General features: G+C 53.5%; 4 protein-coding genes and 1 long non-coding RNA gene across 8 annotated transcripts in view; 3 read left to right on the plus strand and 2 right to left on the minus strand.

Annotated features, from left to right (window-relative positions):
• The window catches only part of LOC123351382 (breast cancer anti-estrogen resistance protein 3 homolog), a 22380-nt gene extending 3694 nt beyond the window's left edge, over positions 1–18686 (minus strand). For 2 of the 3 annotated variants that reach the window (XM_044990679.1, XM_044990681.1), the window contains exons 1-10: positions 18585–18686; positions 15978–16113; positions 9748–9876; positions 8752–9185; positions 7879–7976; positions 6268–6854; positions 4617–4732; positions 3078–3249; positions 2359–2470; positions 1001–1186 (exon numbers count right to left, since the gene is read on the minus strand). In XM_044990679.1, coding sequence (XP_044846614.1) covers positions 1001–1186; positions 2359–2470; positions 3078–3249; positions 4617–4732; positions 6268–6854; positions 7879–7976; positions 8752–9185; positions 9748–9855 — 1813 coding nt within the window. In that variant the 5' untranslated portion in view covers positions 9856–9876; positions 15978–16113; positions 18585–18686. Of the gene's footprint in view, positions 1–1000; positions 1187–2358; positions 2471–3077; positions 3250–4616; positions 4733–6267; positions 6855–7878; positions 7977–8751; positions 9186–9747; positions 9877–11456; positions 11526–15977; positions 16114–18584 lie in introns of those variants that run through there. The other variant, XM_044990680.1, reaches the window with a different exon arrangement.
• Positions 18687–24137: 5451 nt separating this feature from the next.
• Positions 24138–79752, plus strand: LOC123351331 (proto-oncogene vav-like). Its single transcript, XM_044990603.1, has 27 exons — positions 24138–24479; positions 42236–42352; positions 51883–51941; positions 52921–52986; positions 54154–54262; positions 54741–54836; positions 56306–56374; positions 57272–57375; positions 57966–58065; positions 59608–59703; positions 60362–60430; positions 62930–63016; positions 64671–64756; positions 66502–66634; positions 67455–67564; positions 68353–68454; positions 68732–68829; positions 69610–69632; positions 71737–71782; positions 72531–72667; positions 75076–75141; positions 75791–75822; positions 76072–76188; positions 76859–76946; positions 77296–77410; positions 78201–78352; positions 79422–79752. The coding sequence occupies exons 1-27, from the start codon at positions 24276–24278 to the stop codon at positions 79473–79475; spliced, it is 2535 nt and encodes an 844-aa protein (XP_044846538.1). The 5' UTR covers positions 24138–24275; the 3' UTR covers positions 79476–79752.
• A 6010-nt stretch (positions 79753–85762) lies between these two features.
• ADGRE1 (adhesion G protein-coupled receptor E1) lies at positions 85763–111934 on the plus strand. The gene is made up of 22 exons (XM_044991972.1): positions 85763–85947; positions 91132–91182; positions 91462–91605; positions 93633–93776; positions 94720–94857; positions 95285–95431; positions 95896–96042; positions 96215–96352; positions 96664–96810; positions 97672–97748; positions 98662–98745; positions 99285–99462; positions 100236–100355; positions 101805–101995; positions 102974–103144; positions 103574–103768; positions 104928–105163; positions 106020–106086; positions 108398–108489; positions 110430–110598; positions 110943–111035; positions 111479–111934. Exons 1-22 carry the CDS (start codon positions 85917–85919, stop codon positions 111482–111484), a joined length of 2766 nt encoding a protein of 921 aa, XP_044847907.1. The 5' UTR covers positions 85763–85916; the 3' UTR covers positions 111485–111934.
• Positions 111935–117843: 5909 nt separating this feature from the next.
• Positions 117844–128327, minus strand: LOC123352180. 2 transcript variants are annotated; one of them, XR_006574115.1, is made up of 5 exons: positions 128249–128327; positions 125517–125708; positions 122831–123022; positions 122486–122639; positions 117844–117948 (listed from the first exon to the last, which is right to left on the minus strand). It is a non-coding gene; the product is annotated as an uncharacterized LOC123352180 (long non-coding RNA). The 2 variants fall into 2 exon arrangements; XR_006574114.1 differs by lacking the exon at positions 117844–117948 and having other exon boundaries at positions 122176–122639.
• A 4930-nt stretch (positions 128328–133257) lies between these two features.
• The window catches only part of LOC123352179 (adhesion G protein-coupled receptor E3-like), a 15743-nt gene continuing 9252 nt past the window's right edge, over positions 133258–139748 (plus strand). Inside the window, exons 1-6 of the mRNA XM_044991973.1 lie at positions 133258–133369; positions 134150–134343; positions 135175–135336; positions 135838–136032; positions 138245–138480; positions 139084–139150. Of these exons, the coding sequence (XP_044847908.1) occupies positions 133297–133369; positions 134150–134343; positions 135175–135336; positions 135838–136032; positions 138245–138480; positions 139084–139150 (927 nt within the window). The 5' untranslated portion in view covers positions 133258–133296. The remainder of the gene's footprint in view (positions 133370–134149; positions 134344–135174; positions 135337–135837; positions 136033–138244; positions 138481–139083; positions 139151–139748) is intronic.

A 139748-nucleotide genomic window follows, 5' to 3' on the forward strand; every position in this document is an offset into this window, starting at 1 on the left:
ATGAAAGGAGACTTGAGGAGCTCGGTTTGTTTTCCTTAACCAAAAGAAGGACAAGAGGAGATATGATTGCACTCTTTAAATATATCAGAGGGATAAATACCAGGGAAGGAGAGGAATTATTTCAGCTCAGTGCTAATGTGAACACGAGGACAAACGGATATAAATTGTCAGTTAGGAAATTTAGGCTTGAAATTAGACGAAGGTTTCTAACCATCAGAGGAGTGCGATTCTGGAACAGCCTACCGAGGGAAACAGTGGGGGCGAAGGACCTCCATGACTTTAAGATTAAGCTGGATAAGTTTATGGAGGGGATGGTATGATAGGATAATGGGGTTAGTCAATAGGTCAGGGTCAATGTTGGGATATTGTTAGCCTTTTTCAGAGGGTCTGGCAGTAGAGTCTTGCCCGCATGCTCGGGGTTCAGCTGATAGCCATATTTGGGGTCGGGAAGGAATTTTCCTCCAGGGTAGATTGGCAGTGTCCCTGGAGGTTTTTCGCCTTCCTCCGAAGCATGGGGCAGGGCTCGCTTGCTGGTGGATTATCTGCTACTTGAAGTCTCTAAATCACGATTTGGAGCATTCAACAGCAGAGTTAAGGGAGAGAATTAGTTCAGGAGTGGGTGGATCGGCTTATGTGGCCTGCATCTTGCAGGAGGTCGGACTGGATGATCATAGTGGTCCCTTCTGATCTTAAATTCTATGATTCTATGATTCTATGAGTTGTAGTGCAGTGGCTGCATATCCACCACCACCTCTGGGGCAGAGCTCTGTTGTTGGACTACATCTCCCATGATGCACCACAGCATCACTTCATGGTGCAGTGAAACAACGGCAGCATGGGAGTCCCAGGTCAGGAGGGGCATCATGGGAGATGTAGTCCAGCTGGGGAACCCAGCCCAGAGAAAATAGGGAGCATGACGAGGCAACTGAACTACAACTCCTATGAGGCTCTGGAAACCCTTCTGCCAGTCCCTGACCCACACAGCTCCCTGCAACCCTACCTTGGAGCTTAGCCTCTGCGGTGGCTTTGTAGGCCCTGGCGCTGGTGGCGATGGAGCGGGCGGACTCCAGCGTGCGTAGGAGGAGGTCGCAGCTGTTCTCATGGTCGCCCCAGAGCTGCTCCCCTTCCATGAGGCTGATGAGAGGCAGGAGGTGCGGGATGGCGACCTCTCCTGGGGAGGAGTTCCCTGCAGCACGGGGACAAGGCGTCAGAGTCACCGCCAAGCAGGGGCCTGTACCCACTCACGTATCCAACCTGTGCCTTGTAGGCCAGGCACTACTGCCCAGACAGATCTGTCCCACCCAGATCTGCCGACAACCCAGATCCTTCGAGCAGCAAACATGCAGACCGTGGCCGCTGGAGCTGGAAGAAGACTCCAGCAGCGGCAGTAGGTCTTTTATCTCAGGCCTCAGTCTCTACAAGTCTAGCCACTGGGGTTGATGCATCAGGCAAACAGGCCCGAAACTGTGGTGGAAGCTGCTTGGATAAAAGGGCACCAGACCCCCCTGCTTCCCCCCAGCCCTCCCCCATGATTGTAGATGCTTCCAGCCGTCACATATTACACCTGGCCGTAGTCAGTTGCAATGGGACACTGTCTGGGTTCGGATGTCTTGGGGAGAGACTAATTCTCTCCCTCTTATTTGAATGATGCTTTGCTGCCTAGAGTAACAAAATGACGAGGACTGGCCATGGAGGGTGAAATATAGCCCTGGTGTAAAGGGTGCATCTACAGACAGCCCAGAGGCTTAGTGCAGAGTATGCTGGGAGAAGAGGATCAGACTCTATTTGAGACAGGAATCCTCTCCCCTGCATGGACAGAAAGACGTCCGCTCCATCTTAGGTACTGATCTGGCACCCACCCCCCTAGCACCTCACTGTCATTAATACATTTATCCTCACAATCCCCATTGTACAGAGGGGGAAACTGAGGCACAGAAGGACTATGTGATTTGTCCACGGGGACACTGGGGCAGAGCAGAGAATTGAAGCTGGTTTTCCCATGTCTCAGGCCAGCACGCTAACCACTGGGCCAGCCATCCTCCTGGACTGGCCAGGGCTCTGGCACAGGGGCATAAAAGGGTATTTAGCACATTTAGGGGACCTGCACCATTTGGCAACAGAGGCGAGGGAGGGGGTCTGGCTGTGATGTGGCCCAGGCTGGTGGGACACAAGCCCAGGTGAGGCCATCCCCCCATCCCCCCCCCCACCCTAATCCCCACCTCTTCAGGTGTCAGCCACTCCCTGCAGCCCTCTCTTCCTGGGGCGAGATTCACCCCCATGATGCTCCCCCCACATCCCCTCCTCCCCAGCTCATTCCATCCCCTCTCAGGCCCATGGCCAGGGCACCCGGCGTCTCACCTTCCCCCTGGCTGAGGCGTTTCACGAGGGGCTTGAGGTCCTTCTCGAAGGCGATGGCGCTCTCGGTGTGGCTCTGCCGCAGCTTCTGCCACGTCTGATCCAGCCGCGCAATCTGCGGGGTGGTGGTGGGGACAGGAGTGAGAGGTTGGGGGGGGGGTGCTACGGCGGGTGCCGTGCCTTGGGACAAGCACCACTGACCAGACCCTGGCAACTTACTAGAGGGATGGGCGTCCCGTTCCTTAGGGATAGAGCGAGGCCTTTTGGGTCCCATTATGCTGTAGCAACTCAAGACCCCCGACTGCGCCGGGCGCTGCGCAGACCAACTGACCAAGATGGGGGCCCGCAGTGGACTGGGGGCTGCGCAGGTCCTGGCCGAGATCGGGGGCTCCCCCCTGTGCTGGGCGCTGCACAGACCCATAGACAGTCCTTGCTCTGAACAGCTCACTGTATACACACTCACAGGGCGAGCAGGGGAAACTGAGGCCCAGAGAGGCGAAGTGACCTGTCCAAGGTCACAGGTCTCCTAGTCCATTAGAACAAGTTACCTCCCCACAGTCTCTTCCCCGGGGCTCCATCCAGCAGCCCATGCCCAGGGCTCACAGCCCTGATGAGACAACTCCATGCGCCCCTCGCTATGGGCCAGCCTGAATCAGCCCTCTAGGCCGGCCTCCATGGGGAACAGGAGCTAGTCACCCCCCCCCCCCCAGCCCGCCCCTCACCTGGGGCAGCTGCAGGCCCTTCATCACGGCCGACAGAGCGAACAGGTCCCCGGCCGAGCCCTTTAGCTCCACGGCCAGCTGGACGATCTTGTGCAGGGTGGCGGCTCGCTCCGCCACGCCCCCCGTGCAGCCCAGGATGTCCACAGCGATGCCCAGGGCAATGAGATGGTGCCTGGAAGGGACAGAGACACCTCAGGGGCTGAGCCCTCCCCCTCGCTAGCAGGGCATGCAGTGGGGCTGACGTTACCTGGGGCAAGCCAAGCAGGTCCGGGCTTGGCTGTGTGTTAAATGGGAGACCTGCAAGGGAACCCTCCCCCGCCCTAGTGTGTAACACAGGGAGGGGCTCAGGAGGGGGAGCGCTCCCTGCTGAGGTCTGGTCTCCACTTAAAACATAGGTCAGCCTAGCTATGGTGCTCAGGAGTGTGAGAAATTCACTTCCCCGCCCTCCCCCCCGAACGACATAGATAAGCCGAGCTAAGCCCCAGTGTAGACACCCCTAGGGTGACAGAGGAATTCTTCCATTGCCCTAGTTACTGCCACGGGAAGCGATGGCTTTACTACAGCGCTGGGAAAAACCTCTTCTGCCGTGATGAGGGTCCGCAGTGTGGGTGGAGTGTAGACATGCCCTGAGTCAGTGCAGACCCCAGCGCCCCAGCATGGTGTTCTGGGGGTCTGTGCTGCAGGGAGTGGGGGTTTCAGGAGGGGGCAGTGAGTGCAGATCGCAGTACTGCACCACAGTGCTAGGAGGTGCGTTGCCATCTTTCACATGAGGCCCTGAGCTTGTCCACACAAACATTTAGTTCGCAGCATGCTGGGGGTGGGAACTTACCCCAGCCAGCCACGCTCTAAGATCTAGTCTCCACTACACACCTGTAACGGTGTAACCATGGCACTCAGGGGTGTGAACCACTCCCTCTCCTCCCCGAGTGACACAGCTATGCCGGCATAGACAGCGCTGTGTGGACAGGAGAGATGCTACCGCCTCTCATGGAAGTGGATTAACTATGCTGATGGGAGAAACTCTCTCCCGTCGGCTTAGAGCAATTTCATTACAGCATCAGCCACCATGTTCTGAGTGTAGACCGGCCCGCCGGATCCCTGCTGGTGCCCACTAGAAGTTCGTTAGTGCGCGTTGATCCAGTCGTGTTTCAAAGAGCACTAGAGCAAAGCGCATTCACGAGCTGGTAGTGCACGTCACGTGGGTGCACAGGGACAGAGCGCACAGGCAGGCTGAAGGGTGCGAGGGGGAGGGAGGCTCCCACCCTAGCTTGCTGCGAACTGAATGTTCATGTAGACAAGACCTTAAGTCTTACCCTGTTCTGTGGTCAGTAAAGGCTTTATCCAGCCATGCCCCGGCCCTGTTTTATTCTAACTTTCCCCTGCGGCTTTAGACTCCAGCTCCTCCTCCTACCAGTGGAAATCCTGCTGTGCAGCTGTTTAGCCACCCTCGTGTCCTCCCCCAGAGGCAGCCGCATTTCAACACTGCTACGCCTCAACCCGCAGCCTCCGTCCCCACACCCTGCTCCCCCAGGCCGGTACCTTTCCAACAGGTCCAGGCGCAGCTGGTTCCCGTGAGGCAGGGTGATCAGCTCCAGACCCGAGCTTACCCCCATCGCCCGCTCCTGCTCCCTGGTCACCCCGGTGATCCTGCCAGCCTGGGGCAAGCAACAAACAAGTGCTGGGGTGAAGACCCGAGACCTGCCGGGACAAAGGGACCCTCCTGCCGGTGGAGGGGAGCCAGATCCAGAGCCCCTGGATACTCCGATCCCCCCATTCCACATTCCCTGGGGAGCGAGCCAGGCTCAAGCAGGGCCATCCAAAGACCAGGGAGGGTGGGTCACCGTCGGTCCATAAGCCACCCCTGACCCATCTCCAGGATCACTGTGCTGCAGGGAGTAGGGATCAATAGGGGGCGCTCTCCTCACCCAGTTACTTCTGACCCCAATGCCCCAGCACAGCACTAGGGGGTGCTGTGCTACAAAGGAGCAGGGCGGGGGGCTCAGGAGGGGGCGCTCGCCCCGCACAGGCAGCGCCGACCCCAACCCGCTCTAACTACCCGGAGCATTGGCCTGCTAAACCCAGGGTTGTGAGTTCAATCCTTGAGGGGGCCATGTAAGGAGCTGGGGCAAAAAATGAGTACTTGGTCCTGCTAGTGAAGGCAGGGGGCTGGACTCAATGACCTTTCGGGGTCCCTTCCAGCTCTGAGATTGGTATATCTCCATATATTATCTCCTGCTTCCTGTTCTCCAGGGCTGCTTCCCATCGGAGCTATGGGGCTCCTACCCATTCCCCTTAGGGTGGGGGTAGGGACAGTTCCACAGCCCCCGAGATTCCCTACACCCCTAAACAACCCCCCCCGCTCAATATTTAACCCCTTCTGCCCACAGGCTGCAGCTTAGCTAAGCTGGGAGGTCTCAGACTCTGGGAAGGGCCAGTCCAATGGGCCCTCTTGGAGCGGGAGAGCCTGAGGACCATGGGTGAGGCTGGGGCATGAGAGGAGAGGAGCTCTCCTATTAATTGGGCTGGAGAGGCATGAGATGGGGCCACCGGCGCAGGATAACAAGCCCCCCCGGGGGACAGCGGAGCAGCCGCCGTGCCTGGCTGAGGTACGACTGCACAGACCCCAGTGGCCAGTTTTTACCCTGAGGGTCCCATTGCATCCCCAGGGGGTCCTGGGGTCCAGGGCCGTTACAGGCAGGGGGTAACGCCACCCACCCATCCACGCTGACCGGGTGTAGTGTCTGGGTGCTGGGAGCCTGTGATATCCAGATCAATGATCCTGTCTGGCCATAAATTCTATGGCTCTGTGGCATCTTCCGCTAAAAGGATCTCAAAGCACTTTACAAAGAGGCAGTGGTGCCTCACAACCAGCTCACCTCCCCACACCCCACTGCCCTGGAGGGCACTATCATTCCCCCCACCATACAGGCTGGGGAAACTGAGGCACGGGGAAAGGAAGTGACTGGCCCATAGTTGCACAGTGGATTAGCAGCAGAGCTGGGACTGGAACCCAGGAGTCCGGGCACCCTGCCCCCCACCAACTATTAGACTCCAGTCCCCTCCCAGAGCTGGGGATAGAACCCAGGACTCCTGGCTCCCAGTGTCTCCCCTTGCTCTAACCATTACACCCCACTCCCCTCCCAGAGCTAGGGATAGAACCCAGGAGCCCTGGCTCCCAGCTCCCCCTTACCAGACAGTCTATGTAGAGGATATGCAGGGCCATGGTCCGGCAGTCACGTCGGTAGAAAAGGTCCTTGAGCCGTTTGAGGGCGCCAGGCTCCAGAGGCTTGTTGTCGGGGGGCAGGAGGAACGAGTGGAAGCTGTGGGGCTGGAAGGAGGAGGCTGTCTCCAGTAGGGGGCGCACAAAGCCCTCCATCTCCTCCTCATAGCGGCACGGCCGGGGGAGCGGCGCCACCTCGTCCTCGAGGAAGCCAAAGGCCGTGTCCGTGGCCCGGGCCCGGCCACGCCACTTCTCCTCGGTGTGCAGCCGAGCCACGTGGCTCTGCAGGCCGGTCGGGGCTTTGGGCACCAGCTCACAGTAGGTGCTGAGCTGCTCCTGGGAGGCGTCACCCACCAGCATGGAGGGGGCCCGCAGGGGCTTGGGGGGAGCCTTGGAATGCAGCTGGCCCTCCGAGCCGCTCAGGGCTGCACCCCCCTCGGGGTCCAGGCACCGGGGCGCGGTGGGCCGCAGCACGGGGTCGCTGCCAGTGCGGAAGACGGGCGAGGGGGGCGGGAGCTCGCTCCGGTCCTGGGTGCCGGCTGGAGCTTCCGGGCTGCCTGCAGAGGGAGATGGGACCATGTCAGAGGGGGGAGCGGAGCAGCCGGACACATGGACCCCACAGAGCCTGGTTCTGATCTCAGCCAGGACTGGTGTGAATCCGGAGTCGCTCCCCTAAGGACAGGGGAGTTACACCAGCATGAAAGCAGCGGGGTGGCAATCGGAGCTGTGGTGATATGCAGCAGGGCCAGATCCCCCGGCTATAGCTCCACTGGAGTCAATGGAGAGATGCAAATTTACACCAGCTTGAGGATCTGGTTTGTAAGGAGTCCATTATTTGGTGTATTATGGTAACGCCTGAGAACACATCATGATCCAGAACCCTGTTGCGCTAGGCGCTGTACATTATCTATTAGATGTATTATGGTAGCACCTAGGCGCCCTGCTCATGGACCAGGAGTGTGCTAGCCAGTGCATTATACATAAGAACCGCCGTACTGGGTCAGACCACAGGTCCATCTAGCCCAGTATCCTGTCCTCTGACCGTGGCCAATGCCAGGTGCCCCAGAGGGAACGAACAGCACAGGTAATCATCCAGTGATCTGCGTCCTGTTGCCCATTCCCAGCTTCTGGCAAACAGAGGCTAGGGACACCATTCCTGCCCATCCTGGCTAATGGCCATAGATGTATCTAGCCTCCATTAACTTATCTAGCCCTTTTTTTAACCCTGTTATAGTCGTGGCCTTCACAACATCCTCTGGCAAGGAGTTCCACAGGTTGATTGTGCACTGTGTGAAAAAATACTTCCTTTTGTTTGTTTTAAACCTGCTGCCTATTAAGGTGTCTATTAGATGTATTACAGTAGCACCTAGGAGCCCTGCTCAATGCACGTGCTAGGCACTGTACATTATCTATTAGGTATATTATGGTACCACCTGGGAGCATTGCACTAGGGAGCTGCACAAATCCTGTTACACCAGCGTCAAACCAACCCCTGCCCTGTACCCCCCCCATGGCAGAAAGGGTTAATACCCCCCCCCCCAGCAGAGGCAGCCTTTGCCCTTCAGCCCGGCTCCCACGCACCTGTCCGTAGGTTACTGTCTGACTGCGTCGTGTAGAGGGAGGGTCTCTGGCCCAGCTGATCCAGCCCGGTGGGGTGGCTCCCACTCCTGTCTTTCACTCTGCAGGGAGAAGCAGCGACACCGTGAGCCCCAGGCTGCTGCAGACCCCCAAGCTGCAAAGGGCCCACGCCCAGAGTGAAGGGGATGCCGGAGTAATGGGCCCGGCTGGCAGATCTGGGATCCTGCCCTCCGTGCCGGGGCTGGGTTGCTCCACGGAACGTGATCATTCGTGGGGAAGCCAGTTTGGAGCCCGAGTTGCTGGTGTGAATCAGGCACAGCATCAGGGACCAGCCTTTCAGACCCAACCCACAGTGCGGGGGCAGTTTGGCAGACACGGGGTTAATAACCAGGGCAGCCTCTATCCCCTCCCCCCCACCCCCGGCTTCGGAACCCGCTTAGCAAGGAATTGAGCATCACAACCCATCCCCGGATGAGAGGATCAGAAGACCCACTTCACTGATTGGGAAACTGAGGCACAGAAAGGGGAATGGGCTTCCCCCGAGGTCACATTGTGACTCTATGGTACAGCAGGAATAGAACCCCAGGAGTCTTAACTCTGAGTCCTCCCTGCTCAAACCTACCAGACCCCCAACTCCCCTCCCAAGGGCTGGGAACCAAACCCAGGCATCCTGACTCCCAGCCAGTCCCCCACTCTAACCACTAGACCCCACTTCCCTCCTGGAATTGGGCAGAGAACCCAGGAGTCCGGACTCCCAGCCCGTTCCCCGTTCTAACCACTAGACCCCACTTCCTTCCCAGAATTGGGCAGAGAACCCAGGAGTCCAGACACCCAGCCCCAGCTCTAACCAGGGCCATTTCCCATCCCAGCGCTCACCGGAGCAGGTTCCCGTCTGTCACCCTCTCCCCAGCGGTGAGTCTGCGGAGGCTGAGTCTGCGGGAAGCGGCGTCCCCCTTGGCCAGCTCCTGCCCGTCCAGACGGAGCCGGCTGGTGGCCCCGTAGCGCTCCTGCAGCCAGCGCAGCGGCACGTCCCGGTTGACGGGCCGGGAGATCACAGCGCCCGAGGTCTCCGAGACGGGGGTGCGGTTGCCCACGTAGAAGCGCACCAGGGCCGGCACGTTGTCAAACTGGTCCTGCTCGAACTGGAAGAGGGTGCGGGAGTAGCCCAGGCGAGGGCGCAGCACCACCCGGATGATCTTGAAGTGCAGGGTCTCGCCCCGCCAGCAGCACGACAGCACGTAGTCCCCCTGGCTGGAGCCTGAGTCCCGGATCAGGAAATCCCCGTCCTCCCCCAGCAGGGACTCGGCCTCCTGGGGAGACAAGGGCTGTTCATGGGTGGGGATGGCAGGCAGCGGGACTAGTGGTTAGAGCAGGGGGGACTGGGAGTCAGTATTCCTGGGTTCTACCCATGGCTCTGGGAGGGGAGTGGGGTCTAGTGGTTAGAGCAGGGAGGGGGCTGGGAGTCAGGACTCCTGGGTTCTACCCATGGCTCTGGGAGGGGAGTGGGGTCTAGTGGTTAGAACAGAGAGGGGGCTGGGAGTCAGGACTCCTGGGTTCCATTCCCACCTCTGGGAGGAGAGTGGGATCTAGTGGTTAGAGCAGGGAGAGGGCTGGGAGTCAGGACTCCTGGGTTCCATCCCTAGCTCTGTCACTGACTTTCTGTGTGACCTTGGCCAAGTCACTTCCCTTCCCTGCACCTCTGGCTTCCCCTCCGTAAAACAGGGATACTGAGCCTCCCAGGCAGCGGGACTGAGCTCCATGGGGCAGGGCCTCTCTCTGGATCTATGCCGCATCCAGGGCAATGAGGCGTGACCTCAGCTGGGGCCTCTGGGCACTACCATAATACACCTAATAGATCGGAATCGTGGGTACCTCCCGTGGCAGGCAGCCGTGGTACCACGCGTGGCTCCGCAGCTCGTCAGTGCTGAGCTTCAGATCCTCCTCCAGCTCCTTCCTGAGCGTCTCCTTGGCCAAGTCCATGGTCACCTCGGCGTAGGCCTCCTGAGTGGTGAAAGGTCAAAGGTCAGCAGCAACATCTTCCTCCCAGCAACTGGTTTCGTGCCCCCACCCTCCCGGACTCTGACCACCCAGCCTACCCCCTCCCCCAGACCCACGCAGCCTGACCTGTCCCAGCCTCTGACCTCAGGACAGGGCAGTTTCCTACCAGGGTCAGAGAGCAGAGAAGGATCCTCCTCCCCTCCCCCTGCCCTCAGGACTTTGCCCCCAACTCCTGCTGGTCATCCATTAACCCCTTCTCTGCCTGATCCTTTAGCAGAACAGGCGCTACTCATTCCATAGGGCTGAATTAGCATGGCCCGGTGCCAATGGGAACCCCAAGGCGCAGGCCTGCTGGGTCGCCGCCGGTGCCAGCGCCACTTTCACATCCCCAGTGTGCATTACAACAGCACGCAGAGCCTTCAACTGAGATCGGGAGCCACTGTGCCAGGCGCTGCACGGTCACACAGAGAGAGACAGGCCCTGCCCCAGCTGAGATCCGGGCCTGTTGTGCCAAGCGCTGCACGGTCACACAGCGAGAGACAGGCCCTGCCCCAGCTGAGATCCGGGCCCGTTGTGCTGGGTGCTGCACGGTCACACAGCGAGAGACAGGCCCTGCCCCAGCTGAGATCCGGGCCCGTTGTGCCGGGTGCTGCACGGACACACAGCAAGAGACAGGCCCTGCCCCAGCTGAGATCTGGGCCCGTTGTGCCGGGTGCTGCACGGACACACAGCGAGAGACAGGCCCTGCCCCAGCTGAGATCCGGGCCCGTTGTGCTGGGTGCTGCATGGACACACAGAGAGAGACAGGCCCTGTCCCAGCTGAGATCAGGGCCTATTGTGCCGGGTGTGCACAGACACACAGCGAGAGACAGCTCCTGCCCCAGCTGAGATCAGGGCCCCATAGTGCCAGGCGCTGCAGACAATGAGAAATAGACAAAATGGTAAAATACAGGCTAACAATCCTTCCTCTCACTTTCTCTCCTTAGACTGTGAGCTCTTCAGGGCAGAGACGGTCTCCCTCTGCCTGAGCAGCACCCGGCATGGCAGGGGCACCCCCAATCTCAACTGGGGCCTGTGCAGCACCCAGCCCGATGGCCGGGGAGGGTGGGGGGCAGGAGGAATCGATCCCAGTTGGGGCCTCGAGACCAAGAGTTCTCAATCCTTTTCTTTCTGCAGCCTCCCCAACATGCTACAGAAACGCCACGGCCCCGCTGTGCCACAACAACTGATGTTCTGCATCTAAAAGCGAGGCCGGCGTTACGGAGTAGCAAGCAGGTGGCAGGGCTTGGGGCCCTGGGCTGCAGGGCTCTGGCTTTCTGCCCTGGGCCCTAGCGAGTCTAATGCGAGATGTGCTTGGCAGACCCCCTGAAGCCTGCTTGCGGCCCCCCCCCCCCCGCCAAGTGGCACCGGACCCCAGGGTGAGAACCACTGCTCCAGACTCGACTGGAACGTTAGTGCCGGTGGCTTTGTGGGTGACGCTGTGCAAAGAGGCTGAGGAAGAGGGGAAGGCGATAAGAAGCGGGAGTGGAAAGAGCAAAGTGCCAAAAGCAGCCGTGGCCTGTAACCCTCTCGGATCCCTTTACCCTGCGAGGAGCCTGCCTGTTCACCCGGCTCCGGAGGAGTCTAGTCCTCGGGATCAGATCCTCCTCTCCCAACGGTGGCTCCTCCGGACTGTCTGCTCGGGGCGGGCTCCTTCCGGTTCATGCAGCTCCTTGTCTAGGCAGGTTATCAGACGCCGCCGAGCACACCTTGGGATGCCTGGGCGCTGAGTCAGCGGCACTGGGAGCCCGCCAGCAGCCTGTGACCCCGGCAGGCCGGAAGAGTTCCAGCCCAGCGAGCAGGCCCCGCGGTGCAGCTCCAACCGGCTGGCATGCAAGAGCCCTCAGCACAGGGGACGGGGCCGCTGGATACGAGTCTGCACTGCTGCTAACGGGGGAGAGGGCACTGCAGGAGCTGGGGGGTTGCCCTGCAGCCAGCGTGCGCCCCACAAGGTCACTGCACCCTAGTTGCGTATGTGCCTCAGTTTCCCCTCCTCTTGCACCCTGGTGGCACTCAGCGACCACGCAGCTGGGAACAGAATGCAGGAGTCCTGCTCCCCAGGAATGCAGGAGTGCCTCGCCTGGCACTCCCCTTCCAGAGCTAGGACTCCTGGGTTCTAATCCAGTCTCCCCACCACACCAACCGCTAGACCCCACTCCGCTCCCAGAGCCTTGTTGATTCACCTTACTGAACAGAAATCGTTCACCTTCAGCCTTGGATCCAGGATCCCCACGTCCCTCTAGTCCTTTCCTAGGGCTTCGGTCACCCTCGGATCAGGACCCCCTGCTAGCCTTGCTCCTGGGCTCCTGCCCCAGCCCCCCTGTGCAGAGCCCCCCTTCTCCTCCACCCACCCCGGACTGCCCCAGCCTCTTCTCAACCGACACGGACTACAAGCTTCTACTTATGGAGACCCCCAATAAGTCACATGATTCTTCACAGCTGTGGTCCCTAAAGTCAGAGGCTGCGTCTTGGGGCTCCCAGTCACACGATCTCTACAGCATCTCCCCACAGCCAGCGCTCCTGCCCCACTCCCCACAGCGCCCCCTGCTGGGAGAGGCCAGGGCTGGGAGCTCCCCCCACAGCCAGCACTCCTGCCCCGCTCCCCACAGCGCCCCCTGCTGGGAGAGGCCAGGGCTGGGGTTGCTGGGAGCTCCCCCCACAGCCAGCGCTCCTGCCCCGCTCCCCACAGCGCCCCCTGCTGGGAGAGGCCAGGGCTGGGAGCTCCCCCCACAGCCAGCACTCCTGCTTCACTCACCACAGCGCCCCCTGCTGGGAGAGGCCAGGGCTGGGCTAACCTACATTTCCTACAGTGGTACTTCTACAACAGAGATGGCAGAGGGATCCCAAATTCCGTGGGTCACAAACTGAGACTCTGAGCTCCCTGTGCTGCTGCCACGTGGCTCACCCAGCCCCCTTGGCCCCACACACCGTCCTTCCCTGTGGCCTGGGTGTGTCTCCGTATCCCGGCACTGCCCTGCCCAACCAGCTGCTTTGCCGCGACGGGAACCCTAGAGCAGTGGTTCCCAACTGGGGGGGCCATGAGCAGCTTTTGGGGGGGCCACCAAAAGGAACCAGAGGGGGGCCAGCGTTAGACTTGCTGGGGCCCAGGTCAGGAAGCCGAAGCCTTAGCTTCACGGGGGCCCCCTGTGTTGTGGGGCCAGGAGCGGCGCCAGGGTTTCTAGGCAGAATTCGGGGGGGGTGGCATTTTGTGTGCTCCCCACGGGGCGCGCGGGAGCTTCCGGTTCCACTCCCACCGCACCGCCAAAGAAGGACCCTCCACCGAAATGCCGCAGGCGACAGCGGCAGTCATTGAGCTGCTCAATTGCCTGCCGCTGTTTTCCGCAGCACGTCAGCAGAAGGTCCTTCTTCGGCGGCGCGACGGGAGCGGAACCGGAAGGTCCCGTGTGCCCCGTGGGAAGCGCACAAAATGCCGCCCCCCCGAATCCGGGCACCCTAGGCGACCACCTAGGGTCACCTAATGGAAGTGCCGGCCCTGTGTGGGGCCCTGGGCAATTACCCTGCTTGCTACCCCCTAACGCCGGCCCTGGCTTTTAATCTACTGGATATGCAGAAAAACAGAGGTTGTGACACAGGTGGGCCATGGAATTTGAATAGCGGGGTGGGGCTCAGAAAGAAAAAGATTGAGAAGCCCTGCCTAGGCTTGGAGCATCGATATACCCACGGGTGCCACACCCAAGCTGGACGGACCCTCTGCCCCCATTAGATGACATGATCCAGCCGTCACTTCCCAGGTCCCTGCCAATCTGGGCCAGGGGGAGATTCCTGCCCGACCCCAGATCTGCTGATCAGTTTGACCCTGAACAGGTGAGCAAGACCCACCAGCCGGACAGCCAGAAAGAGGGTTCTCTGGACCTCCTCAGAGCACTGGGCCCCATGGTGTCCCATCTCCAGCTATGGGGTGCTGCAGCATGGGCCACCCGCCCAGCTCTGGCATCAGCCAAACTCTACCTCCAGCCCTGAGCCCACTCAGCGGCATTTTGCAGCCGATGTCCACAGGACTAGGATCAGGCCCTGAGCGTGGGCAGCGGTCCGTTCTCATGACTCCCAGCCCCATGCATTAGCTACCCGACCATCCACACCGCTCACACGTGGGACTGGGAGGGAGCATTTGCCCACGGTGGCATCATCCTGCAGACGCCAGGGTGCTCTGCCCCCCTGAATCTTGGCACAGGGTTCCCACAGGAGGGACACAAGCCCATATGGACCGGGGCTCAGACCTACCTGTTCATTCAACACAGGTGCTGCTGAGCTGCCAAGGGTGGGCACCAGCTGCTCCAGACCTGTGCTGGAATCAGGGAGGCAAAGACCCCCAAGAGGAATGATGTTCCAATGATTTTGGCCCTAGCCTAGGACTTAGGAGACCAAGGTTTTAATCCCTGCTCTGCCACAGACTCCCAGGGTGACCTTCAGCAAGTCACGTAGCCTCTCCGAGCCTCAGTTTCCCCAGTGCCCTGCATCAGATGTGGGATGGGAGGATAACTATGTTAAAGACCGCGCAGGGCTTTGAGATCTGCTTGTGAAAAGCACCGTGTAAGAGCGCTGATTATATCCCCTGCTCAGCCAGCCAGCCCTCTGCTTCCTTTGATCCTTGCGGCAGAGCTGCCAAGACAAAATTCCTGCCAAGGTCAGGGCCAGGCTCCCGTCTACAGAAAGGGCTGACTGTGACGGAGCGATTCTGGCGGGACCCAACTGAGAGTGCCAAATCAGGACCAATTGCTCAAACAGGGCAGTCACAGCCCTAGGCTGCGGTTTTTCCACCTCTAAGGCAAACCAAACCAGCCAGACAAAAAGGACTTTGGTCTCACCCCACTGGCTAACCACAAGTCACACAAGCAATTTCCTTAGACACTCCAGTCTCCCAGCATCACCACCAGTGCACTCGTCCTGGGGATGAATGGTTATGAAAACCAACACCCCAATAAAAGAAAAAAGGTTCCCTCAATCCCAAAGGACCAAGCCCCAGACCCAGGTCAATATACACATCAGATCTTACCCACAAATCACGCTGTTGCCAATCCTTTAGAATCTAAAATCTAAAGGTTTATTTACAAAGGGAAAAAGGTAGAAATGAGAGGTAGAATTGGTTAAATGGAATCAATTACATACAGTAATGGCAAAGTTCTTAGTTCAGGCTTGCAGCAGTGCTGGAGTAAACTGCAGGTTCAGATTAAGTCTCTGGAACATCCCCCACTGGGATGGGTCAACAGTCCTTTGTGCAGAGCTTCAGTTTGTAGCAAAGTCCTTCCAGAGGTCAGAAGCAGGATTGAAGACCAGATGGAGATGAGGCATTAGGCTTATATAGACTTTTCCAGGTGTAAGAATCTCTTTGTCTTCACTGTGGAAAATTACAGCAAAATGGAGCCTCGAGTCACATGGGCCAGTCCCCGCATACTTTGCTGAGTCACAAGGCGTGGCTGCCTTCTCTCCATGGGTCAATTGTGTAGCCGATGGCCCTTTAATGGGCCATCAAACCAGCTATGCAGGGCTGACATCAGCTTGTCTGGGACACTTCCCAGAGGCAGAGCATAAAACCAAGTATAGACATTACAGAGCCAATACTTATAACTTCAACTACAAAATTATACACAGACATACAGACAGCATAATCATAACCAGCAACCCAGAACCTGGTCTTAGACACCTTATATGACCCCCTTTACTCAGGATTTGGTGCCACTACAGGACCTTGGTTGCAACCCATGTTCTATATGGTCCCCGTTTATATCAATAACGTCACAGCCCTCTACACCAGAGCCAGCCAGCGCAACTTCCCAGCTCTATAGAGCCCAAGCCCAGACCCCGCGGCTAATTCCCCTCACTGTTAAAAACGTGATTATTTGCAGCATGAATTTGTCTGGCCTCGGCTTGCAGCCGCTGCATCTCTTCCTGCTAAATGTAACGGCTGCCTAGGATAGGTGCTTCTAGGCTGTGATCAAGTCTTAACCTTCTCTTGGACAAGTTAAACACATCAGGCTGCTTAATTCTCTCAGCGTCAGGCCGGTTTGAATCACTCACATTAAGGGACACAAGAATCTATGACTTACAGGCAACTCCGGGGTATCACGCGAGGGGATGCCCAGTCTGACAGGGCATCCAACCCTCCAGGACCATTCACCACCGGGTCGGATAGGTCTCCACCCTCCAGAACTCACGCCAAGCCCCCCGCAGAGATGCTTCCTCCTAAAAGGAGATGAGATTCAGATCAGAAGCCCCCTGGGAAGAAACTGATTGGCAGGACAAGTGAGATGAAAGGTCGGGCGGCTCCCAAGCTCTTCGTTCCCGCACCCCCCCCCCCCATCAGCAAAGAATGAAAGAGACAGATAAAAAAGTCACAGGGAGACATGGTACATGCTGGACCCCGATTGTTACCCGTGGGGCAGACTGAAAAAGCAGCTAGCCAGGTGAGTGCACCAGCCACACTCCACGGAGAATGGGGAGACGTGGGGCCAGCGTCTGACCTCGGCTAGGGCAGTGCAAATCCAGAGTCACTCCAGTGACATCCATGGATTGACGCCATTGTTTGGATTGAATGCAACAGGGACTGGGGAGCAGGGTGGGGGATACTAGGCTGGCTGTGACAGATCAGACCAATGGGCCCATCAAGGGTGAGGCAATAGGGAGCTAGATGGGTCCATTGAGCTGATCCAGGGTGGGGTGGGCAGGATACCAAGTTAGGTGGGCCCATTGGCCTGACCTGGCACCATGGTGTGGGCGGGGAGGGAGGAGGCAGGATACTGGGTTAGGTGGGCCCATTGGCCTGACCTGGCACCATGGTGTGGGCGGGGAGGGAGGAGGTGGGATGCCGGGCTAGGTGGGCCCATTGGCCTGACCTGGCACCATGGTGTGGGCGGGGAGGGAGGAGGTGGGATACCAGGCTAGGTGGGCCCATTGGCCTGACCTGGCACCATGGTGTGGGAGGGTAGGGAGGAGGCGGGATACCGGGTTAGATGGGCCCATTGGCCTGACCTGGCACCATGGTGTGGGCGGGGAGGGAGGAGGTGGGATACCGGGCTTGATAGGCCCATTGGCCTGACCTGGCACCATGGTGTGGGCGGGGAGGGAGGAGGCGGGATACCGGGCTTGATGGGCCCATTGTTCTGATCCTGCAGGACAGTCCCTATGTCCCAGCCCCTGAATTCCATGTCACTAGATGAGCGGCAATGCAGGGGCCTCGTGATGCTGTAATTTTCCTGGCTCTCACCACCCTTCTAATCCCCCGGCGCAGCCCCATTGGACGGGAGCTGCATGCCCGGCTCAGGACATGGCCTTGGCCCTGTGGCTCCATCCCTGGAAATCGTAGAATCATAGACTATCAGGGTTGGAAGGGACCTCAGGAGGTATCTAGTCCAACCCCCTGCTCAACGCAGGACCAATCCCCAACTAAACCAGACACAAAGGGCTGGGCGGCCGCACAATGGGGAGGAAATCCTCCACCCTGGTGTGCTTCCCCCCAGCCATCACAGGCCCGGTTTGTTGGAACAACACCAGCCCTGAGGCAGGCGCAGGGATTGGATTCTCCTCCCACACTCTCCAGGGATCTCAGCCGGTGTAAATCAGCCACAACTCCAAAGGAGCAGAGCCAGGGATCTGGCCCCATTAACTCCAGCAGAGCAACACCCATTTACATGGGGGCAAACGGAAAACTGGCAAAGGGAATGGACACCAACGACTGGACAATGGAGCCAGTGCGACCGCCGGGGAAGGAAGCCGATCACTCGAAATAAGTGACGTAACACATGTGTTCGTTCCGATCAGCCACCGCCCACCGCCTCCGGCGCAGCCTGTGCCAGGGCTCTGTGGGCACCGCGTGCCCCTGACCACAGCACAGGCATGACACATGCTGGCCATGTGCTGATTTCAGATACTCCAGGGTAAATCCAGGGTCCCCCTCCAACTGCCACGGGGTCGGAGCTGAACCAGGCCCTATACCCACTGCAGATAGATCATCACACAGCCAAAGCCCCTCTTCCAAGGGCTAGATAAGGGGGTTATGCTTTTAACCCAGCTGTAGGGTGTGTGTGTGGGGGGGGGGTGTTACCAGCAAACCAAGGGTGCTGGGGTGGGGGCAGGGTATGCAGGGGATTTAGGGAGCGCTCCAGTCTATTTCTGGGGAAACAATCTGAAAAATGGCGGTGGGGAACAGAGATAAGATTCCCCTAGGCTGGGGGGGGGACGTCTTTGCTAAAATGCTCCCCCAAAACAAATCTCCCCCAGCCCTGTAACTGGGAACCCCATCAGGGCAGGAGCCAGTGGGAACGTCTCCCATCTCACTGCCAGGGCAGGGGTCCCCAGAATGGATCCCCACCCCAGATCCTGGCCACCTCCTATAGGCCAGGGCTCCCCCCCTCTCAGATCTGACCTCCCGGGCAGTCCCCCACCCCGATCTGGCTCGTTTCCTTTCCTATAGGGTAGGGTCCCCACCCAGATCTCACTTCCAGACACCCCTCATCTGAATCTCCTATGGGTAGGGTCCCCCGCCATCTCACCTCCCGGGCAGTCCCCCACCCCGATCTCACCTCCAGGATACCCCCCCCCGATTCTAGCCGCTCCCCAAGACAGAAGCAACCCCCCTGGAGATCCACCCCGGCAGGGCTCCCCCTTCCCGTCCAGGGCAGGCGCAGGGGCGGGTGTCTCCCCCGAGTCCCCCGTACCTGAGCGGCAGGGGCGCAGCGCTGCGCTAGGGGGTCCCGTGCGCGGCTCCGGCTCCCTCCAGCCCCGACAGGTCCCCGCCAGCCCCGGGCTCTCCGCTCTCCCCATTCCGCACATTCCAGCGCCCGGCAGCGGCTCCGCCCAGGGCCCGGACCCACCCCCGGGAGCGGAGCCCGGCACCAGGCGGGGCTGCGCGCAACGGTGAGGGGCTGGGGCTGGGACGATGTGAGGTGGTGAACGCTTGTGAGTCTGGGTGTGAGGCGGAGTGTATCCCTGTGGCTGTGAGTTGGGGTGTGGGTTCTGGGAATGAGTTTGAGTGTATCACTGTGAGTTTGTGTTGCTGAGTTTGGTGCATTCTGGGTGTGAGTTTGAATGTATCTGTGTGACTGAGTTGGTGAGTCGGGTTGTGTATTCTGGGTGTGATAGTGGATGTAAGTTTGAGTGTGAAGGTTTGAATGTGAGAAGGTGAGTCTGGTTGTGTGTTTTGGGTGTGAGTTGGAGTGTTTATGACAGTTTGTGCGTTGCTGAGTCAGATTGTGTATTCTGGGTGTGTTAGTGAGTTTGAATGTATCTGTGTGACTGAGTTGGGTTGTGTGCTCTGAGTGTGATAGTGGGTGTGAGTTTGAGTGTATCTCTGTGACAGATGGTGAGTCTGGTTGTGTGTTTTGGGTGTGAGTTTGAAGTGTATGAGTGTGAGCTAGTATGTTTGTGAGTCTGATTTCTGGATGTAAATTGGTGTAATGGCACGTTAGTGTCCTCAGGTAGGCTTGTGGGTGTCACCTGGGTTGTCTTTGTGAGTCTGTGTTTCGAGTGTGCCTGGGTGCTAGTGTGTTGTGTAGCCTTGAAGAGATACTGAGAAGTGTGTTTGGGAGCCTGTGTGATTATGAGGTATTGTGAATCTGACTGTGGAGGGGCAGCTGGTGTGTGTTGTGCGTAAGTAAGTGTGGGGGGGGTGAGGGTGTAAGCACAGCCGTGGTGAGGGTTGCTGTTTGTGCAGCAGATGTGACCACTCCTCTAGGATTGTTGGTGTGAATGTGACTGTGGGTGGGTGTCGGCTTGAGTGTGAATGTGCGTGCTGGTGTATGAAACACCTCCTGTCACCAGGGCCTTGTGCACCGCCCCCCTTGGCTGCTTCCCACCCTCTGGTTCAACGGGCTCCTTGTATCAACCCCTCTCATCTATTGCGTGAAGCAGAATGGCGCCCCCTCTCACCATGCCGCAGCACTGGGGTCCACGTGGAGCTGAGAGCGCCCCCTACTGAGCCGTCACCCTGCAGCACAGCACCCCCTGCCACCTGGCTATGGGATTGGGATCAGAACTGATTTGGAGAGGAGAACCCCCTTGAACGAACCAGCCACCCACTCTGCTCCCTGCAGCACAGTGCCCCCTAGTGCCACCCTAGGGTAGCAGGGTCAGCACTGATTCAGAAGGGAGCGCACCCCCTACTGAACCACTCTCACCACTGTCTTTAGTGCAAGGTTCCCTGTCCAAGGTCGGACCTGGCCCGACCTTGCTTGGGGGATCAGATTATGGCCTTATAAAGGGGTTTTTCCTTTATAAAAGACTCTGGAAGTAGGGGCCCAGCGAGGATCGAAGCAGGAACAACGCGCCAGATGGCTGGTGGCAGCTGGGGACGGAAGGAGTGGGTTGACTTTTCCAGCAAGTTTCTTGGACAGGTGGGGGGTGCTTGCTGACAGATTTCCCTGCTATTACCATGACTGTGTCAGCCTGGAACAAAGCTGAGGCAGAGAGAGGCTGGCTGAATCAGGCTGAATCTCATCTCAGCAGCACCAGGCCTGGTTCCTTGTTCGGGGCCATGAGTAATGTCTGCGTCGGGAAGGATGACGCTGTCACTATTAGATCACCCGGGGGCTGCAATTGCCAGCCTTGACCTGGGAACCAACTCCCTAGCTGGTGTAAATCAACTGAACCACTTCAGTGCTGCACATACACCCAGTCCCTGCCCCAAAGGGCCCCCCTTCCAAACAGACAAAGGGAGGGGAAACTGAGGCACAGAGAGGGGTGTGACTTGCTCAAGGCCGCCTAGCAGGGCAGCGGGAGAGGCAGGATTAGAACCCAGGGGTTCTCAGTCCCTAGACCATGCCCTAGCCACTAGACCCCACTGCCTCTCACATGCCAGAGAATGTTATTTCTTAAATATCTAAATAGTAGCACATAGAGACCAGCCAAGCCAGGCCCCAGTTGTGCTAGGTGCTGTACGAACACAGAAAATGTCGGGTCCACTCTGAAGGGCTTCTGATTCAAGTAGACAAAACAGAAAAGAAAGAGGAAGTGTGGTCCAGTGGTTAGAGCACTAACCTGGGGTTTAAGACAGACTGGCTTCAATTTCTTGCTCTGTCACAGGCTTTATCTGCAGCTTTGGCAAAGTTGCTTCTGCCCACCCCTTCTTCTATTGTGAACATGTATGTGCAACTGTGCCTCAGTTTCCCCAACTGTGAAACTGACACAAAAGCCCTTTCCTGCCTCATGTATGGTGAGGTATATGGTAATAGGGTGGGTGAGACAATGAGATGGGTGGAGGCAAGGAAGTTGGCTTTACAGAAATACATGGATGGGCCCGATCCCTGACCAATCAGGAGCAGTGGTTGCAGCGTGCCTGGCTTGTTATCAGGTTCAGCATGGCAGACGTGAGCTATGAGGAGTTTCACTGATTTTGAGCTGGAGCTTAGGAACTGGAGGTCTCCACTGCGGCTACTGATTTTATGTGGGAAGTGCCCAGGCATTATGGTGATGGAGGGCAGGATAGATCCCTAAGCTCGCAAGATTGCTGTTCCCACTCCTAAGGGGTAGGAGAAAGAAGCAAGGACATACTTGGAGAAGCAGAGATAAATAACTGCCCTGCAGGATCGTTCATTTGCCAATTAATCCAGTATTAAACATTTATTTCCCCTCGTTTTCTCCAGGCTCTGGAGTTGCTGAGTGAAAAGTTGACCCCATCAGGCTGGGACATTCTCAAGTGGTGACTCATAAACCTACCTACCTTGCAGGTGCTCTGATGGGGAACTCTGAGCTGGGTGACTGGGCAGGAAATGACCCGGCATTGAGATTGGTTTAACATCAGCTCCAAACCCAGGACCACAAATGTGGTGACTTGAGCACGCTGGGTAAGTACCCTCACAGGCAGCACAGAAACTGATGGCTGGATGGGATGTCTGGACACGTTTCAATTAGAAAATAGGGCATGTATTTTAACAGTGAGTGTGAATAGCCATTGGAACAGGCTACCAAGGGAAGGGGCGGCTTCTCCATCTCTGATGTCTTCGGATCCAGACTGGATGCCTTTCTAGAAACCATGCTTTAGCCAAACATGGATGCTGCACACACCTCGACAGAGATCGCGGTCCCTGTTGTGCCAGGCGCTGCACAGACCCCGCCCGAGATCAGGGCCCCCATTGCGCCAGGTGCTGCACAGACACATAGCGAGAGACAATTCCTGCCCTCACAACTAAAAAACTAAAACTTTTTTGGGTCAAAAAAATGGAATTTTTCGGTGGGTTTTAGAAAAATTTTGAGAAAATGAGCTTTAAAAAAAAATGGTGAAACACAACATCAGTTTCCAAACAGTTCACATGGCTATAGATCAGCAGCTTTCCACCTTTTTTTAATTTGTGGACCCATAAAATGTTCAAAAGAAGTTTCTGGACCCCTTTTGAAATCTTACACATAGTCTGTGGATCCGCAGGGGTCCAAGGACCACAGGTTGAAAACCACAGCTATAGATCAGCAGCTCTCAACCTTTCCAGGCTACTGTTCCCCTTTCCAGGAGTCTGAGTTGTCTTGTGTACCCCAAGTTTCACCTCACTTAAAAACCACTTGCTTACAAAACCAGACATAAAAATACAAAATGGTCTCAAGTTGCAGTGGGGGAGGTTTAGGTTGGATATTAGGAAAAAACATTTCACTCGGAGGGTGAAAGCACTGGAATGGGTTCCCTAGGGAGGTGGTGGAATCTCCTTCCTTGGGGTTTTTAAGGTCAGGCTTGACAAAGCCCTGGCTGGGATGATTTAGTTGGGTTTGGTCCTGCTTTGAGCAGGGGGTTGGACTAGATGACCTCCTGAGGTCCCTTCCAACCCTGAGATTCTCTGATTCTAAAAGTGTCCCAGCACAGTATTACAATACTGACAAATTGCTGCCTCTCTCATTTTTACCATACAATTATGCAATAAATCATTTGGAATATAAATACTGGACTTACATTTCAGTGTTTAGTACATCGAGCAGTATAAACAAGTCATTGTATGAAATCGTAGCTTGTCCTGACTTCGCTAGTGCTTTTATGTAGCTTGTTGATGTACCCCCTGGAAGACCCCTGTGTACCCCCAGGGGTACACGTACCTCTGGTTGAGAACCACTGCTATAGACAAACAGAGTCTGGGTTGTTAATGGGAATAGATGAATCGGTGACTATGGGGATAGATAGATACTGTCTCTCTCTCCCCATACTCCACCCCTCATCCTGAGGATACAATCTGGATACAATCCTTTAGCCTAGGTAGAGGGTTAGATCCCAGCTGTGTGAGTGTGAAGGGCCAGACACCCCTAGGGTTGTGTCTACACTGCAATGTAAACACAGAGCTCAGACTCAGGTTTGAAACCAAATCCCCCTACAAATCTGTCTGCAAGCGCTGCCTCCTCCGCTGCAAAATGTGTAGAAGAGTGACCCCTAGTGGACACTTGGGGCAGACAGGTGGCAGCACAGGAATTTAAATGAAGAAGGTGGGAGGAGGAGATAGGGTTGGAAGAGCTGCTAGGAATTTGCAGGTGGGGGGGGGGATAGTGGATGGAGACTGCTCTAGGCTCAGTACAGAAGCTGACCCACCCAGGGCATCTCACTGTAGATACCAGCTCCCTGGCCTGCCCCCTCCCATGATCTCCCCAGAAAAGCAAACCCATCTGCTGCTTCTATTGCTCAGATCACTGGCTGTGTCTCTGCTCCTTGTCACTCCCTCCAGCTGTGCTTAATGGGAACTGATTTGCCTTATGAGGGGGAAACATGCCACCGAGAACGGCCCCCGCCCTTCTTATGACAGAAACAGGGAGTTGCTTCTATTAAGTCTGCTGGTGACTTCCTGGCTGATCTTTGGCATATCACGCCCTTGCTCTGTGCCTCGGTTTCCCCACCTGTGAAACCGGGATCATACTGACCTGCCTGCCACATGGTGCATGTGTGTGAAAGAGACAACAAGAGCACACTGCCCGGTCCTATAGAGAAGATAAGGTGTCTACTACTGCCCCAAGCAGGGGAGGTTTTTCCTTTAGCTCAGGGGACCAAAGCCTTTGGGAGCAGAGCAGTGTGACCGGGGGTCTAGCCCCGGCTCCCCAAGCTATGTGCGCACAGGAACTAACTGTGTCTTTTTTCCCCAGGAGGTGCTTTTAAAAGGGGCCTGTCTCCTCTGCCAGCTCTTACCCTGCTCACCAGAGCAGCTCTCTCTGATGCCCCTGGAGGGAGGGGCACCCTCCCCTTGCAGCTCCTCCCTGGGGTGCGGGAGGGGGAAGCTCCCAGGCCTGCTCCACCCCAGCCCCCACATGGGCTCCCTTGCTCTGTGGTTTGGTGTTGTCAGTTGCAAAAGAGGAAGCTGTCGCTCTCAGGCATCGGTTTCCCAGACACGAGGAGGAGGCGGAGGCAGCAGAAGCAGCCAGCAGCCAGCCAGCGAGGACGCTCAGTCGGGGAGATGGAGCTGTGGAAGCAATGCGCCAACTGGCTGATCCAGTGCCGGGTGCTGCCCCCCAACCACCGGGTGACCTGGCCCAGCTCCCAGGTGTGCGAACTGGCTCAGGCCCTGCGCGACGGCGTCCTGCTCTGCCAGCTTCTCAACAACCTAATGCCCCACGCCGTCAACCTGCGGGAGATCAACCTGCGGCCCCAGATGTCCCAGGTGGGTGAGCGGGAGACTCGGGGGCGGAATGGGGCCGGGCATCCTCCAGCCTCCTGGCAGCAAAGGTGTTAATCTGGGAGCTGAGCTGGAGACTTATGGGATCCAGCTGGCAGTGACGTGGTTAATGTCCAGGGGGAGGGGGAGTTTATGGCATCAAGCTGGTAACTAAGGGGTCAACATCAAAGAGGGAGGCAAGGCTTTTGGGGGCTCACTGGCAGCTAAGGGGTTAATATCCACCAAAAAAAAAAAAGGTGAGGGATTGAGACCCAGTTGGCAATTAAAGGGTTAACAGTAGTGTGTGTGTGTGTGTGTGTGTCTGGGGGTGGGGGTGGGGAGTTGCTGGGCCAGCTGGCAGCCAAATGGTTAACAGCAGAGTGGTGGGTGGTTATGGGCCCCAGTTGACAGCTAAGAGGTTAACACAGAACTGGGGAGTCTTACATGCTTCCTCACCTGGCAGCTAAGGGGTTAACAGGAAGGTGGGTGGTGGGGTCGGAGGGTGCTTGCAGGCGTTTCTGTCTTCGGGGCTGGGGAGGAAATGGGATCCAGTGAGGGGAAGCAGGCACCAGCAATGAACCCTTCAGCCGCTAAGGGGTTAACAGTGGGGCTGGCTTGGGCGTGGGGTGAACCAGGCCCTGATGCCCTGGCACACGGGAATGCAGCCCCTGGAGCAGGGCCAGGGCACCGGGGCAGCTCCCCTGGGGTTGGGGCACAGGCAGGAGGGTGAACGCTGGTGGGGTGGGGGCTGACGAGCAGGGGGGTGGGAGTCCCAGCCGCAAAGCCCCTGGCGGGGAGACCCGAGCAGGCCCCGGCTCTGTAGAGGACCGACAGTCGCAGGAAGGGACCAAGAGAGGGATGCCCAGCCGTGGAGCTGTGCCTGGAATTGGGGGGTGCCAGGCTCGGTGAGCCCTGAGCTGGGGCAATGGGTAGGCCCTTAGTTTTGGGGCTTGGTGTGAGACTCAGAGTGGGCACAATCGGAGCCTTTCATAACACGCCAATGGCAGCAAGGAAAAGAACCCAGGAGTCCGGACTCCCAGCCTTCCACTAGACCTCACTACTTTCCCAGCACTGGGCATAGGACCCAGGAGTCCTGACTCCCAGCCCCTCCGCCCCCCTTCTAACCCCTAGACCCTGCTCCCCTCCTAGAGCTGGAGACAGGACCCAGGAGTCCTGACGCTCAGACTTGTGCTTTAATAAGACCATGTCTCAAAGTGCATTTGAGCTTTAGAGCTGTATTAACCACCGTCCGGGTGAGTGCGTGCAGCGTGCATTTGGGGGAGGGGAATTTACGACAGGCCTGGGGAGCCCCGACTCCTGGATCCTCTTCCCGGCTCTGGGAGGGGCGTGAGGTCAAGTAGGTTAGAGCAGGGGAGAATGAGAGTCAGGACTCCTGGGTTCCATCCGTGGCTCTGGGAAGGGAGTGGTGTCTAGTAGTTAGATCAGGGGAGGCTGGAAGTCAAGATTCCTGGGTTCCTTTCCCAGCTCTGTCATGCTCCTGCTATTAGAGAGACAAGGTGGGTGGGGTAATACTGGACCAACTTTTACAACATTGGTCCTGCTGCGAAAGATGCCGGGGAGAATGGACCTTCAAGCTACGTCTACACTCAAGTTTTCCCGGCATAGCCCTCTCAGTGTGGACTCTAAAGCCTGGTTTATACGGGATAACTGCACCGGCAAACCCTCCTTGTATAAAAACAACAAGGAGTCTGGTGGCACCTTAAAGACTAACAGACAGTTAGTATTGACACAGCCTGTGGCAAAGCGTGCGTCCATCAGTATCGCTTCTACCGTACAACCAAATAAGTGATATCGGCATAGGCACTTCTAGGCCCTATAACTGCAGTTACAGCAGGGCTTTTGCTGGAATGGGGATGTCACATCCCTAAGCAACTTTATTATACTGGCAACATTTTTAACGAGGGCTTTTGCTGGTCTAGCTGATGTTGGTTCCCCGGCCCTTTTCTCCTGGTATAGCCACGTCCCTACGAACTAGAGCATAGCTGGGCCGGTAAAAACCCACACCCCTAACCGATGCAGCTAGGCCCAAGTGTGTGAGATCCGGAAAGCGTGGCCAGGAGGCGAATTCAACCTCCATGAACTCTGATCTAGGCCCAACGAAAATCTGATCTAGGAAAGCCTGAATCGGGTGTATTGAGATAAGGCAAAAGTCGGGCTTGGTTTCCACCCCCGACACATGCTCTGGGGCTGGCGGCGGCGGGGGGGGGGCACTGATCGGTGCTGGTGGTGGCCTGGGTTGAGGATGGCAGGGCGGAATGGGCCAGCGTTTCTCTCACTGGTAAGACAGTGACTGTCTCTGGAAATGAGTCCTTGGGTGTCTCAGTCATTCCCATGTGACTGTGCGGGGAGACAAGAGAAGCAAATCACTCTTCGTCTCTTACTCCTCGGAGACGCAAGGAAACAGGGAGGCTAGGGCAGACTCTGACTTACCCTGGTGTAAATCCGGCATGTCAAGGCACTTACTCCAGATTTACACCAGATCAAAAGGAAATGTGCGGGGTTGTGTTAGGTGAGCCCTTGCCTTCGTTAACTGAGCTCTTCCTCTGGGAGCCATATCTAGGGTGACAATCATACTGGAATCCTGCTTGGCATGAAAGGCCTCGTGTTGTGCGTGGGAATAGGGGAGTCTCCCTTTAAATGGTCTGTGAGTCCTCGAGTGGCGCTCACTGTGTTCTGTGTTCGAGAAGCTGCCAGGAACCAGTCAGAGCAGGAGCGGGTGTGCGGCCCGCCCCGGCATGACTGTGTGTTGCTGAGTCCCAGTCGCCGTGTTTACTAACTGGGTTCTATGTGGTGCTGGGACCCAGGACTCCTGGGTTCTATTCCCAGCTCTGGGAGGAAGTCTGGGGAAGTGATCAGACAAGCGGGAGTGGGAATCAGGACTCCTGGGTTCTGGGAGGGAAGCAGGGGTTAGGGGTTGGAGCAGGCTGGCTGGGCGTTCTCCTGCGTTCTCTCTATTCCCAGCTCGGGGAGGGAAGTGCGGGTGAGAGGGGTGAGGAGGCTGGGACTTCTATGTTCCATTTTGGACTCTGCCACTGCTTCCGTCTGTGAAGCTGCTTCCCCTCCTGGCCCTCCGTTTCCCTATTTGCACAAATGGCAGATGGCGCCGTGGAACGGCTTTGGAAAGGCGCTAGGTGGCAGTGCCATCACCAGGTTTCAGGGCTGACTACCGACTGGGGTCAGCAAGGACCACCTGCTCCCTGGTTCTAGTGGACAGGATACCAGATTGGGAGGACGCTTGGGTGACCGGTCTCTCTCTGTGCCTCAGTTTCCTCCCTCTGGGGAGGAGGATAAAACTCTCTGAGATTTGCGGATAGGGAGTGCTGTGCGGTCACATCATTAGATGCAGCCTGTGGGCTTCCCTTGCCTCTGAGGCATATCGGAGCAGGACTTTTCCCCCGGGTCAAATTGGCAGGGACGTTGGTGGTTTTATGTCTTTCTGGCAGATCACCTGGGCATGTCTCACCGGCTCTGCCATCACAGGGGCCTCAGTTTCTCCTGGTCTCTCCGTGTGGTACAAAACAATTTCGTCTCTTGAGGGCTGAAACGCTTTGGTCTAACTAGAGTCACCAGGCTCAGTACAGGGGTATCTGGGTGGGAAATAGTGGCCTGTACTCTCCAGGAGAGCAGACTAGGTGATCTAATGGTCCCGTCTAGCCTTAAACTCTGTGAGACTGGGCTCAAGGGAGAGCTGGTCGATAGGAGTTTGGCAGTCCGTATATTCCCTGCCTGTCGCCCAGTAGGACTTGGGTCCTGAATAATAATCATCCCTAGCTCTCCCTTTTCATCAGTAGATCTCAAAGGAGGGTAAGCACCAGTATCCCTATTTTACAGGTGGGGAAACTGAGGCACAGAGCTGCCTGAGGTCTCCGAGCCGCAGATCTGAGACTAGAACGCAGGTCTGTTGAGTCCCAGTCTAGTGCTCCACCCACTAGGCTCTACTGCCCCTAGGAACTGGCCCCGAAAAGATGTAATCTTGGCCCGGTGTTTAAAAACAACATCCCCATTGATTGGGGAACATGCTATAAACAGCTCCCACGGTGTTTAGATAGTCAAATCCCGGGTGAGGTTGCCATGTTACGGGGATGTTCCTAGGGTGACCACAGACTGAACAATGGAGCCAGGATGCCCCAGGCTCTCTCCCAAGGAGAGGAGCTTTAAGGAAGCTGGCAAGCAAATTATCTTGGTTGACACAGGTCATTGAGCTGGATGTCCCAGAGCTCAATGCGACAGTGGCTTGAACTGAAGAGCCAGTGTTCCCTAGCTGCCTCTCGAAAGCCTCCTCCCCCTGCGGTTTTAATGCTCCCTCACTTCCCGTCCTCGACTGTTGTGCACGTTGGCTCTGCCACTGTTAAGCAACTGCTGCATCCCACTCCAGAGGTGGCTGCATTTCAGTGGTGGTGGCGGGGGCTGAGCCCTGAGCTCTGGGGCTGTAACAAGCTTGTGTTCTCTGTGGCTAAGGGCTGCCGGGAGATCGGTGCTGGGTTATCCTGTGATTTCTGTAAGCGAAGCATGGCCAGGCCTTGTTGGTCCTTGGATGGGAACTCCCAAGCCACCTGACTTCAGGACTGACCCCAATGCACCGTCACTGGGGTGTTACACTTTTGGAGACCATCCAGAGCGTCCCTGGTGGTCGGAACAACCGAGGACTCAGCTGTGATGACTAGAAAGAGGATTCTCTATGGAGGCTGCTGGACACAGACCAACCCTGTGGTTCTTTCTTGGCCCCTGGTGTCACGTAATCCTGGTCTTGCAGCTGTGGAACGCCCAGCTGGCTCTGCTGTGTGCTCCCACCTGTTCTGAGGCTCTCACCACTGCTATATGTCGGAGGTGCCTGCCACTGGGGGATTTTGGTCACTAAAGAGCCCAGGGCGATTTGCTCAAGGGTGTGAACCCTGGTGCTCTACCCAATTTTTAATCTCAGTTATTCCCTTCTGCCTCTCTAAATTACCTCCTTCACTTTCTGTCCGAGGCAGTGTTGCGCATTGTGGCTGTGCAGCAGTTAAGCAGCTGTTGCATCCCTCCTCCACCACCCCCCCCCAGAGGTGGCTGTGTTTCTGTATTGGGTGAGCAATTCCTTGCGCAGTGTTGCTGCGTGCCATTGATCAGCTGCCACATCCCACCTCAGTGGCAGCTGCATTGCAGTGCTGGGTGAGCAATCAGTGTGTACTATTGCTATTCAGCTATTAAGCAGCTGCTGCATCCCACCCCAGAAGTGGCTGCATTTCAACGCTGGCTGAGCGATCCCTTGCACAGTGTGGCTGTGTCCCATTGGACAGTTGCTGTGTCCCACACCAGAGGGAGCTGCATTTCAGTACTGGGTGAGCGATGCCTGCTCAGCATCCCCACGTGACGTTGATCAGCTGCCATGTCCTACCCTAGAGGTGGCTGCATTTTAGTGGTGGCAAAGTGATCCTTGTCTAGTTTGTAAAGTTCTCTGAGGTCTTACGGGATGGATGATGCGCTGTGTAAATTAGAGGTGGACCTGGACTTCAATGCAGTCCATGAACCGATATTCAGAGGGCGTTTGGCTCCAGCTCTAGGCGGGTTAGCTGCTCCATCGGTGAGTGAATGCAGGCTTGGTTGAGAGTCTCTGGCCCCTTGGTTGCAGGGGAAGACGAGTGAGCGGGCGGCCAATCAGGGCTTTCTCAGGAGACATGAAACATACCAGCCTCCCTGCACGTGTGTGTGACTCGGGCAGATGCAGAGAGAGCAAAGCTGTTTGTTTTGCTGAAACCCTTCATTCTGCTGGGCTTGCACTCAAGTTCCTTCCTCAGTTCCGCTTACGGGAGCTGCTCGCTCTCGCTGCTTCTCCCCAGTGCTGCTTTCCACGCTGCTCCCAAGTTGCCTTGGTGCAATTTTCAAAAGCGCCTACAGGACTTAGGTGCCTAAAGTCCCATTTTCAGAAGTAAACTGGGGCCTCAGGAGCCTAAGTGTCATTGAAAGTCAATGGGACTTTGGCACCTAAATAGAGCTGGGTGAAAAATATCGGCTGGGGCCTGTGCAGTACCCGGCACAATGGAGGCCCTGATCTCGGCTGGGGTCTGTGCAGCACCCGGCACAACGGGGCCCTGATCTCGGCCGGGGTCTGTGCAGCACCCAGCACAATGGGGCCCTGATCTCAGCTGGGGTCTGTGCAGCACCTGGCACAACGGGGCCCTGATCTCAGCTGGGGTCTGTGCAGCGCCTGGCACAATGGGGCCCTGATCTTGGTCGGGGTCTGTGCAGCACCTGGCACAATGGGGGACCCCAGTCTAGGTTGGGGCCTCTGGCTGCTACCGTAATACACATAATATCCAGAATTGTAATAATTACTGGTGGTCACATTGTGAAAGGAGATTAAACTTCAGGGTCTGAGATGATCTCTGAGACCAGAAGGAGCCCTAATGTGGGGGGCAGATTATTCCCCATTTGCTACTGCAGGGTAAAGCTGGTCTGTGCAGGAGACAGAGCCTCCTTGTCCCAGCTGGTGGAACTACCTGCCACAAGAACTAGGGACCATTCCCAAACCTCCCCACCTTCCTCTGAACCATCTGGCACTGACCAGTGTCAGGGAAAAGATCCTGGGCTGCAAGTACCTTGAGTCCGACCCTATCCAGCAACCCCTATGTTCTAGTAATCTAGTCTGGCATCTCGTGCCCTGCTGCACTGAATCAGAGCAACAGTCTAGCTAGCCTGGTGTGCTACCCACTGCCATATTATGTGTTAGGTGTATTATGGTATTGCCTAGCAGCCCCACTCATGGATCAAGACCCCATGGTGCTAGGTGCTGTACAAACAGAACAAAAAGACAGTCCCTGCCCCAACCAGATCTGACCAATGGCCCATCTACTCTGGCACGGGGTCCAGGGAATGCACCAAAATAGTTTAAGTCCTTCCTGGAGGGATGCGACTGACAAGCAGTGATGGGGGAACCGCCCCTCGGCCACTGGACCCCTCCCTGGTGGAGTCCCACAGAAATCCATTCTCCCGCTGGTCCTATTCAACATCTGCATGTGAGCCCGGTCAGACATGTGCCAGCAATACGCAGATGTTGCCTATCCATCACCATGCACCGCCCACCCCCATGTGGCCCAGGGACGACGAGGTCAGCTCATGGCTGAGGAACAGCTGAAGAGAAGCTGAACCTGAGCAAGACCGAGGTGATGCTGGAGGACGGAGGGGAGCCCGCTGAGGAGCGTGCAGCCAGCTGGCCAGGGGACTCCATCCCATCCCGCTGGACAAAGACCTGGCCTCAGTAACTCAGGCCTTCGTCACTGAACCACAGCCATGTGATAGACCTGGCATGAAGCCTTCAGTGCGTGGGAAACTGCAGCTCACACAGTACTCTGCAGCATGCCTCCTCAGCAAGGTGGGCTCCCACCAGCTCATCACTCTGTCTGCTGCTCTCAGCACCAGCTCCCGTTGAATAGAGAGTCAAGTTCAAGGGCTCGGTCTTTCTCTTCAAGCTTCTAAAGCTCTGGGACAGGGCCGGTGGGCAACATTTCTGCTGCTCAGGCCCCAAGGAACCGGCCACGGTCAGGGTAAAGCGGGTCTGTGCAGGAGACAGAACCTCCTTGTCCCAGCCGGTGGAACTACCTGCCACAAGAACTAGGGACCATTCCCAAACCTCCCCTTCTAAGCACCAGCCACACTTCTCTGATTGGCCTTCTCCAGTACAAACACAGTGCAGTGCAGGCATACACAGCCGACCCCAGATGGGGCTTCACTGCAGAGCTAGCCCGGCTGATCGGCGCCTGGTTCAACCTAGCCCGGGTGGGAGCAGCGCAGCCCGACCCCAGTTACTGGTCCACCCCTCGCTGCTGCTGCTGCGCTTGGCCGCGTGCTGCTCGAACGGCTGCAGGCTCACGCCCGGGGATCTCAGCGTGGCGCTAAGCTCTGATCCTCATGGGAGAACTTGTCTGCCCTTGCGGGCACAGGGGGGGAAGGGGGGGAAGGCCTTGGAGGACTAGAGAGGTTTTAACCTGCATCCGCACTGCAAAGTGCAAGTGGCACCCGGCTCTAACCCACCGGGCCAGCTGGGCGGGGTTTGTGTGTGGATGGAACTGGAAGTGGGGTTGGGGGTCCAGGCTGCAAAGGTTGCCTCTGCAGTGAGGACCTGCTATCACCTGGGAACTCGCCTTGTGCTCTGATTCCCTTTGGGGAGCGTGCTCAGAGCCCTGCGGGGGCGTGGAGACCTCAGAGCTCTGGGGTTTCTGAAAGGGCAGCTACCGTCAGAGCAGGTGGTTTCCAGCTAGCGCAAGGCCCCCGAGCCCCAGAGGAGCCTGTCTCCAGAGCAGCTGCAGAGAGAGGAGATGGGTCTCTGCAGCCCAGACCCAGCCTGGCTAAGGTCAGTCTTCGTGAGGAGAGCGGGACTCTGCACCGAGCACCGGAATTGCTAATAGCGAGGGAGGCAGCATCATGGTGCTGCTGGGACTTACCCCAAGGTTCAACTTGGCCCTGCTGCAACTCCATTAGCATCCTGCATCAGGGCTGCTCGTAGCCCACTGGTCGTCCCAGTGAGGCAGCTGGAGGCCCCGGGGGCTTGATTCTTGGTGATGCTAAGGGCCCTTTAGGCTGCTTTGGGAGTGTACAGCCCCCCCCCCCTGAGCATCCCCTCCACCCATGTTGGGGCCTCCCCACCCGGTGGATCTGGTGGAAGGGGCAGGCTCTGCTCCCACAGGGGGTGGAGCAGTGGCATGGCTAGAGTGCTCTGCGCTGCAGCTGTTCTTTGCTTCCCAGGGGCCATTGAGGTAGAGCAGCCCTGAGGCTGCTCTAACTTGGAGCAGAAGCCGGGCAGGGCCCAGAATATGGGGAGCACAAAGGTAGTTTAAAGGCGCCGCCACCATTTCTACCCAAGGCAGGGGAATGGGGTAACTGAGAATCAGGCGCGAGGGGTGGGGTCCAAGCTGGTGTAACTGACACCAATGATATAATGGACACTGCCGAGCCGCTGGCTCAGACTCTGTCTGGATTCACTTGCCGCTAAGCGTGCGCTCCAGGCAGCACAGCACTGACTGGATAGGTCTGATATGGGACATCCCCAGCCCAGGCTGTGCAGATGCAGTCAGAGGCAAACGCCAGCCCTGTTGCGCTCATTGGTTGCTCTCTGCGGTAGCCAATTTCCCCAGCGCAGGGTCGGGGGAGGAGGAAGCCGTTCTGATGCAGAGCTTCCTGTTTCCGGCCCAGCCCTCCCCAGTCGTAAAGAGATGTGGCTGGCGCAAGGGAGCATGGGCCCTCAGTGGATCTTGCACCACCCAACCGGGCATCGCCAGTCCTGGTGCAGCCTCACCAGCGCCCATGCGGCCTCGCTCTGTCAGCCCCTAGGCAGCGTCGCCAGCCCCAGCATGGCATTGCCGGTCCCCACGCAGCCTTGTCAGCCTGGCTGCGACGTTACCACGTCCCACGCAACGTCGCCGGCCCCATGTCTTCCAAAAAATACAGTGCAGCCCCATCCAAAAAAAAATATCATGAGATTGGCTTTAAAATCCTGAGTTTTTAAATAATAAAAAGGTGGGGGTTCTCTTTATGTGCCTTTTAGTGTCTGTGCCTTTAGGTTTCATAGTTTCAAGCTTCAGATTGTGAGGTCTTTGGGGGCAGGGACTGTGTTTTCGCTCTGTGCATGTACAGCGCCAAGCACAATGGGGTCCTGGGTAATAGCTAAGTAAGGTACTTCGCTGGCCCCCATCACTGTCATATCTGAGCACCTCCCAGTCTTTAATGCATTTATTCCAACATCCCGTGAGACAGGGCAGTGCTATTATCCTTCGGATACAGATGGGGAAACTGAGGCGCAGAGAGATTGCGTGACCTGCCCACGGTCACCCAGGGAGTCTGGAGCGGAGCTAGGAATTGACCCTGTCTCTCCCAAATCGAACGTTAACGCCTTTGCCCCTGGATGAGCCTTCCTGTCTGGGATACACTGCTGGTGTTTACTGAATTAAGGTTTGCTCCTTCTCCCCTTGAACTATCCCGCGGCCGTGAAATTTCCCAGGCTACAATCCCTCTCGGCTCCTCTGTCCATTAGTGCTCTGTTGAGTTCGGTGGAGTCAAACGAGAGATGAGTTTTGACCCACTGGATTCTTGCTTATGCTAAGATCCTTCTGATTGCTCTGGCCCCTGAGAATCCTTCCAGTGCAGGGAGCCTCCAGCCCCTGCTGTCGGGAGTGGACTGGACTGTGGCTATTCCCTATTCCCCTTGGGCCTGTAGGGGGCAGAGCATGAGTTAGAGCAGCCCTGAGGTTGCTCTCACTGATGCCAGGAGCCCCAGTGTCCAGGGAATGCAAGGGAGTGCATAAAGCCACTTAACCACCCCCACCCTGGGCATTCCCCAAGCAGCAGAGCTGGTTCCCGTCACCCCAGGGTTGGGAGCGGCCCGGTTACACTGAGTTCAGCTCTGGAATCTTTGGCCTGTTCTAGCCCAGGCGTTCCCCCAGAGCTGGGCGCATGCCAATCCGGGGGTCTGGGTCTGGCGCGCCCCCTCCCCCAGTTTCTCTTTCGAACTCGGGGTCCTTGAAATTCAGCAAGGAGACGAAAGCGAAACCAGGGAGTCGGGGGCATATTTGTGGCTGATGAGCTCAGCTTGCGGCCGGCTCTGTGGCTTTAGCTGGCCCAGTGACGCTGGGCTGTGAATGAGCTCGCTGGCGGGGCCTGTGAAGCTTCCAGTTACTGTAAATGGGGAGAGGAGGAGCGGGGAAGGAGGAAGTTTAGAGGAGAGGAGGCAGGCAGGGGAAGGGGGAGGCGAAGGGGTGAGGAAAAGGAAGTAGGGGGAGGGGAGGGTACACTGGGGGAGGTGCAGGGGAGAGGAAGAGGAAGGAGCGGGGGAGGGAATCCAGGGGTGGAGGAGAGAACACAAGTGATTTTAAAGAGCAGAAGTGGCTCAGCTCCTGTGGACCGCCCCCTCCCCCCCCTGGCGCTGGGGTGGGGGGCCTGCAGCCAGGCGTCCCTCTGGGAGACGGGGTGGAGCTAGGCCTTGCTTCTTGACCCGAGTGTCCCCATCCCCTCAAACTGGAGACCCCCCGCAAATGTGAGCGCCCGCAAAGCTCCTGGGTGTTTAAAATCAGAATTCCGCCATAGGCCAGGCCAAACACACGCCCCTTCTACGATCCAGAGCCTGTGGGCGCATCGTCACCAAAGATATCGCAGGGCTTTCCCTTGCTCCGGGCCTCAGCCTGGGTCAGGCCTCAGAGGGCTAGGACATGGTTCCCTGCAAAAGTTTCCTCCCCCGAATTGGGTTGAAATCTTGAAAAACTTCACAAACCGATAATCCAGGTCCCGCCCCCCCCCCCCCCCCCCCGCCCAGTTCAGGTCAATGGAAATATTTCGGTTTCAATCATTTTGAAATGTTTCATTTTGATTTCATCCCTTATTGGATTGAAAAGCAATTTTTTTCAACTCTAATTCACGTACATTTTCGAAGAAGAAACCAGAATTTTCCTTGAGAAATTTTTATGTCGACACGGAACCTTTTGACAACTTCAGAACTTTTTTCAACCTTTTTTTTTTAAAGTCGAAAACCTCGTTCACCTGTTTTTCTTAGCAGAGATCATTGTCAAAACCAACCCTTTTCTGTGAAAAGTTTTGGTTTTGACTAAGATGTATTTTGTCAGCGAAAAAACGTTCTCCTGAAAAGTTCCCGATCGGCTCTTGTCTCAAGCAATGTTAACATGATGGCCAACATTTTGACTGACACACTGGGGACAGACCTGGAAACCTCCAGAGTGTAAAAAATAAGCTTCTGTAGCCTGAGCTAGCTTGTGCTGTAATAGACTCATATCCTCTGTGGATCAGGGGCAGACTAGGATCTGTAATAACATGCTGACAAGGGGGATTATTTTATGATTTTGGAAGCTAAGCATGACCAGATCTGATTGGCCCTTGGGATGAGAGACTAGTGGGGGTACATTAAAGTATTTCCTCCCTGTAGCCTCTTCAGCACCAACACACAACCAGGGCTTCTCTCAGTGCTTGTCCCTTTCCTCATCTGAACAACACCAAAATATAAACGTCAACCTAAGCTTTCTCTTGAGCTTGACTGTTTCTTTTTATAAAACCTCCTCAGTTCCTAACCTTAATTCTCTCTGGGATGCACATGCCTTTTCATACTCCCATGTTGGAATTAATAGGGCCCATCTGGTCTGGCAGCAAGAGTGAGTCAGCAGAAAGTGTGCTGCATTTCTGAGCATGATCTGTGAGGGTGGTGCGAAGGTGATGACATAGTTCCACCTCTCTGTGCAGGGACATGGCGTTGGGGTGATTCAGCAAAAGTAGCTCTGCCTCTTGGCATTGGGGTGAATTGGCAGAGATATTTCTCAGCATGGTCCTGGCATCAGGATGTGTCAGCAGAAGTAGCCCTGCATCTCTGCGAAAGGGTCTTGGTACTTGATAGCAGGACATTCAAACCCTTCAATACTCCTGAGCTGGTAATAAAAGGACTGTAAACGGGTCGACTCATCCCTGCGGCGCCTCCTGCTGGTTGCTCTGCGAATTTAGCTCAGTCCAGCCCCGGAGCACCCTCTGCAGGCTTGTGATCCACCTGTTCGTAGGCCCCCCGTGTCCCTCCCTGGACCCGGTGCCCTTTTACATGGGGCGCTGCCCCCTAGCAGCAACCCCTTTCTCTCTGGGTCTCCCTTTCTCTCTCAGGGAACCCCCACCCTCTATCCCTACCTTGCCTCAGTATTTGGCTACTGCCAGTCATTGTCTAGCCCCACCCTCTGGGGCAGACTGCAGTATCAGCCTACTCATCACAGGCAAAGTTGGGTTTGGACCTACCCCTGGGTTGCCCCCTGCAACCCCCAGTACCTGTTGGCCCACTGCTAGGCCGCAGCCTGGGGCTCTCTAGGCTGGAGCTTCCCAGCTCCTCAGCCTTCCCCAGCCCTGCTGCACTCAGGTATCTAGTCTCAAGCTCCTAAGCAGCCAGGCCCATCTCTCTCTATAGCCAGAGAGAGACTGTCTGGCTCCTGGCTTCCCTGGCCTTCTTATAAGGCCCGGTTGCTCTGTTTGGGGCGTGGCCCCCAGCTGCAGCCACTTCCCCAATCAGCCTAGCCTGAAGGCTGTCTTCTCAAGCCCTGCCAGGCCACTTTTTAAACCCCTTCGGGCAGGAGCAGGGTCCACCCTGCTACAGGACCCACCTAGCACGGGCGTGTACTTGGCGCGGTTCACCCCCGTCCCGGACACCTGCCCCTTCTGCGGCGTGAGGGAGACCCTGGCGCATGTTTACCTAGAGTGCGCCAGGTTGCAGCCCCTATACCGGCTCCTCACCGACATTCTGTTACGTTTCTGGCTGCACTTTTCCCCTCACCTCCTTATCCATGCACTCCCTATCCGTGGCCCCACAAAGTCGCGGGACCTCCTGGTCAACCTCCTCCTCGCCCTGGCTAAAAAGGCCATCCACGCGACCAGGGAGAGGAGGTTGGCCGACGGAGACTCCTGCGACTGTGGGGCTTGTTTCCGGTCCCTCGTCCGCTCACGTCTCCGGGCGGAGTTCCTCTGGGCGGCGTCCGCTGGCTCCCTTGACGCCTTCGAGGAGCAGTGGGCGCTGTCTGGGGTTCTCTGCTCGGTGTCCCCATCAGGCTCCCTCCTTATGACCCTTTGACCTCGCTCCTGTCCCTGTTCTTTTATTAGTTGTCCCCCGCACTTAGTGGGTTTCCGTGGCCCTGTGGATCCTCCCCTTAGGCTGGGGGGGGATCCGTTAGCATGGGGCGGGCTTCCGCCCGCCCCCTCTCCCGGATAACCCAATAGTACAATGCCATGCACACACGCACACAATTTGTTATGCAAACCTTAAACCTGGACCATTTGCCTAGAACGGCAAAAAGGCTATTTTATGAATCTGTACTGCCCGGATCATTTCTGGAGGCTTTTGTGTCTTTGGGGTAAAGGCCATTCAAGGAGCAGCCATAGCAGTGGAGCTGATGTGATGAACCACTGCAGCTGGATAGCTGCAAAGACAGTCCACCAGTAGATCTTCTCTCCTGATCTGCTGACCCTGACAGCTTCCTGCCTGGGCTGCAGGGAGGATGGATGGAGACCCTGTCAAAATTCCCAGCCTGGTCTTATGGCAGCCACGTTGAGGCTTTAAAAAGCCTGTTGCATCATGGCTGAAATGTAAGATCTGTCCAAGTATGTGTCATAGGTCCCATTCTGCAACAGCCAGCGTGTGACCCTCCACCTCAATGGGGATGAACAGCAGAAGCAGGTGTTTGGAGGAGTTGTTGGCCATGGTGGTCTGGAATTTTTATATCTAGGTCTCCAATTCACTGGCTGAGGGCGGGGGAATGAAATTCATCACCATAGATTTTCAGATGAGGAGGGACCATTAGATCATCTAGTCTGCTCTCCTGCATAACACCAGGCCATCCACTGGTGACCTGTGTTGAGCTCCTAGTCAAACTGGAGCCAGATTTCCAAAGATCTGGGCTCCCACTTAGGCACCGGACTAGGTGGCCAGGTTTTCAGCAGAGCTCAGCTCAAATCTCTGCTGAATCTCGGAGGATGAGCTCCCAGGCCACGTGTTGTGCCTTCTGCTCTTTACACAAAACAGACTGTGAAGGAACCGTGTGGGCATAACCAAATAACCTATTGTGTTCACTGCATATATACAAACACGTAAGGCCCGGCTTCGGCCACACCGCTTGCTCTGGCTGGTTTCTGGTGGCTTCTAAAACACGGAACATAGTGTGCACCATCAGAGGGCTCCCTCAGTATTTAAAGGGATACCACCCTATTCCTTTACACCACAGGAAAGTGGGCTTCTTCTGGCAAACTTTTGAAGGGGACAGCAATGCAAGGAGACACGGAAGGTTAAGGATGACTCCCAAGATTATAAGATGGGAAAGCAGGTTCATGAAGCTATTGAGTATTACAGTAACAGCTAGAGATATTGACCAAGATCAGGGTTTCACTGTGGGGGTGTTGTATACACATGAGGCAGCACCTGCCCCAAAGGGTTTATAGTCTCAAGGTGGGAGGGGAAACTGAGGCACGACAAGGCGAAGCGATTTGCCCAGCATCACTTAGTAAGCTAGTGGAAGAGCTGGGAATGGAACGCGTGTTTACTAAGCCCTAGCCTGGTGCCCTATCCACTAGCCCAGACTGCCACTCGAGGTAAGATGGAGCCGCGTGAGAGAGAAAGTTGGCAGGAAGGGGACAATTGTGGTTAAAGTGTGAAACGGCCTAACCGCCATGGGAGAGGGCGTGGCCTGGAGAGGGAGACAGGAAGTCCGGGGCGGGGCTGGGGAGACGCATGTTGTGTAGGGGTTGGGGACACCAGGATAATGGGGCAGATGATCAAGGAAATTGAAGTGCCAAAGACTGAGGTCAAGGTGGAGGGTCTCCTGAGGGATTTGAGGTCGGCAAATGGAAGAGGATACGTCCCCTTGCCACTGTCCATTCTTCAAGTGATGGTGCCCTGTTCTGCATGGTGGTGTCCATGTGGGAAGGTATAGGGTAGAGCTGGCTACGAATTTCCAGTTAAGCTTTTTTTTTTGTGTCGGAAAATGCCAGTCGTAACTTTCCACGGGAAAGGATCAATACTGACAAATTTCTCAGTTGGAAAAAATGTTGGGGGGAAAAAATGGTTTTGAAAATCTCAAAATGCTTCGAAATGGAAAATTCCATTTTTTTCCAGCTCAAAATGACTTTTGGTTTCAAAATTTAAGATGATTAGAATTTAAAAAAATTAAATGGAAATGAAACATTTTGAAATCATCACAAGGAACTGTTTCGATTGCCCCGAATGGATTTTTGTATTCAGGTTTTTCAGGAGTTTTGGGACGAGACTTTTTTGTCAAAATGCCAATCCCATGAAAGTTTTTGCAGGAAAGGGTCAAAACACCTTTTTGTTTTGAAATTTACGAGATGGGGGAAGTTGAAATGAAACATTTCAATCAGCCCGAAGAGAGAAAAGATTTGGAAATTCATTCCATAACATTTCCAAGGTTTTTGACTTTTCACCCAATTCGGGACACGCAAATTGTTTGGAATCTCAATTTTTTTTCACAAGACGGGAAAACCTGTATCCAGTCTAGCTTCGGTTCAGCCTTCAAGCCTTCCAAGAGCAGATCCCCTGGGAGAGTTGGTAGCTCCGACCGGCTACAATGAAGGGCCGAAGCTTAGCTGTTTCAGCAGCACCACGCGGGTTTTGCATTCAGAGCACACGCAGGCCAGGAGTCTAAGCCATCTCTTCTGGGAGCAACTAGTAGACACAAATCTCAGGCCAGCTTTGAATGTCTCACGGGTTGCATCTAACCACTGAGACCTCACAGTGCTTTGGAGACACCTCTCAGTCTATTTCAAGGCTCAGACTTTTAAGCCACCGGTGTAGCTACACTGGTGCAGCATAGAGGGGCCTTAAAGCGGGTGGAAACAGCCCCCCTGAGAATCTCCCCACAGAGGGGACCAGTGTGGAACTAGTAAGAGTCCTACAGCTACCGTGTTCCCAGCCTCATGGCCAGAACGTACTGCACTACAGCTATTTTCAGCTTCCTAGTGGAGCAGAGGAAGTGTTAGAGCAGCCTTGAGGCTGCTCTAAATGATGCCAGTGGCCAGGCAGGGCCTCAGAATGCAGGGATTGGGAAGGGGTTGATAGCCCCCCCAGCCTTTTCGCTGCCCCCAGGCAGTCCCCGAGGCACAGCTTCTGGAAGGTATTTCAGCACCCAATTCCTATTGATTTCAGTGGAAGTTAGGAGCTCAAATACCTCTGATGGTCTGGGCCCAAGTCTCTGGGAATGAGGATGTTTCTCCTAGAAGATCTGCTCTAGGAATTACTCTGGGGAAGTTTTATGGCCTGTTTTATACAGGAGGTCAGATGAATTCTTCCATCAACCTAGTGCTGTCTACATTAGGAGTTAGGTCAGCTTAACTACGCCGTTCAGGGGAGTGGATTTTTCACACGCCTGCGCTATGTAGCTGGGTCGACCTAAGTGTTTAGTGTAGACTAGGCCATAGGCTTGCAGATAGTGAAAATAAAGCATCATATTTATTACACTAAGAACAAATCTAATCCAACATGGAGCTGGAAGCATTAAAGAAACAGGTTTATGCACAGAAACTGCTCATCTCACCCTATCTGTGTCGCTCTGTCTTAAGCGTCTTCTTCATTTGCAAATATTGTGTCATGACCTGGCTATGTCCGATGTCATCTCCCAGCACCAACCTTTGCTGCTTGGGTGGCTGGAGTGGCCACCCAAGCCACTCCACCCCCACCCCCCCCAGAGCCCACCACTCTCTGTCTATGTGGGAAGTTGCTGAGACTCGGGAAGCCAAGCTGAACTCTCTTCAGCCTTGTAGGCTTCCTTCCTCAGAGCTCCACTAACCCTTCTTAAGCCAGGCAAATCTAGCCAGACCTTCTGTCTGACCCTCCGACTTCCTGTCTCCTGGGACTGCCCTGTCACCATTCCCAGATCCCCCTCTCTCGAGTTCTGCTCTCCCCTTGACAAACCCTGCACAGAGGCTGCCAAGACAGGGGCCGAGCTGAGGGCTCCAGCAGATGAGCCGGCCCATAGCAGGCTCATGTCCTGGGGATTGAATGGTGGGATACGATGCTGCTTTACTGGTGGCCACCAGACCCAGCACAGAGGCGGCACCGGTGAGGAAAAGGCCTGCCGCCCCTAATTTATTACCATGCATATGTAATGCAGCAGCCCCTGGCCCCCCCCGTCAGGGATCAGGGCCCTATGGGGCTGCCACAGGCATGCGGCCATAAAAGGGAAGTCCCTGCCCCAATGAGCTCGCAGATTAAGCATCAACTCCTGTTTCCTTTTCAGTTCCTGTGTCTCAAGAACATCCGCACCTTCCTCTCCACCTGCTGCGATAAGTTCGGCCTGCGCAAGAACGAGCTCTTTGAAGTCTTCGATCTCTTCGACGTGCGGGATTTCGGGAAGGTCAGTCTTTGGTTGGATTATTGATTGGTTTCTATTTGGTGCCCGTCATTGTGGCATCTGGGCGACTCACAGTCTTTAATGCATTTTTCCTCGCAACCCCATTGCATGGCAGGGAAGTGCTAATGTCCTCGTGTTAAGGTGGGGAAACGAGGCACAGGGCGGCTAAATGACTTGCCCACGGTTCCCCAGGGAGTCGGTGGCAGAGCAGGGAACAACTCCCCAATCTTGTTCTCAACTCTGAGATGGCGTGTGGGGAAACTAAGGCTCAAAGAGGGGAACTGTCTTGTCAAAGGGCTGCACAGAGCATCAGCCGTAAAGCCAAAAATCCTCACGCCTAGTGTCCCTCTCTAACCACTTAACCACACTCGCTCTCAGAGCTGGTGATGAACCCACAAGACCTGGCTCCCAGTGCTACCCCCCTCCCATAACCACTAGACACCACTCCCCTCCCAGAGCTGGCAATAGAACCCAGGAGTCCTGACTCCCAGCCTCCCTGCTGTAACCACTACACCCCACTGCCTTCCCCTCCCAGAGCTGGAGAAAGAACTCAAGAGCCCTGGCTCCCTGGTGCCCCCCCCCCGCTCCAAACACTAGCCCCCACCCCTCTCCCAGAGCTGTGGATAGAACCCAGGAGTCCTGACTCCCATCCGCTCCACGCCTTGTTCTAACGTACCCCCACTGCTGTTTAGACAGTGTACAGTATAACCATTGCCCACAGCCGAATAAATGGGCCCTTTGTGTGTTTAGTGTGCCATAGTGAGACCCAGTGCCCCATGCTTGCCTCTCCCCCATCCACCCACACGAGAGAAGTGGAACCTGTTTTTGGTTTTTTTCAGTTTCTTTTTACACCTGAGGTTTCTCAAATAGTTTCAGAAAGAGTCAGACTCCTCCCAAACCCTGCTCCCCTGCCCCCTAACCCCAGCCTCAATGAGTCACCGCTAGCACTTAGCAGGTGCCGTAATGAGTGGTTAAATAGCACGGCTTGAGAAGCCGTGAACCAATTTGGTGAAAAATATCACCATGGATCCAAACAGACCCATTTGCACAAAAAATATTTGTGATTTTTTTGGGGTGACTTTTTGTGTGTGAATATGTCGGTGGAAACTTTAGTGACCAATTATGCGATAATGCTGAAAATTGTCATGAAAATATTAGGGAAGATTTTCTTGAAAACGTAAGTGGCTTTTGTGTATAAAAACAGTAGTGAACTTTTGGGTGGCGATACTGGTGGAAAATTGTGTGGCAATATTACTGAAAATATTCAGGACACTTTTAGTGATTTTTGGGGGGAGGAGAGATTTGGGAAAATGCACAAAGATTTTGGGGGAAAATATTAATAAAAATCTTCAAGAAATACTAGTGAGTTAGGGGGACAATATTTGAAAAAAAAAGTGAAAATATTGATGAATTTGGGGGTGAAAATTTTAGTGACATTTTTACCAAAATTATTATTGACTTTTTTTAAAAATAATTGTCCAACTTTTTATTGAATTTTTCCCTTTTCTGAACAAAAGATCTGGAAAAAACCCCAAATGGAGTATTATTGTTTTTAATCTTGTGATGTGTAAGACAATCTGGTGCTTGTTTTGGAACCTGGCTCCTGATTTTTGAAGGCTTGGGGCTGGCCATACTGAATTTATCAGTGCAGCCAAGGCCATTGCAAGGCTGGGACATAGAATCATAGAATATCAGGGTTGGAAGGGACCTCAGGAGGTATCTAGTCCAACCCCCTGCTCAGAGCAGGACCGATTCCCAACTAAATCATCGCAGCCAGGGCTTTGTCAAGCCTGACCGCATTCAAGGAGTCTTCAAGGAAAGCCACTTGCCTCCCCGAGCAGTATGGTCTAGTGGCTAGAGCAGTGGACTAACCCTCACGAGCTGTGGGTTCTATTCCTGACTCTGTTATTGTGAGACCTTGAAGATGCTACAATTGCTCTGTGCCTCAGTTTCCCCAACTAAAAAATGGAGTAAATGGCTCACTATTGTAAAGTGCTTTGCGTACGTATTTGTTGGACAATAAATCGGCTCCCTTTAGGGTAGGGGTTCTCACAGCAATTGTTTGGTGGCGTCAGTGTGTGGCCACCAACTCTCACTGGTGGCCGCACTGACACTTTCCCCCCTAAAACACTTAATTAACTTTAGGAAAAACAATTAAATATGCACAGAGTCACCTCCAGATCACTGTCATTTATATTTGTAGGGGTTTTTGGCAGACTCAGTAACAAAGATAATGCTGCCTCCCGCTTTGGCCCCTCATCCAGGGCTTAATGGGTCCTGGGGCTTGCTGTGAAAAGTGACCTTTCTATGTTTGTTAACGTCACAGCACACTTAGTAGCTACCTGGGAGGCTAGGAAAAGTGGTAAGTGATATTAACAAACATACAAGTAGCACTTTTCACAGATCCCTAGTAAGTCTGCTGTGAAAAGTGATACTTGCATGTTTGTTAATATCACTTTCCGCAGCAAGTCCCAGGACCTATTAAGCTCTGGATGGGGCGTGGGGGGATGGAAAGGGGAGGCAGCGGGGGCCCGCAATGCAGGGGATGGATGGGAGGCCAGGAAGGCAGCTGGGTCCGGGGGGGGCCGGGGGGAGGAGGGAAGATGAGCCCCACTGTCGTGTGGCCAGAGCCAGGGCCTGATATCTGCTGCCATGTGGCCAGGGCCGGGGCTTAGTACCCACAACCAGAACCTGGAGCTGGGGACAGGAACCGCATGGCCGGAGCCAGGGATCGGAGCCCGCTGCTTTGCAGCTGGAGCTGTGGGTCAGCGCCCGGGGCCAGTGCCTGCTGCTGCAGGGCCAGAGCCTGGAGCTGGAGCCCAGGAGTGCGTGGCTGGAGCCAGGGGTGCGTGGCTGGAGCCAGGGGTGAGTGGCTGGAGTTTGGGACTGGAGCCGGGGGCCAGCGCTTGCTGCCACCCAGCTGGAATCAGGGGCAGGAGCCCCGCAGCTGGAGGTCAGGGCCGCGTGGCCAGAGCCAGGGTCAGGGGTCAGTACCCGCTGCCCCACAGTCAGAGCCTGGGGCCCCATTGCCAGGTTCCCGGAGTCCCACCACTGGAGCCTGCCCCCCAGCCCCCGCCCTGCAACGTGGATAAGAACTCACCTTGCTCCTGCACCGTTATGCCCCACCTCTCTCCAGAGGCCGTGCAGGGCGGCGCATCCAGGAGCAACAAAGCGGGGGGGGGGGGGGCGCGTGATGCCTTGCCCTCCACCCCCCCAGCACCGCCCAGGAGACTGTCGTGGCCGCACGTAAAGCCACTGGTGGCCACACGTGAGAAATGTTTCTTTAGGGAGTGTCCACCTTTCCCCAAGAAGAGCTGGCTCGCTAGCCCTCCTGACCCCACTGGGTATGTCTACACTGCACACGAAGGCCAGGTCTGTGGGACCCAGGTTTGTGGACAAAGTGTTTCCCAGCCCGAGCTTGACTGTCCACACTGCATCGTAAGCCAGTTGCTGGACCCGGCTCGCACTGCACGACTTGGATCTGTGGCTTGAGCTGCGTCCACATTGCAAAATGACAGGGCTTGGACCCAAGTCACCACAGGACTTCGGCTCTGACCCAGCCCCCTAAAAGGGGTCTAGGTGCGGAGTGCTTGCTGACCTGAGTCAGACTGATCTGTGTGTAGACAAAAGGGGGGCTTGGGCTCAAACCTGAATCAGAGCCCAGGCTTGGGGGACGTCTACACTGCGATTATAAAACCCAGGGCGGCAAGGCTCAGAGCCTGGCCCAGCTGACTCGGGCTTGTGGGGCTAGAACTAGCAGTGTAGACGCTCAAGCTGGACCCTGGGCTCCGAGACCCACCCCCAACCCGAGCTCAAACATCTACACTGCAATTTGACAGCCCTGCAATCCCGAGTCAACTGACCTGGGCCAGCCACGGTTGTGCCATGGGTCTTTGACTGCAGTGTAGACATACCAGAATGTACAGTGTAGACAACGTATCCCCGGATGCAGAAGAAAAATACCGTCTATTAAAGGGTTCTTTAATCAATTGAAGAAAGGATCGGCAAGAACCAGCGGCTGGAAGGGAAAAGCCAGACTCATTCAAATTAGAAACAAGGCACCAATTTTAAACAGTGTGTGGGGGGTACTCATTGCCAGAAACTCCCCAGTTAAGTGGTGGATTCTCCATCTCTTGAGGTTTTCAGATACAGCCTTTCTGGAAGATGTTTTAGACAAACGCAAATGGTTGGGCTCAAGCTTCGATCTGATGCTCGAATGGTCTCGTCTGGTCCCAAAATCTGTGGATCTGCGAAGGCCGCGTTCTCACTGCACACGAGACGCGCTTGCTGTGTCTCTGCGGCTCTGGCGCTGCAGCCCGTGTGTGGTTTTTCTTTTAGATCTCGCATCCTGTCGAGGTTGGGCCGCTCGCTCAGTTTCTGTTCTGCTGGGGCGTGGAAGAGGAGCTGGGGCCAGCAGCTTTCTCTGGCTTTCACAGAGCTGAATGGTTGGGTGCGTGTGTCACGTACTGGCCGCGTACTGTGATGCTGCTGCGGGTCATGGGGGATGAGGGCTTCCCGGTGACAGGGGTGGAGGCTCAAAGTTAGACCCCTGGTGCTTCAGATCTGAGACTCGGGGATGGGATGGTGCAATGGTTAGAGCACTCACTGCCCAGCTGAGTGCAAGGCCCTGCTTTGCTAGAGGCTTCCTGAGTGGCCTTGGGCAGATCTCCTTGTGCATCTGCTCCCCTAGCTATCAGATGGGGATCATAACACTGCCTTATCTCCCAGGATTGTGGGAGGATAAATACAGATTAAAGAGAGTCAGGTGCTCAGACATTGTGATATTTGGGGCCATAAAAGTCTGATAGTATGAGGCAGTGTGGTCTAGTGGTTAGACCACTGACCTGGGAGACCTGTGTTCTAGTGCTAGCTTTGCCAGTGACTGTGAGCAAATCATGTTGCCTCCCCGTGACTCAGTTTTCCCCTCTGTAAAATGGGGGATAACAAACCTAGCTTCCTTTGCAAAGTGCTTTGAGATGAAAAGCGCTAGATGATACTATTATTGCTATAGGTCATCCTCTGATACCTGCGCAGTGGCAGAAATGCCATTTGCTGTTGGCAGTATAGGGCTTATGTGACACACACACAGTCGACCCAGTTCCGATTCCATCCAGGAGGGGGTTCGGGTGCTCAGAGTGTGTTACGTGTCCCCCGTTCGGTGCCTGAGCCACAGAGATGGTGGGTTGGTTAGAGCTGCAATGAAGCTGCTTCTGTAGTGGAAGCTGGAGAGACTCATGCTGAAAGCTGTGGAGATCCCCTGGTTCAGTGTCCCCTGGGCTGTCCACTCAGCAAGCTGCCTCCTATTTGCCTGGCATTTCCAACTATGGATCGATGGTCTCCTTACCTATGTGCCGCGGTCTAGCGTTTGTTAGTTAGTTTTGACTAATAGCTGCTTCTGGGTTCTCTCCCCAGCTTTGAGAGGGGAGTGCAGGGTTTAGAACAGGGCGGGCTAGGAGTAAGGACTCCTGGGTTCTAAATCCAGTTCTGGGAGGGGAGTGGCCTCAAGTGGTTAGAGCAGGGGGCCTGGGAGTCTGGGTTCTATTCCCATTTTTGCCACTGACTCATCACACGACTGCAAGCACATTGCTTCCCTGCCCCCACCTCCCGTGCCTCAGTTTCCCCCTTTAGACTATGGAGAATTGCCTCTTTGGGATGGAGGATGCCCAGGTCAGCGTGTGAGAAATTGCCAGTTGCAATCCCATGCTTGATGTTTGAACTGTCCTGTAATTTCCTTTTTCTGGGGATCTCACCTCTGCCACTGGCCTGCTGGATGAATTTGGGCAAGTCACTGCCGCACCTCCGTGCCTCAGTTTCCCCACCTGTACAGCAGGGATAGTGATACGGATTCCTTTGAAAAGGGCTTTGAGATCTACAGATGAAAAGTGCTCCAGGAGAACTAGCTGTTACTATTATAGGTACGGGCTCAGTTTGCTCCATTTTGAGACCTTGGCGACAGTGGAGCTGGCTGCATATAAGGTAATAAGGTAATAATTGGAGATATACCAATCTCCTAGAACTGGAAGGGACCTTGAAAGGTCATCGAGTCCAGCCCCCTGCCTTCACTAGCAGGACCAATTTTTGCCCCAGATCCTTAAGTGGCCTCCTCAAGGATTGAACTCACAACCCTGGGTTTAGCAGGCCAATGCTCAAACCACTGAGCTATCCTCTGTAAGGATATGTGTAGAGAGTAGATTAGAAGCTGGTGGGAGTGAGTTTGCTGGGCCTCAGCCCAGATCCTAGCAGGCCGCATCCCAAACCTTCGCAATTGGCACTGATCTTGCCCCACCCCACACTGGCAGCCTCAGAAGAGAGGTTGAAGCCTGACCTGGGGTCTCTTTCCCATGCACGCTGAGAACAGCTGATGCTCCACATTCCCTTATTACAATGATGCTGAGGACAGAGCAGTGCTGAGGAGCCTGGGGTTAGATTCCTTGCTCTGCCACAGCTTCTCTGTGTGACCTTGGGCAAATCTCTGTGCCTCAGTTCCTATCTGTATAATGGGCATAACAGCCCTGCTCTGCCATCCAGGGGGTGTTGTGGGAGTAAATGTAGTAAAGATTGTGAGGTGCTCGGACATGACACTGGTGGGGGTCAGATAAGCACCTAGGGAAGAGAGCTACTAGTTTACTGGGCTTTGGGGAAATGAAATAGGAACTGCCAGATTGAAAAAGTTCTTTGGGGCAGGGACTTTCTTTTTGTTGTATGTTTGTACAGCACCTAGCACACTTAGCACCTGATCTATGACTGGGGCTTCTAGCACTACTGTAATACACCTAATAAATAATGTACAGTGCCTAGCACAATGGGGTCCTAGGCCAAGATTGGGGCTCCTAGGAGCTACCATAATATTCCTAATAAATAACAATAACAGTCAGACTCAGAGTCCATCTAGTCCCATATTCTGCCTCAGACAGTGGCCAGCACCACACGCTGCAGAGGCTCACGTGGGATAATCTCCCCTCGGGAAAATCTTCTCTTAATCCCCAATAGTGAGGGGTTGTTTTGTGCCCTGATGAGTTTCTCTCTCTTCCAAAACATTTAACATTTGCTGGTCTAACTCCCCCTCTCTTTTCTCCAGTTGTCACATTTGATCTCAATGTCCCTTCTGGCTTTATAATCTATGAATCCCTTATTCTATATCCGTATATTTGCCTCCTGTTCGCTTCAATCTCTCTTCATAGGAGAGTTCTTCCAGGCTCCTGATCATTCCTGTTGCCTGTCCCTGAAGCCCCCCATCCATGCACTAGGCTTCATGGTCACTGCTAGTAAATCAACCTCCCCGCTGCCTCTCAGTGACTTGTGTGACAGTGACACCCTCCCCGGAACTGCCTCCCATGAACCCTGCTGAACAGGGAAAAGCTCCCCCAGCACGCCCGAGAGTGTGTCAAATAGTGTGTCAAATAGTCTTGGCCAAGAAGGAAGTGGAGAGTTTTGTGCTTCCTCCCAGACAGGCCGATCTGAGGTGACATAACCTGCACCACAGATCAAATGTCCCAAGATATCACACAGAGCTTATCTCTGATTGCCCCTTTCTCCTCCCTGCCCTGCCCCCTTTGAGAGGCTTTAAGATGCCTGTGGACCATTGAGTGCCCAATCACGCCTCACCCCCTTGCTCCTGGCCCCCTTTTGGCGTTAATTGGAGTAGGATGCCACCTTTCTAATGGCTGGTAACTGGACCCCCAAGGCCCCGCCTCTTTCCGCAAAGCCCCTGCTCCACCTTCCCCCCACCCGCGACCAAAAAGCAGGACCTCAGGGCTTGCCAAATGGCACCCGGACACACAAGGGTGAAGCCTGGACTGTCTGGCTGGCAACCCTAGATTGGAGTCACTTGGGAGTTTGGCTCATGAGGCAGCCATCTTGGAGAGTCGTCCGGAGCCACGGTGCGAGTTAGGCCCCACCATACGCACCCCAAATACTCACTTCCCTTCCTCCTCAGCCAGCCCCGACGCTCCAGCTCCGTCTTAGGGAAGAAGGCAGGCGGTCAGTGCTGCAACATTTGCTTGGCAGGACCAGCGCGCTGGGCAACGTCTGCAGGGCTCCCATGTCGCACTGCAGCACAGCGATATCGTTCTGGGTCTGGAATAGTCAGTTTAGATGCCCTGGCGTATCCCTTAGGGTCACCTCGGTGTTGCTGGGTCGAGCCTAGAATTATTAAAGTCACGGACCAAAGACCTGCTGTGCCAGGTGCTGCACAAACACAGAGCAAAAAGAAGTTCCTTGTTCCACAGAGCTCACAATTCAAGTAACCCTCAATAGAGCTCTGCTGCTGCGCGTCTGGAGAACTGCCCCAGAGTTCGGGGGCAAGGGTGGGAGCATTTCCTGCCACTGAACTGCTGGGTGACCTTGGGCAAGTCGCTTCCCCCCTCGGGTCTCTATTCCCCCACCCACCCTTTGTCTATTTAGGTTATAAACTCTTCAGGGCAGGGACTGTCTTTTACTGTGACTCTGCAGTGCCCAGCACGGTGAGGTCATGATCTCGGTGGGGGTCCGTGCAGTGCCCGGCACAACGGGGCCCTGATCTCAGTGGGAGTCCGTGCAGTGCCCGGAACAATGGGATAGGGGGGCTGATCTCGCGCAGGGATCTCTAGGTGCTACTATAACACAAATATATAATAACAATAATAAATAATGGTTCCTGAGAAGTGAGTGGGTGTCCCCAGCTGGCCTTTGAGGAGCTCCAGCTTTGGTTTTGTGGTGCTTTCCCCATCACAGCAGCAGGGGGCACTCTGGAAGCAGGAGTTCAATATCGATTTATATTGCCCCTTTCAATCCAAGGGTCACAAAGTCCTTTAAACCACGTGTAGAGAAGAAGCCCAAGAATGTGAATGTCTTGGGTTAGTGGGGAGCACCCAAAGCCCCCAGATAATTGGGGTGCTGTTTGTACGATATATGGTGCCTGAAAGAAGATCTGTGTCCAGGAGGGTTCTCCTTATCTGTCTGCAGAGACAGCTGCTGGGCGGCTATTGTTCTGTGTTGCAGTCCAGATGCAGGGTGTTACAAAGGGGCTTTGTGTGTGAGAGACCCTGCGTCTCTGAGTACATGTTCGTCTCGCTTTCATGGAGACTTTACATTGGTTCTTTCTTGTTCTCTGGAATAAAAGCTCCCTGGACAGAGACATTTCTGTTTTTTTATTTTTGTACTTTGGGAAAGCCACACATTTGGGGATTGAGGTCAGCTGGCCCAACAGGCTTTGGGGCTGGGAAAATCCTGGGAAGATCCCCAGCCTGCTGCTCATTTTAACCCAGGGCACGGAAACCCCTGGGGTTTAGCACCAAGGGGCCATATTTGCAACAGTGCTGAGCATTCAGCAGCTCCCCTGGGAGTGGGAGTCTCCATTGCGCTCAGTGGGTGGGGGATTACTCTCCATTGCTCTCAGTTTAACGTTCTCAAGGTGCAATGCTGCATTCCCAGAGCCTTGGGGAGTTCCGATCCGGGTTCTGTGGGTCCAGTTCACCCTCACTACGGTTCTGTTGCCACCCCTGCAGTTGTCCATCTTGTCCACTGATGTAACATGCCCCTCTCTCCCCTCCCAGGTGATCGAGACCTTGTCGATTCTCTCATGGACTCAGATAGCTCAGTCCAAAGGGATCATGTAAGTAAGGTTGGCAACGCACCCCGGCTGAGTGCTACAGCAAGGAATTGGAATATGCATATGTGGGGTGGCTTCATTTCTCTTTGGAATGTGTTGGTAGATGGGATAATAAGCCTGGTAGTTCATTAATATCACGTGGCCTCTCCTTGCTGAGAAGGATCCTAGTTTATGGCCCTAATCAGGCAGCCTTCATGGGTCTAGAATCCAGGACCCAGGGATCCAGAGTCCCACACTGGGTGATATCGAGGGTAGGAATTTTCCAATAAATCATTTTTTCATCGGAAAATGCTGATTCATTGACTCCAAAACTGGCTGTGAAAGTCAGCCCAATTCTTTCTGACTCGGAAGAAAGTTTTGAGATGGTCAGAATGTGTCGTTTGGACATTTTCAAAATGGAAAAATCCCAGTTCTCCAGTTGGAAACAACTTTTCATTGGGAGATTGAAGCTAATTAGACAGGTTTTAAAAAAAAGGTTTTAATTGGCTGGTCTAAACAAAACATTTGAAATGATTGAAATAAAACATTCCAATGCACCTGAAATGAAAAAAAACCTTACTTTTCTCAATGCAGGTCTAGTTTCAAGATTGCAGCTTTTTGTCCCCAATTCGATATGGGAAAATTTTTCAACTCTAATATTTACAGGACAGGAAAACTGTTCCCCATCAAACCATATCTGAGGGCCTAGTCCTGCCTCCCAGCCCTTCCCCTCAATTAGAAGTTATCAGCTGTGGTGGTCATGTGGTTAGTAAATGGCCATCTTGGTTGACCATGACATCGGTCGATGTTTGCCCACAGACAGCCTCTTGAGTGACCCCTTCTGGCTGATCAGCTCCATGACAGGGGCAGGGATGCGGGCAGCCCTGTGCCGCTGGGACCTGGGGCAGCGAGGGTAAAACGGGTCAGAGAGGAGAGGAGACGTTCGTGAACGAGGCTTGCCCGCGTTATAACCTGATCACGAGCCGGCTCTGTCCTCTTTCAGGCCCTTCCCCACCGAGGACAGCGTCGCGGACAACGACATTTACGGTGACCTTTCGGATCAGATTGAGTAAGTGCCCTCTGCGTCGTCACCAAAAGCCACAGGGGGTGACCTGGAAAGAGCATTGGCTTGGCACTCAAAAGGGTCCTGTTCCCTGCTTTTCCACTGGGCGACTCTGCCTCTGGAAAATGGAGACTACGCTCTTGGCTTTGTCTTGCCTGTTTATATTGCAAACTCTTCGGGGCGGGGACTCTCTCATTATGTGTCTGTGCAGTGTCCAACACAGTGCTTAGTTTGTCATGAAAAAGGTGCCGGGGCTCAAGCCATTTTTTTACATTCATAACTGATGTGGCAAGTCTGGAGGTGCCGGGGCTCTGAACTGCCGGGCCCCGAGGCGCCGGGGCTCTGAACTGCCGGGCCCCGAGGCGCCGGGGCTCTGAACTGCCGGGCCCCGAGGCGCCGGGGCTCTGAACTGCCGGGCCCCGAGGCGCCGGGGCTCTGAACTGCTGGGCCCAGAGGCGCCGGAGCTCTGAACTGCCGGGCCCAGAGGCGCCGGGGCTCAGCCCTGGCACAAATTAAACACTGGCCTAGCACAAGGGGGACCCCAATCTTGGTGCTCACCTCAGGCGACTCCCAGAAGCGGCAATATGTCCCTCATCTCCTAGGAGGAGGTGCGGCCAGGCAGCTCTGCGCACTGCCCCTTCCTGCAGGTGCTGCTCCCACAGCTCCCATTGGCCACCGTTCTCGGCCAATGGGAGCTGCAGAGCCAGCGCTTGGGGTGGAGGGCACTGCATGGAGCCCCCCGGCCAACTCTACATCTAGGGGCCGGGGAGCAAGGTAACGAGCCTAGTCCTGCCAACTGGACTTTTAACGGCTCGGTCAGTGGTGCTGACCGGAGTCACCAGAGTCCCTTTTTGACCAGGTGTTCCTGTCAAAATCCAGACACCTGGCAACCCTAGCAGCATCTGGCACAATGGGGGCCCTGATCTCAGTGGGAGTCTGGGCAGCGCCTGGCACAAGGGGGCCCTGATCTCAGTCAGGGTCTGTGCAGATATTAATCAGAAGGTGTTGAGGAACCCTTGGGGGAACTCATCACTTCTGAGAATCAGACCACTTATTTAGGTGCCTAAATATTGAATTTTGGCCCTTGAGTTTGAACATCTGGACTGTTCTGCAAGATAAGGGGTCAGACCCGGTCCAGGGCACTGAGCTTCCTTCTCGCTCTCAACTCCCTAGTGACACGGTGGAGGAAGATGACGACCTGTACGACTGCGTGGAGAATGAGGAGGCGGAAGGAGATGAAATCTACGAAGACCTGATGAGGTCGGAGCCGGTTGTCATGCCAGTAAGTAACAGGAAGGATGCGTTGCTGAGTCCCTGCTGCTGGAGTGGGCTGTACCCTGAAGGTGGCTTGAGGTATTCAGCATGTGGAGATATCCTAGGACTCCTGGGTTCCATTCTCGGGGGAGGGGAGTGTGAGCTAATGGTCAAAGCCAGGGGCTGGGAGTCAGGACTCCTGGGTTCTGTTCCCAGCTCTGGTAGAGGAGTAAGATGTAGAGGGAGGAGGAGGGCAGTCAGGACTCCTGGAAGGGGAGTGGGGTCCAGGGGGTAGAGCAGAGAGGAGAGGGAGTCAGCACTCCTGGGCTTTGTTCCCAGCTTGGGAAGAGAGCTGGAGTCTAGTGGTTAGAGTAGAGGGGGCTTTGAGTCTGGGCCCCTGGGTTCGATTACTAGCTTGGGGAGGGTGGTGGGGTCTCCAGCTGGGCATATGGCCCCCGGGGTTAAGGTTACTGGATGTCAAGTATCTGCACTGTGTCTTCCTGCAGCAGAAGATGACAGAGCTGGATAAGCGGAACTGCTGCCTTCAAGAAATCAGACAGACGGAGGAGAAATACACAGACACACTAGAATCCATCTATCAGGTACGGCAGGTGGGCGGCCCACCAGTCCTGCCATCTCTGCTGGCCACTTGGCCAGCTGGGGGTGCGGACCGTTCCCCCGGTGACATAGGCAGAGGTATGACATGGTGAAAACAAGGGGCTCATCTCAGTTTGGCTTCCCCTGCCCCCTTAATGGGAGGGCTGCGTGGGTGGCAGGAGCTGGGCGGACACCCTTGAAAAGGCCAGGTTGGCATGAAAGAGGGTCAGAGCCAATGGCGGCATGAGGCCAAAGGTTGCGATGGTGCTACTTGGGGTGGAGGCAGTGACTACAGAGTGTATAGCCCTTTAGTGGCTGCACCATATGTAGCCATATGAAAGATTCTACGACCAGCTTTTAGCTCCAGACGCGGCAGATTCAGTCCACACAGACACCTGCCCCACCATGGGGGATGAGTCCGCTAGTTCTCACCATACCTAAGGAGAAGAGGAGCTTTCCCCCAGAGCTGGTAGAAAAATGCCGGGGGTTCTGCAAAACATTTAATTGAGAACACAGTTTTCAGTGACCAATTTTGATTTTTTCATCAAAAACCTGACATGTTTTTGACGAAAAAATGAAAAGAAAAGAAACCACCTCAAAGAGTTTTGGTCCAAAGCTGGACGTTTTTCAGTTTTCTGACTCAAAAAAGAAAAATCGAAAATATTGGAGGAAGGCAGACGCTTTCCATGAAAATGTCAACGCTCCAATTTTCCATCCAAAAAATGTCAACAGAAAAATGTGGACCAACCTTTAACTCCTGAATCACTTTAACCGTCAAGCTTAGAGACATAGAATGATAGATTCCAAGCCTACAAAGGCCCATGGTGATCATCTAGTCTGACCTCCTTGATGTTGCAGGCCAAAGAGATCTACCTAGAGTAGACCTTTTACAAAAACATCCAATTTTGATTTGAAAAGTGATGGGAGAATCCACCACAACCCTTGGCCAGTTGTTTCAATGGTTAATTACCCTCCCTGTTAAAAGTTTACGCCTTGTTTCTGGTCTGAATTTGTTTAGCTTCAACTTCCAGCCATTGGATCATGTTAGACCTTTCTCTGCTAGACAGAACAGCCCGTTCTCTACTATTTGTTTCCCATGTCAGTACTTATTGGCCATAATCACATCACCCCTTAACTTTCTCTTTGTTGAGCTAAATAGACTGAGCTCACTTTAACTTTGGATTGAACGAAGCTTTAACTCCTGGACCACTTTAACCTTCAGCCTTTAGCGTACACATTTGACCTTGAATCCCTGAATCACAGAGGCACATGCTTTACTCTCTCCAGAAAGGTGGCCACTTTAAATGACAATGCTGTTTCCTTGCCCACTACCCCATCTGCAGTCCCAGCAACCTCCCCGCCCAGGTCTGTTCCATGAAAGTCCAGCCAGGGTTTGTCTGTGGAATCCGGCCCCTGAGCCGTGGGATTCAGACAGGTCTGCCCTGCGTGACGACTCCCCGTTGTGTGTTTGCAGCACTTTATGAAGCCCTTGCAGAGATTTCTAAAGCCCGAGGACATGGAGAACATTTTCATCAACATCGAGGTAAGTTGCTCTCTTCTTCATATACCTCTCCTGACTTGAACTAAGCTCCGGCCTGGAAACCCAGGCTAAATACCACCCATTAATGCACCTTCCCTGTTTCGGGGACTGTGTGACTCAGAAGTTCAGTGTGTGCTACATATCCCCCCATTCCAGTGGCTGTTCCACAAAGTGGATAACAACCTGCTACTGCTAGCAGCGGATAGAGTTGCTCCTTTATCTCAAAAGGCAGCAGCCTGTGCTGAAGGCCCTGGATCCAAATTTCACTGGCAATCCATGCAGGGGTAGTTATGAATGTCACCCTATCTCCTGCAGTAGGTCATGGGTAGGTTCCTAGAACTGAAAGACTCTGGTAGGGGAGTGTGGCCTGCTGGTTAGGACGAGCTAGCTTAGTAGTCAGAACTCCTGGGTTCTATTCCTGGCTCTAGGAAGGAGTCTGGTCTAGGGGTTAGATCAAGAGGGATTGTTAGTCAGGACTCCTGGGTTCTATTTCTGGATAGGAGTGAGACCTGGTTGTTAGAACAAGGGGAATCCTATTAACACCAGCTGAAGAGTCTGGCCCATTGACTCCAGTGGGGCTGCACTCGCTGGCGATCTGGCCCCACTGATATTTTTGTTCTGTACAGAGTGTACAGCACCCAGTACAATGGGTTCCTGCTCCATAAGTGGTGACTGGGCAAATTTCACATCAGGTGTTAGCCCAGGAAGCACATGTCCCGGGCGGTTCCACAGTCTAATCCTGGGGTCTAGATCTAAGTCCGCCTCCCCTGGGACTCCAGCATGGGACTTGTGGTGCATGTGATGTTTCTGTACAGCCCATAGCTGGTGACTGAGCTAGTTGTGGCAGGTTGACTTGCTCTGAGCTGATTTCCCCCCATCTCCCCCCCAACACGCTCCTAGGACCTCGTGAAGGTGCATCGATTCTTCTTGGATGACCTGAAGAACATCCTGTCCTTCAGCAATGCCCAGAACCTCTACCAGGTCTTTATCAAGTACAAGGAAAGGTGAGGCTTGTCCGGAAAGGTGAGGGTGGGGAGAAGAACCCCTGGGGAGGGGTGGAGGAGCTTCCCCTAGTGGGGTCACTTGGGCATGCTCTGAAGCCACATGTTCTTCCGCCTCCCCCTTGACCCAGACCGTCTTGTTGGGGCGAGGGTCGGTTCCCCTTTCTCCTTCCTGCCCCGAGAGCTCAGTGTCTAGAAGAATCCGTGGAGATGCCCCCTTCTCACCACCGCCCCCTCCCCACTTCTGTATTCCCTGCCCCCATGGTTCCCCTTGCTGAGCAAGAAAGCTAAGACCACCTCGTGGGAGCTCTCTTTGCACTCGGAGAGCAGAGGTGGGACCAGGGAGTCAGGGCACAGCTGGTCCCTGTGTCCCCCACTCTCCGTTCCCAGGATACGGGGCTCCCAGCACCTCCTTCCCGAGTTCCCACCTTTCTTTCTTTCTTTCTTTCTTTCTTTCACTCTCCTTCCCCTTGGCTGTGGGTGGAGACAGGAAGAAGACAAGTGAAGGCTTCTTTCCAGACTTGGCCAGGGCCACATTCCAGCTCTCTCTCCCCTCCCCCGGCTCACGGCCATACTCCCCTTTGCCCTCCCAGGTTCCTGCTCTATGGCAGATACTGCAGTCAAGTGGAAGCCGCCAGCCGGTGTCTGGACCAAGTGGCTGGTGCCAGCATGGACGTGAGGATGAAGCTGGAGGTCAGGGCCATGGTTCTGTATCATCCTAGCCACTCCCCATCCATCCTCTAACTATAGCCTCACCCCCCACATCCCTCCGTGCTAACGGGAACCCCCGAAGCTGGAATAGGCTGGGGATATCAGAGGACATGACAGATGTGCCAGGGTCAGGGGGGTTTGGAGGTCTGGCGGGAGGTGTTATGGGGTCAGGGGGCGCAGAGGGCACGGCAGGAGGTGCAGGGCCGGGGGGCTCAGAGGGCACGGCAGCAGGTGCAGGGTTGGGGGGCTCAGAGGGCTCGGCAGCACGTGCAGGGTCTCAGAGGGCACGGCAGGAGGTGCAGGGTCGGGGGGCTCAGAGGGCGCGGCAGCAGGTGCAGGGTGGGGTGTCTCAGAGGGCACGGCAGGAGGTGCAGGGTCGGGGGGCTCAGAGGGCACGGCAGGAGGTGCAGGGTCGGGGGGCTCAGAGGGCACGGCAGGAGGTGCAGGGTCAGGGGGCTCAGAGGGCGCGGCAGCAGGTGCAGGGTCGGGGGGCTCAGAGGTCACGGCAGCAGGTGCAGGGTCGGGGGGCTCAGAGGGCGCGGCAGGAGGTGCAGGGTCGGGGGGCTCAGAGGTCACGGCAGGAGGTGCAGGGTCAGGAGGGTTCGGAGGTCTGGCGGGAGGTGTTATGGGGTCAGGGGGTTCAGAGGGCACAGCAGGAGGTGCAGGGTCGGGGGCGCAGAGGGCGCGGCAGGAGGTGCAGGGCCAGGGGGTTCAGAGGGCGCGGCAGGAGGTGCAGGGTCGGGGGCGCAGAGGGCACGGCAGGAGGTGCAGGGCTGGGGGGCTCAGAGGGCACGGCAGCAGGTGCAGGGTGGGGGGGCTCAGAGGGCACGGCAGCAGGCGCGGGGTCGGGGGGCTCAGAGGGCACGGCAGCAGGCGCGGGGTCGGGGGGCTCAGAGGGCGCGGCAGCAGGCGCGGGGTCGGGGGGCTCAGAGGGCACGGCAGCAGGCGCGGGGTCGGGGGGCTACGAGGGCACGGCAGCAGGCGCGGGTTCGGGGGCTCAGAGGGCACGGCAGCAGGCGCGGGGTCGGGGGGCTCAGAGGGCACAGCAGGAGGTGCAGGGTCGGGGGCTCAGAGGGCGCGGCAGCAGGTGCGGGATCGGGGGGCTCAGAGGGCGCGGCAGCAGGTGCGGGATCGGGGGGCTCAGAGGGCACGGCAGCAGGCGCGGGTTCGGGGGCTCAGAGGGCGCGGCAGCAGGCGCGGGGTCGGGGGGCTCAGAGGGCACGGCAGCAGGCGCGGGGTCGGGGGGCTCAGAGGGCACAGCAGCAGGCGCGGGGTCGGGGGGCTCAGAGGGCGTGGCAGGAGGTGCAGGGTCAAGGGGCTCAGAGGGCGCGGCAGGAGGTTCTGTGGGGTCACGGGGTGGATGGGTTCCAGAGTCCTGGCTCATGCAGGAGCTAGCTGGGGCCCTATGAGGGTCCCATCACATAGGACTGGCCCTAGTCTTTGTGGGTCCTTCTGGCCTGGCCCTCAGCACACTGAGCATCTCCCCCTGCCAATGCTGTCCTGTCCTGCAATCCTGTTGTGTAGGAATGCTCCCAGCGAGCCAACAATGGGCGCTTCACCCTGCGTGACCTGCTGATGGTGCCCATGCAACGGGTGCTGAAATACCATCTGCTCCTGCAGGTACGGCCCCTCGGCTGTAAGCTGGGTGTGGGCACGAAGGACCCTGGTCAATGGGGGGTGGTCTATGCAGAAGGGTCATGGATTGGGAGTCAGGACACCTGGGTTCTATTTTCAGCTCAGGGAGGGGAGTGGGGTCTTGTGGGCTAAAGGAGGGGGTAGGCTGGGGCTCAAGACTCCTGGGTTCTCTTCCTGGCTGTGCCATTGACCTGCTGTGTGACCATGGGCAAGTCCTTTCCCCTCTCTGTGCCTCAGTTTCCTTCTATAAAATAGGCAGAACAATGACCACCATCGGAAAAAAACAAAACCTGTAGGTGTTCGGCATGATATAATCCCCCTCAGTACCAGCTGGGACTGGCCAGCTCTTCCATCGAAGCCTGGGGTCAGCTTCAGACTAGAAAGTCTGCTCTTCGGGGCAGGAGCCGTCTTTATGTTCTCTTTGTTTGTACAGGACGTATGTCCTGGGCCATAACTGGAGCACCTAGGTGCTACCGTAATATACCTAATAAATAACGTACAGCACCCAGCACTATATGGGCTCCTGGCTCTGCCCCATGATGCTTCGCTCTGGGGAGCTGGGGAACCCTGGCACCCTCTGCTGGAGGAGCCAGAAATGCCTTTGAGTTGGTCAAATGCATCCCGGTTTCTTTCCTCTCTCCAGGAGCTGGTGAAACATACGGTGGAGCCGTCAGAAAAGGAGAACTTGCGGCTGGCGCTGGATGCCATGCGGGTGAGGCCGGCTCTGCGTCTCCCGGGTGCTGTCAACTTTTGGGACAGTCATGAGGGTTTCTCAATGTTTTGGTTGCCAGACTTGGGCTGGTGCAAAATGCTCCCGGGCCTGGCAGGTGGTTGTGTGCATCAAAGGGACTTATGCTTAGGAGGTGAGGGTAGGAAAGTTTAAGGCTGGGTGGAAGAGGGACTTTCCTCCCCCGGGGAAATTCTGACATTGTGAGTGAGGGGGAGGGGGACGGGGACCATCATCCTGAGGCTGAAATTTTCCTCAGAATGGAAATTCTGAAAAATGTTGATTCCGAAACATCTCAATGACTCGAGGGATTGTGGAGACGTGGAAATGGACCGAAATAGCTATTCTGGAATAATTACCTAATAACAAAGCCAAGTAGCTAGTCTAGGATCATTATTTGAAAATGAGTAATAATAATAAAATCTATCCCAGAATAATTATAACAATAAAATAACCATAGTAATGAAAATAATAATTATAAGTAGCTGCTCTGGAATAATTATTAAATAAATGACATTATAGTAATAATTATAAATACCTCTTCTGGAATAATTATAAAATATAATAATAAATAATTAATAACAAGTGTAATAGTTATTAATAATAATTTCACTATTCCAGAATCGTTCTTTTTGTATAAGTCCCAGTGTGGACACTCTTATTCTGGAAGACAAATGCCTTTTCCAATTTAGCTTAATGCCCTTTGGAAGCGGGTTTATTCTGGAATAGTTACGTCAGAAAATGTTTAAGTGTAGACACACTATAATATAATAATTAATACAGGGGCACCGGAACAGGTGGGACCAGGGGGTTGTGGCCCCCCCCACTTTTCACTGGCCGTTAGGGCAAGTGATGGGAGGGGGCGGAGGGGAGCGAGCGGGGGCAGGGTCATTTGGGCGATACGGAAGCGGGGGCTCTGGGGAAGAGGCGTGGTGGGGACTTGGGGAAAAGGGGAAGTGAGGGCAGGGCTTGGGGGGGTGAGACCTGATCAGAGTCAAAATCCAGTGACTTAGACAAGTGGACTAGCGCAGCGGTGCTCAACCTTTCTTTTTCTGAGCCCCACCCCCCAACATGCTAGAAAAACTCCGGGGCCCAGCCGGGGGCAGGGGGGCCTCCAGGGATAGGGGTAGTTTGACTTCTATGGTGGGGGGACAAGGGCTGGCAGGGCTCAGGCCAGCTCTGCACAGCGGGGTCCAGGGAGGGAGCCCCTGCCCCGACTCACCTCATCAGGTCACCCACCTGTCTGGGGCTGGAGCCGGCGGCTGCTCCCCGAGGGCTTTGCCTGGGCAGCTCTGACCGGCTGCGTGATTAGTCAAAGGGGGCTGGGAGCTGAGGGCAGATGCAACCCCAAGCGCCAGGGGCGGATGGGAGAATGCCACAGCTGCCCCCTCCATGGCACCACCAGCCAGAGGAGCAGCTGCCCCGCGCTGCCTGGCTCTGCCTTCCTGCCCAGCATCTGGCCAGAGGGTGGGGCCTGAGGGGGGCTGAGGGAGAGAAGGAGGTGGGGGGGTGGAGCTGCCCCCAGGATTACCCCACTCTGGGTAAGGTACTGCAGTTTGGGAGGCAACACCCTTGCGTCCCCTCAATGCTTCAGCCCCACGGGGGCCGCCGGGGCTTGGGGCACTGGGTTTCAGTGGCGGGGCTCTGCGGCCGCCCTGAAAGGGCTTGTGGACCCCCAGGGGGCTGCGGACCCCCGGTTGAGAACCACTGGACTAGCGAATGGCTAGTGAAAACAGGGCTGATTTGTTGATTGGAGGGTATTTACTTGGTGTATGCGATGGGTGATGTTCACAGGTTTTGAATCCGCTGTCAGTACCTCCTTGTCTGAGCACCTCATAATTATCCCTAAGTGTGAACATTCAAACCAATAAAAATAGGGAAAAAAATGTTTAAAACCCAGAAGTTCGTGCAACGGTGAAAATGTAAAGCTACAAACATTAAATAAACTTTGATAGTCTCAGTTAAAATTCAGAAAAAATCTGCTAAGCCTAAATAAATACACTAGAATAAATATAATGTAACAAATATATGTTGCTTTTGGCGCGGTGAGCTGGGGAGTGGAGGAGCTAGTGCTGGTGCTGAAAGGTTGGGGTCTTGTCGGGTGGGGAGGCTGGTGCTGAGGGGAGTGGTGGGGAGTTTGTGGGCTGGGGGCTGCGGAGTTGGGGGGCTTGTAGGGTGGGGAAGCAGGGGCTGGAGAGGGCAGTCGGGAGGGGTGCTACTGGGATGCTGCACTGGGGCTATTCAGTACACCCCATTGGGTGGCGGTGGGGCAGAGCAGTAATGGAGGGGGTCTGCCGCCCCCTTTGCCAGCAAGGGAGGTCACTCTGCCCCAAGGAAAGCCCCCTTTTTAATGGGCAGACATCAGATGGCCGTGCCCCCAGCAGAGAATGCCCCTGAAGGGAAAACCCAGCCATGGATCACACCCCCAGGCACAGCTGGTTCTGACCAAGGGCTCATTGTGTCCCCCCACCCTCCATCCCTTAGGACCTGGCACAGTGCGTGAACGAGATCAAGAGAGACAATGAGACCCTGAAACAGATCACCAACTTCCAGCTCTCCATAGAGAAACTGGTGAGTCCCTGGGCCACAGCTACTGCCTTTGCTGCTTCCGTCGGTCTCTTCCTTTCTTTTTCCCTTTGTCCTTGTCTGTTTATTCCTTCCTTCATTCCTTCGTTCATTTTTCCTCTTTCATTTGATTATTCCTCCATTTATTTCTTCCTGCATTCATTAATTCATTCATTCTTCCTCCACCATGGTTCACGTTCGCTCCTTTATCCATTTGTTCCTTTATTTGTTCATTCTTCCTCTTTCATTCATTCCTTTATTCAGGGCTTTGGAGCGGAGCCCAGAGCTAGAGCGCAGAGCAGCTCCCGAGCGGTGGAGCTGCAGGTTTTGCCTGGAGCTGGAGCGGAGCCGGAGCACAGCTCCAAAGCCTTGCCTTTATTCGTTCATTCTTCCTCTTTCAATCTTGCGTTTGTTCACGCCTATATTTATTCATTCCTTTACTTGTTCGTTCATTTCTCCTCTCTCATCCTTTTGTTCACTCCTTTATTTGTTTGTTCCTTCAATCATTCCTCCTCTTTTTCTTTTTTTGTTCTTCAATTCATTTTCTTCTATTTATTTGTTCTTTTTTTTTCATTCATTCACCCGTTGTTGGTTGGTTCTTTCATTCATTCGTTCGTTTTTCCTCTTTCATTCTTTTTATTTGTTCTTTCATTCTTTTTCTGTTTTACTCTTTTCCTTTCATTTTTTTGTTCATTTCTTTTCATTTGTGCGTTCTCTTTAATGAACTAATTATATCAAACGAGTGAAATTATTTTTTGAAATTATTTTTTCCCAGCCGACTGTATCACTTTTTTCCTTTTCCCTGGAATATGTACATCTCTACCCCGATATAACACGAATTCAGATATAACGTGGTAAAGCAGTGCTCCGGGGGGTGGGGGGTGGGGAGCTGCGTGCTCTGGCGGATCAAAGCAAGTTCGGTATAACGCGGTTTCACCTATAACGCAGTAAAAATTTTTTGGCTCCCGAGGACAGCGTTATATCGGGGTAGAGGTGTATATACAACACAAACCTGAGTGTGTGTTATACAGGACTGGCTCCAGGCACCAGCGCAGCAAACAGGTGCTTGGGGTGGCCAACGGAGAGGGGCGTCACGTCCGGCTCTTTGGCGGCAATTCAGCGGCGGGTCCCTCAGTCCCTCTCAGAGGGAAGGACGTGCCGCCGAATTGCCGCCGAAGAACGAAGCGGCGGCAGTAGAGCTGCCGCCGATCGTGGCTAATTTTTTTTTCCCCCCGCTGGTTGGGGCGGCAAAAACGCTGGAGCCGGCCCTGGTTTTATACACACTCAACAGCTTCCTGGCCGTTGTTAGAGCTGCCTCTGTCTAGACCAGTTCCCTTTCCCCGCTCCTACTGGTCGCTGTGGTATTTCTAGAGCAGACGGTGCCAGCATTATTGCTACCACCCTTTGTTCAGCTCCAGGAAACTTGTGCAGCCTAATATCTAATATGGCCTCCCATGGAGTGAACCCAGGTCCCAGCACAGAGGTTTTCCCTCTTTAGCAATAAGAGTCACTCCATCATCCAGTAGCAGTCATAGACTCTTACCGTCTTCGGGCCAGCCGCTAGGGAGGTGTATGGCATCTCTTCAGCTTGCTGCTTCCATACATCTCAGACTGAATTCCTGTAAGAGGGTTTGGTTTTCTGTCCCCCTTCTCCTCTTAGTCACAGTCCCTGGCTCAGTACGGGAGGCCGAAGATTGACGGGGAGCTAAAGGTCATCAGCTCTGAGAAACGCTCCAAGATGGACAGGTGAGCGCAGGCAGAGAGCTGAGCTGCGTGGCTTTGAGTGGCAGCACTGGACTGGGACTCAGGAGACCTGGGTTCTACTATCACTGGCCTGCTGGGTGATCTTGGGCACGTCACTTAGCTGGGAATGGGGGCTGAATCGACACTGGAGGGCTTCCCCATGCAATACAGATATGATCAATAACCCCCCTAGGTCAGTGGTCTCCAACCTTTTTCATCTGGCAGTCACCAGACGACGAGCCACGGACGACTGTGGCGGCGGACGAGCATCCGCCGAAATTCCGCCGACAAGCGGCAATGTCAATAGAAAATCGGCAGCATTTCGGCGGCGACGCCTCTGGATGACGCAGCTTGTTGGCAGCATTTCGGCGGATGCTCGTCCGCCGGCCAGTACGCGGGCGCACTTAGACGCCCCGGCGGCACCGCGTCGGGGACACCTGCCCTAGGCGATGGAAGTTTTGCCATCCTGATTTAAGGTCGTACAAGTAGTTTACAAACTCTTTTACCTCCTTGGGCCATGGGGCCAACGCCAGGGCTAATCCCATTGCTCTTAGGCTGCTGACTTTCACCAGAAGGGACCATGATGCATCTGATCACATAACAAGTGTCTGGGACAGCGGTTCCCGGGCCGGGGCCCATGGCAGCTGTCTCTGCCACCGACAGAACCAACCCGGGGCTCCAGCGCGCAAGATGCTAGAGCTCTGGGCCCCCATTCAAAACCCATTTAAGCACATGCTGAGCTTTAAGTCACAGCGACTGCTTAGCGGTCAGCACATGCTTCCGGCCTCCGTTCAGGACCCCACCCCTATTCAGGAAGGGCACTTAGGCACGTGTTTAAGTGGTGTCCTGAACTGGGGTGTTAGCACCAGCGTTTTCAAGGTATAATGTGTCCTGTCGTGTGTTATTGGCGGGGTTGGTTGGATTCTTTTCCATTTCAACAACAACAACAAAAAAAGCTTTTCACTGAAAACGAACGCGGTGGTGGGGAAATGCCCTGGCTGGACATAATGATTCCTATCCAAATGAATATTTTTCAGAAATAATTTGTATCGATAATTTAAACTGAAAAAACCAGGTTTGGGTTGGTTGGGTTTTTGGTCCACATTTTTTTTTGGGCGGGGAGGCAGGGAAATTTTGATAAACCCCAAATTGATTTTTTTGGGGGGGGGAGGAAATTTCCTGCAAATAAAACAAAATAAAAATAATTTGCGGTCTTGAACCGCCTCCCTTCTGCCTATTTCAAGAACAAGCTCTGGGGTGGCTGGGGGAATCTAGAGCAGATACGGTCCTTAGTAGTGTCATCCTGAGGTCCAGAGAATAGCAAAGGATGGAGAACGTGTCCCGGGGCCTGGCCCTTAGAGATCAGTGTTTCAGTGCAGACTCTCACCGGAGGGGTTCTCCTATCCTGTAGCTAATCCACTTCCCTGAGAGGCAGTAGCTAGGTTGATGGAAGAATTGTCCCGTCAGCCTAGCACCGTCTGCACTGGGGTTTAGATCAGCTTAACTTCCTCGCTCAGGGGTGTGGATGTTTCACACCCCTGAGTGACGTAGCTGGGTCAACTTCGTTGATGCATGTAGACCTGGATTAAGTGTACGGCCTCCCACTGCATCCAGAGCAGGGCTAAAGTCTTGGGGCTCATATAAGCTGGATGTGCGTTCCTCCCGCCCTCTGCCCACGGCCCGTCTGTGGCTCATCTGTCGCGGGTTCCGTCTTCATCCCTCTCCGTGTCGGGGCCTGTTCCTTGCAGGTACGCCTTCCTCCTGGACCAAGCCCTGCTCATTTGCAAGCGGAAAGGGGACTCCTACGAGATGAGGGATTTCATCGACCTCCACACTTACCAGATCCGGGACGACTCCTTGGGAGAAAAGGACAATAAGAAGGTAACGCTGTGGGGGCGGGGGTGTGTGAGAGCCGGAGCCTCTCCCACCCTGCTAACACAACATGTGTGCACTCCCTTCTGCACATCGACACACAGCCAGACCCACACGTACACAGAACAGGTATTTCCCCCCAGTCGGGGGCAGTGACCACACACATACAGAGTCTGCACCATTTCCACCCAAACATTGGCCTAAGGCGTCTCCTTAGCTTGGCTGAGCCCAGTATCTGCCCCTGCACTAGCTCCTCTTCCCCCCGGCTCAGCCCTTTTCTGCTCCTGGGTTGGAGCTAATGAGACCTGCCAGTTCTGGCTGCTAGGGAGAGTCAGCAAAATAACTCCCACTCCTAGTCCCTCTGCTCTAACCTTGGGCACATTCCTCCCAACAGCCAGGAATAGAACCCAGGAGTCCTGGCTGCCAGTCCCCCTGCTTTGACTACGGGACACACTCTTCCCAACAGCCAGGAATAGAACCCAGGAGTCCTGGCTTCCACGCACACCCTGCTTTAACTACTGGTCGACGCTCCTTCCAAAAGCTGGGAGTAGAACCCTGGTAGTCCGACTCCTGCTTCCCTAGCTGTAATTACTAGACTTCGTTCCCCTCCCAAGGCTGGGAATAGACCCCAGGCATCCTGACTCCCCACTCCCTTGCTCTCATTTCGAGTCCACACTGCCCCTGTGTGCTGCTGCTGGGGTGGGGTGGGGTGTGGTTTCACGTTTCTCTTTGAGTCCCCTTGTCTGATATGCAGTTACTGGGAAGGTGGGACCTCTGCCCCATGAGTTCCAGGGGGACTGTTAAATATCTGTGTGCTTGTCTTTTCCAGTGGACTTACATGTTCCACCTGATCTGTAGTTACGGGACCCAGGGCTACGAACTCTTCTTCAAGACACGAGAGCTGAAGAAGAAGTGGATGGAGCAGTTTGAAATGTCCATGTACGTTCCCCCCTCCCCCAACCCTCACTCCCATCCCTGCCCATGATTCTCTGCAGATTCGGCGTCAAAAATCTGTCCCAGCCCTTCTCTGAAACTTCTCTGCCGCGTCCTGCCCCCGCTCTCCTCGGTGGGTTATTGCTTGCTAGATTATTAGTGGTAAAGTGGCAGTGGCCCCAGGTTCTGATGAGGATCAGGGTCCCATTGTGCAGGCGCTGCACAGACACACAGCGAGAGACGGTCTCTGTCCCAGCTGAGATCAGGGCCTCGCTGTGCCGGGCGCTGCACAGACACACAGCGAGAGACGGTCTCTGTCCCAGCTGAGATCAGGGCCGTGCTGTGCCAGGCGCTGCACAGACACATAGGGTAAATCTACATTCTGAGCTGCAGCTCTAATGTCCAGCCCGGGCAGACGTACCTGTTCTAGGTCTGTTCAAGCCATGCACTAAAAATGGGAGTGTAGCCGTGGGGGTGTGAATGGCAGGAAGGACTTTCACTAGCTGCCCTGAGTACGATCCCGTCCACGCCCATAGGCACGTCCTCAGGGTGGCCAGCTCCTCCTGCTCCTCACACCACCTCGGCTACACTGCTATTTTTAACGCGCCGGCTCCATCAGAACTAAGGGACAAAGTGCTCCTGGGTACTACCATAATATTCAGTGCTTAGCACAAAGGGGAGCTGGCCAGTGACTGGGACGCCTAGGTGCTACCGTAATATACCTAATAAATAATAATAATAACGATAATATAATATGCATAACTTGGTCTGTCTCTCTCCCCTGATCCCTGTAGCTCCAATATCTACCCCGAAAACGCCACGTCCAATGGCCACGACTTCCACATGCACTCCTTCGAGGAGAATGCGTCCTGCAAATCCTGCCAGATGCTGCTCAGGTAGGAACTGCCCGGATCCTAGTGCAACCCGCCTGGGACATGTGCATCCCCCACACCAGCTGCTGGTCTGCACTATTGCTCCCGGCTAAGGCGTCTCCTGAGTTTGGCCGATCCCGTATTCGGGGTTAATTTGTGGGGCAGGGCTGAGCTGGGGATGGGGCATGGGGAAGTAGGGGTTAAGAGAGCAGGGCAGAAGGGTGGGGGGGATGACTTCAAGCCCCGATTTACCATGGCGACTCTAACACACAGATGTTCTCTCTTTTGGCCATGTGAATAGGGGCACGTTCTACCAGGGCTATCGCTGCAGCCGATGCAAAGCCCCGGCTCACAAGGAGTGTCTGGGCCGGGTATCCCCCTGCGGGAAGTTGAGCTCAGGTACGTGTCTGCGTCCAGCACAAGTCAGCAGCGTTGGCAGGATGTACAATTCCGTTCTTGCCACCTGAGCCTGCCTGCAGCCAGCCCTCCTTAAAGCAACCCGGAAACTAATCAGCTGATTCCCAGGGGGCCTTATCTGAAGGGTTGGGGGCAAGGGATTGTGGGATGCATCTAGGCCATGACGTGCAATGCATTCTGGGATGCATCTGGTTCAAGTGTTGCAAGGGATTGTGGGATGCAGCATGGACAAAGTGGTGCAAGGGATTCTGGGACGCAGCTGGGGCATGGGATTGTGGGATGCAGTTGGGACAAAGTGGTGTAAGGAATTCTGAGATGCATCTAAGGCCATGAGGTGCAAGGGATTCTGGCATGCTGTTGGACAAAGTCGTGTAAGGGATGAACAAAATGGTGCAAGGGATTGTGGGATGCATTTAAGCCATGAGGTGCAAGGGATTCTGGGATGCATTTGGGCCAAGTGTTGCAAGGGCTTGTGAGATGCAGCATGGACAAAGTGGTGCAAGGGATTCTGGGACGCAGCTGGGGCATGGCAGCACAAAGGATTCTGGGATACATCTGAGGAGGGTGCAGTTGCAAGTGGCTGTGGGGTGTCAGACAGGCACCATGTGGGACAGGAGGTGAGTTTTCTAACCCAGCCTCCCTGGCGCATACTGGTCACCCTCAAACAGAAATACAATTCTGCTTTAATTTAGTCTGAGAACTCTTAGGGTTCGATTACAGAACTATGGAGTAATCGTTTTCCCTCTTTTCTGTTTAATCCAGATTATGGGTCTACGCTGAAAAAGGTAAACAAACCCTGAACAACCTTAAATCTCTTAGGGAGAAAACATTCTCATCCGGGGGGTGGAGGCTTTTATTGTCCTGGGCTCCCTGGGGACAAAAACACATAGTAAGAGCCTGGGTCTGTCTTTTTGTTCTGTGTCTGTACAGGGCCTAGCACAACGGAGTCCTGGGCTTGGGAGGGTGGGGTCCTACACGTACCATAATACACCTAATAAATAAGAATAATAATAAAGTAGGAATGTTTGGAAACTGAGGCATAGAGAGGGGAGGGGATTTGGCCAGGATCACACAAGTCAGAGTTGGAAATAGAAGGCAGGTGTCATGGGATCTCACCCCCACTTTGAGCTTGTGGGTTCAAAGATGGGGACCCGCATGTATTCTGCCACCATGTCCTATGGGATCTCACCCCCACTTTGAGCTTGTGGGTTCAAAGATGGGGACCCGCAGGTATTCTGCCACCACCCTAACCCTTAGGGTAGGGTTCCTTCTCGCTGCCACCACTCAATTAGGAAATGTGAATTGAGACACAGTCCTTCCCCAAAATCCTAGGGGATTCCAAGAGCCCCAAATCCATGGAGTTCTTACACCCAGGAGAAACAAACCATTCCCCCTGCTTCCTCCCCCCTCCCTTTTCCTAGGAGAGATACCGGGATCTAACTACAGAGGGATACCTCCCCCTCCCCTTTCCCTGAGAATCCACCCAAGGAAAGACCAACAAGTCCTTAATAGAAAAGAATTTATTAAGAGAACAAAAAGAAAGTACAGAATCTCTATGAGCCCAAGCTGGACACTCATAGGGTATAACCTTATCAATCTCTGGAGAGAATCCCCTCTCCCCCTTTTCTCAGTAAAAGCAATATCAGCAAACAGGAATAAAGCATTTCCTTTAGCAAACACACAATTGCAAATATAGAAATCAAATCATAAGACTAATTCGCCTTTCTAATTAATACTCACTATTAATTAGTAGAAACTACTCCAGGAGAACTTGGAGACATGACTGTCCTCTTAGATTCAAAAAGAGTTCTCACACAGACAAAGGCTTCCCTCCACAGAGATTTGAAAAAATCTTATCTCTGATTGGTCCTCTGGTCAGGTGGTCACCAGGTACTATATGTTAACCCTTTACAGGTAAAACAGACCTTAACCCTTAACTATCTGTTTATGACAGCAGGTCTCTTGATTCCCAGTCCAGTGCTCTAGCCATTGGGCAATACTGCCCCTTGAAGCACCAGAGACTTTTAAACAAGGTTCCCTTCACCTCAGCTCATTCGCTGCCTGGCTCTCTCTCCTTATACTGTTTATCAGACAGACATTGCACCTAATTTCTCGCTCACTAGCGCCTTATTTTACACCAGTGATGCTTCAGCATAAGTGAGTGAAAAGCCAGGCCTTGTGGCTGATGGGAGAGAGCACATGGGAGATGTAATCCAGCCAGGGAGCCAGGCCCATAGAAGAAAATGGGGGCACGAGGCCACTGAGCTACAACTCCCATGAGGCACTGGGGCAGTATATTGAAATTTTCAGGCGTGGGTTGGGGGGTTGAAGAAAAATGGACATTTTTCTGCAGAAAGCTGACACTTTTCATGAAAAACGGTGTTTCTCAGAAAAAAACCCTAAATGGAAAATTTGGGGGATCAGCCTTAGTCACAGCCTAAATGGCAGCATCAGGAGATTACAGACCCCTGCCCCATGGTTAATTAGCAATAAGTAATATGGGACAGGGGAGATCTTTACATGCTGATGGTCTAGAGTTTGGATGCAAAGGAACTTGGTCCCAGTTTATGTTATGCTGCTAGGGCCGTCACCAGGAAGGGGGATCAAACCTGGGACCTCTGGGTCTAAAACCTGATCTAGTAGCAGGCTTATCAGCCTCTGTCTATGACTCAACTGCCATTAGAAGGGGATTAATTACCACATGGGGGGTTATATTTGCCTTTCTGAGCCCTCCCCTAGTACCACACTCAAGCCCCACCCTCTTACTCCAGTTCTGCTCATAATACTACACCCCCCGCTGATGTATAGCAGGGTCTGTGCCTGCTGAACTGCAGACAGATCCCACACAGTCTCCTTATCTGAGCCAGGCTCCTTGTCTTCCCTCTGCAGAATAAATCCAACCGACACACGCAGGAGAGAAAAAAGAACGACCTTGGTAAGTCCTGTGGCAGGCACCCACTCTCATGCTTCAGGGCAGGCAGGGGAGTCAGGAAGGAATTTCCTTTCTTGTAATCAGCAGTCCTGATTAGGCCAGGTGTGATGGAGACCCCTATTGGTGACTCCAGGCACTACAGCCTGGAGAGAGCCGAGGGTCTGTTCTGGGTCTAACCCCACAATAAAGGATCCCCCTTTAAGTTCTGCTAGCTCTGCTGTACTACGAGGGACTGGAATGCTCTAACCCCATCCCTCTGAAGTGTGGTGCATCATGGGTGATGCAGTCCGGCTGGGGAGCCTGCCCCATAGAGGAAGTCATGTGGTAACTGAGCTACCATTCCCACAGGCTGGACACCGGACTAGAGGGACCCCTGATCTGTGCTGGGATGCTGAGCTCCAGCTTAAACTCAGGGCACGTGCAGGAAAGCCCCACTGGCTCATGGGAGGTCTGGGTTGATGAGAGTTCAGGAGACAATAAGCCCTTAACATACACCATCCTGCATGCAGAATCCCCGTCCTGGAGGGGCAAATGGAGCCTGCCCTGGGGCTGTCTCTCTATCCCCCCTGTAGAACACAGGGAGGATTTTCTGTCCCCCTCGCACCAGGAAGATGTGACCGTCCACGTGTGTCCACATAGCGGGTGGGAGGAGCACTGGGCGCAGATGCTGCCGGGTGGCAGGCGTTGGCTGCAGGGAAATACATCGGGTTGCCCTGTGACCGGTTCCTTGCCAATGCCCTTGTTTCCTTAGGGCTGCCCAAAATGGAGGTCTGCCAGGAGTATTACGGGCTGCCCCCGCCACCCGTGGCATTTGGCCCGTCGCTGCGACTCAGCATGGGGGACATTGTGGAGCTGACCAAAGCCGAGGTGGAGCAGCTCTGGTGGGAGGTAGGTATCTCTGCAGCCATCCACCCATCACTCCGTGTGCCCTGATGGAGACACACTGACTAGAACAGCGGTTCCTGAACGTTCAATCCCACTGATTCCTACCACCCCATAACTACATCACTAGACCCGCTGCTGGAGGGTGAACCAAATACAGCATCTTCCGTGTGGCACGACTTCGTATGCACAAGGTCATGCTGCACAGAGGACGCCATTTTGTGGAGCAGGTTCCAGACATGTTTAGATTTGGTTTGGCTACTCACTCGGACTCGCACCCCAATCCGCTGATGGTGTGACCCCACTTGGGGTCGCGACCCTTAGTTTGGGAACTGCTGGACTAGAGGAATTGCACATAAATTTAGTCAGCGGGGACTTGAAGCCGGGACTTCTGGTTCCAAAACCACAGGGCTCCGCCCCATGAGGACATCCCATTTTGATGCCTGGTCCATCCAGAGGGTAACAGTCTGACTACTGTTACGTTCATGGCATGCAAACCAAGAAACTAGATAAACCCAGAATACTCTTGCCGGAAGGTTGCAGTGTAACACAACTTTATTGCTTTGAATCCAGAATGATAACACACAAGAACTCCAAAACAGAGAGAGACAAAACAGGCTTCTCCCTGAGAAATAACTCACCCCACCTCAGGGCCGCCCAGAGGATTCAGGGGGCCTGGGGCAAAGCGGGGGAGGAGACATAAAAAAAGGCGCCACCCGCTGCGGTGCTTGTACTCACCGGGCGGTGCTCCGAGTCTTCGGCGGCGGCGGGTCCTTCACTCGCTCCGCGTCTTCGGCAGCACTGAAGGACCCGCTGCCGAAGTACTGCCGAAGACCTGGAGTGAGTGAAGGGCTCGCCGCTGAAGTGCCGCTGAAGACTTGGACGGCCGCCAGGTGAGTAAAAATTAAAAAGGCCCCTCTAGCCAGGGAAGGGATTCTCAGCTAGGGCTCGCGGAGCCCCTGCGGGGCCCGGGGCAAATTGCCCCACTTGCCCCCTGCACTCTGGGCGGCCTTGCCCCACCTTACTCTAGGCTGGCTGGCTGCAATCTAACTATTGCTAGGCCCACATCTCAGAGCTTCCTACAGAGCTCCCTGCCCACAAGCAGGACTAGGAACACCGCCCCTACCCGCTGAGCATTTAAAGGGATAGCGTACAGTTGCAATACAGTTTTCAAGATGCCGCAAGTTAGTGCAGCTGGCTAATGGAGCTCACTTTAGCTCAAGTGGGAGGGGTCTGTTTGTCAGTGCAGACATTCCAGCAGTCAAGCCCTGCTGATGACCGTAGCTGGGATCATTACAGAGCTCATGGTAAGAAATGATGGTGGGGAAGGGTGTCTTTAAAATCAGCTGTCAAAGAGGAGAGCAGCATAAATCAATTAGTGCTTTAGCCTCTTGTTGTTCAGGAGGCCGGGCAGCATCAGGCACCGAATGATGAAACAGAACTGATCCAGGCCGCTTCTGAAAGTGGCTAGTTGTTGAGCCGGGTACTCAACTCTCCTGATGAGGCCAAGAGGGAGGTCGACTCCTCCTAGTGGTGATGCCAGGCAGTGAAGACCAGAGAGAACCACAGGGTCTTCCCCGTCCAGCAGCCCTGGTGTCCAACCTGCCTTCAGTGTCTCTGTGTTTATACCTCGGGCTTTAGCAGCAATAAGTAGCCCCCTTTGGCAGGGTCACCCATGCCTTGTCTTCTCCCAGTTAATTCCCAGAGCCCTGATCTCAGTCAGGGTCTGTGCAGCACCTGGCATGATGGGGCTCTGATCTCAATCAGGGTCTGTGCAGTGGCTGGCACAATGGGGGCTCTGATCTCGGTGCTGGCTCTGATCAGAGATGCTGAGTGCTAGGCAGGGTTTGATCCAAAACCCACTGGAGCCCATGGAGAAGACTCCCGTTGACTTCACTGGGGGTTGGCTCAGGCCTTCAGGCTAGAACTGGTTGGAAAAAGGGGGATTTTTCCTGTGCAAAATGTTCAACTTTGGGGCAAAAAAAAATAAATATTATGGTTGGGGAATGTAGCCCTGGTGCCTTGTGGGAGTTGTAGTTTGGTTGCCTCATGCTCCCATTTCTCTTCCAAAGGCCAGGCTTCCTGGTCAGACTACATCTTCCATAATGCACCACAGTCTGCCCTCATGATGAGGGGAGACAGTTGCATCATGGGAGGCCCTGATCATGGTGCATCCTGGGAGAAGTAGTTTGGCTAGGGAGTCTGATGCAAAGCAAATGGGGTCACGAGAAAACCAGACTACAATTCCCAAGAAACACCACGTTGGGATAGCCGAATTGAAATATTTCTGCTCTCGGCTTAAACATCCAGCCTACGATAGTCCCTCTGCAAACCAGGCCAAGAGCAGCCGCCTCGGCCTCTTCCCTGATAGCTCTTTACAATAGATCTGACGTGCATTGGCTTCCGCTTTGCAGGGCAGAAACACATCCACGAACGAGATCGGCTGGTTCCCATGCCAAAAAGTCAAACCGTATGTGTGTGTGAGTAGCGACTCCTTTCACGTTTGCTCAATTAGCTGTTAAACGCTGGATGTTTTTGTAGGGTCTCTAAATTCCTTAGACAAGTTTCGGTGGGTTTTATCTGCTCTGGGGACAAAGGGCAGATGTCAGTCTGCAATCCAGGGCGCTTAGCAGCAGAAGAAAGGGTGGGTTTTGTGGGTAAGGTGCTGGAGTGGGGCTCAGAAGATGTGAGTGAAATTCTTGGCTCTGCCACAGATTGCCTGTGTGGGCCCTTGTGCAAGTCACTTCATCTCCTTGTACCTCAGCTCCTCATTTTTAAATTGGGTATAATAATTCTTTCTTTGTGTACATGCTGTCTGGGGCAGGAACTGTCTTTCACTTTGTGTCTGGGCAGCACCCGGGGCCCTGGGGTCCTGATCTTGGGGAAGGTCTGTGCAGTGCCTGGGACAGTGAAGCCCTGGTCTGTGTAGCACCTGGCACAGTGGGGCCCCATTCTTTGTACCATAATATAAATATTTTTTAAAAAATGAATTATTTGTGATGTGACCCTGGGAGAAAAATGAAACTCCAGAATAACAGAGCACTGACATCAGATCTCCTGGGCCAGACTTAACTCTTCTCTGTTTTATTTACTGCAAGAAAATAAAACTTTTTTCTTTTCCCTCCACAGAATCCTCCCCCAGATTTTTCTGCTTATCTTTGGTAAGTAAAATGATAGAACTGAAACATTTCTGCATCTACATAATTTATTGCTGTTTAATCTGGAGTCCAGCCTTGTGAATCTATGCTCTGTGAAATCACAGACTGTCTTAAACCAGCTTGAGTTCCAGCTTTGTCTCCATTGTTTACCAGACCACACCCTCGCTGGTGTGGCATACAGCCCACAGCGACATCTAGTGGCTGAATCATAGATTCAAGTAATAACTCTTGTGTGGATTTCCCTACTTGCAGGTACGCGGGACCTATGGAGAGAGCAGAGGCGGAGCAAATCCTCACAAACCGTTCAGACGGCACGTTCCTGGTGCGGCAGAGGGTCAAGGACGCGGCCGAGTTTGCCATCAGCATCAAGTAATCCTAACCTTAATAACAGCTTCTACAGAGCAAAATCTTTGTGTGCGTGAATAGCCTGCCTCTCAGGGAGAACTCTTTTGGGCCCTTCCCTAGAATGCAAACACCAGAGGGCACTTAGGAAAATTAAATGCCCACCTGGTAAAAGTAAATATGCAACAGGTAGTTAACCTGTGGGACTCCCCACCTCATGATTTTATGAAGGTAATTTGCTTCGTAAGTTAAGAAGATAGGGTTAGATATTTAAGAATAGCACCTCCAAAAGCACCAGCTCGGGGAGCAGGGAAAAGTGCCTCCTGCTCCAGTGCATATGATGATCTTCCATCTGGATGTGCTTGCCATTTGAGGTGATACAAGGCCAGAGCTGTGCCGTTATGGAGAATCCTGTATTCCTAGCGCCAGAGCTCCAGCTGGCATAAATCAGTGTCACTCCATTGGAGTCGGTGGGGCCAGATCCCCATCTTAGTGCTTTCTGAAAGACCCTATGAGAGAGAGTATAGTGTGTGCCTCTCTTCTGTAACAATCTGCATTTACCCTCCATGCACAAAGCTCTGCCCCTCCCAGAGAGCAGACAGCTAGAAATTTAAAGGTGCAATACACTGGAAAATTACAGCTGTAGAGATCGTTAGGAAACCAGCGGCCCCCTGAGAGCTGGTGTCTGTGCCCCCAGGTTTAACGTAGAAATCAAACACATCAAGATCCTGACGTCGGAGGGCCTGTACCGCATCACGGAGAAGAAGGCGTTCAAAGGACTCATAGTAAGGATTGAGCGGATTTTGCATCCGATGCTTCAACTCCATCTTCACTGGAAGGCTCCGGCCACTGGGGGAATGCTTAGTGCAACACCAGCCGCTTAGCCCTCAGGATGGTGTATTGAATAGAGCAGGAGGGGCTGAGAGCCAGGACTCCTGGGTTCTGTTCCCAGCCATGGGAGGGGAGTGGGGGCTAGTGGGTTAGAAGAGGAGGCAGCTGGGAGTCAGGACTCCTGGGTTCTATTTCTGGCTGGGGGTGCCAGGGGAGTGGGGTCCAGCTGTTACTGTCTCTGCTCCTGCTCCAGGAGAGAAGGGATCTCTGCCCGCTCAGGGCCTCTCCGTGCTTCCTCCCTAGGAGCTGGTGGAGTTTTACCAGCAGAACTCCCTGAAAGACTGCTTCAAAACCCTCGACACCACGCTGCAGTTCCCGTTCAAGGAGCCCGAGCAGAGGGCCATCTCCAGACCTCCCGGTAGGGTGCTCGGGGGCCAGCGCTGGAGCCAGGGCGGGGAGACCTCGAGCGCCCCCCGAGCGCTGCAGGATCTCAGCCCCCAGGATTCTTGGGATAGATCCTCATGACCGGGCACATGTGGGATGGAAATTTCCCCTAAAACATTTTTCTTGAGGGACGGTGGCTTTTCAACCCAAATTTTTGCTCCCCCCTTCTAGTTTTTGTCTGATTTCCAGGGTTTTCAACAAAAATGGGAACATTTTGACAAAACCAGGAAAAAAATGTCGAGAGGCAAAACCTGTCATTTCCCAAGCTCAGCTCGAATCGCTCACCCTGGTCAGCTGCTGGCATGTGGGCGCTTGTCGAAATGCCAGTAAAGGGGCTGGGGCAGCCCCCAGCTGGTGAGGGTGGTCTGTGCTCCCTGCCGGACCTGGCAAAGGCTCCGTTGCAAAGAAGAGGGGGGATATTCTGGGCTGCCCCTCTAGTGCTGATGGGAGATGTCACAGCGTGGAGGAGTCATGCGGCCACGGCCCCCAGCAGTGGTACCCTCTTTCCTGTGGGTCATGGCTGGGGCATAGACTCCACCCTGGTGGTCTCTCGAAATTAACCCTCTGCGGCCCAAGCCCTTGGAGCCCCAGGAGGGGAGAGAGCCAATCTTTCCCCATGCGATCCCTGCCTCCAGCCATGTGGTGGGTGACGAGCGCTTCCGGGGGCCGCTCGCTTCCCAGGATCCCACCCAAGGGGTGGATCTTTATTTGAGGGTGTCCGGTCCTGGCACAGCTGTCTCTAGCGTGGGTCTGTCCCCTTGCAGCAGGAGGACTGAAGTACTTTGGGTCGGCGAAGGCTCGCTACGATTTCTGCGCGCGGGACCGGACGGAACTGACGCTCAAGGAGGGCGACATCATAAAGATCCTGAGCAAGAAAGGGCAGCAGGGCTGGTGGAAAGGGGAGATCTACGGCCGGGTGAGTGCATCGCCGAGCGGGGGTTGGGATTACAACCCCCTTATACAGCAGAACAGGCCTGACATAGCCTGTCCACAAGGGGGCAGTGTTACACACACATACATGCACACGACCCGCTCTGACATATCCCATCCAGCAGGGGGCAGCGTTCTTTGCACTTCTACACATACAGAGTGTAATCCCATCACACACACATTCACACACCACTCTCTAGTGTATATAGACCCATGCATGTGAGCAGTGCTGACATATTCCATCCAGCAGGGGGCAGAGTTCTGTGCAAGCACTCCCCGCCCCCACACCAAAACACACTTGTGAGCTGGTGTAATCATCTCCTACTCAGCAGAGGGCAGCAATTCTGTCTTACCCCCACTCACAATCCACACATGTACACACGCAATCCGCACCCAAAGATGTGCTCGCGCACACACAATCACTGCACGCCTACATTCCTGCATTCCTCTCGCTTGTGCATGTACATGTGCACACACCCATAAACGATCTCCTTACGCATGCACGTGTACACGTACGATCCGCCCCACATGCATGCACATGCACGATCGCGCCACATGTGTGCACCCACGCGCTCACACATTCTGATGCATCAGGTAACAATGAACACCTAGTGTGAGTATGGGATGCCAAGAAAGCTATGGCCAACTGGCCAACTTCAGTGGCACTTTGTCTCCCCCTAGTGGTGGCTGGGACTGTAGCGGTTGATGAGCCAGCTAATGGAGCTGGGGCTTTTAGGTCAAGCAGTAGAGACTGGTGCCTTTAGATCCAGAGATCCAAAGTTCAATCCCAGCTACTCATGCGTCATGATAGTGGCTCCTGTGCCACGTGGCATAGCCAGCAGATCTCACCACAGCATTGGGGATAGCACACAAAAACAAGCCGAGTTACAGGAGAATCCCTGTTAGCTCTTAGCAGTACAGGGCTTATGACACACAGGTGAGCAGCACCCATCCCATCCAGAAGAGGGCAGCAATGCGTATACAGCACATGGGCCATGTTCCAATGGCTGTTTTGTGATAACAATTCCATGTCTCACTGGGTTTTCCCCTCCTAGGTTGGCTGGTTCCCAGCGAATTACGTGGAGGAAGATTATTCGGAATATTGCTGAGGTCTGGAGCCCTGTGTAATTTTCCACCCCCCTGAGATCATGACCCACAGGATTCCTGACCCTGCATGGCACTCACATCGTGAGCTCAAGCGGAGCCAGGCCCGGAAGGGGTCTCTGTAGCAGGAAGAAATGTTGTGTTGGCGGAAGTGCGGCGGGGAGTAGCGCCCCGGGACTATTAATTTATGAACTTTCGGATCCCTCTTTTCTTTCCCTTATCTCACGCATGTAAAGGAAGTTTTGTGTTGAATAAACTGAATGGGTGGACGGGCTGGAGATGTAGCGGCCGTCAACCTGCACCCAAGAGCCCTTTTCTCTCCAGTCCATGCCAGGATCCAGCTGCCCAATCAGGCACAGGTGTTTGGAGCCCAGAGGGCTGCTGCCACGTGAATGGGTAGGAGGCTGTCCCCACCCTGCCCACTGCCATCTTTATATTCCCTCCAGCATAGGCAGAACCCAGATGGCACCAGGCGCATGCGATTGTCATTAACCCTTTACTGAATTGGTCAGCAGGGTGAGCTAAGGCATGAGGGGGAGCGTCTTGCTGGCAAGTCACTTTATGAGCCAGGAACAGAACCCAGGAGTCCTGACAGCCACGCCCCTCTTCTAAATCACCAGACCACACTTCCTCCCAGCACTGGGGTTAGATCCAGCAGTCGTGACTTTCAGCCCTTCGCTCTAAATTAAACGTCTCTTCTCAGGGCCAGCATTAGAACTGGGAGTCTTGACTTTCAGAGGCACCCCCCCGCTCTAACCACTAGGCCTGACTCCCCTCCCTGAGCTGGGAAGAGAACCCAGGAGTCCTGGCTCCCATTCTCCCACCATGCTTTAACGTAAGGGTTCTCAACCTTTTTTGGGTGTGCCCCTCTCTGAAAATATTTCAGGCTGTGATGACCCCCCCCCAAAATGACAACCCCCCCCATACCATGCCACCTTTACTTCTGGGCTGTTGCTGGAGGCAGTGCTGCCTTCAGAGCTGGGCGCCTGGCCAGCAGCCGCTGCTCTCTGGCCACCCAGCTTTGAAAGGCTTGGGCTGTCAGCCCTGCATAGAGCACCGGCGTGCATGGGGGGTGGCAGCCTGCGACCCCCCCCATGACCTTGTGACCCTCAGTTTGAGAACCCTTGCAACAGCTAGACCCCACTCCCCTCCCAGAAGAGGGAAGAGAACCCAGGAGTCCTGAATCCCATTCTCCTCTAACTCACGAGTCCCCGTTCCACCCCCCGAGCTGGAAACGTCACTCATCCATTTCATTGCATTGTGCTGCCTAATCCCCAGGCCACGCAGGGTTTCCTCCCCTCTGCTCCACTGGCTCTGCAGTGCATTGTCCATAGGGACGAGCTACCAGGGTAGATCCTGGGCACATGGACACCCGGTAGCATCAATTCCCAGCCACGCCAGGCCCAGTTCTGCGTTAGCATCCAAAGTAGCTACCCCTAGATGGCGCTGGTACCGCCAAGTGATGTGGTGCTGGTGGTGATAATGTGGGTCTCCCAGGAAACTGAGGCACAGGGCAGGGAAGCAGCTTGTCCCACATCACCCAGCAGCAGAGTCAAGCACAGAAGCCAAGTTGTGGGCATGGCAGGTCAGCGGGTTGCCCGCTAGGCCCCACAAACACACAACACAGGGAAATGCGGCGTAGGCCCAGTAGCCGTGGGGGTTGGGAAGAGAGAAACGTGGGGTGGGAGAGTGTTGGGAACAGGGCCAGAATACAGTACAGCATTTTGCTGAGCTGCTGGTAAGTTCAACCCTGGCTCAGCATTTCCCCTGGTCTTCAGTTTGTGCAATATTCCAGGAAACCCAAGGAAAACGGAAGCGCTTGGTTTCAAGAAGAACACTGTGGTCTCGGGGTGTGTGTGCGCGTGTGGGCGAGCAGGTGGCACGGGACTGCTACCAAAGAAACCCGGCTTCTATTTCTATGCTGCCAGATCCCTGAGCCTCAGTTTCCCCAACTGTAAAATGGGGTGAGTGATACTCGTCTCCATTGCAATGTGCTCTAAGTGCTAATTATTGTGCTGCACAAACACCTACTGAGACACGGTCCTGACCGCGACGAGCTCCCAGGCTAACCGGACTAGCCCAGAATCAGAGGGGGAAGACAAGATACAGTGCGGGGCGGGGACTCAGCCAGCGTCAGTGGCCGAGCCTGAAAGAGAACCCAGGTCTGTGGAGTGCAATGCTGTAACCACTGGACCACCCTGCCTGTTAATCGGAGAGGCTGGGCTGCCATTTATCCCTGCGGGCGTTGGCCAGGCGCCCTTTCCCATCCCCCCTCCCTTCCCCCCCATTGTGCCTTTGGGGCTTTACACAATAAAAATAACACGATCCAGCTGGGGCCCAGCTTGGTGCACGTTCACCAGCGCGTGAGGCCCGGCTACGCACCCCCGGCTGCTCTGGCGGCATCTAAACCAGAACACGGGGAGCACAAAGCGAGGGCTCATGTTATTTAAAGGGATCCTGCCCTATTCCTGTACACTGCCAGCCCCCCCGCCCCCCCGCAGCCCCGCTCCCACCCCAGAGCCCTGTTCCCCAGGTGTAACATCCTGAGCAGATGTCTCCTTGGCCTGAAAAACAAAATGCTTAAACAAGCCCCACCAGGCCAGAAAGGTCGCTCGTCTCCTTGCCTCCCCAAGGGCTTCCTGCTCCCAGGCAGCCCGTCTCTGCCGCTGGCATCTCCATGCCAGGCACAGGGCAGCTCCGAGGGAATGCTGGCACGGCTGCAGCAGGAATTAATATTAACCAGCATTGATAACTCCTAGCATGCACATGGCACTTGTTATTTCAAAGGAAGTCAGCCTCAGCCCCCATTTTACAGATGGGGAAACTGAGGCACAGACCCGCCGAAGGTCACGCAGCAGTGCCAGGAATAGAACCCAAGTGTCCTCAGGCTCGAGGCTGTGGTTGAGCCACCACCCATTCTGCCCCTTGGACAAGCCCCTTCTGTTCCCCTCCTCTGAGAGCGGCTCTGGGGAAACGCTCTGCCCGTGACTGACTCAGCACTTTTCCAAAGTGACATTTTGTCAGTTTCTGCAGAGGCAGGGGCCGGCTTGATGCTCTAGCTGTGATGTCATCCCGGTCCCCTCCCGGCTTTGCAGACAGGGCGGTCTCAGAATTGGTTCCCCCCTCCATGTTCCTGCGAATCTCAGGGCTCCTGGCAGAACAGCAAAGGAAAACTGGGACAACCGTGTGTCCCAGGGAAGCATGGAGGGCCCGACCCGGCTTCCAGATCTGAATGCCTCTGCAGGCCGGATGGCTGAGCCAGTGGCAACAGCCATCTACCTAGCTGCATGTATGTCTCCATGGACTGCCCCCATCGTCCTGTCTCCTGCCCTCTTGCAGCCCCACAAAGCTTTCCTTGAGCTCTCCCTACTCAGCACTCTGTCCAGCCCTCCCGGGCACGTAGCGCTCGCATCTCAGGCGTCATCTATGTGGGGAAATCCCGACATAGACTAGCCACGTCGTAAGCAGCTGGGTACAGCGTCTACCCATCTATGGGCTCTGCTGTTGAGAAAGCGGCCTCAGAAATAAGCCCTGATGATGAAAAACATCCTGGATGAAATATGACAACAGACTTCTGGGCTCCAACTCCCCTCAGCCTCCCCTTCCCAGAGCAGTAATCCACCCCCTGAGCATATAGCTTTATGGCAGTATGCCCTCCCTTGTACATTATTATCCTGTTTCCCTTAGCTCTGGCTACATCCACAAAACCTGCTCTTTACTCAGGCAAGAAAATACCCCCAGTAACACTACGTGGCAGTTACATTGGTGTGTCTTAGCCAAAGATATCAAAACACTTTTCTTAAGTATCATTGCCCCATTTCACAGCTGGGGAAACTGAGGCATGGAGCAGCAGTGACTTGACCGCGTCACACAGCAAGTCAATGGCTGAGCTGGGACTAGCAAGCAAACCACTGGATTCCCAGTCTAGTACTCAGACCTCTAGACCATGCTCTCAAAGTTAGAACCATGCCCCCAAGAGACATGCTGAGATAAATAGAGTATATTCCCAGAGCATGACTTCTGCGTTCTTTCCCTGAGTCCCAATCCTGTGCTCTCACCACTAGGTAACACTCTCCTCCTAGAACTGGGACGAGAGCCCATGAGTCCTAACTCCCAGCCTCCCTCCCTGAGTTGAGGATAGAACCCAAGAGAAGAACTGAATGGAAAAAGTCCAACTGACCCTTTTTCCACTGGAGACTGCAGTTCCCTCGAAAGGGAAACATTTGGATTCACCAAAATTTTGTCTCAGAGAAAAAAGTTCCAACAATGTCTCATTTTTAACATTTTCGGAGCCAAATGGTTCACGTTTTCTTTTCAAAATGACGTCCATTTTTGAAATTTGTATTTTGTGTTATGGTGGGTGCGTGTTGTAACACAAGATAACATTGTTGAAGCAGCAACTGAAATGAAAAAAACCTTTGTCGAAATGAAACATTTTGATTGACCCCCCAAATGTTTTTTTTCCCTCCTGAAATTTTTTTTCACTGAGAATTTTGAAAGTTTTTGGTTTCATTCACAAGTGGAATGGAAAAAAAAGTTTGAAATCATGAACGTCCTCTGGCAGGAATCTTGACTCCTACTCACATGCTCTAGCTACTAGATAACACTGCCCTGGGAAGAGAACCCACATGTCCAAATTCCAGCTTCCTTTCTACCTGTTAGATCTTGAGCTAGGAAGAGACCCAGAACTCTCCTAGGCCCATACAAGGTGGATTAGGCCCAAAAGGAAATCTGATGAGTTCAACAAGGACAAGTTCAGAGTCCTGCACTTAGGACAGAAGAATCCCATGCACTGTTACAGGCCGGGGACCGACTAGCTAAGCAGCAGTCCTGCAGAAAAGGACCTGGTGATTATAGTGGACGAGAAGCTGGATACGAGTCAGCAGTGTACCCTTGTTGCCAAGAAGGCTAACGGCATATTGGGCTGCCTTACTAGGAGCATTGCCAGCAGATCGAGGGAAGTGATTATTCCCCTCTATTCGGCACTGGTGAGGCCACATCTGGAGTATTGCTTCCAGTTTTGGGCCCTCCCATTACAGAAAGGATGTGGACAAATTGAAGAGAGTCCAGCAGAGGGCAACGAAAATGATCAGGGAGCCCCATGGAGCACCTGACTTACGAGGAGAGGCTGAGGGTGTGATGGGTTCGGTCACAGAGACCCCCCTTGGGACTATCACCTGATGCGCTGAAGTTACCTCTGAGCCTGTTTTCCCTGCCAGCTTGGGACTCCAGAACCCTGCCTTGTTGAGCCAGCTTCACTAGCCTGCTGCAACACAGGTGGAAAACAGGGGTGTTCTGTTCCACCCCCTTATATATCTTTGGCAGAAGGCGGGAATCTTTTGTCTCTCTGGGTCCCCACCCCTCCTTCTCAATGGTTTAAGATGGATTCCAGTATCATGTGACCTGGTCACATGTCCTGTGAGACCTCATTCTTCATAACCCGTGTCAGGTACACAGGAAGGCGTGCAGGTAAATAAACCCATTTACAACCAGTGGGAGCCATCAAGATTCCAAGCCACCATTAAAGGCCCACATAATTACAATAGGACCTCAGAGGTCTACTTTCTATTTCTAGTTTTAGATACAAGAATGATACATACATACAAACAGGATGGACACACTCAGTAGATTATAAGCTTTGCAATGATACTTTACAAGAGACCTTTTGCATAAAGCATATTCCAGTTACATTATATTCACGCTCATAAACATATTTCCATTAAACACTATGGAGGTCGACGTCACAGAAGGGACTGGGCTTGTTTAGTCTGCAGAAGAGGACAGTGAGGGGGGATTTGATAGCAGCCTGCAACTACCTGAAGGGGGGTTCCAAAGAGGATGGAGCTCAGCTGTTCTCAGTGGTGGCAGATGACAGAACAAGGAGTAACGGTCTCAAGTTGCAGTGGGGGAGGTTTAGGTTGGATATTAGGAAAAAAAATTTCACTAGGAGGGTGGTGAAGCACTGGAATGGGTTACTTAGGGAGGTGGTGGAATCTCCTTCCTTAGAGGTTTTTAGGGTCAGGCTTGACAAAGCCCTGGCTGGGATGATTTAGTTGGGTTTGGTCCTGCTTTGAGCAGGGGGTTGGACTAGATGACCTCCTGAGGTCTTGTCCAACCCTAATCTTCTATGAGTCTACGATAAGACCAACCTCCCCACCCCATGTCCCACTTTCAGTTCCTGAAGAGATAAGACTGCAACTTCCCCTGTTGTTTCCTGTCCATTGCAGGGGTGTTATTTGGCTACTCTGATAATAAACTTAGTAGATGCCCAGAGATCATCTTGGGCAGAGGAAGAACTGTCACAAGAGCAAGAGCGCTGAGCTAAAGCACCTCTGAAAGGAAGCCCCAGTAAAAACCATGTCATTCTGCAAACTTCCTCTGAGAAAGATCGCAACCAGATAAAGCAGGGGCAGTTTTCTTGCCTGGTAAGAGAAGGCAGTGGCATAATGAGGAAGCAGCTTATCACCCACCTTATAGGTAAGTTTGCAAGGAATTGTGTTATTTTCTTCCAGTGGGGGCTTGGCAAAAAACAAACTAACTTAACTTAAGCTCTTTGGGGCAGGGACTGTATTCTTGTTCTGCTTTTGTACAGCACCTAGCACTGCAGGGGCCCAATCCATGATTGAGGCTCGTGGGTGCAATCAATCCTTGTTACCGGTTGAGTTAAAACCTCATGGAAATTGATATGTGAAGATAATTGTAAGAGACCCTGTCGGGCCCCCGCCCCCCTAAAACAAGGCAGGATGGAATCTGCCCAGAAACTAGCATCGTGTGGGCAGAGGGTTCCACCTGGCTATTATTCTGACCATGTGTGTGTGAGACTGTTAGGCATGGAATTAATCTAGCTGCGGGGGGAGTGGCAGACAAGAAACTGGGGGAGACTCAGAGACAGAGGAAGAAAGCCAAACAGGAGCTTGTAGGCATGGTTTGAATGACCCTGGGAGAAGACCAGCTTTTGGGTTTGGTGCTGGCTAATGAGGCTTGGGACTGTAAGAAAAGAAGGTTACAGAGTAGCAGCCGTGTTAGTCTGTATCAGCAAAACCAACGAGGAGTCCTTGTGGCAACTTAGACTAACACATTTATTTGAGCATAAGCTTTTGTTGGCTAAAACATCTGATGAAGTGGGCTCTAGCCCACGAAAGCTTATGCCCAAATATATTTGTTAGTCTCTAAGGTGCCACAAGGACTCCTCGTTGTTGTTTTTTGTAAAGAAAAGAAGCTACCCCTGGTTTTTGGTCCCTCCTGCATTTGAAGAAGCAGGACTTGTAACCAAACCAGATTGGAACATAGGAAATACCAGAGTCCATCATCAGTTTCTACTCCCAGTTGGAAGATGCCCTGGGCCCAGAAATTTGACTAGCAGCTCGGATTGAAAAGGAGCAACAATAATTGTCATTGTGTTGGGATCTCTGAGGGGTCGTAGGGTCTTTCAGTGATGGGCGTTCAGCCCAGATCTGTGACTTTTCATCTAAATGCTTATTTGATGAATGACCCAGAAAAACACGTAGAATCGTTATTGTGAAAGTCTGCAGAAGATGCGGATTGGGGAAGTGGTAGTAAGGAAGAGGACAGGTCATGGATACAGAGAGATCTGGATCCCTCAGTAAGCTGGGTGCAATCAAACAATATGCATGTCAGTGTGACCAAATATATGGACGTACATCTATGAACAAAGACTGTCGGCCATACTTACAGCTCCATCTTGAGAAGCAGTGACTCAGACAAAGACTTGGAGGTCATGGTGGATAATCAGCTGAACATGAGGTCTCACTGTGACCCTGTGACTAAAAGGGCTAATGTGATACTGAGATGCATGAACAGGGGAATCTCAAGTTGGAGAGAGAGGTTATTTTACTCTGTATTTGTCCCTGGTGTGACCCCGGCTGGAATCCTGTGTCCAGTTTTGGGGTCCACAATTCAAGAAGGGCGTCAAAAAAATTGGAGCGGGGTCAGAGAAGAGCCATGAGCATGATTAAAGAATTGGAAAGCTTGTCTTGTAGCTCTCGGAGCTCGATCTATTTAGCTTAACAAAGAGAAGGTTCAAGGGTGACCTGATCCCAGTCTATAGGTACCTACAGGGAAAATAAATATTTGAGCATGGGCTTCTCAGTCTAGTGGACAAAGGTCTAACAAGATCCAATGGCTGAAAGTTGAAGCGAGACAAAATCATCCTGGCAATAAGGTACAAATTTTAACAACGAGGGCAATTAACCATCGGAACAACCTATCAAGGGCTGTGGTGGATTCTCCAGCACTAGAAATCTTTAAATCAAGGTTGGATGTTTTTCTAAAAGATCTGCTCTTGTTCAAACAAGAATTAATTCAGGGAAGTTCTATCGCACGGATCACACAGGAAGTCAGACTAGATGTTCACCGTTGCCTCCAAATCTATTAATACACCGGTGGCTGCCACGCTTGGTATCCCTGGGGTGTTTTCATTATTAATCACAAATGGCTACTAATGAAGGATTCATTAGTGTTTGTACTGTGTGGATTTGATTATTAGTGGTTTGTTATTAATTGTTGCATGTTGATTATGAATGCTTGGTTGTTGTTAATCAATACATTATTAAGGTTATTGTCATGGCCCCAATACGCTAGGTGCTATGTGTAGTGTGATAAACTCAGGACAGACAGCTGCAAGGGAGGGGTAGGAATCAGTCCCAGAGGGTTAAAAGGCCCTCCTCCCTATCAACTGGGAGGCAACTACGGGTCAATCAGGTTCAGCTGAGAAGGGGTTACCAAGGTAGCAATTAGAATCAGCTGAGGGGGAGCTACCTGAGGTTAATTAGGATCAGCTGATTCCAACTTAGGGCTGCCTGAGACCTTTTTAAACCCTCCCCTGGGAGGAAGGACTGGGGAGAGCAGAGAGAGAAGGAGCCTTGCTGCCAGTAGGTGAGGAGCAGCAAGACAGTGAGCCTCACCAGGAGGAGATGCATTACTCTTTCCCACGAGGGAGAAAAATACTCTAAACAGGACTGGTGGAGATACGGGGAGCAGACTCCCCCTGTGTCCCAAGGGAGACCACATTACCCAAGCCTGTCTCACCAGGGCTAAAAGCAGCAGAGGCTGGGGAGATTGGGAAGGTGCCTTGCCACAGTAGCTAAAGAGCAAAAGACACTTCCTGTCCTAAAATGCTTAGTCTCTTTAAGCCCTGATTAATCCCAGCGTCCCCCTGCCTTTAACAGGCATGGGGGGCTGCTTGGGTGAAGATCACGGGAGGATCGGGGCCTTAGCGTAAGAGAAGGTGGGTAAAGGGAACCCAGTGGAAGGGTGGGGTGGGGGCACAGGATAAGAGTGACACAAGCGGGACTGTTTGTGCTCATGGCTTTCTAGGCGTAGGGTGTTTGTTAGTGGGGAGAAGCAAATCGCCAATCGCAGCTAAGCACCTGCTTAGCCCGTGGCCGCTGGGAGTGTCATCAGTCACGGGGGCCGAGCGTGGCCCAGCCGGCGTCTGTGGAGCACAATTGTGCCTAAGCGCCTTTGTTGAACTGGGCCCCTGGGCCTTAACTGCGAGACCCCCGTTCGTCTCAGTGCCGTGACTGCAGACGGGTACCCGAGAGCCCACAGAGCCTCGTGGTGGCTTCCGATGCTGCTTGAAGCAGCCAGTTAATGAATGGAAGGTCGGGCCAGTGAGGCTGCCTCAGGACACAGGACTGGAAGGGGCCTCCCAGGTCAGCCAGGCCAGTCTGGGGCATAGCCAGAGGTGGGCCCCGCCCCACCCAGTTAGCACCTCGGCCCACCCAGATCTGAGCCTGTGACTGCAGAAGCTGAGAGCGGCCGGGGTGTGGATCAGGAGCTCCTGGCTGAAGACTCTTGGCCTGTCTGAGGAACATCACGGCCAGCAGGGAGCGGCGCCGCCCGGCCAGCCTCTGCCCCCGCACAGGTGCCAATTGTCCCCCCGGGTTAACCCGTGTCTGCCTGTGGGGTTGTGGGAATCGACCCTCTCCACTGCCCAGTCCAGCGCCCGGCAACCCACACTCAAATCCTTGCCCTGCACCCAGCCCCCTTCCAATCCTGCCCCCAGCCATCAAATAGAACACGCAGTAACACAATAACACGCAGTATAAAGGATTTGCTGTGATGTCAGATCTCTGGTCATTGCCCAGCTCCCACGAACAGGGGCCCGTCCGGTTTCCGCTCTGCATTTTGTCTCCACGAGCAGCAAAGGGTGGGGGAAGCAAGGGGGTGCCTGACACCCAGGTGTGAGAGAGGTCAGAGCTTTCCAAGCAAACGGGCCTAGATTCAAACTGTTCATAAAAGATAAAGATGGGAGAGGGGAGAATGGGGGGCGGCTGGGCCCAGCCTCCCCTGAGACTGAGCAGCTGGGGATCAGGTGATTATAAAGCCCAGCGAGTGGCTCAGCTGGGGCTGGCTGGAGAACTGCAGGGAGCCGGAGGTCTGGGGGGAGTGATGGGAAGTCAAGGGAACCCCTTGGGTCAGGGGAAGGGATGGTTTGTGGTGGTCCAGTCCCCTGCTACCACACAGAATCCTGCCATATAACCCGGTGTATAAATGTATCCAGCTCCACCTTACACCTAGCTCGGCTGTTTGCCCCCACTAGTCCCATCGGGAGGCTGATCCAGAACCTCCCTCCGCTGCCGGTTAGAAACCCTCTTGTGTTTTCTAGCCTGAAACTTCCAGCCCCCTTGTCGGATCCAAAATGGAAACGGCCTCGTGTAACCGGCCGCAGCGGGCTGGGCTGCCAGTGCCAAGCTCCTCTGCTCGTATTGTGTCGCACGGCCCTTTGTTCCGTCGTAAGCGACTGACGGGAGCCGGGGGAAATGAGGATCAGCCCAATGGTTTTTTTTGAAAGTTTGGTCCCTTCCATTTTAAACCAAACGGCGCCGCCTCTCTGAGTTCCCGGTGAGGGTGGAGGAGGGAGCCTCAAAAGAATTCCTCTGTGCGGGGGCAGCTCCAGGGCAAGTGACAGCAGGAATCTTCTGAGGTTTCCACCTGCCTTCCCTGCTCCAGAGGGGGTTAGACCGAGCCGCTGGGCTTCTGGCTGTCCCAGCCAAGGCACGTTTCTGAACCTCTGGGGGCTCAGCCGTCCCTGGAGTTGGTTAGTGCTCACCGCTTTCTAGCTTACAGAGAAGTAGTCAGATCGCCAAGCAGCAGGGACACTGGGGCAGTGGGAGGAGCGAGGGCCTGAGAACATCTCTCTCGTGAAGGGCACCACAGAATGAGCTGATCTCGTGTATCCTTCCTTGGTGCTGACTCAGGCTAAACTCCTGCTGGGGCTGCGGGCCAGATCCTCAGCTGCTCACGGCAGTCAGGAGTGCCACGCTGATTTACACCGCCCGGGGATTGGTTCCTGAGTTCAGTACCTTGGGATCTGGCCCGCTGAAAACGTGTTACTCTGATAGGTTATGTTCTGGTAGCGCTTAGGGGTCTCAGCCATGATCAGCGGTGTGAAGACAAAGGCTGCTCTGAAGAGTTTATAATCAAAATGGGGAAGCTGGACCCAGGGGAAATAGAGAGGAGGAGCGACTTGGATGGGGTCAACCAGCAGAGCTAAGAAGAGAACCAACAAACCACCCTCCTCTGAGACCTACTGCTCTACCCGCTAGGCCACCCAGCCTCCTATAGGGTCAGAGCACAGGGCAACAGCACTAACACCCAATGCAATAACAGAATCTTTGGTTGTGTCTCCTCTTCCAGGCTTTTGCTGGCTCGTCTGCTTCAAGGGGACTCAGCCTGTCTCCAGCGCTCGTAAGTTGATGCCTTGAAACCTGGACAAAAATCTCCAGCTCTGAACCCCGGTGTGTCCTGCAGCTGGAGGGGAGCTTTGAACAGGCAAAGAACTTTCCATCCCATTTCCTCCTCCTTTTCCCCCACATTTCTGTGTATTTTTCTCTTTCTTCTTTTTCATTCCCTTCTGCTCTCTTGCGCTGTGTCCCCGCTTGCCACAAAGCCACCTTCTCCGCTGGCGGCTAAACAGGGCTGCGTTTTGATTCAATGCCCAGCCCTGGTTCCGTCTTCATTTCCCAGTGAACAGGTGCGACGATCCAATGCTGTGCCCTGATCACGCAACGTGCACCAATACTCTCCAGGGCTACAACTGCACCTGCCGACCTGGGTTCATATCCACTTCGGGGGCCACGAAGTTCACCGATCCAGCCGTCCGTTGCAACGGTGAGTGTGAGCCCTGGAGCTCTGTACTGGGGAGACTGCCATGGAGTAGCTCTGGAGCGTGCGATGAAGAGAATACATCAGGTACTAGAGAAAAGAGTAACAGGGACTGGGAAGCGTGAGGCGGTGACTAGGAGCCAGGCCAGGCCAATATGTGGCAAAGGAGATTTAACGACTTGGCTTCCCACAATCTGGCTGTTAATAGCCCCAGGAATGGCCAGTCACACTGGAAAGCAGCAATGGAAGTCAGTGCAAACTGCACAAAGCTGTGGGTGGAGATGCTGAGCAACCGGATTGCTGCCAACTGGGGCTGGACAGGGGATGGTTCCCTCGATCACTGCCCTGTTCTCTTCATTCCCTTTGAAGCGCCTGGCACCGCCCACTGTTGGAAGGTAGGGTCCTGGGCTAGATGGACCATTGGTCGGACCCAGTATGGCCGTTCTTGTGATCTTAATCCAAGGTGTAGGAGGAGTTCTCCCCACCCTCATCCTGATTTAAATCAAATCCACCCTGGAGAGGGGGATCAGGCATGGGGAGGAGACTGGGACTGGTTGGGAAGGGAGACGGGGACTGGGAGGGAGGGGGGATCAGGTATTGGGAGGAGACTGGGACTGGCTGGGCACGAGGATTGGCATGAGGAACCTGAGGAGTGAAGAATGGGATGGGGACAAGGAGACAGAGGTGGGGAAAAGACAGCACTGGGACAGGGACAGATTGGAGGGGACGGGGCGGAAGGAGCTGAGCTTGGGGGAATGGGCAGACGGGTCTGCACCCACTAGACCACACTCCCTCCAGAGCCTGGGATGGAGGCTGAGATTCCAGAGTCTCCCCATTGCTCTGCTGTCAGCAGGGATCTGGGGAACTCGCCGGCAAAGGCCTCCTCCCTCGCATAGATACTGACAAGCTGCTGCGGCTCGCAATTCCTCCCTCAGCTCAAGTGGCCGAGGTCCGTGCAATGGATGTTGAGGTTCCAACTCAGCTGGTGACCCATGTAGCTCTTCATATGGTGCCACGTGATGGGTTTTTTCAGTTTGTTTTTGAAAAACCTAGGAAAATACAGGTGCCAAAAATGCCTTTGTTAAAAGACCAGTCTACAGCAGTGGTCCCCAAACTCTTCAGGGTCATGCCCCCTCGCACCGCTGTCCACCCCTCCAGGAGCTGGAGCGAGGCTGCAGCTCCTGGGGTGCAGGGGCCGAGGCTGGGACTGCAGCTGGAGGTGGGTCTGGGGGTGGGACTGCAGCCAGGCCATGATGGGGGCCAGCAGCTGGGGCTGTGGCCGGGTGCAGAGCTGCGGCTGAGGCTGGGAGTGGTGCCAGAGCACAGCGGGACGGCACAGTGGGGCTGGGTAGCGCTTCCTCCCCAGGGCCACCCGGGTGGGGGGGCAAGAGGGGCAATTTGCCCCAGGCCCCGAGCCCCACAGGGGCCCCCATGAGAGTTTTTCGGGGCCCCTGGAGCGGGGTCCCTCCAGCCTCCAGGGGGCGCTTCAGGCCTTACCGCTGGCCCCAGTGTCCCTCCCGGGACCCCGGTGCCCCTTTCTCGGGGTTGCTGCCCCCTCTGGCAGTACCCCCACACTCTGGGTCTCCCCACCCAGGGGAACCCCCACCCACTATCCCCACCTCGCCTCAGTGTAAGGCTACTGCCAGTCACCATCTAGCCCCACTCCCTGCTGCCTCTGCCTAGCAGCCCCAGCACTGGTCTTAGGCCCTCAGCTAGGCCCGCAGCCTGGGGCTTTCCTAGGCCAGAGCTCCCCAGCTCCTCTAGCCTTCCCCCAGCCCTGCTTCACTCCTGGTACCCTGCTCTGCTCCCTAGCAGCCAGGCCCTTCTCCACACCTGAGCTTCTGGCTGCCCTGGCCACTTCCCCCAGTCAGCCAGGGCTTTGCTCCCTGCCCCAGCCCCAGCCCACTCCTGGGCTGCTTCAAGCCCCGCAGGGCAGGAGCGGGTAACCACCCTGCTACAAGCACACTGAAGATGTAAGACAAAAGGGGCAAAGGCTTGTTAATGAATTACATTGTTTCTTCTTCATTTCCCAGCTGACAGGTGTACGGATTCATCTATCTGTCCTGCTTATGCAACCTGTGACAACGTCGCCGGGAGCTACCGCTGCACCTGCAAACGTGGGTTTGCATCTAGCTCTGGGCAGCAGCACTTCACTGATGCGACAGTGACGTGCAATGGTGAGTGTGAGCTCCTGAGCCCAGCTAGGAAAAAGGGAGCCGTGTAGTGGGGCCACTGCTATGTAGCTTGCACTAGTGTCACTGGGAGTGGCTCTTCCGCTTGCGGCGAAGGTTCGGTATCGAGTATTTTGCTGACTGGAAAGCGTGATGCAGTGACTAAGAGGGATATATGTGGCCAAGGAGATTTAGTGACTTGGCTTCCCCAGCCTGTCAATCTGTCCCTCCCCAAACCACGGGACAGCCAATCAAATGGAAAAAGCCATAGTGCAGTCTGGACGCAGCCCTGGCGCAGCTACCCCATCATGGGGATGGGTGGCTGAATTCCTCCAGGAGCAGCCCAGGGTGTAGAAAGAGTCCCCTCAAGCCCTGATTCCATTCCTTGTACAGAGGGGAGGAGCATATTATGGCCCCGCCTCTTTCCCCACCCACTTTTGGGACACTATGATCCACCAGGAGGAATATGGAGGAAAGCGTGATCCTCATGAAGGCCTGGGGGGGAGCTTCCTAGTGGACTCCCTATTCCTGTGCACCGACGTTGGGGCCATTCACAATCCAGTCCCTAAAACAGATAAAAGAAAACTGGGTTTTTTTACATGCTGCAGTATTAACCTGTAGAACTGCCTGCCACAGTATCCAATAGAGGTTGCAAATTTATCAGATTTTGAAGAAGGATTCGACTTTATATAAATAATGAGAACATCTGAAATGATCGTCTGAGCATCTAGTACCAGCCACTGTTGAAAGCAGGATTCTGGGCTAGATGGGTCACTGGTCTGAGCCAGCTCTGACAAAGAGCAGAGCGATCGATCCAAAAGGCCACTGAGGCTGGTGGAAAGTTTCTTACTGAGGCCAATGGGCTTTGGCTCAGGGTGTGGGTGGTCCGTGGCAGTAAAACCCTGGTATTCTAGGATCACGCGGGTCCAACCTGGATTCCCTCCCCTAGATATTGACGAATGCTCCCGGGACCCATCGCCCTGCGGCACCAGCTCCATCTGCACCAACACACGGGGCAGTTATACCTGTAAGTGTCCCCCAGGCTACCTCCGTGGCAACCAGCCTGGCATCCCGTTCAGCTGCACAGGTGAGCGTCCCGTGCGGGGGCTGTGGGTGGAGCTCTGGGGGTGGGTGGCTGAGGCCGGCTCTCCAGTCATCCTGCAGACGAGAGCGAGGGTCTGAGCAACTCCACCTGCCCACCCTGGGGTGCGACTGTCTCCAGAGCCCCGGGAAGTGGGGCGAGCTGGCTGTGTCTTCACTGCTGGCTCCCCAGTGCTGATCAGTGGGTCGGGCGACTGCCTGGGAATGAGGAGACGGGAGTTCCAGTCCCAGCGCTGCTCCTGACTTACTGAGTGTCTGCCCCTCTCCTGGCCTCTGTCCCCCTCCCACACTTTGTCTTGTTGGACTGTAAGTTCGCACTGTGTCTGTGCAGCGCCTAGCGCAGTGGGGCCTCTAGGTGCTACCTTAATACATGTAATAAACACACAGTCTAATTCCAAGTCATCTCCTGGCAGATGTGGATGAATGTGCCCAAACCCCTGCAATCTGCGGGCCCAATGCCTCCTGCATGAACACACCTGGGAGCTACACCTGCCAGTGCTCACCCGGGCACCATCCATCCACGCCAGGGCCTTGGGTACCCGGAACAACCCGCTGCACAGGTGACCATCCAAGCAACCTTTCCCGGCCTCTGACCGTAGCCCTTGCTCATGAAAAGGACAAAATCTGAGCCCCCACCCTGGTTTTAAACAGCTTCTCTGCCCAGTAGAGGTGGGATTCACTAGGAGGACATAGATATTCCTGGGCCCAGAGACTGACTGTACAGTTCACAGGTGACTGCTACACAGCAGGTGGCATCAGCTCCTCCCTGCTCCAACTACCAAACCTCACTCTCCTCCCAAAGCTGAGACGAGAACCCAGGCATCCTGGCTCCCGCTTCTCAGGCCACTAGCACCCGCTGCCTCTTGGGACTGGGCAGCATATTGCAAACCTGCTGGGAGCCATATTCCTGGCACGATGCCCCTCCGATGGCAGGTGCTGGGACCTGCCTTCTCCCCTCCCCTCCTCCCATCAAGGGAAGGTTCCATTGTGCTAGCTGGGCCCATTGCTCCTTCCCCCACCACAGATATTGATGAGTGTCTGGATCTGGCATCATGCCCTGCTCACGCCGCCTGCACCAACACCCCAGGAAGCCACTACTGCACCTGCAATACCGGCTTTGCATCCAGTTCTGGGGAGCAGCGCTTCACTGACCCAGCAGCGCAGTGCAACGGTGAGTGCTGGTTCTGGCACAGAGCAGAGCGATGTATCCAAAAGGCCACTGAGGCCGGTGGAAAGTTTCTTAATGAGGCCAATGGGCTTTGAATCAGGATGTGGGTGGTCCCTGGCAGTAAAACCCTGGTGTTCTAGCATCATGCGGGTCCAACCTGGATTCCCTCCCCTAGATCTTGACGAATGCTCCTGGGACCCATCGCCCTGCGGCCCCAGTTCCATCTGCACCAACACACTGGGCAGTTACATCTGCACATGTCCCCCAGGCTACCTCCCCCGCAGCCAGCCTGGCATCCGGTTCAGCTGCACAGGTGAGCGTCCCATGTGGGGGCTGTGGGTGGAGCTCTGGGGGTGGGAGGCTGAGCCTGGCTCTCAGGTCGTCCTGCAGATGAGAGCGAGTGTCTGAGCCGCTCCGCCTGCCCACCCTGGAGTGTGACTGTCTCCAGAGCCCCGGGAAGTGTGGCAAGCTGGCTGTGTCTTTACTGCTGGCTCCACAGTGTTGCTCAGTGGGCCTTGTTGGACTGTAAGTTCGCACTGTGTCTGTGCAGCGCCTAGCGCAGTGGGGCCTCTAGGTAATGCGTGTAATAAACTCACTGACTAATTCCAAGTCCTCTCCTGGCAGATGTGGATGAATGTGCCCAAACCCCTGCAGTCTGCGGGCCCAGTGCCTCCTGCATGAACACACCTGGGAGCTACACCTGCCAGTGCTCACCCGGGCACCATCCATCCACGCCAGGGCCTTGGGTACCCGGAACAACCCACTGCACAGGTGACCATCCAAGCAACGTTCCCCGACCTCTCACTGTAGCCCTTGCTCACGAGATGGACAAAATCTGAGCCCCCCCCTGCTTTTAAACAGCTTCTCTGCCCAGTGAGGGTGGGGCTCCCTCGGGGGACATAGATATTCCTCGCCCAGAGAGTGACTGTACAGTTCACAGGTGACTGCTAAACTGTATTATAATGTTCAGCCCCCAGGTGGCACCATGCACAACATACTTAACCTGAGCCTCTACCAGCTGGAGCTGGCTGTGTATTAAAGCACCAATTGGAACATCTCTGGTCTCTCTCTCTGTGATGGAGCCAGTCCACAGTGGGTGCAGGAAACAGCCCTGTGTGCAGCAGCCCGGCAAGCTGCTGTGACCAGATACTCCAGTGGGAGACCCAGGGTCCAGTCCCCTGGTTGCAATGAGCGTGTTACCCAACCGGAGAGCTTGAGAGAGAGCAGCCTTGCAGCCTAGTGGTTAGGGCTCTCTCCGGGGTGATTGGGAGACCCAGGGTTCTACATCAGGCAGAGGGAGGAAATTGACCCTTCGTGTCTTGTATCTCAGGTGAGCACGCTACCCACTGGGCTCTCGGTTCCAAGGGTTTTTTGGGGAGGTGGCACCACCCCAGCTCCACTTCCCCTTGGAAAAGGGTGACCAGGCTCCTGTATGTGAATCCTGAGTGGAAATAGGTGCCTCCCTCGGACCCAGATCTGGGGTCAGCGCACAGTGGAGCTTACTTGGGTTGTAGTCCCTAGACCTGGAAGTCACTGGTGTTACAAGCAGGATTTTTAAACCCTTTGTATCCTGGATGGGGACGCCCAGCGATTTCCTGCACATTTGATTTTTTTTTGTTCATTTCCTCCTAGCGGTCGCTTCAAACGATCTGGTGAAGAATTGTGAGAACCGAAGGGTGGATGCGGCTCACGGCTCATCCCAAAATGATGTACGTACCCCAGCATAGTTCACACGCCCTGTTAATCTAGGGACACTCACGGCAAAGGCAGTGTCGGGAACCCCAGCTGAAATTCTTTAAAGTGACTCAGTGATTGTTTTTGAGGTTCCTGACTTGAAATGCCTTCAAATGGGCCTGAGTGTGCAGGGAGCAGGCGCTCGTCACTTCCCGGGCACCTTTAAGGAACCTCGCACGAGTGCTGCCAAAATCGAGTTGCTTTGGAGAATCTGAGCCCAGGTCAATTTCGTCTGCAGTGCGGCCCTTGACTGCCGCAGCAAAGCCACTCACACCTGGCATTTCTGGCACTGGGGATTTTAATTCATGGGGTGAAAATTTGTCATCCCTGCCAGTGAAGCAGCAGCAAAGTGCAGGTTGCAGGAGAGTGACAAGAATCATCAAATCTTTAGTGGGTGGAGAATCCCAGTGTAGGAAGCCATAGCTCCCCCCTGCCCCCTCCCCCAGCAACACCAGTCCTGTTCCCCACGGTACCAGCAGTAGAACCTCTGGCACCCCAAACCTCCCTTGTCCCTTCCTGCCACCCACAATCCTTTGCAGTAGCACTCTGGCTTCAAGCAGGGTGCTGCACAGACCCCTTCCCCCTCCCTCGCACCAAGATCGGGGCCCCCATTGTGCCGGGTGCCCCATGGACACATAGTAAGAGGCATTCCGTGCCCCCACGACTTACAGTGTAAGTGGCCAAGACGGGATTAGTTGCCCCACTGTACAGATGGGGAACGGAAACGGTGAGAAATGAGATGGCTTCGTGACTATGCTGCAGTTTGAACCCCTGGGTCCCAGCCCCATGCCTTGGCCACAAGACCAAGCTTCCTGCTGTACGATTGAATTTGTGTTGTACTACGGGCTTTTTCTTCTGCTCTGGCCCCCCTCCTTCCGCCCTGCACAGGATGCCTTCTGCAAGTTATTGACCTCCACCTTCAGCGTCTTGGGAGACCCCAGCGAAAGGAAGAACTCCACCGTCTCTCTGGAGGTAAGAGAAGCCTGGATGTTTTATCGCAGCTTTCAGTCTCTCTAGACGCTCCTGCTTCACCCCGGCCACAGAACCCCACCCCACTGAGCCCTGCATCCAGCCCTGTAACTAGGGGGTGGGTGGGTCTTAGAATTCCCTGGAAGAGAACAGGGCTGATGCTCGTGGTTCACCGGCATCTTGCTGTAGAGAGATCTAATCGGTGCCACGCAGGCCTGTAGCAGGGCTGGATCGGGGACACTCAGCTTTAGAGGCACGAGCTGCTAGCGCTTGAGCCAGCGGACTTCAGGCCTGAGCCGAAGCCCACTGAAGTCATTCAAAGCCTCTCGCTCGCCTTGGAGCAGCCCCCGGAGCTGTAGCTGGCTCAGACCTCTATGGAGCAGCCACTAGAGGGGGCATGTTGCACATGTGGATCCTCAGGGCAGGTGGGACGAAGGGCAGCTGTGAGGACGCCCATCAGCAGCTCTTAGGAGACTGGCCGACTGTTGCTGGGGTAACACAGCACAGCCAATAAGAGCTCTCTCTCTCTCGCCCCATCGTAGAAAGCCGCTGAGGGATTTGCCTCCATCCTGGATCAGACGCCCTCCTGGTCCAACCTGAGCACGGAGCAGGTCTCCACCATGGCCACCGTCTTCCTGGAGAACGTGGAGAATGTCGTGCTGGACGTCTTCAAGAACCCCACTGGGAACGGGAGCCAGACCATCCGGATGGAACAACTGGGTAGGAAGCTGGGTCTTGGGGTGGGGTGGTGGGGAGTGGTTGGAACAGGTGGCAACTGCACATCACAAGCAGCGTGACCTGGCCCAATAGGGATGGAGCCTGCCTGGTGACCAATCAGCAGGTGCCATATCTAGTTAGCTCATTTCTCTACGGTCTCCTTATTATGAACATTAGGGTATCACCTATTTTTCTATGGCCTCCCTATTATGACCATTATGGTAGCACCTAGAAAGCCCAGCCAAGACCGAGACACTGTTGTGCCAGGCGCTGCACAGACACGGAGGGAGAGAGAGTCCCTGCCGCGAAGAACTTCCAATTTAGATAGACAAAGGGAGGCTCATTATCCCTATTTTACAGAGGAGGGAAACTGAGGCAGGGAGCTGCAGTGACTTGCCCAAGGTCACACAGGGAGTCGGTGGCAGAGCTGGGAGTTCAGCTTGGATCTCCTGCCTGAACCACAAGGCCATATCCCTAGATCCTGGCTCTCGGGACTGCAGCCTGTATGTGCCGACGGCTGCAGTTCCCATTCTCAAGGAAAGCCACGTTTTCCGCCCCCATCTACAGCTCTCCAGTCCCCCCTTGTTCTTAAACCCCTCAGGAGAGGCTTGGTGCAAGGGCCCGATGAAACTTCCTCCCTATCTCTTTCCTGTGGGCACAAAAGCCTCTTCCCCTCTCAGCCGGACGTGTCTCTCCGTTTCTTTCTTTCTCTGCCATTCCCCTGCCCGAGGAGCCGTTGTGCTGTATCAGACCGTGTTCTTTCCCCCTCTCCTTAGAACTCCAGACCAAAGTCATTGAGGACGGCTGCCCTGGAAAGGACTCAGTCATCAGCCTGGAAGTCAAAGGGGAGACCATGAAGATTAGCTGCAGAACGATCCAGGGATCAGTGGCACAAGGTACGTCACCACCACCAGAGGGTGTGAGACGGATTTCTCAGGCTTGCTTCTCAGCTGGTAAGGCCGGCTGCATGTCCCTCCATGTCAGGCTTGCTTCCCCAGCCCTCACCGCCGAGCGGCAGGTATTGCACAGGTAAAGTACTGGAGGTTTTGTACCTCTTGAAGCATCACTGGCAATGGCAGGAGATCCCATCTGATATGGGCCGTTGGTCTGTGCTGACACAGAGAGATGGGAAAGTGAACTAGATGCACCATTGATGTGTATGGGATACAGGGCTCTGTGCTGGAATGGGAATTCCTGGGTTCTCACACCTACAAATGTAAATTCCTTCTGTCCTAGTCAAGCTTGCTAGAATAAAGGGAACTAGAACAATGAAGAATGAGGGCTGGAAAATTGGGTCCTCAGAAAATGCAATTCTTCATGAAGTGGCTGATTTCTGCAGAAAACTTAGTGTGTGTTGAAAAACTGGCTGCCCCAAATGCCCTCCAACATGAAATATTTTCTGCTTTTGGCAGAAGACCTAAAATACACCTCTACCTCAATATAACGCAACCCAGTATAACACAAATTTGGATATAAGAGAGTAAAGCAGCGCTCCGGGGGGCGGGGCTGCGCACTCTGGTGGATCAAAGCATGTTCGATATAATGCAGTTTTACCTATAATGCAGTAAGATTTTTTGGCTCCCGAGGACAGCGTTATATTGAGGTAGAGGTGTATCTGGATTCTGAAATCATGTTCCTGATGCCTCATGCTCCCATTCCCCTCCATAAGTCAGGCTTTCTGCCAGGCTTTGTCTCCCATGATGCACTGTGGCTAGATGATTGCCATGGTGCATCATGGGAGATGCAGACCAACCAGGGAACCTGGCTCATAGAGGAGAAACAGGAGCACGAGGCACGCGAACCACAACTCCCAGGAGGCATTGCAGTGGCAATTTAAAATAAAAAATTTGGTTTCCACCCCCCCCCCCCCAAAAAAACCCTTACGATTTTCACCAGGGGGGAAAACACTCTTTTCCAACTAGCTCTATTAATATCAGATGTTTTGAGAAAACCATCTTCAGGGGCTCTCCAAAAACTGTCAAGATCTGCCCACCCCTGATAACACTGTAACACTGAAACAAACACACAACATAAAGGAGCCCCGTGCCCACTGTTGCGTTCCGTAATTTATGGACAGCCTCTCTGTCTTGTTGTCAGTGCTAGCTGAGCTGCAGTTGTAAGTTGAAGTCTGGCTGCCCGGACACCTCTCTTCCCGCTCTGCTGCTGGCTTGCTGTGCCATCGTGTTACTTTTCTGTGCCCCGTTTTTATCCGTGGGTGGGTCTGAAGCAATAAATTACCCAGCTCCTGAAGCGGGGGAGTTGTACAGTGCTTTGCGAGTCCCCTGGTGCAATGCGGGGTAAAGAAGCCGCTAACTCACCTGGTTTCTCCTTGGGGATACTTGCAGCCCGGGCTGGAGTGGCGTTTGCCTCCTACGTGGGCATGGAGTCCCTCCTGAATGGCAGCTTCTTCCATGGCCAAAGGGCCACCTCTGTCTGGCCAGTTCGGATAAATTCCAGGGTGGTGAGTGCCTTCCTGACCAGCCAGACCAAGACCGATTTCCCGGATCCGGTCAACTACACCTTCCAGACCATCATGGTAAGGCCGGCTGCACGTGCCTCCATGAACTGCGGTTGGGGTTGATTCCTCTGATGGGGATGCTGCATTGAATTAACTCGCAGGTGGGGAGGAATTCTTGTGTTCTCCCCAAGTGTGGTGCTGTCTTGGGGGGAAGGGGGGATTGAACTCATGACCTTTTGATCAGAAAGTCTGAATTTCTCCTCCAGCTGCTAAAGGGCCAGCTCCATTAACCGAGCATCAGTAGTAGATGCATGAATTTCCCACTACTGGGATTGAGTGACAGGGGAAGAGAGAAAGAGGAACACGGGGAGACAGTGTGGCCTAGTGGATAGCGCACTAGTGGGCGACCTGGGTTCTACTCCTGGTTCTGCTACTGGCCTGCTGGCTGACCTTGATATCCCCCCCCACCTCACTCTGTGCCTCAGTTTCCCCATATGTCAAATGGGGGTAACGATAGTGACTTTTTTTGGAAAGCGCCTTGACTGATGGATGGAAAGCACTGAAGAGCGAGGTGTTAATACTAGGAGCAGGGATAGATTTTTCTTCTGCTTCATTAAGGCAGACGCAGAGTCTGGGAGCCCTTCAGAACCACCCCATGTGTGTTCTTTGGCCCACTCTCTGTGGGGAGCGATAGAGAGGCTGTTAACCCTCTGCCCTACTGTTCAGTATTTGTGCTAATGCACAGGCTGAAATCAGCACCCCCTTCTGGCAGGAGCGGCTCATCGTGCCGCCAAGTGCTTAGCCTGTCTAGACAAAGGGTGGGAGGGGAAACTGAGGCACAGAGCAGGAGCGTGACTCTGTCAAGGTCACACAGCAGGCCAGTGGCAGAGCCAGGACTAAAACTCAAGTCTTCTGAGTTACAGTCTAATACCCCATCCACTGGTCCACACGGCCTCTGTTAGTCTGCCTCTCAAGTGCTCTCCTGCAGTCTCTGACCTGCTCCCCTGGTACGTTTTTTCCAACTTGCGTTATTCTTCGCTTTTTCCTTTTTTGCAGCCAAGCAGCAGCCCCGACAAGCTCATCTGCGTCTCGTGGGAGGCCACGGACCGGCGTGGCAGCTGGTCTCGGGCTGGGTGCGGGGTCGTGCGCAGCAACGCCACTCACACCACGTGCAGCTGCAATCACGTCTCCAACCTGGCCGTCCTCATGGCATCGGGGGAGATAACGGTAACGGGCCCGTACTCGCAGACCGAGGCTGCGGGCTTTGCTGGGGGCAGTCGGGTATCCTCTCGGGAAAGGGGAGATTGAAGGAGGACAAGGAGGTAGCTCTGGGGATGTTTACGGGGAGCCCCTCCCCGGCATGGGGGGCAGCACTGGGGAAAGCGCAAAGGGGCTGGGGTGAGCACTGGAGATGGGCATCATGGGCCGATCACAGGCGGTTCCCTGTTCCATGGTCCCCTGCTGGCTCCCAGAGCCCTATGGCTGAAATAAAGGCCCCTGTACAGGTATATGCCCGTGTTCCCCTGGAACAGCTGCGATTATCTGTCACGGGCAGGAGTCGGGGGGAGTTCTTAGCAAAGCCCCACTTGCATTAACTGCCCCATGTGGGACGACGCGTGGCCTCCTAACGAGCCGTCTGCCCCGCCTCCCCGATAGGCAGGCTTCCCACTGTTCCTCATCTCCCACGTCGGGCTGGCCCTGTCCCTGCTGTGCCTCTTCCTCGCCATCCTCACCTTCCTCCTGTGCCGCTCCATCCGCAACGTGAACACCTCCATCCACCTGCAGCTCTGCCTCTGCCTCTTCCTGGCCGACCTGCTCTTCCTCACAGCGGTGGACAGCCCCAGCCACCAGGTAAAGCACTCCCCACCCCTCGCGTGGTGCCTAACGGGGCAGGCAGAGCAGCCTGGTAGATAGCGCACTGCCTGGGGACACTGGTGACCTGGGTTGTAGTCCTGGCTCTGCCCTGAGCCTGTTGGTGATGCTGGGCAAAGCACCTTCCTGTGCCTCAGTTTCCCTATCTGTAAAATGGGGGTAATGATACTGACCTACTTTGAAGAGTGAGCGTTTATTGGGTATGCAGCTAGCAGTGGCCATCAGGGCAGAGAAGAGATCCTAGGGCAAAGCCCCTTCTTGCAATGGTAATTCCCAGGGGTGGGTTTGATGCAGGGGAACCAAGCCCAAGGATGCTCATTAGAGGCTGTTAAATGAAAGAATCATAGGACTAGAAGGGACCTCAATAAGTGTCACAGAGTGTGGGGGTGTCAGGGCCTTGCACCCCCCACTTCCTGCAATTCACCGTGACGCTCAGCCAGACTCTAAAACAGAAGGTGTATTTAGACGACAGGAACACAGTCCAAAACAGGACTTGCCGGTACAGACAACAGGACCCCCTTTAGTTAGGTCCATCTGGGGGCCCCCAGGGAGGCCACAGCCCCATTGGGAAGCCCCTCTTCATTTCTCAGCCAGCTCCAGACGGAAACTCCCTTCAGCCTCCCTCTGACTCCTCCCCCAGCCTTTGTGTCCTTTGTCCAGTGTCCCTGGCAGAAGTGTTACCTGGCCTCCAACCACCCTCCTGGGTTCTCAGGTTACATGCTCAGGTATCCTCCCTTCCCCAGTGCAGGCCGTCCCAGCAAAACTCCCCTGCAACCTTCCCAGGTCAATACTCCCCACTCAGCATTCGAACAACACATCAAGAACATTCCCACTTCGTCACAGCAAGTGCTTGTTAGTGCAGGCTGAAGGTCTCTTTGAAATGCCCCCCTGAGCTGGGATTTGTGTGGCAGAAGATAGTGGTGGCTACAGTGCCCCTGGTGGTCGGGTGGAGGCAATGCTCAAACGTTGTTTAGCTGGGCTGCTGGACACAGACCCTGTGGCTCTCTCTGGTTCACCAGTTCCTGCCCTGTTCTGCATAGCGTCGCCACTAGGGGTCGCCCTAAGTGCCAGCCCGGGGAACCACGTAGCAGCAGAGCCCGGGATCTCTGCGCTCACGCGGGCGTTCTTCCCTCCCCAGCTGGCCTGCGCCGTCATTGCTGGCCTCCTGCACTACCTCTTCCTGGCCTGCTTCGCCTGGATGTTCCTGGAGGCCGTGGTGCTCTTCCTCACCGTCCGCAACCTCGGGGTCGTCAACTACTTCAGCACCCACAGCCCCAAGATGCGGCACCTGAGCCTCTTCGGCTACGGCTTCCCCGCCCTGGTGGTGGCCGTCTCGGCGGCGGTTATGCCGGAGGGATACGGCAGGCGGGAAAAGTGAGCGCCTGAGCTGGGGAACTGGCCCTGAGAGGCATTAACATGTGTTAGGGGAGATGCAGGTCCCAGCTCTACCACAGGCTTGGTGCCGGGCAAGCCAATGCCTCAGTTTCCCCATGTGTGAAATGGGGATAATGGCACTGCCCTGCTGCACTGGGGCATTGGGAGACAAAATCGATTAAAGATTGTTAGATGCTACAGTGATGGGGCCTTATAAGTCCCTAGAAGTAAACAGTCCAAATCTAAGGCGTTCTTGGCCTTAAGGAAATTTGATGTACTGTGGTTAGATCTAAAGGACAAATTTGCTGTGTGAGTGCAAAAATGGTAGTGAAGAGAGTAGGTCTTGTCTTACGCCAGCACTGTGTGTGTGTGTGTGTGTGTGTGTGTGCCCGTGCCCGTGCCCGTCCCAGCACTCCCCAGTGAAAGATGCTCTGGACCAGTGGGCGTCTGTCTCGATAGCTGAGCTGCCGTCCTTAATGAATGAATTAATGTTTCTAGCATCTAGTCGACTGGAGCGCAGGACACCTGGGTTCTCTCTCTGGCTCTGCTCCTGACCTCTGTGCATGACCTTGACCTTGAATAAAATTAATAGATTCTCTGGCCAGACCACTGTGATCATGTGCTCCGGCCTCCTGTATAACACAGGCCAGAGAACTCCCCGAAATGAGTCACATCCCCCTTCGCTGCCTCAGTTTCCCTTCCCCCACATCATTTAGATGGTGCTGGTAGGGGCAGGGACTGTCCCTCACTCTGTAGCTCGGTAGGAGCCCCGTTGGGTAGCACTAATATCAATGGTAATCGCTGCACCAGGCTGCTGATGTTCAGTGAACGTCACATTAACCTTTTGTTCTTGTAGCTGCTGGCTCAGCATGGAGAAGGGGTTCATCTGGAGTTTCCTAGGGCCAGTGTGTGTCATCATCGGGGTACGTATCTGTTGCGGCTTGAGCCTGCCGCCTACCTCAGTACGGTGATGTCTGGAGCTCTGCCTGGCTTCCCTTGTCTATTGCTAAGCACTGTGGGCCCAGTTCATCCCCTGGTGTAATGCTACTGACCTCGAAGGAGTATATGCCAAGGAGGAGTTTGGCCCAGTCAGGGAATGGGGTGATAAGAGCCACCAGATCAATCCTGCGAAAGACAGTTTCTGGCATCACATTGGGACTTCAGATCATGGGGCCAGATCCTCACCTGGCGTAAATCAGTATTTCTCTGTTGATTTCAACGGAGCAATACTGATTTGCACTAGCTGCGGATCTGGCCAGATAAACATACCGAACAGCAACACCCTTGCTTTGGATGGCGACAATTTCTGCTTCTGCTCATGTCGAGACCCCCAGCTGCCCGTCACATCCCTTCCCCGGAGCCTGAGGCAAATCAGGGTTAGTGAGATAAGAACATACAAACATAAGAACGGCCACACTGGGTCAGATCAAAGGTCCATCTAGCCCAGTATCCTCTCTTCCGACAGTAGCCAGTGCCAGGTGCCCCAGACAGGGATCTCTGCCTGGATGGGCTCAGGCATTTGGTCACAAGCTGAGGTGGTTCAAAAGTTTTGAATTTTTTTTAAGCAGAATTTTTTAATTGTTTCTTTAAACAGTCAAACACAGCAAGCAGCAAATATTTGGCCACACACTTCTGAAACCCCAAACCGTGTTCAGGTTTTGGCAGACTAATTTCAGCTTTTCAAGTAAAAAAACCACAACAGATTTTGAAGGAAAGCTGACATTGTCCGTGATTTTTTTCTGCTTTTTAAAAAAAAACCCTAGTTTTCGATCCAAAAAAAGTTTTGACGGAAAATATTTGTCCAACCCTTTTAATGAGCTTTAGTGCCTTTTAGCTCTAGCTGATGCTGAGAACTAGTGATACCTTGTAAAGATGACTTGAAAAGAAGTTTTCTTAAAACTGGGTTTGTGCCGAGATGTGGAAGGTTTTTAAATGTTTATTTTTTCCAGGGCTGCCCGGGGGTGGAGTGAGGGGGGGGCAATTTGCCCAGAGGCCCACACAAGAATATAGTATTGTATAGTATTGCAACTTTTTTGTATGGAAGGGGCCCCTGAAATTGCTTTGCCCCAGGCCACCTGGCCCCAGAGGGAATGAACAGAAAGGGTGATTATTAAGTGATCCATTCCTGTTGCCCATTCCCAACTTCTGGCAAACAGATGCTAGGGTCACCATCCCTGCCCATTGCCATTGATGGACCTATCCTCCATGAACTTATCTAGTTCTTTTTTGAACCATGTTATAGTCTTGGCCTTCACAACATCCTCTGGCAAGGAGTTCCACAGGTTGACTGTGCGTTGTGTGGGAAAAAAATACTTCCTTTTGTTTGTTTTAAACCTGCTGCCTATTAATTTCACTTGGTGACCCCTAGTTCTTATGTTATGAGAAGGAGTGAATAACACTTGCTTATTTACTTTCTCCATGTCGGTCATGATTTTCTAGACCTCTATCATATCCTCCCTTAGTCGTCTCTTTTCCAAGCTGAAAAGTCCCAGTCTTATTCATCTCTCCTCATATGGCAGCCGTTCCAGACCCCTAATCATTTTTGTTGCCCTTTTTTGAACCTTTTCCAATTCCAATATATTTTTTTTGAGATGGGGCGACCACATCTGCAGGCAGTGTTCACGGTGTGGCCGTACCATGGATTTATATAGAGGCAATATGATATTTTCTTTCTTATTAACTATCCCTTCCTTAATGATTCCCAACATTCCGTTTGCTTTTTGTCTGCCGCTGCACACTGAGTGGATGTTCTCAGAGAACTCTCCACAATGACTCCAAGATCTTTCTTGAGTGGTAACAGCCAATCTGGATCCCATCATTTTATATGTATCATTAGGATTCTGTTTTCCAATGTGTATAACTTTGCATTTGTCAACATTGAATTTCATCTGGCATTTTAAGTATCAGAGGGGTAGCCGTGTTAGTCTGGATTTGTAAAAGCAGCAAAGAATCCTGTGGCACCTTATAGACTAACAGACGTTTTGCAGCATGAGCTTTCGTGGGTGAATACCCACTTGCATCCGAAGAAGTGGGTATTCACCCACGAAAGCTCATGCTGCAAAACGTCTGTTAGTCTATAAGGTGCCACAGGATTCTTTGCTGATCTGGCATTTTGTTGCCCAGTCACCTGGGTTTGAGAGATCCTTTTGTAGCTCTTCGCAGTCTGCCTGGGACTTAATTATCTTGAGCAATTTTGTATTTGCAAATTTTGCCACCTCTCTACTTTGATTCTAGATTAATTCCGTCCTTTTTGCCTTAACGCTCTGGATGCTGCAGAGAAAGCTTTCCAGCCTCAACACTGAAGTGTCCACCCTTAAGGAGACCAGGTAATGTTGGTTTAAAAGCAGAGCTGAAAAGTATAGTTCAGTGGTGGTAAGAGGGAGGGGGCAGGGTGGGAGTCAGGACTCCTGGTTTCTGTCCCCAGCTCGGGGAGGGGAGTGGGGTCTAGCAGTTAGAATTGGGAGTCAGGACTCCTGGGTTCCATTCCCAGCTCTGCTACTGGCAGTGTAACTTTGGGCAAGTCACTGTGCCTCAGTTTCCCTCTTTTAAAAACTGGGCTGAAGTGGGAGTTGTGAGCCTCCCTGAGTGTTGGGACAGCCCTTGGAGATCCTCAGTCTGGCCGACAGCCCCCCAAGGGCAGTGCTGGACGCCCCATTGTTTGTGTCTCTCAGCCGTGGAGTGGCCAGGGTGCTAGAATGCAGGAGAGAGGGTGATGTTGCTGCGAAGCCTGGATGGACAGATCCTCAGCTGGTGGAAGCTGGTGTCTCTCTATGGGATCTGCCGATTTGAACCAGCTGGAGATCTGCTCCCAAGGGGCTTTCCCCCGTCTCTGACACCTTGGATTTACAAACCTGCTCTACTCCTTGCTGTGTACCCCGCACTGACATCTTCCTCGCCCCGTCCCCACCTGCCCTCTGCAATGGGGCCTGGCTGGGATAGTCACCCCGAAAGCCAGGTCACGTAGAAGCAAAGCTCTCTCTGTGTTTCTATGTGCCTGCAGCCAGTGCTGGTGAGTGTGTCACAGGGCTCCTTTTGCCTGATCCAGACAGGATCTGAATCCGTCCCAGCCCCTCTTAGCGAGACTTGGGTCTTTAGGAAGCATTCACCATTTCGGCCCGGACCCCCCTGTGACGATGCGGTTCTGGCGGGACCCAACTGAGAGTGCCAATTCAGCAGCAATTGCTCAAACAGGGCAGTCACAGCCCAAGGCTGTTTTTCCACCTCTAAGGCTAACCAAACCAGCCAGACAAAAAGGACTTTGGTTTCACCCCACTGGCTAACCACAAGTCACACAAGCAATTGCCTTAGACACTCCAGTCTCCCAGTATCCCCACCAGTGCCACTCATCCTTGGGATGAACGGTTATATAAACCAACACCCCAATAAAAGAAAAAAGTTCTCTCGATCCCAAAGAATCAAGCCCCAGACCCAGGTCAATATACACATCAGATCTTACCCACAAATCACGCTGTTGCCAATCCTTTAGAATCTAAAATCTAAAGGTTTATCCATAAAGGGAAAAAGGTAGAGATGAGAGCTAGAATTGCTTAAATGGAATCAATTACATACAGTGATGGCAAAGTTCTTAGTTCAGGCTTGTAGCAGTGATGGAGTAAACTGCAGGTTCAAATCAAGTCTCTGGAGAACATCCCCAGCTAGGATGGGTCATCAGTCCCTTGTGTAGAGCTTCAGCTTGTAGCAAAGTCCCTCCAGAGGTAAGAAGCAGGATTGAAGACAAGATGGAGATGAGGCATTAGCCTTATATAGGCTTTTCCAGGTGTAAGAACCTCTTTGTTCTTACTGTGGAAAATTACAGCAAAATGGAGTCTGGAGTCATATGGGCAAGACCCTGCATACTTTGCTGAGTTACAAGGCGTATCTGCCTCCTCTCAATGGGTCAATTATGTAGCTGATGGTCCTTAATGGGCCATCAAGCAGGCTAGGCAGAGCTAGCACCAACTTGTCTGGGATGTTTCCCAGAAATACAGCACAGATTTGAAATACAGACAGTGTACAGCCAATACTCATAACTTCAACTACAAAATGATACAGACATACAGACAGCATAATCATAACCAGCAACCCATAACCTGGTCTTAGACACCTTATATGACCCCCTTTACATAAGATTTGGTGCCACTACAGGACCTTGGTTGCAAACCATGTTCTATATGGTCCCAGTTTATATCAATAACATCACACCCCCTGACTCAGCCACCCTCCAGAGGCCTGTCATCACGGGATCTCTCCCTCTGCCTTTCTCCAGGCTACTGACCTTTAAAGCCATTGCCCAAGTCTTCATTCTGGGCTGCACGTGGATTTTCGGTCTCCTCCAAATCGGCCCAGCCGCCACAGTCATGGCGTATTTATTCACCGTCGTCAACAGCCTGCAGGGAGCCTTCATCTTCCTGGTGCACTGTCTCCTCAATCGCCAGGTACCACCTAGGGCCCTTCGTCCCCTGATGGACTCAGCAGGCCCCCTGCCAGCAGAGAGGAGGGGGGGCTAAGGACGCTTTACTGGACGCCCTGAGGCTGCTCTAACTTGTACCAAGGCATAGAGGAGGGGGAGCATAAATAGCTGTAAGTCTCTGCATGGGTAACAGCCAGTGAGCCCCAATGACTGCATCGGGCTCAGGTCCCTTTTATCAGGCAGGATTAGATGCAGCTCTTGTTCATTTGCATAACGCCCAGATGCTGAGGTGCTGGGCACGTTAGAAATGGAGATAAGGCCTAGAGAGAAGAGATCTCTCGGCACCACTGACTGTCTCTGCATCTCCAGGTGCGGGAGGAGTACAAGAGACGGTTCACCTGCAAAGCCAAGTCCTACGTTTCCGATGTCTCCATGTCTACTTTAGCCACCAGCAGCAAAGCGGTAAGAGAGCCAATGACCCTGCGATTTGTGCCGCCCCTCACCAGATGCATCCGAAAGGCTAGCTCTGGGCAGGGTTACAGCACTGGACTGGGAGTCAGGACTCCTGGGTTCTATTCCAGGCTCTGGAAGTGGGGTGGGTCTAGTGGTTAGAGCAAAGGGGGTTGGGAGTCAGGACTCCCCGGTGCAGGGCAGCCGTTGTGTCTGGACTGCTATAGTTAAATTGGCACAAAAGCTGGGTGCAAACCAGCCCTCAGGGACTTCAGAGCATTTGGGGAAGCTCCAGTGACACCAATAGACATGGAAATCTGCTACGCTAGGATTTTGAAGTCTGGGTTAAATCCGAGTGCACAGAAGGGCTGATCCCACTCATCTGATATCAAAACTCTCTTGGGAGCTTGTGTTTTCCCCTCCGGAACCATGCCGGTGTCTCTCGTTCCTTGCAGGGCTGACGTTCTGGCCGGGAGGCAGGAGACGCCATCGCGCCACAGGAGAAGGAAAAGCTTATTGCAGAACTTGAATCTGCCGTCTTTAAAGTGCTTGCAGGATCAGAACTTCGAAACCAACCTGCCAGCTGGAGTGTGATCCCGGGATTAAATCAGCGGGCTGGGAAGGGGAGAGGGGTGTGAGGATTAGAGCTGGGGGTGCTGGCAGTCAGGACTCCTGGGTTCTTCTATCCCTGGCTGTGGGGTCTAGTGGTTAGAACAAGTTAGACTCCCTAGGCATGGGCCAGTAGCACCTGTAGTTTAATCTAGCTATAGCTTAATCCACTGCTGCTTTTCGGAGATTCCCTTTCTCCTTATTTATCATCCCCCCCACCCCAATCCTTCAGTCCCCTGAAATCTGAGCAGGTTTTGCATGTCTGCGGCATTTCAATACTGTAAAATGAGTTTGATTTTGAATGCATGACTTCGCGGTGTCTTTTTAAAACACTTTCTCGAGTGGTTTCGTTTCTACGCCCTAAAATAGACAGGCTCAATTGTGTCTCCCTCTAGTGGCTGGAAATGGGGTACGAGCAACCACATCCCGAATCCCCACAATGCTCGGTCTAAGTGCAGTTCCTAGTGCTCCCTGACAGCAAGGGGGCGCTGTCGAGCACGCCCAGTAGTGCTGTCCTATGAATTCAGTACAGCCTGCGCTCTGCCCCATGGCTGCTTAATGCACGCCAGGATTTGGAGAGACGCCTAATGGTGACATCAGGAAGTACAGTCTGGGAGCTAGAGTGCCTGAGGGAACCAGTGGGTCTGTATCCAGCAGCTCAATACAGGACCCCCCTTTATTGGCATCCACGCAGAGTCCTGTCTCTGCTACGCCCCCCCCCCTACTCTTGGAGAGCTCGGTTCTTTTGTCCATGATCTTGTTGGGCCCAGTGCGCACCCCCACATGTGCAACTGCCCCTGCTGCTTTGCACCCCTCTGCTGCTGCCCCTCCGCCACCAACAGGGTGTGACTGTGTCTGGATTCCAGCCTCATGTGGCCACCAGCCCCCTCCCCCCTCAGCATGGGATTGCCTCAAGAACGGTCACAGTGGGTCAGAGCAATGGTCCATTCGCCCAGTGACCTGTCTCTGACAGTGGCCTGTGCCATTCGCATCCTAGGGAAGGAACAGAACAGGGCAATTAGCCAGTTCTGGCTGTCGGAGGCTTAGCTGTCTTGGCTAACAGCCAGCGATGGCCCTGACGTCCAGGAACCCAGTTATACCTTCCCCGGCCTGTGGTGGATTATGGCACCGGCTACTAGCAAGCTGTTCAACTGGGCAGTAGGGGGCCCTCTAAGCGCTTTGAGATCTACTGCTGAAAAGGGACCCAGCAGCGATCCTGGTACATTACAGTCCAGTGGGCCGGGGGGGAGACGTACCTCAGGGTATGTCTATGCTGCAGCTGGGGATATGGGACTGCAGCATGGGCAGACATACAACAGCTGCTTTGTCTAGCTAGCGCGAGGAGCAGGTGGCTGCCTGCTGCTTGCCCAGGACTGAGGGTACATGTTTGAGCAGCCGCAGCCCATGCTGCTGGGACGTTACTGCTTTTAATACTCGAGCTAGCCGTGATTTAGCCAGGTAAAGCTAGCTCAGATCAGGGAGTGATGCGCTGGAATCAAGTACTGAAAGTATCGCAAGATGCCACGGAAGTGCCGGAATGGTGTGCCGGAGAGTTCGGGAGCGACTCGACCGTCAGCTCAGAGGTGTTTAGAAGTGCAGCGGTCACACTTTCTGCTTGCAATGCAGATATACCCTTAGCCTCCGGGTGTTTCTCATGCATGGGCAGGGCAGCACTTGGCACCCTGGCTTGTGGCTTCAAAGGGGAAGTTTTCACAAGGGTCACCATCCTGCACCAGGGTGATAAGAAGAGGCTGCTGTGAGAAACCAAGGAGGGGAACTGAGCTCTGGCAGGGAGATAAGGCAGCAGAAAGCTGCAGGGATAAAGCAGAGAGATTGGTGCTGCATTCTGTGTTAACCCTCGCCGTGCTGGGTGGATGGGGATTCATAGTATGTGGCCTCTTCTCTTCCCCCCCACAACTTCCCGTTGTTCTCCCCACCAGGGTTCTTGGTCTCCACAGCTGTCCCCTAGCAGCCAAGCATGAGATCCACTGGGATGTGTTACCCCAGGTCCTCTGAGGCATAGTGCTGTGAACACGGTGCCTAGGGCAGTGCCAGGAATGCTGGTAGGCAGGTGCTAAAGCCCTGTCCAGCTGGCCCAGTTGGGCCCTATGAGCTCTACTTCAGACCTATCCAGAAGTGAGAGTCATTCCAGAGCAGAGGAGGGTTTGTAGGGAGAGACCCTGCAGCAGCTAAGTCAGAAGAAATGTTGTGTTCCCTCTATTCTGGGGCCATTCAGACCTTTGGTGTAAGTTAGAGCAGCCTCGAGGCTGTTCTAACTTATGCTGCAACCTGTAGCCTCCTGGGGAGCATGGAAGAGCTGCAGTGCAATGTACCCTGGTCATTCCCCTGATTTGCCCTCCACTCCGGGAGCAGGGGGATGCAGGACCCGTACTCCAGCTAGCGAGGCCCCCTGCCCACGGAACCTTTACAAAGGGTAGCCATTTCTGCCAACTTTACAACCTAAAAGGGCTGGCATAAAATCGAGATGGGGCACAGAGTCTGTGTTTCCGTTTCTATAAGCTGTACAGTCAGCTCTGAGCCCCAGATCGACTTCCTACTCCAGGGGGAAAGGCAAAAGTGATAGGCAAAAAGGTCAGAGCTAGTTACAAAAACAAAACAAAATATAAGCACGCATCTGAACTCTTGAACCTATTAGACTGGGCAACATTTATATAAAGCAGTTTTTCTCACCCCGCTGGATATTGCGGTTCATAGTACACAGATTCAGTGATGAGCTGCCAAAATCTTAACAACCGGTTCCCTATAAAAAGTTCTGATTTAAGGGGGGGGAGCAGGGGAGGGCCCGGGGGAGACATCCTTGTGGGGCCAGGGGCCCCACTTGCCCCCTCCCCTCCCCTTTGGCCAGCCCTGGAGCTTGCAGCAGGACACCCACCCCCACCCCGCCACCTTGCCGGGCCTCTCAAAAAGCGGCAGCAGGACGACTCCGGAGCTCAGCTGAGCTGCCCAGCTGGTGCCGGCGGCTGGCCACGCTGCAGCTGGAGGGAAGCGGGGGAAGGGCCAGGGGAGCCTCAGCCTCCCCAGCTGGGAATCCTGGGAGCAACAGGATGGTCCGGCCCGTGGACCGGAGTTCTTTGCCCACCCCCTGGCCCTTTAACAACCGGTTCTCCACGGAGGTCTAATTTTAGCAACCGGTTCTTGGGAACCTGTGGGAACCGGCTCCAGCTCACCACTGCACAGATTTCACCCTTGAAATCTGGGCCAGTTCCCTCAGTTGGAGTCTTCAGAGTGTCCTTGTTGCTTGCAGCGTAGGTGGGTGAAGGAGAAAGACCCAGCATGTGGCCACTGGGTTCTGTTTTATACCCTCCATCCCATGTGCTTGGGGAGCACAAGTCCAGGCATGTCTGGGGGGGGGCCTTGTTGAGTCTCCAGGCAGGGCTGAGCAGTTCCCCTGGTGTGGCCTCAGGCAGGGGAGTCATCGCATTGTAGCTCCCTTGCTGGACACTGGCTGTTGATGGGTTGTTTGACACCCCGCCCGGGTGTTGGTTACTTTCCTTGCTGTTGACTCTGGGGAGTGAATCTCTGGCTGATTCCTCAACTTACAGCATGTTTTAGTGACAACCATACACACAATTCTCATAAGCGGTGTGCCGAGCAGCCGAGTCTTCATGTATACACTCTCATTTAAGGCTTCCTGTGCCGGTAATACATTTGAATGTTTTTTAGAAGGTCTCTCTATAAGTCTATAATATATAACCAAACTACTGTTATATGTAAAGTAAACAAGGTTTTGAAAATGCTTCAGAAGCTTTATTTAAAATTAAATTAAAATGCAGATCTTATTAGTTTAGTGTGATCCTTGCCCTGGCTTTTCCTTGCTGAGTTTTTCAGTGTCTGGTGGCACCTATTTAGATATTTTAAGCTGCATACAGGCTTCTGAGTTATAAGTTGATAACCGGCTGGCAGGAGGTCAGCGGCTGGAACCCCAGATCAGCAGCTGAGGTGAGTGGAGCTGGCGGCCGGTAGGGCTGAGCAGGGCCGGAAGCCTGGACCCTGTCTGGCAGGGGGCCTGTGCTGGAACTCCAACTGGAAGCAAGGTGAATGGGGCTGCAGGGACCCCGGCTGGCAAGGGGCCAGCAGCCAGAACCCCAGAGCAGCGGTGGGCTGACCTCCACTGCTCTGGGGTTTCCACTACCAGCTCCTTGCCAGCTAGGGTCTCAGCCCGCTGCCAACCTGGGGTTCCTTCCCCCAGGCCAGCAGCTGGCGCTGAGTGGGGCTGCGGCAGGGGGGACCCCGGCTGGCAAGGGACCAGTAGCGGGAACCCCAGAGCGGCGGCAGGCTGAGCAGCTCAGCCCGCCTCGCGTGCCATGAGAAATCGGCACACGTGCCGTCGGTTGCCGACCCCTGCTATACATATATGGATAGAGAAATGACTTTCAGCAGAGCGTAACCTTTCCCCTGATACCTTGCAAGGCCTGTTTTATATGTAAGATCACGATTATATAAAAATGAAGAATATGGGGGTTACAGGGCGGTCCCCCAAGCTATAGAATGTTACATGTGGTTCCCAGGAACCATCCATGAGGTTATTTAAAGCCTTCACAACCCACTACTATTATTAGCCAGTTTCAGTTCCTGAAAGGCAAGGAGCACAGTTTCCCCTGGAGGTAGGCAAGGGAGCTGGAACTATTTTTCTAGTGGGAGGCGGGGTGCTGCTGATGGAAACCATGTATTTGGTAAAAAGAACGAGGAGTACTTGTGGCACCTTAGAGACTAACAAATTTATTTGAGCATAAGCTTTCATGGGCTAAAGCCCACTTCATCAGATGCATGCAGTGGAAAATACAGTAGGAAGATATGTGTGTATATAGAGAGAGAGAACATGAAAAAATGGGTGTTTCCATACCAACTACAATGAGATTAATTGATTAAGGTATGCTATTATCAGCAGGAGAATGTAACCTTTTGTAGTGATAATCAGGGTGGCCCATTTGAAACAGTTGACAAGAAGGTGTGAGTAACAGTAGGGGGAAATTAACATGGGGAAATAGTTTTTAGTTTGTGTAACGACTCATCTACTCCCAGTCTTTATTCAAGCCTAATTTAATGGTGTCCAGTTTGCAAATTAATCCTAGTTCTGCAGTTTCTCATTGGAGTCTGTTTTTGAAGTTTTTTGTTGAATAATTGTGACATTTAGGTCTGTAATCAAGTGACCAAGGATATTGAAGTGTTCTCTGACTGGTTTTGACGTCTGATTTGTGTGCATTTATTCTTTTGCATAGAAGCTGTCTGGTTTGGCCAATGGAGTGGATGAGTCATTCTGAAACATGTATTTGGTGTTTGTTATTACTACTTCAACCTGAGGGGCATGGCAGCACCCCTAGTTCCAGCACCACTGGAGGTAGGTTTACCCTCATAACAAACATTAGCTAGATGCTTAGAGGCCATTGTGGGCAGGGGAGGTGTATCTGTTCCAAGAGAGACACAGTTGAGATACGGAACTGTGATAAAAAGCCCCGGTAAAAACTGTGTCACTCGGCAAACTTCCCCTGAGAAAAATCACAAGAGGACAAAGTAGATGCGGTATTCTTGTCTTGTTGCAGAAGGCAGTGGCCACCATGAAGCAGCTCATCTCCCACCTTCTGGGTAAGTTTGAAAGGAATTGGGTTATTTCTTCCAAGGGGGCTTGGCAAAAAAGAACCTTAGCTTAAGCTCTCTGGGGCAGGAAACTTGTCTTTATTCTCTGTTCGAACAGCGCCTAGCACAAGGGTCCCTGACCGGCTGCTGCCGTAATAATTGTGTTGGGTTCTCTGTAGGGCCCTTCACTGATAGGCATTTGGCCGAGATCTGTGACTCTTGAAATGAACACTCATTTGATCAATGACCTGGAAGAAAACATAAAATCATCACTGATAAAGTTAAAAAACCACCGATTCCAAGGCCAGACAGGACTAGTGTGAGCATCTAGTCTGACCTCTTGTCTACATAGACCAGAGACCTACCCCCAAAATAATTCCTAGGGCCGATCTTTTAGAAACACATCCAATCTTGATATTAAAATAGTCAGGGATGGGAAATCAACCATGAACCTTGGTAAATTGTTCTAATGCAGTGGTTCCCAAACTTGTTCCATCACTTGTGCAGGGAAAGCCCCTGGCGGGCCGGGCCGGTTTGTTTACCTGCCATGTCTGCAGGTTTGGCCGATTGCGGCTCCCAGTGGCCGCGGTTCGCTGCTCCAGGCCAATGGGAGCTGCTGGAAGCGGTGCAGGCTGAGGGACGTGCTGGCCGCCGACCCCTGGACTAGATGATCAGCGATCTCTTCTGGCCTCTAAATCTATGAATACGCTGGTGGCTAGGCCTGGTGTAGATTTATTATTAGTTATTACTAGCTAATAAGCAAGTCCATGTGCTACCTATCATACTGAATCCTTTGCTATTTATCATTCCATGTCGATTATGAATCGTGGATTGTGGATCAACACGTTACTGATGTTCTTACAGCCGCACCTGGCAGATTAGAGCCCCATTGTGCTAAGTGCTGTAAAGCTAAATAGCAAAAGACAATTCCCACCCTGAAGGGATTATGCTCTTTTTGGCCCTGATTCTGCAAGGAGCCCCCTATGGAGTCTGATTGACTTTAATGGGCGTAGGGATCTCCTAATATGATGATCATCGCAGGATTAGGGCCTTAGCTAGAGAGAAGGAGGGTAAAGAGCAGAGGTGGGGTGGGAGGACAAAATAAGAGAGACACAAGCAGGCTGAGTTGTCTGCGTGCGGTGAGAGTCGTGTCCCTAGGGGGATGCACAGGTTTTCCAGGGGGTATTTCAACTCATCTGGATATTTGCCTAACTTTACAACAGGCGAGATAAAAAGCACTAGCCAAATCAGTACAAACTAGATACAATCAATTTAGGCTTGAATAGGGACTGGGAATGCCTGAGCCATTATGAACATTGAATCTATCTCCCCTTGTAAGTATTTTCACACTTCTTATCAAACTGTCTGTACTGGGCTATCTTGATTATCACTTCAAAAGCTTTTTTCTCTTACTTAATTGGCCTCTCAGAGTTGGTAAGACCACAACCACCTTTTCATGCTCTCTGTATGTGTATATATATCTCCTCAATATATGTTCCATTCTATGCATCCGAAGAAGTGGGCTGTAGCCCACGAAAGCTTATGCCCAAATAAATTTGTTAGTCTGTAAGGTGCCACAAGTACTCCTGCTCTTAGTGCAAACTAAATTTTCATACGGACAATGGCTTGTTTATACTGCTCTATGTACTATTCCCTAATGTAAGTACAGTATTTCTATTCCAGTTGATTTATTTTATAGTGATATCATAACAATGAGAGTCAGACATGTTTCAGTAACAGCGTGCTATGATACTTTTGTATTTTTATGTTTGATTTTGTAAGCAAGTAGTTTTTAAGCGAAGTGAACTTGGGGGTATGCAAGACAAATCAGGCTCCTGAAAGGGGTGCAGTAGTCTGGTAAGTTTGAGAACCGCTGTGTAACTCATGATGCAACTCAGAGAAGCCATATAACAAATGGAGGATTTAGTCAGTAAAACTTCCTTAGTACATGGGGCCATCTGGGTCATTGAGTCATCATTGAGTCACAACATCTGCTGTTGTACACGGTCCCATCATAGAACAGAATTATATGAATAGGGCGAATTCCATCTTCAGACTAGTTGGGTTATTTGCCACCACTAGCCCTATTGGAAAACTGTTCCAGATCCTCCTTCCTCTAACGTCCAGCCATCTTAGAGCCACAAGGGAAAGTACCTCCTGTAATGGGCTGCACAGTGCTGGATCGCAAACACAAAGCGGTGAGATCTGGGAAAAGCCCACGGCCAAGGGTTGTGAGCTCCTCTGCTTCTATTGTGCCTGGCATGACCTGTTGTTCAATTGCAGGCCTGCACAATTCATAAAGCAGCAAGGGCCATATTACTCCAAAGAAAACAGCTGAGGGCTGAACCCCTCCGGCCCTGCCGACCCCCCGGCTCGCCTCCTCACCCCCTACCACTGCCTGCCCACTCACCTCCTCAGCCCCCCCGCCTCGCCTACTCAGCCCCCGCCACTGCCCGCCTGCCCGCTCGCCTACTCAGCCCCCACCCCCTGGCTCGCCTACTCAGCCCCCGCCACTTCCCGCCTGCCCGCTCGCCTCCACAGCCCCTCCTCCCCTGCCGCCAGCTCACCTGCCCCCCCGCCACTGCCTGCCCACTTGCCTCCTCAGCCCCCCACCCTCCCCAGCTCGCCTCCTCACCCCCTGCTGCTGCCCGCCCGCCTCTTCAGCCCCCCTCCCTCACCCGCCGCTTGCCTACTCACCCCCCATGGGCCGCACCGTGAGCCCACCTACTCCCCTGCTGCGGGCAGCACAGTGAGCCCACGGGGGCCGCATACGGTCCCAGGCCGCATGTTGTGCAGGCCTGTTCTATTGTAAACTGCTGAATCCATTGGCGGTAAAATAAGCTGAAAATATTTTTGATCCAAAAAGGTTTGGTCCCTTTATTTTTAAATCATCACCATGTGCCTCTGCATTTCTTAGTTCCAGCTGAGTGTGCGAGAGGAAGCATCAAGTAGCCATTCTCTGGGGCTGCTGCAGTGCAGCGAACAAAAGTAAACTTCTGAGATTTTCTCCTGCATTCCCAGCTCCAGACAGGGGCGGCTCTACAAATTTGGCCGCCCCAAGCAGTCATGCGCGGGAGGCGCCCCTGAGCCGCGGGAGCAGCGGACCTCCCGTGGGCATGACTGCGGAGGGTCCGCTGGTCGCGCGGCTCGGCTGGACCTCCCGCAGCTGCGGGCGGTTCGCTGGTCCGGCGGCTCTGCTTGAGCTGCTGCAGGCATGCCTGCGGGAGGTCCAGCCGAGCCGCGGGACCAGCGAACCATCCGCAGTCATGCCTGCGGGAGGTCCAGCCGAGCCGCGGGACCAGCGAACCGTCCGCAGTCATGCCTGCGGGAGGTCCACTGGAGCCACCGGCCGACCGTCCCCTCCGCAGTCATGCCTGCGGCAGGTCCGCTGCTCCCGGGGCTCCGGTGGACCTCCCGCAGGCATGACTGCGGCAGGTCCGCCGGCCCAGCCTGCCGCCCCCCCCGGAAAGGGCAGCCCCAGGCGGGTGCTTGCCCCGCTGGGCTCTGGATCCGGCCGTGGCTCCAGAGGGGTTTTTGCTGAGCAGTTGGGCTTCTGATGGTGGCATCCAAAGCATGTATCTGAGGCTCAGGTGTCAATGAAGGTAGCAGAGGGTCAGTTGATTCACAGCAGTACTACGGCAGCAGGTTACAAGGAAGTGGCTTTCACACTGCCTTCTGAGATGATCTGATAAATGTGCAGTGGGGACATTGGGTAATAGGAGAAGTGAGTCAGTCTCTGACAGTGTAGGCGTAGGAACGAGACAAACCTGAGTGTCCTCACTCAGTGTTAGTGCAGGCAAAACTCCCTTTGGGTTTAACGACTGAGGCCAGCTCATCAGTTGCTGTAGCTCTGCTGAAGTCAATAGAGCCACACTGATTTGTAGGCTGAGCACAACTTGATTTTTTTTTTAAATTTCAATTACAATTTTCTTGGTTGTGGGAAACTATGGAGGGGTCAGGCCATGGGGGAAGTCAGCCAATATTTGTTTAATGACAGTAGACCTTGAGATTCAAAAAGTTAAAGCTCTGTAATTGTTAAAACACAAATTGTCAATATCAAGTCACAATATATCCAGTAAAGATCCTGAAATCAAACCGTAATAAGTTCTCAAGCAGCATTTTTCTTATTTTTCCTATCGGTCAATTTCAATAGTTATTGATGGAAATATTTTTTCATGGGTTTCGGTGTGTATGGCGAAACTGACGTTTACCAACATCTACCAATAAAAATTGAATCCTTCCCACCCTACTGGTTTACAGGTACCCATCCTCCCCATGAGGATAGTTTGGCCCTCTGAAAATCCCCCAAAATTGCTTTTATTATCTATAGACTATATTTCAGCCATGCTTGGGGGTCTCCACCAGTATCAGAGCCTTTCTGTGCTAGGCACTGTAGGGACACAATGCTTGACTTGAACTTACAGTCTAAATAGAAAAGATAGACCAAGGGGAAACTGAGAGGGGTAAGGACTTGTCCAAGGTCAACTGTCAGGTCAGTGACTGAGCCAGAAATAACACCCTGATCTCCCAGCCTACTGCTCTATCCACTAGGCCACGCTGCCTCCTACAGGGTAACAGCACTAAAACCCAGTGCAGTAAGAGCATCCTTGGTTGTTTCTCCTCTTTCAGGCTTTTGCTGGCTCATCTGCTTCACGGGGACTCAATGTTTCACCAGCGATGGTAAGTTGATGCCAAGAAACATGGACAAAATACTCCAGATCTGAACCCAGGTGTATCCTTCCAGCCTTGGCTCCCCAGAAATGTGCATCTTATACTCCTCAGTAGACCCTTGGACAGTATAAGCTCATAGATAGTCTGACTTTCCAACAAAGGGTAATGTTTATGCATCAGCCTTTGTTATCTTAAGTAGAGGTTTCCCAAACACTTCAGTGAAACAAAATGGTTTAAATAAAACAGTATTAATGAGAGAGAGAGATTTTTAGTGGTAAGGCACAAAAGTCAGAATTGGTTACAAAAGAAATAAAAAGATAAAACCTCAAACTAACTTCTAAACTTGAGCAAGCTCAATAAGATTTGAAACCAACATCCCTCTCACCACACCAGGCAGTTCTCAGTTCACAGGCTGGATTTCTTTTCATTCTGGGACCACTCCCCTTAGTTAAGTGTTTTTCAAAGATTCATTGATGTTATAAGCAGAGAGAGATAAGGCATTTTTGTCCCCCTCCTTACACCCCAATCCTTATGTGCTGGAAATATACTTGCTGGGTCCTGTGGGTAGGCAGTATCTGAGCACCAACCTGTCTTTCAGCTGATTTGTAAATTTCCTGTTGAGAACTCTCCAGTTGCTTAATCTCCAGTTAATCAGGGGATTTCTTTTAGCAAGTTGCTGGCATGCGAGTCTGTCCTTGTCTCTGAAGAACTTGCTTATGAGGACTACCCAGGAATTACAATCTATTTTAGTAATAATCATACAGGAAAATCTCATAATTTCACGTGCAGTGTTTGTTATACATATTTCAACAGGATAATAACATTAATCAGATTATGAGTTTCCAAATGATACCACACATGGCATACTTTGTACAAAATAGATCATAGCCATATAAAAGTGGTAAATGTGGGGTAGAGGGTGTCACACCTACCGTTCCCATGTCCTCTTGTTTTTCCTGGCTTCAGGGGAGAGGGATGGAGGCCTTTTCTTGATCCTTTGCCTGATGTGTTGAGAAGAGTGGCCTGCTGCCTTGGTCTTCCCAACTCAGCCACCTGCTCTGTTAGGTCCACTCTTTCTCCCTCAGTGCATGATTAACTAGGTTAATGAATGAACGTGAACCACACTGAAGAAGTGAAACAAAAGGTGCAAAAGGTTATCTGTTGCTCTCTTTAAATGACATGGTTCCTTCTTCCTTTCACAGATGACATGTGTCAGTATTCGACTACTTGTCCTTCTTTTGCAACCTGTGAAAACATCACCACGGGCTACCACTGCACCTGCAAACGTGGGTATATATCTAGTTCTTTGGAGGAACACTTCACTAATCCAACAGTGAAGTGCGTTGGTGAGTATTGGCTCCGGAGCCCAGCTAAGTGAGTGGGAACTCTGTAATGGGGCGAGAGGAATGTAGGTTGCTCTAATGCCATTGGGACCAGCTCTTGCACTTGTCAGAAAGTTGTGTATCAGTGTACTCCACTGACTGGTGAGCATGCTGCAGTGATTAAGGGTACGTCTACACTTCCATCGAGCTAGCATGCTAACAATAGAGGGTAACCAACCAGGTGCGAGTGGTGGTAAGGAACTGAGACTGGAAACCAGTGTGTGGAAGTAGGGTGGGGAGACAGATCTGTCCAGGCAACAGGATGCAGGGGGAAGATGGGACTGGCCAGATAAATAGATTGGGTCAAGGAGTTGGGCTGGGAGAACAATAATGAGATTGGATTAATTATCTGGGGAGGGACAGTGGGACTCTGTGGGACTGGGGAATGTTGGGGGGCTGGCAGTGGGCACAGCTAGAAATTAAGAGGAGGAGAGAGACAAATGGAATGAGGAGCCGAGATGCAGGGGAACTGGCACTGGCTGGGAGAGGGGATCGGGACTGGGACGGGAGGACCGGGTGCAGGGGAACTGGGACTGGCTGTGAAAGGAGACCAGGACTGGGATGAGACACCTGAGGCATTCAGATTGGAACGGGGATAAGAGCCAGGGATGGGAAGAGACAGCACTGGGAGAGGGACATGTGCAGGGAGGTTTGTGGCTGAAGGGGCCAAGCTTAGGTATGAGCAGGCAGAAGAGTCTGTGCCCACTAGTGGACACTCCCCTCCAGAGTCTGGAATGGGAGCCAAGATTCCAGCTCTTCTGAGTCCCCACCCGGCGCCTGGCCAGGCTTGGTTCCGTCAGTTCTGCATGACTCCCTAGGCGTGGGTGAGTGTCTCAGAAGAAAATCTTGCCCTTGCCAGGCCACTCACACCATGATCTTTGGAGTTACTTTTATGCTTGCAACGATGGCCATGCATTGAGCTCTGGAGTCAAGATCTTTACTGATAGCAACATAACCAGAACCCTTCAAAGTTATTTCTTGCTGCTGCTGGTGGTGGACATGGATTTTAAGACAAAGCGGTGACCCTAGCAGGGGGTTAGTCTGTTTCTGGACTAAAACTCACTGTAGCCTGTTCACAGGATCAGAACTTCCCTTCCCGCAACTCCCATCCTTTGGTCCTAGTGTGAAATTCCCCAGGGTGCAACCTGAACTGCTGTGTCCCCTTTACTCTCTAGCCTCGCGTTCCTTTTATGCTGCTTTACTGTCAGGCCAGCTACTCCTGGCCTGCTCATGCACAGCCACTAGCCTGCAAAATTACTCCCAGATGTTTACATGAATGACGTCCCAGCCATTCATGAATAGATACAGGGAAACACCCACATATCTCCATTCTCAGCCTTGGCTCCCCAGAAATGTGTGTCTTATACTGCTCAGTAGACCCCTGGACATTATAAGTTCATAGATAGTCTGACTTTCCAAGAAAGGGTAATGTTTATGCCCCAGCCTTTGTTATCTTAAGTAGAGGTTTTCAAATACACTCGTTTAGATAAAACAATAAAACATGTTTATTAATGAGAGAGAGAGAGAGAGAGAGAGAGAGAGAGAGAGAGAGATTAAGTGGTAAGGCACAAAAGTCAGAATTGGTTACAAATGAAATAAAAAGATAAAACCTCAAGCTAATTCCTAAACGTTACCAAGCTAAATAAGATTTGAAACCAAAATCCCTCTCACCACACCGGATGCTGCAGGCAGTTCTCGGTTCACAGGCTGGATTTCCTTTCATTCTGGGACCACTTCTCTTAGTTCAGTGTTTTTCAAGGATTCATTGATGAGAGAGATAGGGTAGACAGAAGCGGCGATACAGACAGTTTTGTCCCGCTTCTTACACCCCGATCCTTGTGTATTGGAAAAACCCTTGTTGGGTCATGTGGATGGGCAGTATGTGAGCGCCAGATTGTCTTTCAGCTGATTTGTAATTTTCCTACTTAGGACTCCCCAGTTGGTGAATCTGTGATTATCCAGGGGATTTCTCTTTAGCATGTTGCTGGCATGCCAGTGTGTCTTTGTCTCTGAGACACTGGTTTATGGGTACTACCCAGAATTACAACACATTTCAGTAACAATCAGACAGGAAAATCTCAATTTCACATGTACTATAATTGCACGCATTTCTACAGGATAATAATATTCATCAGATTATGAGTTTCCAAATGACACCACACAAGGCATACTTTGTACAAAATAGATCATAGCCATATAAAAGTGGTGAACATGGGATAGAGGGTGTCACACCTACCATTCCCGTGTCCTCTTGTTTTTCCTGGCTTCAAGGGAGAGGGATGGAGGCCTTTTCTTGATCCTTTGCCTGATGTGTTGAGAAGAGTGGCCAGCTGCCTTGGTCTTCCCAACTCAGCCACCTGCTCTGTTAGGTCCACTCTTTCTCCCTCAGTGCATGATTAACTAGGTTAATGAATGAATGTGAACCACACTGGAGAAGTCAGACAAAAGGTGTAAAGGGTTATCCATTCCTCTCTTTCAAAGACATGATTCCTTCTTCTTTTCACAGTCGACAGATGTCAGGATTCGTCCACTTGTCCTGCTTTTGCAACTTGTGAAAACGTTGCTGGGGGTTACCACTGCATCTGCAAACGCGGGTTTGCATCTAGTTCTGGGGAGCAAAACTTCACTGATCCAACAGTGAAGTGCATTGGTGAGTATCGGCTCCGGAGCCCAGCTAAGTGAGTGGGAGCTTGGTAATGGGGTGAGTGTAATGTAGGTTGCTCTAATGCCATTGGGACCAGCTCTTGCACTTGCCAGAAAGTTATGTATCAGTGTACTCTACTGACTGGTGAGCATGCTGCAGTGATTAAGAGTACGTCTACACTTAGAGGCTAACAGCGGTCTGTGAGCCCTCTAGTGGCACGTGCTGTGGTCTGTGGTTCAGAAACTGCCCACAAACCAGTGTGGGTGTAGCTAGGCCCTTGCATGTTTGTGTATGTTTATAGGCAGTAGCATATGGGAGCCAACGGCCCCCATGCAATTTTTTCATATTGTTGTTATAAGGAAAGTTGCATCTGTAGTGGTGCCACCCTCTTGGGCCCCAAGCAGGTGTGAGAGGTGGGATTGAACTGGGACTGGAAACTAGTGTGTGGAAGTAGGGCAGGGAGACCGATCTGTCCAGGCAACAGGATGCAGGGGAAAGCTGGGACTGCTAACTGACAATGTATGAGGCTCACTCATTGCATGATTGGTAACTGTGAGAAAGCTCTGTCCTCGTCTCCATGGGTCCCACGTTTTCCTGGTGGATTTGCTAGCCTCAGAGGCTCACTGTGACCCTCCACGTAGCCCTTCTCTCTCTAGAGGTGTAACCCTTCTGCCCCTCTGAGTTGGCAGCAACAAGGGCCGGGTTCAGTATCCAGGGGTTCCGTTTCAATAACACAATGCAAAACCGGCTCGAGCCCCCACCCAGTGACCTGGGACAATTACATACCACCCCCCCGGGCGCCTCTAGGAGGCAATACTTCCCCACTCGCAAGCACGAAGTCTGAGTGTAGCAAAATCCTTTTAATAAAGGAGGGAAACAATGTGGCATCACGTTGGAGAGACACCACAAACAGGACTATACACAAACCATAAGCAAAAACCCACCTCCAAGTACATTTGGCACTGTCCTTAGGGTCTTAAGTCCAATCACCCCAAAGTCCAACAACCCAAAAGTCTCAGTCTCCGGTCAGTGCCACCCCAGAGTTCAAAAGTTTATCTGCAGCGTTTTACCCCCACCCAGCCTGGGTGGAAATGGGGGGGGGTCGCACACACAGGGTGCTAGAGACACCTTACGTGGGCCAGGGCCGACTGCCCCGCTTCTCCGTGGAGTTCTGCTGCAGCCTTCACCACGACTGGCTCCACTCCACCAGCTGTGCCGCTCCTCCAGCAGACCCGTGAACCATGTCAGCCGTCCCCACAAACCGCTCCACACTGCTCACTGTTCCATGGGCTGCTCCAACGTGCTGCAGACTGCTCCGCTCTGCCAGCTGCTTGGTGATAGATCTTCAGGCTCTCCCACTACTTAACACAGCACTCAGTGATCTCAGCTTAGTAAGCTTAGCTCTTTTAGTGATTTCAACTTGTAGTAGGAGAGCCCCACTGCCACATGGCCCAACGTGAATTCAGGTCAGCAACCTCCAGATGCACTCCTAAAGGATTCAAAATTAGCTCTGCTCTTTAATAGTGGAGAGAGGAGGAAGTGCAATTGGTGTTCCAGGCCCTCAAAAGGGGCCCATACCATCAGGTACACACACCAGTCCCCAGCCTCTCTCCCTTCACTGGGTTTTGGAACCCATGTCCCTTGTCTAGCAAGTACTATTTAATGTAGGTTGAGTCATTTCTGTCATAAAGCAGTCTCATAGTTCCTCATTCACATAATTAAGGTAACAGCCCCTTTTTTTCCTTCCTGCCCCAATAACAAAGAAATTGGGGATTCCACAGTGTGAAAATAGCCATCCCATGCTGCTGTGTGTTATGCTAAGTGGAGTGGGTTTACCAATGCAAATGCACATTCCTAAAATTCCTTTGCCCACTCCTCATAATGTACCACCAGATGTCAGGGTAGATCTCATCCTGACTCTGCTTATAATTGGTAACTGTGAGAAAGCTCTGTCCTCGTCTCCATGGGTCCCATGTTTTCCTGGTGGATTTGCTAGCCTCAGAGGCTCACTGTGACCCTCCACGTAGCCCTTCTCTCTCTAGAGGCCAAGGGTCACAGCCTACTGAACCATTTTCATCATAAGCCAGCAAGGGAGCTGAGGAGAAACTATCCTCTCTTGCACAGTCTCTGTTGTTTCCCAGTTTCAGTGATTAATCAGGGGTGGGGGGGGGAGCCTGGGCCCACCCTCTACTGCGGGCTCCAGCCCAGGGACCCTAATACTATCAGCTATGGTAGCCGACCTTTTTAGAAACAGGACGCGTACAATTCCCCGGGCTACTTCCCCACAGCATCCCCCACTTCCTCAAGCTCTACTTCACCCTTACCTCAGGGCCTCCTTCCTTGTGCCTGATATGGTGTGTACTGCTCAGGCTCTCCAACAGCGCAGCTTCCTCCTACAGCTCCTGACATGCGCGGCCACCTGACTAACTGGGAGGTTTTTAATTAGTTTCATCCAGCCCCTGATTGGCTTCAGGTGTCCCAATCAACCTAGCTGTCACCACTGCTTTCTGGAAGGATCTTAATTGGTCCTGGGTCTCTTGATTAACCTGAGGCTACTGCCATTTGGTTACTATGGTAAGAGGGATTTGTTTAGCCTGGGGCTAACATACCTGTTTTTCACTACTTTCCTATAGCCATCTGGCCTTGCCCCGTCACGTAACGTACAGAGTATTCTTCCAATCATGGAAGCCTTGGCAGAACATTCCCCGCTTTTTGGCATCAGAAAACAGGCGGCAATAAAAAAAAGTTCACTTTCTTCTTAGAAGGTGACTAATGAGCCATTTTCACTTGCCAATCTGTTTGTGAGGCTTCACATATTCAAACATTGATTTGGTCAGGTAACGGTTCTGATCTGGGTACTCTCGCTTTGTCAGTGAAAAATCAGCATCTAGATCCTGGCATTTCTGTGGGCCCTTCTCAGTCCAATATGCAATGAGATCTTGAGAAGTCATGTCCCCCTCGCCTGGATCGCTGGAGAAGGGTATTTTTGTATTACTGTCACTGGGAAAGTCTTCGAAGTGGGGTGAGACTGCAGGTAGAGAAGGCACAAGAGATGCAGCAGGTTCACTTAGACTGGTATTCTCCTGGACTTCCTCACCACCAGACTTAGTAGGAGGAAAAAAACGTTAGGAGAGAAGGAGTTCCTTTCAGCACTGCATCTTGTCGTTGCCATCTTTCTTTGGCCTCCTTCAATGTCTGCCAGCCTCCTTTCTTCGACATGATTTCTATTGTCCAGTGTAGGCCGGCTGTGTACAAAGTTCAGTATTGCTTGGGCCCACAAACACTTATTTAGCCCACAAAGACAAAATCATAACCACCATAAATTGAGTCCACAGTCTTGATTAATTTGTACATAACAATATCGAATGAGACAAAAAAATTCCAATGGCCCCACTGCCGTCGCTCAGCTGTTACTTCAGTATGGAATGGAGGGCCTACAACAGGGCTAAAAATTAGGCTATATGTTAATCTGGCTTCTGAACGTAGCGCTGTCTACACAGGGGGGTTAGGTTGGTATAACTACATCACTCAGGGGTATGGATTTTTCACACCCCTGAGCAATGTATTTTACCAATATAGGTCTGTATTGTAGAGCCAGCCTGAGACCATGATTTTTAGTGACTAGCAGAGTTATGAATTTAATTTGCCATGCTCATCTTTTGAAGATGTTTGTTCCTTTGCACAGCACCTTCAAAAGACCAGCGTGAAAACGAAAATGGACTTTCTGGTGTGATGAGCAATATTTCTATTGCTGTTGTATTGGCAGTGGATTCCATCTGAAGGACTCACAGGAACTCCTGGGGTGTTAACACAGTTCTTCTGTGGATTCAGATATATGAGGCTATTGTGATAATATATAATCTGACCTCCTGTATATCACAGGCTAGAGAATTCCACCCAGCCATTCCTACCTTAAGCTCAAAAACCTGGTTGAATTAGAGCATATAGTTTATAAAGATAACAAGGCCTTTATTGGCCTTTACTCTAGGGTAGGGGTGGGCAAACTTTTTGGCTTGAGGGCTGCAACAGTTTTCCAAAATTGTGTGGAGGGCCGGTTAGTGAAGGCTGTGCCTCCCCAAACAGCCAGGCATGGCCTGGCCCCCGCCTCCTATCCGACCCCCCCTGCTTCTCGCCCCCTGACGCCCCCCCCAGGATTCCTGTCCCATCCACCCCTCCCTGTCTCCTGACTGCCCCCAGAACCCCCGCCCCTGACTGCCCCCCATCGTGCCATCAAACCTCTCCTCTCATTCCTGCCCCCCCGCCCCACCCAACCAGCCCTTCTCCCTGTCCCCTGACCACCCCCAGAACCCCTGCCCCTGACTGCCCCCTGCTGCCCCATCTAACCCCCCCTCTCCTTCCTGACTGCCCCCCTGGAGCCCCTGCCCCTGACTGCCCCCTGCTGCCCCATTCAACCCCCCCTCCTTCTTGACTGCCCTGATACCTATCCACACCCCCGCCCTCCTGACCACCACCCTGAACTCCTCTGCCCTCTACTCCTCTACCCCCTATCCAACCCTGCCCCCTTACTGCGCTGCCTGGAGCACGAGGTCAGGCCGAGGCTCTGCAGCTGTGCTGCCCCAGGAGCTCGCAGCCCTGCCTCCCAGAGCATTGCGCCGGCGGCGGGGCGAGCTGAGGCTGCGGGGGAGGGGGAACAGCAGGGGAGGGGCCGGGAGCTAGCCTCCTGGGCCAGGAGCTCAGGGGCCGGGCAGGAGGGTCCTGCCTGCCGGAAGTGGCCCGCGGGCCGTAGTTTGCCCACCTGTGCTCTAAGGTCTCTCCAGGGCAGAGTCACGGGACTATCAAAGAGTGTAACTGTAATTACTGTAGCATAGCAAACATAACATGGCATATCCATGCTTCCCCACGGCGACTGCACAATGATAGATTCCATGTTTTCTGGTATAGACGTTAATGAATAATTGTTTCCATATTCTTCTGTTTAGATGTTAATGAATGTTCTCAGGACCCACCAGTCTGTGGCCCTCACAACCAATGCAACAACACCCGAGGGAGTTTCACCTGCCAATGTTCTCCAGGTTATTCTTCCCCCAGTGGGACCTCTTGGAAACCTGGTGACTCCCACACCTTGAACTGCACAGGTACCAGTCACTACAAGCCGCCTTGGGAAACCCAGGGAATATAATCAGCTCCTGATGGCCCCAGAAGCTAACAGCGGTCTGTGAGCCCTCTAGTGGCACGTGCTGTGGTCTGTGGTTCAGAAACTGCCCACAAACCAGTGTGGGTGTAGCTAGGCCCTTGCATGTTTGTGTATGTTTGTAGGCAGTAGCATATGGGAGCTAACTGCCCCCATGCAATTTTTTCATATTGTTGTTATAAGGAAAGTTGCATCTGTAGTGGTGCCACCTTCTTGGGCTCCATAAACCAGTCCCTTTAGCTTTAGCATCAGCTCTGCTGTCGACTGGACTTTGCGGGGTTTCATTTCTGTGCCCGGAAGTGTAATGATGCTTTGATCCCATCACAAAGAGATTTGATCCTTATAAGAGAGGCCCCAATGTTGGCTTCCTCCTTCCTTCCCTAGAAAATCTCATCAGCTGCCAGCCCAGGATTCTGCAAGGAGACGATTTCAAAAGCCTGTGCGGCAACAGCACCCAGCACGTATGTGTCGAATGATTCCAAATTGGGTCATCTTCGTGTGCAGGGCAAGAGGGGAAAAGGGAGAGAATGGATGTAAGGGTTGTGTGTGTAGAGTTTGTGTAGTTCACTCAGACAGTGTGTGTGCTGCTTCTGGGTTGGGTAGTATGGATGGACAGACATGGAGAGGGATGATGGATGGGCTAGAGCTGGTACCTAGAGAAGGGTGGAGATGGAGAAGATGGGTGGATGGAGAAATAGCCAGAGCTAGACAGAGAAGATGGATAGAAAGTTACAGTGGGTTAAAAGGAACAGAGAGGCGGAGGGACATGGACACCCATCTTCCACCCTCCAGTAGGTAGGTAGGAATGTTACAGCATTAACTCCTTTTTCCATGATTCCCCTACAGGGAAACCAACAAAACAACAGATTTTGCACCTTCCTGAATGAGACCTCAAAGACCCTGGAATCTGCATGTGGCAATGGAAACCAGTCAGTATCGCTGAAGGTCAGACGCTGTGCGCCTGTATTTGCCAGTCCCTTCCCTCCAAGGCAAAGTCCCTCCTCCTCGTCCCCAGCTGCTGCAACTGGTCTCCAGATACTTCCTTCCAGAGATAAGCCTGGGGGGAGTCTTTAAAAGCAGCTGAAAACAAGGTTTAGTTGCTTCAACTCTAGAAGAGTAGACTGGAGCCAACAGCGAGTGGAATTTCAGCTGCCAGCCAAGAGTGGGTGATGAATGTCTTGGGGCAAAGGGAACGAGTCAGTATCTTGATGGGAGCTGGTACCTGGGTGCCATGGGAGCCATGTGGAGCAGAGGGCCAGACTATAAGAAGCATGTGGAGGGGGAGGGGACCCTAAAAGCCTCCCTAACATCACCCAACCATGTAAGCAGTTGTAGCTGCCTTGGGATGTTCCGTGATGGTAAATGGGGAGAATATGTGGTGGATCCATGGGACCATCTCTTTGTTAACCAGTGGGCCACTGTTTGACAGCCCCTGCTTTACCCAGGGTGTCTTCTGTTTAAACCCCAGGAAGTCTTCACTTCTCTCGATTCGCTTTTCAATGCCACTGCCCAGCAGTCTAATGGGAGCAAGGAGGAGGTTGCATTGGTAGCCACCATCTTTCTGCAGAGCGTAGAATCAGCAGCTTTGGCAACTGCTCGGAAAAGCCCCGGAAACGAGACGCAGACTATCACGGGACAGACAATGAGTAAGAAAAAGGAAAAACGTTCACACAGCTCTGAGCGCCACCCGCGGTGCTCTCTGCAATGAAGGGTGGCGTCGGGGCGAGGGTGCTGGGCTAAAGCATAAGAGAGCTGGGTGCCGTTCCTGCCTCTGACACAGGTTCTTTGAGGGACCTTGGCAAATCACTTGGTGCTTATGTTTCCCTGTCTGTAAAATGGGGATACGAATCCTTCCTGCTGTTTGGGGCAGGAGCGGTCTCTTGCTCCATTTGCTTATGGTGCCCAGCACAACAGGGCTCTGATCTCAGCAACTAGCAGGATTGTGGTAGTGCCTATGAGCTGCAGTCATGATGGAGCAGGGCCCCATTGTGCTAGGTGCAAGGCACAAAGGACATAAAGACAATCCGGGCTCCTGATTCTTCTCTCGGCTCTGCTGGTTTTACTGCAGCGTTGCTCCCTGCCGCCACGGGAGTGGGAGGAGAATCAGGCTCTGTGCTAAAGGGAGGGTAGTTTTCAAAGCAGCGCAGTGAAGAACTTGTCCTTCCGCCCCCAGCCATCGTGGCCCAGCGGGTTACGGATAACTGCAGTCGGGCAGGGAAGATGATCGAACTGACCGCTGAAAACGAGTTGATGAGCATTGACTGCACGACAGTGGTTGACGCCAGGGAACAAGGTACCATCCAGGAGTTGTCTGGACAGGCAGTGGAAGGAATGCAACCACTCCAACCCATTCCACAGCTCCAGCTCTGAGGCCAGATCTTCCAGGGCTGCAGAGGGACCTTAAAGCAGCCCTGACAGACTCCCCAGGGGGTCTTGGGTTGCTTTACACCAGCCCTCTGTGCAGTGCGTAATTTGTAATGAAAGTGGGGCTGGGACTCAAGCAATTAGGTGCCAGGACTCAAGCAACATTTTTACTTTCATAACTGACGCAGGAAATCCGGAGGTGCCGGGGCTCTGAACTGCCAAGCCCAGAGGTGCCGGGGCTCTGAACTGCCAAGCCCGGAGGTGCCGGGGCTCTGAACTGCCAAGCCTAGAGGTGCTGGGGCTCTGGTCCTCACACAAATTAAGCAGTGCCCTTGTGGCTTCTCTGGTGCAGAGGGCATGTCAGGGCTGGAGGGTTAGGAGAGACCAAGATGAGGGTGGATTTTCCAGGACTAGCAGCAGCGGAGCTGGAGTGCAACATGCTCTGCTGAGTCCTGGCTGGCTGATGGGCCCCTAGGAGGAAGTGTTATTCGTTGGCCAGTGCAGGGAGTAAGGAGTCCTGGGGTCTAGTCCCAATTTCGCCACTAACACTCTGTGCAAACGTGGGGAAGCTGTTCCATCTCTCCGTACTTGTGTCCTTCTCATCACTGGTTCGGCTGCACCCACCAGCCAAGAGCTCTTCCAGCTCGTTGCGGTGTCAGACAGGACACAGGCTGAACTGGTATCACCTCTTGCATCTTTGCTCCTGCAGGCTCCGGAGTCGTTGCCTTCATATCGTATGCCACTCTCGACTCCATCCTGAACAATAGCTTTATCGACCAGCAAAACCTGAGAGAGGATGACAAACTGGGTAGCACTACGCTGAATTCGAAGGTAGTGAGTGGGACCATTGGGAAACCCGGACCCCTCTCCAAACCTTTCTACTTCACCCTGGAGCATAAACAGGTGATTGGCAATCATGTCCCTGCTTGAAATGGAAGAGGGGCCCCTCTTGGCTAAGAGCTTTTCCCCACTGTTTTCTCTCTGTGCTTCTGTTGTCAACACTGCCGTCCTCTTCCAGTTGGCCTCACTAACGAGGGTCATCTTCAACTCCCTCTGTTTCCCTTTCTACCCCCAAGATGAGTCCAAATCTTGATGCTGCATCTTCCCCAAAAATCTGGCTTTTCCTCTCTGCCCTCGCCAAGGTTCTGGTCACCTTCCACCTATCTACTGCGGCCTGCTCTCTGGGCCCTCCAGTACCCATAATGCCCCCTACAGTCCTGCTAAAATGATCTTCCTTGCCCATCAGTACCACAGATGCCCTACAAATGGCTGAATGCTAAGGGTCCCCCAATACCACCCTAAAGCCTTGAAAAAGCCTTGAAATTCCCAGGTGAACTTGTAAACCGCAATACCTTGTACCAGTGGGGTGTCAGCTTGGAGGTCTGACTCTGCTCTCCTTTACCCCAATCCAGATCAATGGACTTATACTGGTGTGAAACCGATATCCATTATTATAGTGCACATAGAGGCACACTGAGATCAGAGTCTGATTGTACCAGGCACTGCACAAACATATGGGCCCCGTCCCAAAGAAGAGAGACAAAGGGTAGGAGGGTAAACAGAGGCACAGAGACTTCTCAAGAGCTTGCACATCAGGTCAATGGCAGAGCTAGGAATACAATCCCAGTGCTCAGTCTGCCAAGCTCTGGCTCTCTTTGGTTTAGTCTGGGCTAAACTAGCCCTTGGCTCTTTAAAGGACGAGGCTGACGCTGGTGCTGCAATTTCCGTTTTCAGAGAAAGCAAACAGAAGACAAGATTATCTGTGTTTTCTGGAACCTCACTGGCACCTGGTCTACTGAAGGCTGCAGACTTCTCCATGCAAACAGCACTCACACCACCTGCACCTGTAATCACCTGTCCAGCTTTGCCATCCTGATGGCTTCACATGCGATCAAGGTATTTCAACCGTCCGCTTAAGCTCATGGTCCACGTGTAACAAGCTGGGGTTACATTCGCACAGAAACTGCTGCTGTTTGCAAAAACAAACCTGAGCCCTTCGACACACAAAATGCAGGCGTCCACCACTTACGCGAAAGGAGTAATGCCTCTGGCTGTAGTTACAATGGCTGGAGCCAGCCAGTAGGAAAGTCATGATCAGGTGCACTTGGTCAGCATGTTAGATGTCAGATAGGTGGCACGGGGCGTGAGTCAGCCGGGTATTGGTTCCAATTAGTTTACAGTCATTACGAGATCCAGAGATCATCTGGGGACTGCAAACTCAACACACGTGTTGGTCCTCTGAGTTTCCTAGCGAAAGGGGCAGGGAGCAGATGGGTCCTCCATGTTCTCCAACAATGGAGCTAGAAATCTGATTGCCCTAGGAAATTATCTGGTTATTTCAGAGCCCCTGTTTCTCCAATGTGAATTTTACTTTTCCTTTAATTTTTCCTTTTGCAGGACAGTTACCCACTGATCATCATCACCTACGTGGGACTGACCCTCTCCCTGCTCTGCCTCTTCCTCGCCATCCTCACCTTCCTCCTGTGCCGCTCCATCCGCAACGTCAGCACCTCCCTCCACCTGCAGCTCTGCCTCTGCCTCTTCCTGGCCGACCTGCTCTTCCTCACCGCAGTGAAGAGCGTCACCAATAAGGTAGCGAAATCATGCAAAATCCACCCCCTCCCTTATCTATCCTGTCTATTTAGATCGTAAGCTCTTGAGGGCAGGGACTGTCTTCTAAGGTGGATCTCCACTGCAGCTGGGGCGGGGGTGCCCCCCAGTGTGCTCAGACACATGTTAGCTCCACTTGAGCTAACACACTCAAAATAGCAGTGTGGCCTCAGCAGCTTGGGCCAGCTAAGTATCCAGAGGGTCAGGCATGATTGTATGTGGGCGGCTAGCCTGGGCTGCTGCCTGGGGACTCATGCTCCCAGCTATAGCGTAAACACACTCTTACTGCGTTTTTGTACAGCGCTGAGCACGACGGGTCCTTGAACTCGTTTGAGGCCCCTAAGTGCCCCTGTAATGAAATAACAGGGGGAATGGGGCACATATGGAGCCCTTGGCATGGGGGGAAGAGGAAGCAAGGGGGGGCACACAGAGACCTACCAGAGGAGAATGGAGGGGACAGCGAATAAGGGATGATGGCATGTGGAGAGATGACAGTGGTGGGGTGGGGGTTGGGGGAAACCCAGCCCCTGGCATGAGTCCAGGCATGTGGGGATTCACAGGGAGTCCTTGAGGAAGAGGAGAATGGGAGGATGGCACAGAGAGCTTGTGGAGGTTGGGATGGAGGATGCATTCAGACTGCAAGCTACAACCTGTGTGATGCACTAATAATCAAGGTGGATTGGTTTTGCCCTTGGGCCCCTTCACATGCCTGGTATCACAATGCCCAGAATGAATTCAGTGGTCCGTATTCTGAACTTGCTTACGCTGCTTTGACACCACTGGTCTCAACGGAGGTACCCCAGATTTACACCAGCGTCAGTAAAATGAGAATCGGGCACCAGAATTTAATTATCCCTTAGCCTCAACTCCCCAGCCATAGGAGGGACCCTGGACTGAGCCACTTAGGGTATCAACTTCACAACCACGAACTGCTGAAGATGCGCATTTGGGCCAATGCAGCTTTCCAAGGTTAAAAAATGCCCTTGGCCCACATGTGGAATACATCTAGCTGTGACTATGAGCTGGCTCAGAGAGTGAGGACAGTGCGTATGTTTCAGTCTGTGTGTTTCCTTGGTTTACTCCTCGCCCTGAGTTCTTGCCGGAAAAAAAATTAATATTGTGACCTAGTATCTGGTGTGAGTGAAACAGCGCTGCCCTCTATTGGACAGGGTCAGAACTGCCTCAACTGTTATAGTAGTTTATTTGTACTATAGTAGCCAACGAGACCCAACTGAAATCAGAGCTCCGTTGTGCTGGGCACTGCACACAGAGCAAGAGACAACTGCTACCCTGAAGAGCTTATGGTCTAAGCAGATGAGACAATGGGTGGGGAACAGAATTCCATTATCCCCATTTTACAGCTGGGGATCTGAGGCACAGGGAGATTAATTGACTTTCCCAAGGTCACATGTGAAGTCAGTGGCAGGATTGAGAACTGAACTCAGAGCAGCCTGTCTCACTATGTGTCATAAGCCCTATATTGTTAACCACTAATGGAGATTCTCTTTTAGTTTATGAGGTAGGAGCTAGTGCTTTTGGACCAGGAGGATCTGAGTTCTACCCTGGTGCTGTGATGAATTTGAATGGCCACAGTATGCAGTGTGTTGTCCTAGATGGTCTAGGGGGTTGTTAAATATTTCACAGGTCTTGGATGCCATTTTCTCCCCAGCTTGGAAGGGACACATAACTAATGCTCAGGGCTGGCTCCAAGTTTTTTGCCGCTCCAAGCAAAAAATTTTTCCAGTGTTCCCCCGGCCCTGCCTCAACCCCGCCCCATTCCAACCCCTTCTCCAAATCCCCAGCCCCGCCTCCTCCCCCGGGCGTGCCACATTTCCCCTCCTATTCCTTCCTTCCCAGGCAAGCTGTTTTGTGGCAAGCCTGGGAGGGAGGGGGGAGAAGCGGAGGTGAGCTGGGGGTGGGGAGCGGTTCCTCTGCCCTTCCCAGGGTTATTTCCTGTGGCCCTCCCCGTGCCCTCTACTGCTGCAGCTCACCTCTGCTCAGGGCCGGCTCCCAGCTTTTTGTGCCCCAAGCGCCAAAAAAAAAAAAAAAAAAAAGGAGCCGGAGTGCCACCCCTTGGAAAGTGCCGCCCCAAGCACATGCTTGGAGCGCTGGTGCCTAGAGCTGGCCTTGCTAACGCTTCCCCTATCTCGGAGAGCTAGATGTTCAGAGTCGCTGAGCTCTCTGTCTCCCCAAGGTGGCGTGTGCTGTCATTGCTGGCCTCCTACACTACCTCTTCCTGGCCTGTTTCACCTGGATGTTCCTGGAGGGGCTGCACCTCTTCCTCACCGTCAGGAACCTGAAGGTCGTGAATTACACCAGTGCCGGCCGGTTCAAGAAGAGATTCATGTACCCGTTCGGGTACGGATTCCCAGCCCTGGTGGTGGCTATTTCTGCAGCGGTGAATCACAAAGGCTACGGAACTTCCGAACAGTACGTGCAGCGCCCATCGCAAGGGGAGAACAGATATCTCATTACCCACTCAACTCATTGGCTGAATTACAGAGAGACAATATATTCGACAATCCCCGTTTCTTCATGTTTCACACAATGCACAGTCAACCTGTGGAACTCCTTTCCAGAGGATGTTGTGAAGGCCAAGACTATAACAGGGTTTAGAAAAGAACTAGATAAATTCATGGAGGATAGGTCTATTGATGGCTATTAGCTAGGATGGGCAGGGATGGTGTCCCTAGTCTCTGTTTGCCAGAAGCTGGGAATGGGCAACGGGAAGGATCAGTTGATGATTCCCTGTTCTGTTCATTCCCTCTGGGGCACCTGGCATTGGCCACTGTCGGAAGACAGGACACTGGGCTAGATGGACCTTTGGTCTGACCCACTATGACCGTTCTTATGTTCTTATAAGACTAGTTTCTGAAAGCGATATCCATGAGACTGTCATAAAGGGAAGCAGGCAGCGTTCGCCCTGCATCTCCCACCCCACCCAGAGATCAACTCAGACAACCAAAAGGAGAGAATTCACTTCATTTTAATGCCAGGGATAATTTGTTACCCTTTTTCCTTCTTGCCTTTTAGCTGCTGGCTCACAATAGACGGAGGCTTCATCTGGAGTTTCCTTGGACCGGTCTGCCTTATTATTGTGGTGGGTATATTTAGGATGAATTATGTTTATGCCACAGGGAAAGGACTTTGATAGCGAGATGAGTCAGACATTGGGATGTTTGCTTAAGGAGTGAGTTGTGGCCTAGCTACTGTGGATTTACTCTCTGGAAAGTGACAAGGTAACAGTGGCACCTTCTTTATTTGTATTACAGTAAATTCATAAATAATTAATAAATCACACACAATTTGTTTCCAATGGAGTGGAACAAATTGATACCAAATGCTGGGGTTTGTCAGAGTTCAGCACCTCCTTAGTTCCAAAGTTATCCAGCAGAGAAAATGGAAATGTCTGGGCTGGGTGTTACGAATGAAACCAGAGCTTCGGCTATGGCAGGTGTGAAACTGGACAGCCGGAGGAACATGGACAAGAGGGCAGCTGAAAGAATCCGTCTATGATCCAACAATACGTAGAGAAGGAAAGTTTATGAAACGTAACACAGAGGACAGACAGAGCAGCTGAGAAGAGAGAGGGATGGCGGAGCCTTATCTGTGCTCAAAGTGATGTCTTGTGGTGCAGGAAGGATTCAGATGACAATCGCAGCTAGAGGCTCCCATCCGGGGTCAAAGTACCATTGTGC

This window comes from Mauremys mutica, chromosome 17 (assembly GCF_020497125.1).
Source record: "Mauremys mutica isolate MM-2020 ecotype Southern chromosome 17, ASM2049712v1, whole genome shotgun sequence".
Classification (NCBI taxonomy): Eukaryota; Metazoa; Chordata; order Testudines; family Geoemydidae; genus Mauremys; species Mauremys mutica.

Bases quoted from the DNA above. Each gene is read 5' to 3' on its own strand.
- ADGRE1 (XM_044991972.1), top strand. From the start codon at position 85,917: ATGAGGAAGCAGCTTATCACCCACCTTATAG. The intron at 96,043-96,214 runs GTGAGTGCTGGT...TCCCTCCCCTAG, and splicing joins CCCAGCAGCGCAGTGCAACG to ATCTTGACGAATGCTCCTGG. The intron at 103,769-104,927 runs GTAAAGCACTCC...TTCCCTCCCCAG, and splicing joins TGGACAGCCCCAGCCACCAG to CTGGCCTGCGCCGTCATTGC.
- LOC123351331 (XM_044990603.1), top strand. From the start codon at position 24,276: ATGGAGCTGTGGAAGCAATGCGCCAACTGGCTGATCCAGTGCCGGGTG. The intron at 59,704-60,361 runs GTACGGCCCCTC...TCCTCTCTCCAG, and splicing joins AATACCATCTGCTCCTGCAG to GAGCTGGTGAAACATACGGT. The intron at 72,668-75,075 runs GTAGGTATCTCT...TCCGCTTTGCAG, and splicing joins TGGAGCAGCTCTGGTGGGAG to GGCAGAAACACATCCACGAA.